Raw genomic sequence first — 144,179 nt, 5'->3', positions numbered from 1 at the left:
GTAAAATATGCATTTTCTCTTTATTTTGCTACATGCTTGTGACGCTATAACTCACGAACGACTTAAAAGAAACGACAATCAATCAAACACGTGTTAGCGCGTGAAATGAGCTTTCCAAAAAGCTATAGCATGACCCGATGAGACGAACTAATAAAACTAGAACTACGCGCTTTCAGCGCCAACTAGCGAAAATACCGCAAGACTTTTTATATTATTATATAGAGGCGCCATATAAAATTACAACAAGGACAAATCGCATCTTTTCTTTTCGTATGTTATCAATCAGGTCTGAGGCAACATTTCCGTTAATTGTCAATTTAAATATTTATTTTAAAATTTTCAACACTATTCTGTTTTCCATTTATTGCTTTTCCAATTGTAAATATTAAATAAGTATTTATGTACATACATACATATGTATGTACATATGTATGTTTTTCCTAAATAATTGAAATATAATTGAATATATGTACATACATAAAATCAAATGATCACGAATTCCCCACAGACTTGAGGACATCATCATTATAATTATAAACTTTCCAAATAAATGTATTTGAATAATTGTGTATATTTTTACTTCCGACTAATAATACCCTTGAGCTCAGTCTTATCCTTGAAACCTGACAGCCTCCCAACGCGTCCCTGCACAAGTAAAAACAATAATGCCTTGAGAGACTCGAGTATTTGTCGCATTTGTTTCTTCAGACTTGTTTGTTTTATTACACAGTTATATTCATATGTGTATACATATGTACACATAACTTACATACACACATACATATGCATTTTCAAATATATTATTCAAGCACATATCCACTTATCCACTGTTAACATACGGCAAAATACTTACGCCACTTTTTACTGTATGTGCATACATATGTATAAGTATGTACTACATACTTACATATACTTATGTATATCTTAGTTGAGTAGTGCGCACATCTGTCTGCATTTTTAATTCGCGCAAGAAAATCTACAAGTAATGGCCTTTAGTGCGCTCTTTATTTGTTTATTTATGCGCACACATGCACACTTTTATATTTAGTTGTTTGTTTCTTAATTTTTATTTTCATTGCAAATTGTTAGCGACCATTCAGGCAGTTGACAGCTTTGAGCAGTGTTGCCAATTATTATATTTATTTCGAATATACTGGAATGCTGTTATGTTCAAAAACAGTAAAAGGGGTAAATGTTCAGCAGAGCGGCTTTTCCGAAAACGTGCACCAATTTTCTCGGGAAATGTCTTAAAATACTCGTTTTTAGTTCTACTTTACGAATATGTTAGGCGCGTGCTTTTAAAAACAATATTTTCTTTGTTTTAATAGAAAAACATCGTATTTCCCGAATTAAAAAATTCACTTTTGCGCCTTACACGTCACTTTCAGCGCTCGAAAAAAAATATCCCTGGTCGGTCCAACACCCCGGCGTTCATAATTTTTCTGTGTCCAACTTCTTCTTCTTTCTGCAATAATAATGAATTATAAATTTTCCAATTATGTATTTCTCATTTTTACCAATTCTCGTTCAGACCCGAATATTGAGAATATCGATATTTTAATTTCTTTTTATTTTTCCAATTATTATTATTTTTCTATTTCGTGTCTCTCATTTTTATCTATTTTTGTTTAGTCTCGAATATCGAGAGTATCGATATTTCGAAACCGATCGCTGCTTGTATCACTAGTACCCAATTGAATTTCGAACAGTGATGCCATCTACCTTAAAGTGAAAAAATACGTGTTTTAGGACGACGACGAAGGAAAGAAAATTTGATTTTTGGCAAACATTTTTACAAAAAAATTAAAATTTCAGTGAAAATTTCGCGACATTTTTTTCAAATAGTCGTAATTTAAAAAAAATTCTTCATCCAAGCCTTTCAGAATTGTATCTCGAATACCTATGTAAAATTTCATGAACATCGGTTGAGTAGTTCTCAGGAAATCTTGCTAACTCAAGGCGCTATTTTCGGAACTATTATTCGGATCAACTTGAAAAGTTTGGACAAAGTTCTAGAGGAGTTGTAGAATTTAATAACACATGTCTAAAACATAAAAGTTCAAAAGTGCGCGGATGGGGTCTTGTTTTCCAAAGTGATAAGTTTTTCTCTTTCCTTGCTGTCTCTATGTAGATTGCCACGTTTTCTTTTGGTTTCAACAGCTGATATCATTTTAAATATCTCTTGCAGAAGGAATCTTTCTGTTTTCCCAGTTTTAGTACTCTGTACAGGGTTTGTAACGAAGTTTGGAACAAGCAGAAGGAAACGTCGGAAACACTACAAAACATTTGCTTATGTGTGGGTGTACAATGTCGATTTAGCCATGTCTCGTCTTGTTCTTCCTTCCCACTGTTTGGCGCCATTTGGAGATTCCAAGTGTAGCCAGGTCTTTCCAACCGAGTGGACGATTTCCTCTTCCTCTGCTTTCCACGGCGGGTACTGCGTCGAATACTCTCAGAGCTAATGTGTTTTCATCCATTCGTAGCCTCTGTCTGCTAATTCACTGAATTGTGTTAATGTCGTCGTATATTTTGAGCAGTTCATCGTTCCATCGATTGCGATACTCCCCATTGCCAATGCGCAAATGACCATAAATCATCCGCAGAACCCTTTTCTTGAAAACTCGTAAGGTCGGCTGATCATATGTTGTCATCGTCCTCTAAACCATATAACAGGGCGGGAATAAAGAGTGACTTATAGGGTTTGGTTTTTGTTTGTCGAGAGAGGACTTTGCTTCTCAATTGCCTATTCAGTCCGAAGTAGCACCTGCTGGCACGAACTATTCTGCGACGGATTTCAAGGCTGACGTTATTGTTGGTGTTAATACTGGTTCCAAGATAGACGAAATTATTTACGATTTCGAAATTGTTAACAGTGACGTGAGAGCCAAGTCGCGAGTGCGACGACTTTTTGTTAGATGACGCGAGATATTTCGTTCTGCCCTCGTTCACTACCAGACCCATTTGCTTTGTTTCCTTATCCAGTCTGGATAAAGCAGAACTAACAGCGCAGGTGTTGAGGCCAACGATATCGATATCATCGGCGTACGCCAGCAGGCGTACCTGCTGGATTAAGCTCTGCACCTTGAATTATTTTCTCCACCGGTAGATTGAAGAAGTCGCACGATATGGAATACCATATCTGAAACCTCGTTCTGCATCCAATTGGTCGGAGAGGTCCTGCCTGGTTCGGGCGGAATTCTTAGTATTACTTGACGTCAGTTTACACAGCCGTATTAGTTTTGCGGGGATACCAAATTCAGACATCGCGGCATAAAGGCAGCTCCTTTTCGTGCTGTCGAAAGCAGCTTTGAAATCGACGAAGAGGTGGTGTGTCGATTCTCCTTTCACGGGTCCAAAATTTGGCGCATGGTGAATATCTCCATGCTTTCGTCTGACCATATTTTACAAAGAAGCTGTTGCATGCTCCTTATCAGTTCTTCGCCGTGGTATCTGAATAGCTCGGCTGGCAATTCATCGGTCCCACCACTTTGTTGTTCTTCAGACGGGTAATTGCTATTCGTATTTCTTCATGGTCGGGCAATGGAACGTCTGTTCCATCGTCATCGATTGGGGAATCGGGGACACCATCTCCTGGTGTTATGATTTCAATGCCATTCTGCAGGCTGGAGAATCGTTCCCTCTATAATTTCAGTATGCTCTGGGTATCATTCACCAGCTCACCTCTGGGGGTTCTACAAGAACTCTGGTCTTGAAACCTTCTGCTAGTCGCCGCATCTTCTCTTGGAATTTTAGAGCATTTTTCCTGTCGTCCTTGACAATATGACTCTTCGTACTGACGCATTTCGACCTCTCCCTATTTTGTCTGCAAATGCGTCTCGCTTTTCTCTTCTACTTTCGGTGTCTATCTCATTCCGCTCGTGTAGTGGTCGATAGGTTTGTTAAAAAAAATTCGTATTTTTAAGAAGATTAAGGAGAATAATTCTTAAATACAGAGATGTATTATTGAAGGCAAGTTTTTGCTGGTTTTCAGCCAAAAACATTCATTTATTTATCCAAAAACAGGTAGAATTATGTGACGACTTACTTTTCACTAATTCAAAACAATATGGCAACCACGAATATCGCAAATGCCTTATTCGCATACGTCGCCAGACGATCGAAATCCGAATCTGCTCTTACACTGTTGCTCCACTTGCTCGCAGTTGCATATCCTTGAGGGTGTATATGTATGTACGTATGTGTTGGTGTATGAGGACGAAAGTCTCATATGCCCTTCATTCGCTCTACAACAACACTGCGTACATAGATTGCAGTAGCTTTAGCCGTTTGCCATTCAGTGGCGCATCATGTTGCTGGATTAAGCGCTTAAGTATTTCGTTTGTCTGTCGCTTGACAGCTCGAAATGTTATATGCTACGGAGCAATCTCCACTATAGACTCTTGTATACTACATACATACTATATGCACCCGCATCAGCCCGCGCGCCCGCCATAATTTCGCCGTTTCGCATCCAAACAATTTAATCAAGTTGCATATAAATTCATGTTAGATTTTTCATTGTTGTTATTGTTGCTGTTTTTGCACTACTGTTGTACGGCTTAACTATTCAAGCGGCTGTTTGTCGGCGGCACGAATGCTGGCGGCTGCCTCGGCGCCTCTTTGCCGCGTTGAGCTTTTATCTTTTTCGGCGCATTTGCAAGGCGAGATGAGTCAAATTGTTGTTTTTGTTGCAGTACGCGCAGCCCAGCTGCGGGTGAAACTCAGCATTCTTGCATCATTCAGGCATCAACTCAGCTATGCTTGCAGTGAAATGCGACACTGGCCCTGAATGCTGTTACTGTTCTATTTTTGTTGTTTTCAATATGGCTGTTGTTGTTTTTGTTTGAAATCGCATTTTTGCATTGCGTATATTACGTGCGCTATGTGCGTAATGAATACTATTTAATAATTAAAGGCACACATACGAGCACTCAGAGGAATTCCGCGAAGCGCATCCAACCACACGATGAGCATATTAAGATATTCGGTAAAGTTTTCACGCGAGCCACTTGATAAGTTAATACTTGAGAATGTGTGCACCTTTTCTGTAAAAATATTATAGTTATTGTTGTGGGTCTCGGGTTCAAATTTGGATTCTCTCGAATGTAAATAGAAATTTTAAATAGTTAAGAAAATAATCTAACGATACGACGAAGAACAGAATTTATCAAGATCTAACAGTAACCAAAAAAAAAATTATTCATCAGTGTTAGTAAATTTTCCTTAAGTGCGTATTTTTGAGGTAATAACTAATAAAAAATTGCTGCGAGGCCAGATCCGGAAAATATGGTGGATGCGAAAGCCGGAATTCGTAAGTTTTCCACTGATCGTATGGTTTTGTGACTAATTTTCTGAATTCCTTTTTCTTTAACTGGATTAATTTTTCTACGATTCCGTCTTTTTTTGCGGGTTAGGGGGTGGAAAATGCCTTCCGAATCGGCACTGCTGTCGTCACAGACACGGTTTGTGTCACTTGTAGGTCAGATCCACTAAATACCCCCTCTCTAAAGAACCGTCGCCCACCCTGCATCCACATTTACATTACTTCACGGAGGTGCACCATTTTTCTCATTGATCTGCGCACCTGCGTCCAGGTCCCTCCTTTTGCTGCGTAGCAAAATTACTGTGAATTTCTGGATAATTCCTCAGTTTGCTTCATTTTCCAATATGCCGCTGATTTAATTGTCCGCGTTTATTGGGCCAAACAGGTCTTCTACGGCGGTGCGTTCTCGTTGCTTTTACGGCCTTACGGCCCTTCCATAAGTTTAGGTATTTGCTCAGATCTCAGCTCCGTATAATAGGATGCTGATTGTCGTCGATATTAGGAGCTTTGTTTTCTTTGGCTGGGACTCCCTATGTTTGCAGACAGTCTGCTAAGTTTGGAGGTGATTTTCGCTGCCTTTCCTGCGGCGTGCTGAACTTGTACCCAGAAACTTAGCCTGAAGTCCAGTCTTACGCCTAAGTAGTTTACTGCTTTTGTGTCCTAAGAGTATCCGTAGTCGTTTGCATACTTATTTCGAGGGGTATGTGCTTATTTGTTAGCAATAGTAGCTTTGATTTTTCCGTAGCGAGATGGAGGTCGTGTGAGTCGAGCCATGCTTGTCCTTTGGTGTTTCAATAACGCTATTATATGCCCTTGTCTCTAAACTAGTGGAAGAAAAATTTATCACATTCCCAAAGCTTAGATGCCGCACACTTACGAATTTTGTGTTTATTTTTCGACACTTTGAGCTTGGTTCAGTTCATATAGTGTCAAATGGAGTCAAATGTTGGAGTCTTGTTTCGTCCACTGTCACATATCGAAAAAAAATTTGGTTTGTTGCGATTGTATTGCTGAGGCTACTCCGAGGCCTGCTGAGAATCTTCAATACTCAGTTTTTTTCGTTCTATTGTAAACTCACATGGTACTCAGCATAATGCTTTCCATATAACCAATAATTCATTAATAATGTGTCCAAAAATATGTCTTCTAACTGCATAAAGCATCGGCTATCTCGTGTTCCAAAATAAATTTGTGGATTTTCTACAACTTCTTTGTGATATCTACTGAAATGACATACTATATTTGACTGACAAAGTATCAGTAGTCTTTTCATCAATAAACTCGAAATTATTTTTCTTCCAAATGTTTCCCAAATTCCCAGCACTGATATCACGATATCAATATTCTACTCATGTTCCTGACATCGTGACTGTGGCAGAAAGATATTATTCTAAATGACGGTTTCCAAACTCAGCACACCGTTTTCAACATTACAGGCACCGGCTTTTGTTTTAGCGAATGAGTTTTCAATGATCTAATGTCGCGTCTGCCGAAGTGGATCTCTCGACCTCAACTTTATAAACACTTGTTGTTGTTGTTGTCGAGTTGACAATCTTTTGTTGGATTAAAATCCTGGTCCGATCCAGTTACGTAGTCACAACCCTCGGGGAGACGGTGTGCAAATGCTTCAGGTCTGTTGTTACGTGTCAAGCATTAGCAAGCTTCATACCAAAAACATTAACCAAAATGTGTTGCCTCGATTCATAAGAGATATTAACCTCCTCTGCTACTTGTGTGAAACCTACACGAAGATTTCCAAACAGTGTTTCTTCAACTTTTTCGATGTTATCATGATGAACAGAGGTGGATGGACGACTCGCATGAGACAGGCTGTTTGATGAATACACAATCTTCTTTGAATGCTAATGCTTTTAAAATCAGTTTAAAATTTCCTGCCAAGCTTCGCCAATCAAAAATCAATTTTACTAAACTCGAACTAGAACCTAGGAGGCAAAACTCCGAATGAAAAAAATAACCTAAAAGCACCTCTACACGCCACACATAACCACACATAAATAATCCACGCTTTTCGTATTTACGCCATTTATTGATTTTGATTGACTGCATAGATTTAGGCGCTAAGCCACAACAACAAACACTTTGGGCAATTTTATAACAAAACAATTTGCTTACAACAACAAAGTAAGCCAAGTGAGCGCTGGCTAGCGATTCCCGCTATAATAACAACAAATGTTTAGATGCGAACACATAAACTATAAATATTTGCATATTTGGCAGCTATAAAATATTTATTGCGTCAAAGTTGCCCAATAGCAATACCAACAACAACACCACCAACACTAATGTAGTCGGTTATCTATTGAGTGCGAATGGAAGTTTCATAATCTAAAATAGCCTACAGCTCGCGGCTGAGCATGAGGTATGGCAGAGCAATGAAGTTAAGGAACTGAGAAGCACTTGTTAGGGGGGATCCAAAAGAAGAGCAGAGACGGCACCGATCTCAGAAATCATAAAGGCAACACAGACATCGGCCACAATGAGCCCTTGGTAGCGTTTGTTGGATACTCCTCCCCCCAACGCCTACATACATAGTTTTTCGAATATACTTTTATTGTTATTTCTATTTTTACGGCTTTTCCTAATTTTATTTTACTTTTCTTTTTCATTTGTCTTTGTTGGGGTGCCTAAGCAGCCGTGCAATGTGACGCCCTGTTAACAGCCCAAAATCGTTGTGGCAAATATTCAGCAAAGTGTGAAACTGTGTGACTGGCGTTGGCGGTGGAAACAAGCAGCTTATCCGGCTTAATGCAATTTAAATAACGAAACAAAAGTAAAAAGAAATGATGCTGAAGGGGAAATAGAGCAATCGAAGCAATGGTGCAAGAAACGATGAAGTGCTCAGCGAGATGGACATACAAACTGCTCGTGTCCAGCATTTGGGTGCCTCGTTGCTTTTTAATTCCATTTCTCTTTGGAACATTAAGCTCTGCGGGCGATGAATTCGATGCCACTCGAGAGCGCAGACACGTGCAATGGTTTGGAAATCATCACTGATTAGGTGGGGGTGGTGAAGGCGGAAATGTGTTCAAAGCTTTGTTTTTATTTCCGTTGTTATTTTACAATTTTCGACATTTAGCAATGCTCAATTAATTTAATTGTTTTTGTGTGCTTTGGTGTCAAGGGTGTCGTAATCTTCCGAAAGTAGTGTGCTTTTAGAAAATTTGTTAATTCTTGGGAGTCGCTTTTTCGTGAAGAACTAGGACGATTAAACTTTCCTCTTCTATAAGATTGTTTACGATTCCGGGAATTTGATTAATTGTAGAATAATACTCTCCTTTATTCCAATATTTATAATTTTTTCTAACGTATTATTATAAAAATCAGAAATTGCTCGTGATCATATCTTTTTTCGTATTTCAAAAGTAGACCAGATAAAAAATAATAATTTTAAGAAAAGCATGCTGTTTTGAAGTAGAGGGAGAAAAAGGCAACCAAAGAGTTCCTTCCTACAATACAACGCACTTCATAATGATATGTTAAATTCTTCCGTTATGACCTAGTTAGTTTCAATGCTCTTGTTCACGTCAGAGATTTGCAACGAGTATGATTAAGTCAGATCAAACACTCGTGCCGAAAACAGAATCAAATCAACTCGAGATTGCTGTACACGTCAAGTACCGACCAGCGTCATTTGATTCGATGCAATACGGACAATCTATTCTTCGGCAATCACGAACGAGTAAAAGGTATGGCCCAATTCGGTTCAAATCAAATTATATCAACTGCCCTGCGACGATTGATTGAATCAAACCAATCAATTATTCGAGTAATGTGGCATTGGTTCCTCGGATAAAGATGTACGTATGAACTTTTACTATGAGCATATATAGGAAGATTTCGATGCCATGTTATTTTTCTCCAGTATTATTTGGCATTTCATATCGACTTACGTCTGAACAACATTTATAAATGGTTCAAATGTGCGTACTATTTGCAACACCCTCACCCATCTTGAGTCCCAGCATTCATTACCGGATAATGGTCGACCAAATAGAACACGTCCAGCACGCAGTGAAGAAAATATAGCAGCCGTTGCTGAGAGTGTACACAAAGGTTGTAGATAGATGATTTTGCGCCGTATAAACAAGCAAAATTGGCTTCTTAAAACGAGAGCTACCTGAAGAGATTCAAGAGCTGCCATTTCATTCGGAATTAACAATGGTTTGGTGTAGTTTGTGGGCCGATGGAATTATCCGTCAATATTTCTTCAAAAATGATGCCGGTGAGAACTTAATCACCGCGACCGTGATCGCGCCATGATGTTAGATAATCGACTATTAGATACCTGAAATTGAAGAACGCGATCTCGGCGACATTTGGTTTCAACAAGACGGTGCCACTACCACACATTGCATCAATAAATGGATTTATTGAGAGAACACTTTGATGAGCATATATGTAACTTCACGTTTTGAGCCGGTCGATTAGCTATCCAGATCACTCCGTCAGACTTTGTTCTGTTGGAATATGTAAAGTCTAAAGTCTACGCGGACAATCGCTCTTTGATACAGACAGGCCTTGGAGCAAGACATTACCCGTGTCATCCACCAGTTACCGAATTCGAATTGCTCGAACGAGTCATCGAAAATTTGACTCAATGGATGGAAAATTTAAGACCAGCCGCGACCAAAATTTGAGATAATCTACAAAAACAAAAAAAAAATGTCAAATAATGTTCTTTGGAATGATAATAAACATTTCTCGTTAAGTTTGAAGTTTCTGTATTTTTTCTTTAAATATTCGGGAGCCTCAAAAAGTATGAATAAATGTAAATTACTCGTTGCAATTCTCTGGTTCCCATATTAATTAAGCAAATTTTCCAAATGTAAATTAATATATAATTCCTTAACTTAATTTATATTTTAAATAATATGACAACGACATAAAGTAATAATTTTTTCAGTAATTTTAACTTCAGCGGTATTTAATTCCTCCGCTTTTTTAGATGAATGTCGATTAGCTGGAAAAGAACCGACCAGTAGATTTTATTTAAATATTAAATTAATATAATATTAATATTTAGTAAATAATAAGAAAGTTTCTATTATATAAATTTAAATGTAATTTCGCTAATTATACATATTATTATATAATATATTACTAAAGGTTAATGCCGTGTGTTTTGTGTGCCTTCACGCCTAGTTTGTTGTTAATTCATAAAATTTGTAGACAAAAGAGTGAATTTATGTATTAAAGGGAAGCAATAATAATAATCGTAATTCATGCACGACTGCATTACCCCTTCGTTTTTTGCTGCATCGCTCTTTCAAGATTTTCTCCTGTGCGATCACGGAGGAGCAGATTATGTGCGCAACTAAAACAGAAGCACTCTCCACACTCGCGCTACAGAGCGACAGCACCCCTACTGGAGTGTAGAAATTCATTTGTGGTACTCAATGCAAAAGAGTTCAGTGTCAATTAGAATTTTCTTCTACAGTCGGTCAGCAGTGAAGTCTCGGGTCATTCGCGATCGTGGAAAATAATAGCAAAAACGATAGTAAAATAAGTGAATAGCAATATTTGGTGTTGTGTAAATTTGTAAAAGCAGTGTTTAGTGAAAATGTAGGGAAAATCCGTTTGGTTATTGATAAAAGTGACAAAGTTTCTGGTGTAAAGTGTAAATGTTTCAAAGTGAAGTATAAAGAGGTGCAATAATAAAATAAATTGGCTAATTTCAATAGTCGCAAAGCTAAAATCGTTTTCTTTCATTTGTGATAAATTTGCTAATGAAAAGTGCTACTTTTAATGTATGCAAATTATTAAAATTATAAATGTTTATTGGTAAGCAAGTTGGTAAATTGGTGTCGAAATATTTTTTGTAGCGTTCGTTCGTTCGTTTTGATTTTGTTCGTAGTTCATCATTCGTTGCTCTGCGTTAATTATGTTGACCTCGAAACTTTCAACGATGCAAGAGACTTTTAATGCTCTCTACAGGTGAGTGGAGTTACAGGGTGTCTAGATAAATACTTAATTATTTTCTTATTCGTCAATTAATAATGCAGGCGCATCAAACAAAACAAAACAAAAAAACGAAACATTTTCAGTTTCAGTGTGTGGAAAAAAACAACCAACAACAAGCAAACGAAATATTCCGCAGAAGGAAATAATTAGAATTAACATTTCGTGTTTTCTTGCCCAAAGCAACTACTACTACTATTTTGGTTATTTTCGAAAAAAAAAACAGATTTTTATTAAAACATCAACATAGTTTAGTATATTTTTTATAGAGTTAGTAATAAAATATATAAAATTTTCTCATTATTTCTTCTAATTTTCTCTTTAACTTGAGAACTATATTTTTTATTTCTTAGTCAAAATTTTCAATTAAAAAATCATCAAGCCAACAATTTTTCTAGTCCTCCAAACACTTTTCATAAGCACTTTTTCAGACGAGTGAATATTGTTTTATCTCTTAGATCGAATGCAAACGGGTTCCATTCCAATGTTTTTCGCCAAGGGTACGTATATCGTATTATATACTTTTGTGCTTTTAGAAAACTAAAACTGGGTTGTTAATTCTTTGAAGTCGCTTTTTCATGAAGAATTTGTAGGATTTACGCTTTATAAGGTTACTTGTGGTTTCAGGAGTTGGGAAAATTTATGTGTAGAAATAGTTTTGTTTTTACTTCCATATTTACATATATTTTTTTTAACCTGCAAACTGTGTGACCGCCGCCGAGCACCATTGTTATATCACATGATCTTAGAGGCCACGCCAAGAACTCACGATGTGATATAATGCGCTCACCAAAAGTTTCCTTCATTAAATTGAGGTTTCATAGGCTGTATGGTTGGTGGAACTAAAGGTTGTTCATGACAACATCCTCGAATTCAGACGCGAATAGTCATTAATTATGGCTCTATAGCGTTCCTCATTGATTGTTATATTATGGTCGGCTTCATTTCTGAAGAAATGTGGATAAATAATTCCCACTGTTCTGCTCTGGAGCACACAAAACAGTGACATTTTGAGGATGTAACGGCGTTTTAACGTTAGTTTTTGGCCTAGCATCGCTGCAAAGGCGGTAATTTTGTTCTTTTTTTTAAATTATTTTAAATTAAATTGATTAACATTTTTTGGCGATACGTCGCACGTACTGAACCATTATTCTGCTAATAATTTGCAAGATTTGCAAAGGTTGTTCCGCAGAAAGTAACCAACCAAAGTGAGTATACTTGTATAAGGAGAGATGGGACCAACAAATGGACCATCTGACGGAGCTCACCCAGTGAGACAGCTTAAAAACAAAACTTTGTGGGAATTTATTAAAAACAAATCGGCTTTAATTGTTTTGAAGTTTTTAGGATATATGTACATATGTATTTAATATTTTTGGAATACACAATAAAACTTTTGAAGAAAAATTTGAAATATAATCCGCTGCAGTGATTCTGATCTTCTCAGCGGATGAAATTTAAATAAACAAAAAAAATTTCACTAGAAGTTATTATCTATACGGTTAAAAAAATATATAACAAAAATTTGCAAGCTGGCGGCATTTAGAAAAAATGTTGAATTCTGCTCAAAAATGTGATCTTTTTTGACAATGCAAAATTCGGTTTTTGATAAGATCAGATACTAGTAGGATCGCATAGGTAGGGAACGTTTGTTCAGAAAGAAAGAAAATACTGTCGGATCTTGCTTTTTATATCATATGTAGGTTTTCTTAAAAGGGGCCCGTGTATTTCACTTTCTGAGTTGATTGACTTTTTCGAATCTTAAAGTGGCATCACTGATGAAAAAGAAATTGAGCTAAGAGCTCACAATGTAAATCATAATAAGTAAATTAATAATTTTTCATAAAATTCTTGATTCCTGATCACTAAAAATATCATTGTCGTATAAACCTTTATTGGCTTTTTCGATAAAATGATTGCTATTCGTAACCAGGAAGGAAAGGAAAATTTGTATATGTACATATATAACCTAAAACTAATCGAGAAAGATATATAAACTATCAGGATGACATGTCGAGTTGAAATCCGGGTGATTGGCTGTCTGTCCGTCCGTCCGACCGTGCAAGCTGCAACTTCAGTAAAAAGTGAGATATCTTGATGGAACTTGATAAGCGCGTTCCTTAGCAAAAAAAGTACGAACTCGTAGATGGGCGTAATCGGACCACTGCCACGCCTACAAAACGACATTAACCGAAAACGTATAAAATAAAAGTCTAATTTGGTACATGTAATCACAGCAGAAATTAATAAATTTAATGTACATATCTCCTAAACCACTAAAGCTATAATAAACAAATTCGCCTAGTAGAAATATTAAAAAAAATCTTACATTTTGCGCGATAATACATTAAAGGGGTATTCTTGTCTAGGATTTTGAAAAAATCGATTATTTTTGCATATCTTAAAAGTTTAAACTTTCAAAAATATGACATTGATAGGACTTTTCAAAATTCGACTTATTTTCGGAGATACAGCCGATTTTGTGACGTGGCGTCCGTGTTCACTAGAAATGTCTCCTAAACTTTTTGATTTTTTCGAAACGATACCCACGATTTCTCAGGTTCTACTGGACCGATTTGCTTGAAATTTTTTACAGAGTCCTCTTTACAGGCTTGTCTATGGCTGGAACTAGCTGCATCCCCAAATTTTTATTTTTATAATTTTTAAAAAATTCGAAATAGTCAGAAAAAGTGATCCAAAAAAAACTTTTTTTTTTCAGGCAGTCGCCATTTTGGGGAAAAAATTTTTCCCACTTTTCCGTAGTTCCGGCCATTGCGACATTATTCCAGATTAAAAATCTTTTTTTTGTTTCAGATAACTAGGAGGGTTGAAATCATGGGTATGGTCACGTGGAAATTTTTAGAGACCCCCCCATTTTTGAAATTTTTTACTTTTGTTGTTTTTAATTTTTTTCTGTATTCTTCTAAATTTAACAAATAACTAGTAAAACAAGAAAAAACGTCAATTTCTTTGGAGATTACATTGTTGCTTTAGGAAATAATATATACCAAATTCCGTGAATATATCTTGTCAAATGTGAAAGTTGTCCATGCAAGAACTTGATACCGATCGTTCAGTTTGTATGGCAGCTATGTGCTATAGTTAACCGATCTGATCAATTTCTTCGGAGATTACATTGTTGCCTTTGAAAATAACATATACCAAATTTCCTGTATATATTTTGTCAAATGTGAAGGTTTTCCATACAAGCATTTGATTCCAATCGTTCAATTTGTATGGCAGCTATATGTTATAGTGGTCCGATATCGGTCGTTCCGACAAATGAGCAGCTTCGTGAAGAGAAAATGACGTTTGCAAAATTTCAAAACGATATATTAAAAACTGAGGGACTAGTTCGTATATATACAGTCAGACAGACAGACGGACAGACAGACGGACATGGCTTAAACGACTCAGCTCGACATACTGATCATTTATATAGACTTTATAGGGTGTCCGACTATTCCTTCTGGGTGTTACAAACTTCGTGACAAACTTAATATACCCTGTTCAGGGTATAAAAATGGATAGTAAAAATATTAATTGTCTTTTTTACGACACTTTAAAAATTACCTGAAATTCGTGCTTCTAGACCAGAATACCCCCTTAACTAATACGCCAGAGCATTAAATTTTACCACCGAGATGGTATGAAAAGCCTTTAATGAAGCCTGGGTCAAAATTGGACGATGGGCGTGGTACCGCCATTTTTAAGTGAAATCACGTATCTCAAGACCCGCCCCATGGATTTAAAAAAACTGGTATTTGACAATTGACAACTGCCATTTTTATGTTACAGTGTGAAAGTGGGCGAAATTTCATATGAAACTTTTACTTTACAGTGTAGAAGAATAGAATGAATTAATATATCAAGGTAAAACTTTGCACCAATAGTTCTGGCAGCATTTCATATACATATACATATATGACTAAAAATGTCGTAAATGGAACCAAAACTGTTCAAGCCCCTATGTACTGAATAAATGGACCCAGTGGTTATAGTTGACTTTTTTCCGAAAATATTGGTCAATGTGTCAGAATTATAATTGAAATTCAGAGAAAATCGTTTCCTGATAGTAATAAGTATGTCTGTGTGCTAAAAATGGGGTCAGCGTTATTTAATTTTCTCGCATTTTACTTTTTATTGATTAGTGTATATTAGCTGAAAAAGACCCAAATAGTAAGAACATTTTTATTATTACATACAATTATAATTCACTTATATAAAATCTAAATGTAACTAATTTAACATATGTATTTAAATATATTATTTAATGTAGCTCTAAAGGTTAATGTCATATGCGTTCTTTGACTTCAATCGGCAAGCACGATGTTAATTTATAAAATGTGTACACAAATGAATGTGGGTAGGCGAAACAATAACAATCGTTATTCAGGCACGACTGTATTACACCTTCGTTTTTTGCTGCTTCTAATTTCTAATATTTTCTCCTGAGCGATCACGGAGGAGTCTGTGCGCAACAAACACAAATGCACTCTCCACACTCCCGCTACAAGTGCGACTACACCTCTCCTAATGTGGGGACATTCATTTGTGGTACTCAATGCAAATAAGTTCAATGTCAATTGGAATTCTCTTTTGCCTTTGGTCAGCAGTGAAATCTCGGGTCATTTCGCGATCGTGAAAATAGTAGAAAACGCGTTAGTAAAATAAGTAAATAGCAATATTGGGTGTTGTGTAAATTTGAATAAGAAATGCTTGGTGAAAATCCATTTGGTTATTGATAAAATGTGTTAAAGTTTTTAATGTAAAGTGCAAATGTTTAAAAGTGAAATGTAAAGAGGTGCAATAATAAAATAAAAGGCTAATTTCAATAGTCGTAAAGCTAAATCGTTTTCTTTCATTTGTGATAAATTTGTTAATGAAAATTGTTTCAATAAATGTGTATAAATAAATTATATTATAAGTGTTTATTAGTAAGGAAATTGGTGCCGATGCATTTTTTGTAGCTTTCGTTCGTTCGTTTTGCTTTTGTTTGCAGTTCGTCATGCGTTGCTCTGCGTGCATTATGCTGACCTCGAAACTTTTAAGAATGCAAGAGACCACTGTCACTTTAAATACTGTATACAGGTGAGTGGAGTTATGAGTGGATTTACAGGGTGTCTAGATGCATACTTAATTATTTTCTTATTCGTAAAGTAATAAATGCATACCAAATAAAATCGGCTAAGTTTTGATGGTAGCAAAAAAAAAAGCTGACAACAAACGAGCAAAATATTCCGTAGAAGGAATTAATTAGAATTAGCATTTCATGTTTGCTTGCTTTGGATTCTACAGCTTTGGTTATTCTTTCAATTATATTCATAATTTAGTATATTTTTTATAGTGTTAGAAAGAAATATGGTCAGTTAGAAATAATATATAGTATATAAATCTTTTCTTTGTATTTTTTCTTATTTTCTCTTAGACTTGAGATATGTTAGGTTGTCAAAAAAGTCTTGCGGTATTTTCGCTAGTTGGCGCTGAAAGCGCGTAGTTCTAGTTTTATTCGTCGCATCGGGTCATGCTATACCTTTTTGGAAAGCTAATTTCTCGCGCTAACACGTGTTTGATTGATTGTTGTTTCTTTTAAGTCGTTCGTGAGTTACAGCGTCGCAAACATGGAGCAAAATGAAGAGAAAATACGGCAAATAAAGGCAAAAATGCATCTCAAGCCGCCAATAAAATTTGTGCAGTTTATGGACCTGATACAGTTTCCATTTCCACTGCACAACGATGGTTTCAACGTTTTCGTTCTGGTGTAGTGTCGGTCGACACTTGTCACTGATTGTTTGACAAAAAACTCCATATTAACTATTGATCACTCACCCTACTCACCTGATCTGGCACCCTGTGATTTTTACCTATTTGGAAAACTTCATTTGCACATGAAAGGGCACTGGTTTCAGGATATTTCAGGTATCCAAAAGACGACGACCGATATTCTCAAGAGCATTCCGAAAAATGACCTTAAACCCTCATTTGAAATGCTAATTGACCGGGCTAAACGCTGTATCGAAGCACAAGGAAACTACTTTGAATAAAAAAATATAACTTTTGAAAAATATTACTTTTTTGTTGTTTTTTTTTAACAGTCCTGTTTCTTTTGCGACAGACCTTGTATAACTATGTAATAGGTTATAAATTAGACACCCATAAGTAAATGAGGTATAATTTTGTGAGTTAATATATTATGTACCTTATAATTCTAAAAGTTTTCTATGTATTATGATTTAAGCTTTGATCTCGAATAACTTTTCAAAGCGTCGACTTAGCAAAAAATCATATTAGACATTTTTTGTGGATTGTTAAACATCTGACGAGTTGAGTTCTAATTTGTTCAAATGAATTTCTAGAGATCAAACATGAAAAAAGTGTCAACGCTGGTATTAGATTTAAGAAGCCAAAATTTAACAGAATTTATTTATATCACTTGGGAAGATATTTTTACCACAATATTTCAAATTTCCGGGTTATGATATTTCCAAAAATGTATTTTGGTAAGTTGGTTAGACTCTTTTTAATTACTATGCCAAATATGAGCGCGATCTGTCAACCAGTTTCCTTACAGCAGCTGCTTAAGTCTATATTTGTATCTAAGTAGGGCGTTGCGAGTTTTACATTAGACAAAAATATCGAAAAGAAATTTCATCTCAAATTTTGTATTTCTAACCAAATTTCGTCAGCAGAGTCGTTGAGAGTTTTGAAGAAAGCTTACGGTGATTCAGTTTTATCAAAAAGTCAAGTAGTGCAAAGTCTTCAAAGAAGATCGAGAGATCGTTTAAAACGTGCGTAGTTCTGGACGACCTTCCCCCTCTTCAACTAATGAAAATATTAAAAGAGGAGGATAAGGTGCTGGTCGCCAGGCAAGTGTTAGCAAGATCGCAAGAATGCTTCACAGCTCTCGCGAGTCCGTTCGAATGATTTTGATGCATATTTTATGAATGAAACGTGTTCTTGCTCGACTTGGCCCGATAAAGCTAAACTTTTCCAAAAAGAGTACAGTAAAGAGGTCTTTTTGGACATGCTGGATTGTCAAATTCCGATCCGATCATGAATTTGTTCCGTAGGTACAGACGGTCAATAAAAAGCTATATTTGACCATATGGAGGCGTTTGAGTGAGAACATCCATAGAAAACTGTCGGAATTGTCGAAGAACAATTCATGGATTTTAAACCGAATTCAATAGGTTTTGCTCTTTATGATTTTTGTCCCCAAATTAAAACTGCCGCTCCGTGGAACTCGTTTTTAGTCTATCGAAGAGATGAAACAGAACTCACCGAAAGAGCCGAAAGCCATCCTAAAAAGTGCTTATGAAAAGTGTTTCGAGAACTTAAAAAGTCGTTGGTATACGTGTTTTACATCTCGTAAGGATTACTTTGAAGGCGACAAAATAAGTTTTGATGAATAAGTAAATGTTTTGCATTTTATTTATAATTTCCGGGTTCTTTTTTGTCACAATGCATAATCCTCGCTTCGTTGTTGTTACGAACAGAAAGCAATGTGACGCAGTTCGGGAAGTGTTTATTTACCTTTCTCTGAGTACCGAGTTGCTTTCCTTTATATTTTTAAGTTCTTCAGTAATGTGTTATAGGCTTTGTCAATATACTACACTGTGACTACAACCAGTGTTTCGAAGATTGGAAAATCTGTTGGAATAAGTGCATTGCATCGGGAGGGGATTACTTTGAAAGGGATGAAATTGATTTTGAAGAATAAATAAGTACAACGTCACCTTATTTTTTGGGCACAGTAGTATAGTAGGCAGGGGAGGAAATATTGGATACTTCAATGTAGCTCACGCACTATTTTCTGACGGTAAATCCGTACTTAGGCTGTGGTGCTCATATGATGGCAGCAATTAATCATAAATTTGAAAGCCTTACGCGTTATATCAGCTGTTGGTATGTACCGAAAATACACTCACTTATATAGGCCAGTATATATGTATGTACATACTTATGTCAGTACATACTACTTCATTTGCTTCATATGTGGTACTTTTGTACCGTTACAGTACAGCACAATCGGAGTACGGCACTTGTGCTTCGCCTTTTGGCATTTATCCTTGCAAAGTAAACACAATCACCCAAACTGGTTTCTATATATACGAGCATTGAGTATGCTGGAGATGCCAGATTTTTTTGTTTCGGAGATTGAAATTCTTAACAATAAAGAAATATAGCAGTAAATATTATATACTAATTTAATAACCCAATAACATCATTATATTCAGGTCAACTCACACCAGCAGTTTTCATAAACAAAAATAAAAAATTCAATTTTGCAAGAAAACATTGCAATTTATCATGTCAAATATTTCGGTTGTTTAATTTACCTTTGAAATTGTTAATATGGCAACACCGGATATGAAAGAAAAGAAGCGCGGCGGCAGTTGGATTGGCATCGGTGAAATTCCTTAAAAGCATTTCGTTGTAACTATTTTGCTATGCTCCCACCAAACTGCGCATATTAATGTTTGTTGATAAATGTGTGTGTTCCCGGGTACTTGTGGCTCAGACGCGTTGATGCTTTTGCGGTGGTGTAGTTTATTGATTGTCTTACTTTTAACAGCACAAAATTGAGGATTCCTTTGAGTACGGATACTCGTGAACGCCGCAATGCGAACAGTAATCAATAAAATTTTTGTGCTTCACAAATGGAAATGCTTAAATTTTTGAAACAGATTTATTTAAATTTCGCACGAACAACAACTCAAAAGCTTTTAAGGATCGATACAATACAGTATGTAGAGCAGAAATATCCGTTGTTTGGAACATCGAAGGTTGAGGTTTTAAATATCAAAACGATATTTCCAACGAAACACAAATAAAATTGAACTTCATTTACCAGTCTAGGTTTCCTATGCGTACTTGGTCACACAAAGACTTTTTGGTTTTTTTTGTTTGTTTACTAGGAGGAAGCATCGAAAGCCGGAGTGCGGGACTTTAATCTGATAAACCTAACCTATTACCATCTATGAGATGGCACCACTTAACTAAACATTACTTCATGGGAGAGGAAAGGGCATTTCCAAAATTCCTCCATTGAACGGACGGATGAACTGACTGACACATAAACTGTCATAAATGTCTCAATCTTATCATAATTTGAGCTGCCGCTTCGCTAAAAGCTTTCCGTTTTACAGAGGACTCGCTCATAATTACATTAAATTACCTCCAACTGTTGTTTCAGCTTATACTTGAAAAGCGAAGGCAATGAAAGGAGACTTGTTCAGATTCTTCTATATGGACTAAAGTCATGACGTTATTTGTGTAGGCAGCTTCTAAGGCACCCGTGGTCACTGAGTATTTGGGTTAGGTGGAAATCCAGTTTCCAATCCATCTATCCACGAATGTATGCTTGGACTCAGTCCGTGGGTCCATTGATCTTTGCATGCAGTTTGTCATCGGTGCTGCCACATTGTGATACTTTTAATTCTCTCCTCTCTTTTCGTTGCTGTAGACGTCTCTGATAAGTTGCATATTCGCGTGAATTCGTCTCCGTGGTTGTCAATCGGCTGCATACTGGCTGATACCGCAGCATCGTCGTTCGATATGGTTCAGAAAGAATTTATCACGCGTATTGCAGAAAGTCTATGCACTGCATGAGTTGGTTTAGCTTATGATTTTATGTCTAGCGCTTGTTATATTGGAACCGCATACAGTATAACTGATCTCATTACCTTAGCTATTAAAAATCGTCGGCTGTAACGCAAACAGCCTTTATTTTTCAACACTATAGTTAAAGCAATATCGATTTTATTTGCTTTACATGTCGTATTTCCCCAAGTGCTCTTTGAATTTGAGTACTTCAACTGTGGCTGTGAAATAATCTCACATTCTCCGAATATGAGCGATAACTTTTCTTCAATTTTAGAGCTTATGAGCAAGACTATTGTTTTCTGCTCAGCCAGCCCTAGACTCATGGTAGCAAACCGTCGGCGCAAACCATTTATGCAGTCATTGCCTTTGATCCAGAGGTCATCCAGATGTTTAGTCACTGCTACTACTATGAGGTCTTCCGTACATGTGATTGAGCCTTGCGGTATTCCACTGGAGATAGCGTAGCTCTGTGTGCCCTCGTTGGTGTCGAATAGCAATCTCCTATTTTGAAAATAACTCATTATAATATTTATCAGATAATGAGGAGCGCGTATTTCGTATTGAGCTTTTATTATATTTGGGTAATTAGAGCGCAATATATTTTTGTACCACATTTTCATATTTTCCCAGTTGAAAAGCGAAGGCAATTTATAAGTAGGCTTTGTTCATATGGTCCTCTCTTTCTTTAATTGCATGGAGAGCGAAATTGTGGTGTTCATAAATTATTATGGTACGACAATTCTGATCCAAGCTTATAATCTTTATTTAATTAATAATAAGTTTCAAGTTTTCAAATCCATAGCTACTTTTACGTTATTTTGTGGTATTTATCATCAACTCTTTTTCATTTTCTTTCTTTTCAGGTAAGAGACTGCTAGTATCTATAAAATGTTGTTGTTCTAACAGCGGCGGATTCAAACTACTGCGCGAGTTCTCGTGAATGCTGTTCTGTACAAGATATGACAGAAAAACAGGGTTCGTATGAAAAATATATTGATGTTTTATGTTCGGAAATAACCCAACTTTAGTTATTTTCACAATTTGTATGCATCAAATATATGTGAAATCTAAGTGAATTTGCTCCATAAATACTTCATATGAAATAAGTCTTTGTGTTTAGGCAAAATTGGAGATCAACGGTGCTTAGTTTTGTGAGAAAATGTACATCCGCCTTACTTAGAGTAATATAGTTTCACGCTTAAAGTTCGAAACATCTTTCAAATCAACCGGACTGACAAAAACTAGTTTTATCATCATAAAATATTTTCACGTTCTGAGTAAAAGTTGTGAGTTGCCAGGTCGCAACACTACGGTTGCCAAGTCCCGAAATATAAAAATTAAGTCCTCGAAACATTCTTCATAAGAACTTTTTGGGATTGCCTTCAGCTCCTTTAGCGAATTTTGTTTCATCTCTTGGATCGATTGAAAAGAGGTTCCACGGAGCGGCAAATTTAGTTTGAGGCATACGAAAAAATTAGGCGAAGCCAAATCTGGTTAATGCGGTGGTTGATCGATAGAATTCACATCGATTTATGAGCGGCTTTGGAGTGGTTTTTCTTTTGGTTTCGGCTGGTTTTTTCCCCTCCATTCCACTGATTGTGGACTTGTTTGCATGTTTCTTTTGGTTTCGGCTGGTTTTTTCCCCTCCATTCCACTGATTGTGGACTTGTTTGCATGTCAAACTCAACCCATGTCTCATCGGCAGTTATAATGTTCTCCATTAATGTGGGATCAGAATTCGCTCACGCGTTTCATACCCAAAATATATGTACGGTCTCGCGGGAGATGTCGAGCTCTCTTGCCATCTCTCTAACATTTTCCTGGCATTTAATTGACATAATAATTAATTACAGTTCTACCAACTCAGCAAAATAAATTTTTTTGAAATGTTATTTACTCGAGGAAATTAATTTCAATTTCCGGGTGCTATTTTGTCACAATCATACTACCTACTGCCATATATTTGTAACGTAACTGTGAAATCTGTAATATATCCGCAGATATGTATACCTATAGTGCATATATTTACACACCTGTCACTTGCTTGCATTTAGACCTCGAAAATTGAGGCATTCAACATTTCGAGCTGGAAAAGTTGAAATGAATTTAGGCACCTTAAATTCCCTGCGAGTTAATAAGTGTATCGAAGTTTAAGTAGTTACCTAGTGAGTTAAGATAGTTAGACATATATGTTTAGTTTAGCTGAGGCGTAGACATATTGTCGTAGTGGTTTTTTGTGCGTGTTTCTTCAGTAAAAGAGAACTTTAAAGTTGTTTTATTACTTTGCAAGTAACTTTGGTGAGAACTTCTTCGCCCAACACTTACAGGTGAAAAGAGTAAAAGTGAAGAATGTAATTATGTATGCAGATTGTAAGTTGTGTCGAAAGGAGCTTTAATGGTGTCAAAGAGAGGGTGTGGGTCATGCTGGACTATGGACTTTTGTACCATCTGGAATATGATGAATATCTGATCACAAAAATTTGTCTAAGCTCAAGATCTATTTGGGTTGATAAAAATTTTAGAAACCGTCTGACAATTTGCAGAAGTTAATTTTTTTCTCATATTACATTATTAGCTAGATTTTTGATAACTTTCTTATACTTCAAATTTTTCTCTTTATGTCTGAAAGCAGGTAAGCTATGCGCAAAGGAGAATAAATTTTATTAAACTAGTTCTTAAGACACTTGGCTGTGCGTTAGATCGAGGCGGTATCTATTTCGTCGCTTCCAACTAATAAACTTTTTAGGGCTCAGAGCCCTTATAACCCAAATTCTATATGTTGCTGGTATAAAATTATGGGAAAATACCAATAATCTTCAGGTTTCACTCTGGCAATAGAGCGGCAATACCACCTTTGAGCTCGTTTGTGCACGCAAAGTTTATCAAGTAGAGTCAACAAGCTACTTTAGTATCAGACTCAGTTTGGTGCCTGGTCACATAAGAGAGATCATCCTATCTGGGGTCTTTCGGTTAATACTTAAGAGTATTTAGTTATCACAGTGTACCGCTATTCACAGCTGTCCAAGTTTGGGTCGACCTTTTAACTTAACCTCTTCTTCTACTTGCTGGCGTAAACACCGCTTACGCGGTCATAGCCGAGTTCACAACAGCGCACTAGTCGTTTCTTCTTTTCGAAAGGTGGCGCCATTTGGGGACTCCAAGCCAAGCCAAGTTCTGGTCTTTCCAACGGAGTGGAGTCCTTCTGGCGGGTACTGCGTCGAATACTTTCAGAGCTGGAGTGTTTTCGTCCATTCGGACAACTTAATGTAACCTAATAAATAATTGCTTGGAAGTCCCTGTAAAGAATACGGTGCCGCTATTGTCCACCTGTTGACTTCGTTATGACCTACTTATACAAAATCACCTAGATAAACTTCTAAGTTAGTTCTCTCCTAATTGAAATACTTGAAAGCATACAATTTTCTCTCGAATTGAGCGCTATTTCCATAAAATATGTAAACAGCTACAATTTTCCACCTAGTTGAACCACTAATTCAGCCTAAAACGTATATAAAAATTTTGTTCAGACGAGCCTTTAAGTTGGACATGGCATCTTTTAAAGGAAAGTTCGGCAACTGGAGCACGTACCATCAAATACACCAACGCCGAGACACATACATAGACACAAAACAAGGCACGTATAAAGTGTAAGCGTCATTTAGCAACTTGCAACCTACGCCTTTAAACTAACTTATGAACATTTATTTATGTATGTGTGTGCAGTAAGTGCACGTGCACAGCCACACGTGCCCGAGATGACAGCTAAAAGGGAACTCGTTTATTGCCTGCCAACCGAAAATGTGTTGCGGCATATGTGCCACTAACCAACTAACTGGGCCTGTCGCTACTGCCTAAATGCACCATTGACTGAACGAACGAATCATAAAGTACGTCTGGAGTTAAGCCGAGCGAAAGGCATCGTCAAAGGCTGCACAGGCGGTGAGTGAGTCAACACTTTGACCACCGCACCAGTCCTTGTGAAACAGTGTTGCCCCACAGTATGCTAGCATGTGCGAATGCCGTTACTACGAGAAAGCGAGTGTTTCGTTGCTTTCATCCTTTTTGGCAGCCTGCTGCGGTGGCTGACCACAAATCGATGCTGCTGTTGTTGTTTTGTTCTTTTATCTGATCGTGTTGTTGAATGCTGGAGTTGATGGCGATAGCAGAGATGATGATAATGGTAATGCTGTTGATGGTTGATGTAGATGCAGATGTGATAACGGCATTTAGGTTGATAGTGTTGTGTCATTGTGACTTCAGCTTTGTCTTCTCGATTTTTCGCAGAGAAAACAAAATGTGGTTTCGTGATATTTTATATCCTTGTTGCCATATGTAGGTACAGACATTCTGGTTTCAGTCAGGTTTTGCTGAAGACAATATGCATAGAATATTATATATCGTGCGGTTTACTGTTGTTGTTTCTTGTTTTTGAGGTGGATCTTCTTCGTTGGGTTAGGTTAGATCATAGAGTTGATCAAAATTGATAGATCTAGACTGGCACATATCCTTTAAGTCACCCATAAACTACTAAAAGTAGTTTACGGAATCCTCATAGCTCGACGAAGCATTTTGAGCTCACTACAAATTTGTTAAAGCGGTTAATCCCAGTCATTTCGCTAGTTCTCGTTAAAAGTGAGTCTACCGAGATATTTCAATCTCACTCTGTCAAAAGCCGAGCAATAGAAGAGGAACCTACAAGATGATTCCACCTCGTTTTCCTTCATACAGCTTTGGCAAACAGCGTCAGGCAGAATATTTTGCCGCACCGCGTGTAAACCTATTGCACAGTGTCCAGTCAGAACCACTACAATTGCGGCAAGGTTGCCTTTGTTAAGAGTCAGTAGAAAAGTTGCTAAGTACCAGTAGATCGGTGGACCTCTTACGACTCACTTTGGACCAGGAGGATCTCAGAGTAGCACAAATTCTGGTTGTTGACAGTGATTGCTTCCACTTGTTCAAAGGTCCAACACCAAAACACAAGAATACATCGGAAAACAGACTCGTGGTGATTTTAGTCGGAAAGACAAAAAACGTCGAACAAAAAAGTTTGAGGATGAAGAATTGGTAGCATTACTCGATTAAGATTTTTGCCAAACACAAGAAGAGCTTGCAGAATCAATGAAAGTCACTTAAGAAGCCATTACAAAACAATAATTTCCATCTTGACAACGCTCGTCCTCATGGTTGTAAGACCGGTTAAAACTATTTCGAGGATAGCGGCTGAAACGCTTTGACTCATCCACCTTATAGTCCCAACTTTACCCTTTCTGTCCATCAATTGTTTCGGTCGATGCAGAACGCCCTCATTGGAATACAGTTCACTCCAGAGCAGAGTATCAAAGATTTGGCTTCAAACAGGTGGCAGCTTTCTGAAAAATATTTGTTATTAACTTCTAAATTTTTTTCATTGCTATGAATTTAAAAATGTGTCTAATTTTAAGGTTAGGTTACATAAGCATAGATTTCAGTCGGGCTCGTCGGTCAAGTAGAAATAGCTGACATCTGAATTGATTGAATTTAATGTTTCATTTCATTTCAAAAATGAACAAAGTAGTTAGTAAACATTTGATTATTAAGTTTTATTATATTTTTCAACAATCTTCTGCAGTAGAGAACTAGCTTTTTCGCTCCTGTGTTTGATAATGTACTAGTCAAGAGCCTGATTATGATTATATGTGACCTGGTCTACGAAAAGGGAGCTAACGTGCGAAAACTAGTTATGACTTTTTAGATTCTATCACGTGATCTTCCATCCGAATCAACTAAAAAGTGAAAATTGATTTTTTGACACCTAAGCCTCCTTTTCGTAGACCAGGTCACATATGTACTTAAGGGTCTTTATAAGTGCTGCTATGCCAAATTGAGGTTACAACAAAACCACAACTAATGCAGAAACATTTACCCTCTACACTCACTTTATTACTTGCATGTCCGTCCAAATGTATGCCGAGTTGGAGTGAACCGTTTTCGACACCTGTTTGCAGCTACTTTCATATGCTTCTAGTTCTCTTTTTCGGTTTTTGTTGTAGTCGTACTTCGTGCTATAATAAACCCGAAAAGTAATGAGAGTGCCTACTCGTTGGCAAAGTTAAGGCAATGAAACGTACCAATTTATGTGCCAACAAGTACTCTCTATGATAGTCTATGACATAAATAGTGTCTATGTTAAATAATATAGGCTTTAATAGACTAGTGAGAGGCTTGCGCATACATTTTTACACAGAAGAGAGCAAATACATAAATTTCCCTTCTTAATCTGTAATTGACTGATTTTGTCAACATATGGGTACATACAAATGTCGGTGTGACCGCATGAAGTTGTGGTGCAATCATTAGACTTAGTGTGTGGTTGAAGCTCCATGAAGATATAATAATGACAATACGGACAATATTTCAAATATATGTATATATTTTTAAAGGAAAAAATGTTAGATGCAGAAAATGGGCTAAACGTACAAATGCGTTACGCAAGGCTTCACATAGGTTTAACTATCAAAATGAAATTGAAGTAGTTCTAATAACTTTTCCACAAAATTTCAAGACAAAAGAAATTCTGCCTCAGATCCTATTCAGTGGTGTTTTTGTTTACTTTTATGTGGTAAGTAATTAGAGAACGAGTACCAAAGAACTTAGTTTGATAACACGAATATTGTTGATAAGATCTCTTGACAGGACATTCTAAGAGCTTTTATATTTCTCTAAAAATCGATTATACTCTGATGCAACATAGAGAGTATAATAGTTTTGTTCACATAACGGTTGTTTAAATCGCTTAAAACTAATCGATGATCAGAACGATGAGACAAATTGAAATCCTATAGAGGAAAAATTTAAATATTGTCTTTGAACTTTGAAATGTGTTCCTTGGTCAAATCGGGAGGATAATGTTCTAGATGGGCGTAATCTCACAAACTTCTAAAGCAATATCAACCATAATTGTAGCGGATAACTTCTCTCGGCAACTCCTCAAACGATATCGAACTGGTTGAAAGCGGATGGTAACCACGCCCACTACTTTTATAATGGTTTCGTTGACAACTACTAACTACGCATGCTAGACGTGGTAAATTTTTCACCCAGGACGTTACAAACGAGTTTCAAAGGAGTTCGTGACAAAATTCGACAATAGGCGGTCAATGTCTGCCTTTAGTTGAAATCCAGAATCCCTCAGAACCCGCTCAACCAATTTTAACCAAATTCGGTTCCTAATATTTTTCTGACATTTCTGTATGACGATGTGAAACATTACTCATAAATTGGCTTTAAGGTATGCCTTCTCATTACTAAGAATTTACAAAATTGTAGATACTATAATTGTTCGAACCCCAGATACCAAGTACGTCGACCCCAGTGCTTATGGGTAACTTTTTATCGACACTATAAGCCAATCTATGAAATAATATATGTATATGTATTATTGAAACCCTGACAGAACATTTTTCAAATTGTATAGGATCGGGTCAATACTTCCCTTAGCCCTCAAAAAAGCAATATAAAGATTTTCGAACTTCCAGTTGACTTTATACCGCATATGTAAGCAAGTGAAAATATAACATAGTATATACTATGGTTAGGTGCCGAAAATCTGGGCGAATTATCCCAATCCCCACATATTATCTATAATGATTTTCGTTATTCCAGCAGTCTTCGTGGTTAATATGACGGTCAGTGTATAAACTATTTTCAACATTTTCTCAAGTATAAATTAGTAATGTCAAAAGTCAACGCAAAATCTGCGGGTACTTCCCAATTTACGGGGTATAGTGATTTTCATCCGCTTTAACTTTTTATCTGATTTTAATGTTATACTTATAGAAATTGGCATCACTGTTCTTTCTGATGGCGCATTTATTTCTCTACTTATTTTTTTCGTGACACATTAACCTGATCGATATTAGTGTTTGCTTGAAGAATAAGTAAATATTTTACACTTCAGTTGTTGAAAAACTGGCCTGAGTTGGCCTGAATCTGCCATTAGTTGAGTTGAGGGAGTTGGATTGCGGTAGATCTTATGACAAGTGAACGATTAAAATCAAATATTCATCAATTACATTTTTCATTGTTCAGAACCTCATCGTTATTGCTCTCAGTTTCGTTGTCAATTTGAATTGTGCTTTGATGCGAGTTCTCTTAATACCACGCTCGATGTGACATATTTATTTTTGCTGCTTTCACTTGACTGACCTAGAAAATAGCAAACTTTTGTGTCTCACAAATTCTATATACCTGCATTTTAAAGTCAACGCTTTCAAATCTCAAATGCCAGTCAGCACAAGCTGTTTGCTTTTTGCTTTTGCATATAAAATTCAGAGATGTTTTACAATTCAATGATGTGCCGGAATGCAGAGAAATCGCATGAAACCGATAAGCATTGGGAATGATAGTAAGCTGAGCTGAAATCGACATTCCACACATACACACACACACACACTCGCACTTAACAGTTAGTTATCTTATGGAAAACTGAGCAATGGTATTTGCACATTCCGTTATTTGTATTTCATGTATGGAAATAGATATGAGCATCTAGCCCCATATGGGAGCCAGCACGTGAGGACAACAGGAAGTGTGTCGGGCGTTAAATGCCATATGTAAATTGAGTTTTTCAATCAAGTCGATCTTATGCAATTATTTGGGCAGGAAAAGGCGAATACATAAGATAAATGTAAAAACTTGATAGGGCATATTAAGTGGAGCTGCTGAGTGATAGAAGTCAAATCGAGCTTTGCGAAACTGAGTATAAAGTATAAAGCTATTTATTGTTCTAGGTATGATATTTATCCTTTTGGAATAGAAAGTAGTGGTTGTTAATAAAATTGGATATTGAAAATATCTCGGATGAGGTAGTGCAGTTTATTCTAGACGGCATCTATACTTGCATCTATATTCATGCAATAGAGAAATCTCGAAGAATTCCTATTTTAAACTGAGCTAAAAATCTTCCGGCTATATTTTTTCTGCCATTGTTCTGAAATTTACCTTCAGGCGCCTACATCTAATATGGAGTAAACGACTTTGAGGTTAGAATTCATGAAAACAAGAAACTATTTATATAATTAAAGTAAATATAAACTTCAAGTAATATTTATTTTGACAATTTATGTACCTTTTCAATTTTCAATTGCTTGTGGGATCTTAATTGTCTCAAGCGCGTCCAGAAAGCGTCCAGCGGGGATTCAAATTTCTTGCTGGCATACACAAGCTTGTTGCCTAACAACCACATTAACATATCATGAAGCCGCTGAAGTTTTCCAGTACGGCTTTCGCAGAAATTGTGCTAGTTTAATGCTTCATTTTAACGAGATCATATGTATGCATGTATGCACGATTTTCCATACATTCCAATGTTGATTGAAATATATCACTGCATTCACATAGACATATGAACTTTTATAAGCTTTCTCTGCTAAGGCTTGTTTTGGAGTTGTCTGTCAATATGTTAGTAGAAACGATGGAATGGAATTATTCGGCAATAATTCGAAATATTCACAAAAAGCATATTTTTTTCATATTTATGCAATTGTTATATCATTCCATGGTTGATAGACAGTGGAATATTGAAGCGATTCGCAGCTGAATAGATTTACGATTTCAGTGAAAGTGAAATCTTGCTACTTGAAAATTTGTGTAAATAAGAACTTTGTTATTATTTCACACTTTATTCTGTTGTTTTAAATATTATTATTTTATATGTATGTATATTGATATTTATAACCTAGAGTCTATTTTACTATGATGAGCTCAACTACTTCTGGATTATTGCAACTTACTTCTATCTATAATTAAATGGTATCACTTGATAATAAAAAGATCACTTCTTCTTAATTGGCGTAGACACCGCTTATGCGATTATAGCCGAGTTAACAACAGCGCGCCAGTCGTTTCTTCTTTCGCTACGAGGCGCCAATTGGATATTCCAAGTGAAGCCAGGTCTTTCTCCACTTGGTCCTTCCAAGGGAGTGGAGGTCTTCCTCTGCTTACCCCGGCGGGAACTGCGTCGAATACTTTCAGAGCTGAAGTGTTTTCATCCATCCGGACAACATGACCTAGCCAGCGTAGCCACTGTCTTTTAATTCGCTGAACTATGTCAATGTCGTCCTATATCTCGTACAGCTCATCGTTCCATCGAATGCGGTATTCGCCGTGGCCAACGCGCAAAAGACCATAAATCTTTCGCAGAACTTTTCTCTCGAAAACTCGCAATGTCGACTCATCAGCTCTTGTCATCGTCCAAACCTCTGCACCATATAGAAGGACGGGAATTATGAGTGACTTATAGAGTTTGGTTTTTGTTTGTCGAGAGAAGACTTTGCTTCTCAATTGCCTACTCAGTCCGAAGTAGCACCTGTTGGCAAGAGCAATCCTGCGTTGGATTTCCAGGCTGACATTGTTGGTGGTGTTAATACTGGTTCCAAGATAGACGAAATTATCTACGACTTCAAAGTTATGATTGTCAACAGTGACGTGAGAGCCAAGTCGCGAGTGCGACGACTGTTTGTTTGATGACAGGAGATATTTCGCCTTGCCCTCGTTCACTGCCAAACCCATTTTCTGTGCTTCCTTGTCCAGCCTGGAGAAAGCAGAACTAACGGCGCGGGTGTTGAGGCCGATGATATCAATATCATCGGCATACGCCAGCAGCTGTAAACTCTTATAGAAGATGGTACCTTCTCTATTTAGCTCTGCAGCTCGAACTATTTTCTTCAGAAGCAGGTTGAAGAAGTCGCACGATAGGGAGTCGCCTTGTCTGAAACCTCGTTTTGTATCGAACGGCGCGGAGAGGTCCTTCCCGATTCTGACGGAGCTTTTCGTGTTGCTCAACATCAAAAGAGATCACTAGGAAGGTAAAAAGTCAAGCCTTTCTGCTAAATTTTCCTGATTTTTCAAATACGAATATATAAAAACCAAGTATGTATTTGTCATGATTCGATGCCACTTTGGTCTTCCTCAAGTTTTAGTCGTATTAAATCAAAGCTTAACGAGCTGGGTCGTTCCTGAGTTTTAAGCATTTGCTTCAGAAAGTTCATGTATGGTTTCAGATAAGGGAAATAGAGGCTCTTATTCGTATAAAATCTTTATAATAGTGATACTCTTTTTTTCGAATAATTGTTAATACTTGGTATCACAATGTAACTTAAACTTAATTTAAACTTCCACCTTATCCATTTTAATAACACTTCTTGAGGTGGAAGTTTGTTTGGTATTTTACTTATATAAATTTCCTACTTTCTTCAGATTAGTTTCATCAATATTTTCTTTGGTGATTAAAATAACTTATTCGCATATTGCTCCGTTACCGTGGACAACAATACTTGTCCATTTCGTGAAGATACATATTAAATCAAATCAAAAAGTTTTCCGTCGTTTGGAAAATTTCAAATCGATACTTCAAAAACTTAGGGACTAGTTCGCTTGTTGGGCTTGACTAAATCAACTCTACTTGTCACTTTGATCACTTATTGTATATACACTATGGGACGTCTCCTTCTGCATATTATAAACTTCTTGTAGAAGTTAATATTCAGGATATAATAAATATGATTTTTGGATTACTTTTGCTCTAGCACCATCTATTGGGCATTGATTTGAAAAGACTACTATCTGGGTACAGAGCTGTCTTGAATTTCATTAGAATTCCTTAAAGGTACGAAAACCATTAACACTTATATTTTACTTATAGACCAGTGAAGAAGCCTTTGAGAATGGTAAAGAGAGAAAGAAATGCAAAGTAGTTAAGATTAAACCCATTGGTCGAAGGCCGGTGAATCGTCCCAAACTGTGGCCAAGCCGGGATTGACGGCCAGGAAGGTTTTACTGTGTGTTTGGTGGGATTGGTGGTCATCCACTATGAGCTGCTCTCATACGGCCATCTACTGCGAACAACTGGACCGCTTGAAGCGGGCGATCGACCACAAGCGTCCAGACTTGGCCAACAGGAAGGTTGTAGTGTTCCAGCAGGACAATGCCAGACACCACACATTTCGTTGATGACTCGTCAGAAGCTACGGGAGCTCAGATTGGAGGTTTTACCGCACCCACCATATAGCCCGGACATAGCGCCAAGTGATTACTACCTGTTCCTGTCCATGGCGAACGCCCTTGTTTGTGTAAAGTTGAACTCAAAAGAGGCTTGTGTAAAGGGGTATTATGAAGTTACCGTCGGAAACAAATTATCAAACGAAACGGCGCATATTTGAACTAAATCCGATCACTGTAACACTTTTTATAAAGCATTGAATAAAGAGCAAAAAAGCGGAAGGGAGATATTTGACAACCTTATATAAAAGAATAGATAGTTCCGGCTTAGGTTTCAACATCGGTAAACCTTTAAGTGGAGGTGTAACCCAACTACGGGTAACTGAAGAGAACAAACACAAGAATACCCGCTAAGGTATGCGCTTATACGTATGGTGTAGTATATTTAACATATATATACTATAATTTTCATCCGCTTTATACATATACACATATACAGGGTTTTCCAATAAAAGTGATATGATTTCTTAAAAGAAACAAGAAAAAACGTTAACTTCGGCTGCACCGAAGCTAATATACCCTTCATAGGTGCATTTCTTTTAGTATCTATGTGTTCAGTTTATATGGAAGCTATAAGCTATAGTAATCTGATCTGAACAATTTTTTCGGAGATTATATTGTTACCTTAAGTAATAACAGTAATCCATGTCAAATTTCGTGAAGATACCACGTGAAATGCGAAAGTTTTCCATACAAGCCCTTGATTTCGATTGTTCGGATTGTATGGCAGCTATATGTTATAGTTAACCGATCTGAACAATTTCTTCGGATATTACATTGTTGCCTTAGAAAATAATATACCAAATTTCGTGAATATATCTTGTCAAATGTAAAATTTTTCCATACAAGAACTTTTTTCCGATCGTTCAGTTTGTATGGCAGCTATGTGTTATAGTGGTCCGATATCGGCAGTTCCGCCAAATTAGCAGCTTCTTGAAGAAAAATGACGTTCGCGAAATTTCAAAACGATATCTTAAAAACTGAGGGACTAGTTCTTATATATACAGACAGACGCCTCAGCTCAACATACTGATCATTTATGTATATATGTACTTTATGTCTCCGAGGCTTCCTTCTGGGTGTTACAAACTTTGTGACAAACTTAATATACTCTGTTCAGGGTATGAAAACAATAATTGTTAGAGAAATTCAAATGGTTTTTACTTAAGGTGAAGTACAATGGAGAGAATTAAATTCAGAATACAACATAATCTAAATATCCTCCACGACTTATTTTGCAGAAACGAATTCCAATGAACCCAATTTTGGAGTACCTTTTTCACTAAATCAAATCGTATGTCATGGATACCACGCCCAATATTGACTTCTAAGCTTGAAGAGCGGCTGTTTTTTTGCTAAAGGCCAATGACTTCAAATAACCCTACAAGAGGTAGTCTAATGGTGTCAAATCATAACTTTTTGGAGGCCATTCAATGTCACAATTTCTTGAAATAATTGAATCTTGTCAAAATCAACTTCTTCCAATTGCGGCCATAAAAAGTTGGTTATCATCTATTTATACCGCTCTCCATTGACAGTAACGGTGTGACCAGCATCATTTAGAGAAAATACGTATCGATGATTCCATCAGGCAAAAACCACACCACACTGTCAATTTACTTGAATGTAATGGTTGCTCATGAATAATTTGTGGATTTTTTTCTTACCGGAATCAACAGTTTCGTTTATTTACCTAACCATTCGGATGAAAATGAGCCTTAATCGGAGAAGATCGTACTCGTTTTCTAGTTGTTCCAAGGCAAAATCAGCGATGTTTACGGTAGTCCAATGGCTTTAGTTCTTGAGTGAATACAATTTTATACGGATTCAATGAGAAAAAAATATAGATCGTGACATATTAAAAATGGCCGAAACGACACTTAGAAATCATATCACCCATATTGGAAAACCCGGTACATGTATATATTTACGAGATATATGATATCTGAACATGCTTCCTTGTTAAACTATAACTGCAGGCAAGTTGTGCACTTTGTAGCCAAAATAAATCCCACAACGCACAACGCTTCACTTTACATGCATTATCCGATAACGAACTGAAATTGAGCGTATCGCCTGCATTTATGTATTGTTGGCGTATCGAGTGAATATTGCTGCAGCAAATGCAAATAAAATATATCTCAGCGCTTTCGTAATATTATATATACTTAAAAATACACATCTATTTATAAATAGTATATATATATTTGTAAGTTGCAACAATGCTTAGTAGCAAAGACGCTTATTGGCTCGTCTTTAGGGATGCCAGTTAGCTGACTACTTGCTGTCTGCTTGGCTGCCTGTCCGTCTGTCGGTTGACTGCTTAGCAAAGCAAAAGCGCACTTGAGCAGCTGAGTGGTGTCTTAATATGTATGTATTTACGCCTGCAGCGGGAATAATGTTTAGTGACCGACGCTTAAGCGCTTCTATTACCAACGAAGTCGGAAGGAGTGAAGCTCAAGCAATGCAGGTAGACAGTCAAGGCTTCGCCGTCAGGACTCCACTTATATGTAGCAGAATCTCGAGATATGCTTACTGAATCTCATATTGCACACGATGTTGTTGTTTTTGAAGTTGTTGTGCTGCTGCTGTTTACTTTTACTAGACATGTGTCGAATGCGGTTTGCCTTTCGTAGCGCCATATCCGAGCGCTGACGCAAATTTGTGTAAGTTCCTCAGGAAATTTCAATAAATCAGATATTTCAAACATTTCAGATTACGTCCGAAAAGTTAGTTGTGCTGAAATATTGAAGCTAAAGTAAACAAAAACAAACAATATATATAAATACACACACACAAATATATATTTAAAATGCTGTTGTAAATAACGAAACTTGGAGAGTTGCCGTATGAAAGGCCGAAAATTCGCTTACGGGCAAAATCCGAAATATGAAAGCCCAGCCACAAAGCCCTTAGAATGGCGGTATGAGTTAAGGATAAGAATGTAAAGTGCATGCGAAATTACGGTATGCTGTTGTGGTGTGAGTAAATAGGTTTACATGCTACGTAGGTATCATACTTACGCACTTACGTACTTAAAAGTGTATAAGTATAAGTAGGTTCAAGTGCTTGGCCACTTGTTTAACGTATTAAAAAGTTTTTAAGCAGCATGAAAGCTATGCAATGCCAATGGAATGGAATGAGATAAGCGAAAGCTGCTTAATTTTTTGGAAGCAAAGCTTACAAATTCCGTTTTTAAGCATTTCGAAGAGCAACTCGTGCGTTTCCACTCATACAATTATATACAGTTATGAGTACAGTGATTCACTAGTTAATGAAAGGATTATTATTTCCACCTTAATCTGTGTATAACACAGCGTTTCGTGTTAATTTTGACCCCTTGAGGTATAGGAGAGCGTGTAAGTTAATTATTTAAAACAAAGTGTTCTAGAATTTAATCTTAATAAGTATGGAAGTGCTCAGTTTGGGTGTAGCCGCAATTTGAAAGTATTAAAGCCAACTAAATACTTTCATGTATTGACAAAACTTGAAATGAATTTATTAAAGATCTCTTACATATTGGCCGAGAGGTGCAGTATAAAGTGAGTCGGAAGTTCGTAAATGTTTATGCTCAATATATGCGGGGGCTGAGAGAAGATTTGAACCGATTTTGCTCATTTTTGGCACAAGTTGTGGTCTGATTTTTTTTACAATTTTTTTTGCATAAGATTAAATACCTTGAGAACACTGTTTGTATAAAATTTAACTGTAATAACTTTATGGACGTTTGATTTGTATAATGTAAAGGAAAAGAATGGTGTTTTAAAGTTTGTTAAATGGGAAGAAGGTATGATTGTCTTCCCATTTCGCCGATTTTCATAGCGTATGTATACAGTAATACTGAAAAGACTTCTTCTCATCAAACTCGTTTAAGTGAGCTTCAGTGGTGTGGAAGATATCTACATTCAACCATTTAGAAGGCGGAGCCACGCCCACTATAAAAAATTGTTAGCCAACAAGGTCTCTAACTACTTCGATTCCCCATACCAAATAACAGTTTTGTATCTTAATTTTTTATAAGAATTTTTTTTTTGGAAAAGTGGGTGTGGCTCCGCCCCCTAATAAGTTTTTTGTACATATCTCGGAAACTGCTATAGGTATGTCAACCAAATTCTATATAGTCGTTTCCTTCAGGCATTTCCATATACAGTTCAAAAATGGAAGAAATCGGATAATAACCACGCTCACCTCCCATACAAAGATTATGTTGAAAATCACTAAAAGTGCGTTAACCGACTAAAAAAAAAAACGTCAGAAACACAAAATTTTACAGAAGAAATGGCAGAAGGAAGCTGCACCCAGGCTTTTTTAAAAAATTTAAAATGGGCGTGGTGTCGCCCACTTATGGACCAAAAACCATATCTCAGGAGCTACTTGACCGATTTCAATGAAATTCGGTATATCATATTTTCTTAACACCCTGATGACGTGTACGAAATATGGGTGAAATCGGTTCACAACCACGCCTTCTTCCAATATTACGCTATTTTGAATTCCATCTGATGCCTTCTCTGTATAATATATGTATACATACATTAGGAACCAATGATGATAGCGGAATAAAACTTTACACAAATAAGGTATTTGAAAAATATGTAAATGAGGGATAATGAAATCTCGATTATCACTTTATCATGCGAGAGTATAAAATGTTCGGAGACACCCGAACTTAGCCCTTCCTTACTTGTTAATTTTCAGTTCTCTTAAAAAAATATTTTCTTCTTCTTCTTAAGTTGAACTTAAAAGTTTTGAAAATCAGTAAAAGAAATTTTTGTTATACTGTTTCTTAGAGAAATTTCTAATTTGAGTCTTCACTATAGTAAAAATGGTCTAAAACGTGTAAAACCAAACTTGATAGTATTGCAGATAACGGTTATACTACTTCAAAGAGGTGTATCGTATATCAATTCAACTCTTTAATTTGTGTGTGCTTTTATTTGTAAATTTTGTGAAGAGGGAGCAAAGAGTCGATTGTAGATGAAAGTAAATTACCTTAAACTATTGAGCAGTTAGGCGGAATACGCAAATATTAGAGCAACCGGTAGTTTTAACGTCAGCTTAGAGGTTCTTATGGCACTGACGGATGCTGATGACTGTCACATTTGTAGTGATCGCTACTTAAATATGTATACAAAATTTGATGATTTCTGATCTTGTGGTTTATTGTGCATCAGTGTCGGCATGTGTTATTCAGATTCGTAATATGAGTGGTTCCAGTGTGAGTAGCTACATGACTACAATTACTATTAATACTATTATTTACCGATTTCTGACCTGGTCTAATATTTAGGCGTTTTCGAGTAACTAAGTATGCCATATTTATAAAGGGGTGATTTGGTGTTCATTATGAAAAAATCAATTCAGTTTTTCTTGCCGCACTTATAATATTTTAAACTCGTTATCCTCTAATAAATAAAACCCAGTTGACCACGCAGGGTATTTGACATTTTTGCAACGTAAATTTCCAATACGTTTGAGTATTAATATTTGGAGGTGACGAAGATATCCCGCCGCACTTTACTAAAGACTGAGCATACGCAGAGGTAATGTATAGCGTCTCAACATCTTTCACGCTTCCATGTTCTCTGCTTATTCCGCTTCCAAGTGCCCAAAGGTGGAATTTTACATTGGAACATTGACAAACATTTTCGATAAAAAGTCACATTACTAGACTCACATAGTATGTACCTAGGGGCTTGAACGGTTTTTGTTCGATATGGGCAAATTTTAGTCATAAAGTGGTAAATCTCTAAGGCACTATTGAACCTTTGCACCATCCTGACATAGTATTAATTGATTCTAGATTTGTTTACTAGAATGTGAAAGAATAAAATGGATTTTAAAATTGTGTAGGCGTGGTTTTAGCTCGATTACGCTCAATTTCACATTATAACAATGAAGTGTCAAAAGCATGTTATGCGCCGAATTTGGTTTAAATCGGTCGAGGAGGTCCCAAGATATGTATCTAAAGTGGGTGGTGTCCTGCTCATGGTTTAATTTAGACACTAGCTCCTTTAAAGCACTCTCATACCATCTCTGTGATTAAATTAAATATGCCTGGCGTATTTAGTAATTGATTTATCGCGCTTTTATTAGTTATTAACACTACCGTTAGATTCATCCATCCGATTTTTTACCATAAATATCGGTCTATGTGTGAGGTATTTGTATAGTTGAAATTCAGAGAGAATCGCTTCTTGATAGTAATACGTCTGTGCGGTATAAATGAGTTGAATCATGTCAATACTTTCTTTAGCTCCCATATGTCATACAACGATTTTCGATCTGCCAGGTGACTTTATACCGTATTTATCGGCCAGCGATGATAACAGAGTGATTTGCCAAAATTGGATAAAATTGGGAACGTTTTTTCATATGTGGCATAATCATGATATTGTATTAATGGTATATGATATGGTATGTCGATCAGTATATGAGTTATATACAATATATATGTATTTGCTTGGCTTCCGATCATCTGGTTGACGTTTAGCACCTTAAGGTATTTTCCTAGCATTGATTACTGTAAGTTGTGAGAGTATAAAATGTTCTCTGTTTCTCAATGCTGTAACTCCGAAACTATTAGTTGGATCAACTTGAAAGTTTAGGCCATTATTCTAGAAGTGTTGTGGAATTTAAAAAGATCTTCAGAAAATTAGATATTTTGAAACCCGTAAACCCATGTAACCTCTTAAGTAAGAACAATAAATTTTTTAATTATAAATTGTATTATTTTTGGCTACATATATAACATGTTTATATTTCGAAAACGAGGACTGCTAGAGAAAACCTCACTATAGATTTGAAATTGTCGTGGCAAAATTATTTAAAATCGGGCAAGAAGTTTCATAAAACAATACCACAGATTCCCAGTGTTATTTATTATCTACAAGGTCTGTCGCAAAAGAAAGAGGACTGTTAAAAAAACAACAAAAAATTAATATTTTTTAAAAGCTATATTTTTTTATTCAAAGTACTTCGATACAGCGTTTAGCCCGGTCAGTTAGCATTTCAAAGGAGTGTTTAAGGTCATTTTTCGGAATGCTCCTGATAATAACGGTCGTCGCCTTTTGGATGGTTGAAACGTCCTGAAACCAGTGTCCTTTCATGGGCAAATGAAGTTTTCCAAATAAGTAAAAATCACAGGGTGCCAGATCAGGTGTGCAGGGTGAGTGATTAATAGTTAAAATGGAGTTTTTTGTCAAAAAATCAGTGACAAGCGTCGTGCAACAGTCGCCAGGACCCTGCCTCACGGTATTGTGGTCGAGCACGACGAATGCGTGACAAAAGACGCTTCATAACACCAAGGTAAAACACAGCATTAATCGTTTGGCCAGGTGGGACGAACTCTCGGTGTACAATACCCTCGGAATCGTAAAAATAAATCAGCATTGTCTTTATTTTTGACTTCTGAAGACGACCGACTTCGGATCGTCACAGAGGTCCTCACGACCTTCTTGGAATCGCTTAAACCACTCATGCACATTACTACGCGATAGGTACTGATCACCATAAACTTTTTTCATCATTTTAAATGTTTCAGTAAACGTTTTCCCGAGTTTAAAACCAAATTTAATATTTGCTCTTTGTTCAAAATGCATTTTACGACCGATGACCAAAAGCTGCTGTCACTTTTTGATCGATAACATCGATTGTAGTTATCCAATTGTCTTACAATTTTTACGAAATGTCAACAAGAGATCAAACATTTTATTTCATATACCCACCAATAGGTGGCGTCACCAGAAACAGTTATATTTAAAAAGTTCTGTTTCTTTTGCGACAGACCTTGTAGTTCACTATCTTATCAAACCCTCGATAAAAACTTTTCTTAGTTATTCCTTTACGATTATTTATAGAGATAACGATACCTCTACCTGCAATCCATAATTTAATATTTTCATTTTTAAATTACTCAGCACTTAATTCAATAAAACGCTGAAAAATAATTCATGTCTTATATGCTTAGACTCTCTCTGACAACCAGATAATTTGTGGAAAAATTTATTTTATTTTATTTCGTTTCCATTACACAACTTAAAGTCTCCTAGTGGTTTGTGTACTTTAAAATAACAGTATTCCAAGCACACCTCATTCAGCGCGTACTTCACTTTGCACTCGGATACCGCAAATCTTATCAGCATACGAAAAAATGTAAATAGAATGTCATTAACATATTTGCAATTTTCCTAAGTGACTGTGACGTTTACTTTGCATAAGCGAGCTAGCAGCGCTCCACCGCCCACTACAAGTGCGACCCGAAGTCCATTGGTCGGTGACTAATTAACTTAAGTTGCACCCCGGTGACCGTTGCATTATAATTAAATGTACGAAGTGCCAATGCGAAAGTGGCGTGAGAGCCTGAAATTGCCGCCGCATACATAAATACCATTACTTGTGCGCTTATTATTTAGTCGTGTTGTTGCTCCTCTTTAGTTGTTGTTGCAGTGGTTGTGGCAACGTTGTTGGTTTCGCTTTCAATTTCGTTGTAGTATAGTGTGTCGGTGTTAATGCGTTTCGTTGCCGGTTTCACACCTTGTTGTGGTTAAGGCAATTTCAGTTCCAGCCAACACACTCTCGTGTCACACACACAAGCTCGCTGTTTTTGTTGTACTATGCGCTTGCTCTCACATTAAAACTGCTTAGCTCACCTGCACTTGGCATAAGCGTGTTGTTGTGGGGACAGTAAGTAGTTTGAAATATTAACAGAGCTTTTCACCACCTCCGCCGAGCTTGGCATCGTTGCTGTCCGTTCGAGTGCTCGTGCAGCAGATACGAGTCCGTGCACACTACACTCGCCGTTGAGCGGCCAACATTATACCATGCTCCGAAGAGAATTTTGCACATACATACATACCTAAATATTCTTGGGCAATGAGTACGTATGAGTATTTGAGAGACTGCGTGTGTGGTAGAAAGTAACGTTACACGTAACAGTTGGCAGCGTAACTTTCCCGTGTGACAGTTGTGTCATTGAGCCTTCGTAAGGCAGCGTATTTGGGTTAGTGTGCAATTTCCACCCTCGGCACATTTAAGGGATTTCATTTTGATTATGTATAACAGTTATAATGACCTTTCCCAAGCGTAAAATGTTTGTGACCGCTTGATGGTGGTATCAAGCATACGCCTATTAAGGTGTCTTCTTTTTATTAAATTGAAATTTTATGTGAACTTAATGTTATATCTCTCGCTTTAAGTTGACGTTTGGAGCGATAATATCACTTAACTGGGTACACAATTGTTTCACTGATAATCCATTCTAATTTTATTCATCCTTGAATGTTCATGCAATTGCATGCATGCCGTTTTTCGGTTTTTGAATTGTGACAGTGAATTTCTTTAGCAGCTGTTATAAATAGTTACGCAGAAGCTACAGCAAGTGTAGTCAACATTCTCTGGAAAACTTGGACCACACAACACTCACTTTTGTATTGAAATATTTGAGCACTGCAGAATTTAGAAGTGCAAAATTAAAATTTCCTTTATTCTTTCGATTCCTGAAATAAGTAATGTATACCAAAGAATCAGAACTGTATTAATCATTAGATAAGATTATTTTGTAGCTTTTGGCCTCAAGTTACTTTCAACTTACAGTCAAAGTGTTCACAGCTTGTTATGTAGTATTCGGTAACTTGTTGTCTTTTGACTTTTTCTTCTGCGCCCAATAGCACTGCCAGTGAACAAGTTCACCTTTAAGCTCCTTCACCTTTAAGCTTCAAACGACGTTGTCATTATCTAAAAGGATTTTGAATCTATCTATCAAGCAGTCAATAAGATTTTCTGTTTCTTTGGTTTTCTAGAATCAGCAAACTCAGTTGAAATCCATCCAATACTTATCTTGAAAAGCGCGTCTTCAACTCTCCGGCGATTGTATCCAACAGAGGAATGTACATACACTAAGAACCTTCTCACGCAGAAATTACGTTTTATTTGTCGACCGCAAATGGATCGAAAATGTTCATCAGCTTGTTGTTTTCGATTTCGGAATGTTACAATCAGCGTGTCTTTCATATTTGATGTCTTTGTTATATCGATCGATTTTTTCTGAAGAATCACATTGAGTGAATGAGTTAGAGATAAAACATCACATAGGTAAAAAATTCCAGTCATAAATTGAAATTTATACACGGTTGCAATGAGTATCGTTGCTTTTCCCACTGTTTCCTTATTTTTCCAGTTGCTAATTTTTGTCAGAAAATTGAAAATTTCTGGATTATATTTCTATTACTTTATATTTTTTCAGAGTATGAAAGTTATTAATAGGCCATTTGGCCTTTAGATTTTCCCATTTCCTCCCTTTGAATCCGCCACTGGTATATGTACTACACTATATATGGGCCATTCCATCAATTGGCGACATGGTTTTGTACCCGTGGTTCTCCGATTTGATTTTGACGAAACTTTAGAATATCATAATATAGACCAAACTAAGAATATCTGTAAACTTTTTTGTGGTCAAAGTTGCTCCATTGTTTTTTGGCGTGCAATTCAAATTGAGATCAAACAAAAAAATGACTATTTCTTTTATTTTTTAACGACGGCAAAATTGAGTGAAAAAAATTTTGAAGTTATCCAATTTTATGTAAAAAAAATCTCAGCTTTCAAAAAAAATATTTTAAAAATCCAAAAAAAAATTTCAAAAAAAAAAAACATTTTTTTTCCAAAAATCCCGTTTTTTGTGCTTTTTTCCCAATTTCTTTTTCAAAATTGACTTTTTCATTCGATTCCTCTTTCAATTTTACATAAGAATCAGTGTTGAAAAATATGGGATTCTGATTCCATGAACAGCAAAAAAAATGCAAACTTCAATCACTAACTATCACTTTTTCTGACTAGGCTATGAAGGAGTATGTTCTGAAATATAGGATTCATTCCTTAAATTTCGAAATGTAAATTTCGGATCGATGGAAATCGTTAACTATAGATGTTGACTTGTTACCTGCCCACAGGGTCTTAAAATAGATTGTGATGGTTACTGTTTTCCTCAAGACGTCGCATTGAACCACGCCCCAAATAAAAAATTACAGTTTCTACAACCAGATACCCTGGGTGTTCGATGTTCGAATGATCCCACACATTTTGATTTGTATTATTATTTTATACACCACAATCCTTGAACTACTAACGATGCCGACATCAAAGCTTTGGTGTCCGAGAAGGTCTAGTTAATGTTACAAAAATCCGCTGCCTTCTGGAATTCAGGAAAAAGTCTAATCAAATTACAAATGTTTAAATGAACAGACCTCAAAAATTAAACAGAAATAACTCAAAAGGAAAGGAATGGTTGGTTTTTTCCAAATTATTCAATATGTTTGTACCAATAAGAAACATACGGCACACTTTGCACATTCTAACTGGATTTATAGTACCCACACTCACGGGGTTTTTAATTGGAGTTTTTCTGCAAATTAATAATTTGCATAATCTTGGAGAGCACGCCAGAGACACACACCGTGAGTTAATGTGCTCACAGAAAGTAAATTGTTTTTTACACTGGCAATATGGCGTCGAGTAACACCAAAAGCTCCGTCAGGATCGGGAAGGACCTCTCCGAGCCGTTCGATACCAAACGAGGTTTCAGACAAGGCGATTCCCTATCGTGCACCTTTTTCAACCTGCTTTTGGAGAAAATAGTTCGAGCCGCAGAACTAAATAGATAAGGTACCATCTTCTATAAGAGTGTACAGCTACTGGCGTATGCCGATGATATTGATATCATCGGCCTCAACACCCGCGCCGTTAGTTCTGCTTTCTCCAGGCTGGACAAGGAAGCAATGCAAATGGGTCTGGCAGTGAACGAGGGCAAGACGAAATATCTCCTGTCATCAAACAAACAGTCGTCGATCTCGCGTCTAGGCTCCCACGTCACTGTTGCCAGTCATAACTTTGAAGTCGTAGATAATTTCGTCTATCTTGGAACCAGCGTAAACACCACCAACAATATCAGCCTGGAAATCCAACTCAGGAAAACTCTTGCCAACAGGTGCTACTTCAGACTGAGTAAGCAATTGAGAAGTAAAGTCCTCTCTCGACAAACAAAAACCAAACTCTATAAGTCACTCATAATTCCCGTCCTGCTGTATGGTGCAGAGTCTTGGACGATGTCAACAACGGATGAGTCGACGTTGCGAGTTTTCGAGAAAAAAGTTCTGCGAAAGATGTATGGTCCTTTGCGCGTTAGCCACGGCGAATACCGCATTCGATGGAACGATGAGCTGTACGAGATATACGACGACATCAACATAGTTCAGCGAATTAAAAGACAGCGGCTACGCTGGCTAGGTCATGTTGTTCGGATGGACGAAAACACTCCAGCTCTGAAAGTATTCGACGCAGTACCCGCGGTGGGAAGCAGAGGAAGAGGAAGACCTCCACTCCGTTGGAAGGACCAAGTGGAGAAGGACCTGGCTTCGCTTGGAATATCCAATTGGCGCCACGTAGCGAAAAGAAGAAACGACTGGCGCGCTGTTGTTAACTCGGCTATAATCGCTTAAGCGGTTTCTACGCCAATTAAGAAGAAGAAGAATATTGCACCTAGCATCGTCTGGCTCGTTTAAGTCAACATCCTTCAATTCACGCAAGAAAAAGTCATTAATTATGGCTCTATAGCGTTCCCATTTGACTGTTATATTATGCTCGGCTTCATGCGCACAGCTCCAATTCTTGAGTGCGATGACAGAAGGAATTATTCGGCTCTTCTTCGATACTTTGCCCAAAGGTCGCAATAGCAATTTTGTTGCACACTGTGCGGCAACTTTGAGGATGTTCATTATCCACCAGAGTAAACATGGTGCTAAACCGAACCGTGGTTGCTCGAATTAACAACTCTGTTGAGTGATTATTTTTATCGAATATTGATCGCACTGCGTTGCTTGAACCGTACCAAAGTTTTGGTAATAAAGATCAACTTTGAATAAAGTATTGTCTCATTGAAAATCACTAAAACATTACCCGTTAAAATACTTGTAATACCAGCTTTTGTTTGAACCTCATACTTACTGTCACATGATAATCAACTATTTGACTAGAAATTGAAGCTCGTGATCTCGACGACATTTGGTTTCAACACAACGGGACAACTTTCTACACAACGCCTCAATAAATGGATTTATTGAGAAAATACTTCGATGAACAGCTAATTTCTCGTTTTGGGCCAGTCGGTTGGCCACCAAGATCGTGTGATAAAACACCGTTAGACCTTTTCCTATGAAGATATGAAGAAGTCTAAAGTCTATGCGGACTATCCCGCTTCGATTCAGGCCTTGGAGCAAAACATGATGAGTATCATTCGCCAGCTACCAGTCGAAATGCTCGAATGAGTTATCAAAAATTTTACTCAACGGATGAACCGTCTGAGACGTTGAAGGTGATAATCTTCAAAAAATAAGTGCCAAAGAATATTCTTTCGAATGATAATGAATATTCCCTATTTAATTTAAAGTGTTTATGTTTTTTCTTTAAAAAAGTGGGGAACCTCGTAATCGATCACCCTTTAATAAGAAGTAAAATGTTTTCCTTTTTCAACTTAACGCTCTTTTCCGTAAAGTTTTCTAATTCGACGTTGCATTTCATGTCATGGATATAATAAAATTATACTTCTAGACGATAATTTGCGACTAAACAACAACAACAGCAAAATCGGCATGTAATTCGAACTACTGCTTAAAAGCCCGGCTACTCTGACTTAATGCTAACTCAAGCCACCGCCTCAACCTATGAACCACTTCAATTACTTTTAATGTAATAAATTACATTTATGTATCTGAAATTATCGTGTATTAAATTTCAACCTCAACACATTACTCAAATTTACACATTTCATTTATTGGATCCAGAAGTTAGTGCGCGCAGACGATGAGCGCAAAGAAAAAAGACAGCAACAAAAAGAAACGAAGAAACGGCAAAAGTATTGCAGACACGTAAATTCAATTATGATGTATTTACTTGGCAATTTCCGTAAATGCAGAGGCGATACAACACGCAAACCCTTTTCCCCAAAATGCGAGGAACCACTATTGCACGGCGCAAAGGATATTAAAGGATGGTGAAGGATACTACGACTATAACTGGCTGCGCGACTAAGTATTGCGTGTGCATTTCAAATTCATATTATTCGTAACAAGTACTCCTTTGTAACAGTGCAATTAAAGAGAAGAAAACGTTTTGTCAAGTGAAGCGTGAACAACAGGGCAGGGGGTTTGGTGCTGGACTACACCAATCGATATACATAGACGGACGAAAAAGTAATTTCAGAATTATTTATTACATTGACGTTGATGGCGAATGTTGAGGTCTGTTGATTGCATTCGCCATAGTCATAGTCGAATCGATGACGCCATGCATAGCTTAAGCTCACAGCGCACAGCTCGTGGATAATTGCTGTGTCACAAAAAATAAAAAACGAAATAACAGAGTATTGTATGAAGTTATGTAGTTGTGGACCCAGTAGAGAAATTTTACGTTATTACAAAGAAATTATTTTTAGTGCCACCTAAAAATAGGTTCTCAAAGAGTTTGAAGAGTTTATTTTTATATATATTATGGAGTTAAATTTTCACATGTAATTTGAACTCAGAGAGTTGAAAGTATCTGAGTCGACAGGTAGCTCCTAAAGCTTTTAAGGGGGTATTCTGGTCTAGAAATTAAAAAAATCGAAATTTTTTTCATGTTTTCAAAGTTTGACTATTGAAGAATATGTGTACAAGAGGATTTTTCAAAATTCAAATTATTTTCGGAGACATAGGCATTTTTCTGACCCGGCATCCAAACTGGTTCGGCCGGAACTAATCGAACAAAAGACTTAACGCGAAACTTTAAACGCGTTTTTCTCAAAACCGACTTTTTCGGAACGATACCCACGATTTCTCAGGTTCTACTAGACCGATTTACTTGAAATTTTTATAGAGGCTTCTTTATAGGCTTGTCTATGGTTGGAACTAGCCCCATGCCCAAATTTTTATCTTTATTATTTTTAAAAAATTCGAATTAGTCAGAAAAAGTGACTCAAAAAAATTTTTTTTTTTAGGCAGTCGCCATTTTGTGAAAACAATTTTTTCCCACTTTTTCGTAGTTCCGGCCATTGCGACATTATTCTAGATTAATAATCTTTTTATACTCTCGCAACAAAGTTGCTAAGGAGAGTATTATAGTTTTGTTCACATAACGGTTGTTTGTAAGTCCTAAAACTAAAAGAGTCAGATATAGGGTTATATATACCAAAGTGATCAGGGTGACGAGTAGAGTTGAAATCCGGATGTCTGTCTGTCCGTCCGTCCGTCCGTGCAAGCTGTAACTTGAGTAAAAATTGAGATATCATGATGAAACTTGGTACACGTATTTCTTGGCTCCATAAGAAAGTTAAGTTCGAAGATGGACAAAATCGGCCCACTGCCACACCGACAAAATGGCGGAAACCGAAAACCTATAAAATGTCACAACTAAGCCATAAATAAAGATATTAAAGTGAAATTCGGCACAAAGGATGACATTAGGGAGTGGCATATTTGGACGCAATTTTTTGGAAAAGTGGGCGTGGCCCCGCCCCCTACTAAGTTTTTTGTACATATCTCGGAAACTACTATATCCATGTCAACCAAACTCTACAGAGTCGTTTTCTTCAAGCATTTCCATATACAGTTCAAAAATGAAAGAAATCGGATAATAACCACGCCCACCTCCCATACAAAGGAATAAAACTTTACACAAATACGGTATTTGAAAAATATGTAAATGACGGATAATGAAATCTCGATTATCCCTGTATCATGCGAGAGTATAAAATGTTCGGTGACACCCGAACTTAGCCCTTCCTTACTTGGTTTTTTTGTTTTCAGATAACTAGGAGGGTTGAAATCATGGGCATGGTCACGTGGAAATTTTTAGAGACCCCCCACGTCAGCTCATAATATTTTAAATTTTTTACTTTTTTTAGTTTTTAATTTTTTCTGTACTCTTCTAAAATTAACAAATAACTAATAAAAGAATGAATAGTAAAAATATTAATTGCCTTTTGTTTACGACACTTTAAAAATTACCTGAAATTCATGCTTTTAGACCAGAATACCCCTTAAATATCTGCTAATTTTTTCTTCTGAAATCGGTATCTAACTCGTTGTTCCGTCAAGACGCACATACCTCTTGCGTGTATATCTGGATCTGCATCATCTTTAGCTTAAGGTTTAAATGACACAAAAATGGTTTGGGATATCAATCAAATTCTTTATTCCCATGAAAGTAAATTCAATGATATTATGCATGGAACTCGATTTCTGAACCCAATTTTCGATAGTCTTCAAGCATAAATTGGCGGATACTGCCACGTTTTTGTTCGTAAGAAGTTCACATATCATCGCTGGCTTGTTGGCATAGACCATAAACTTGACGTAGCTCAACAGGAAACAGTCTAACGGTGTCAAATCGCAAGATCGAGGCGGCCAATTGCCTGGGGCATTTCGCGAGACACAAGCTCACCAAATAAATCGATATTGAGATTCGCTGTGTGTCTTGTGGGGCCGTCAGTTGGAACCTAATATTGCCCAAGTCCATATCATCCAATTCGGGCCAAAAATATTCGGTTATCATTGAGCCGTAGTGATTCACATTCACAGTAACGTGCCGGTCTTGATCATCCCGGAAGAAGAACGGCCCAATGCCGCCGCCGGCCCATGTACCGCACAAAACAGTAATTTTTTTTGGGATGTATTGGTGACTCATGGAGTCCGTGTAGATTGCTATCAACAACGCATATTTTGCTTATTGACAAAGCCATTCAGGATGATTTTCAAGTTGTTGCTCAGCCCATTCCAGAATATATGACGGGTCTTCCTCAATTGATGCGCTAGCGACAGCAATATTCTCGACACTACAGGCCCTTCTTTGGCTACGCTGGCTAGGTCATGTTGTCCGGATGGACGAAAACACTCCAGCTCTGAAAGTATTCGACGCAGTACCCGCTGGGGGAAGCAGAGGAAGAGGAAGACCTCCACTCCGTTGGAAGGACCAGGTGGAGAAGGCTTCGCTTGGAATATCCAATTGGCGCCACGTAGCGAAAAGAAGAAACGACTGGTGCGCTGTTGTTAACTCGGCTATAATCGCGTAAGCGGTATCTACGCAAATTAAGAAGAAGAAGACAGGCCCTTCTTTGTCTCACTGGCACGAGAACATTTTCCAAATTTTTCCTCTAGATACTCAATTGTTGATCTGACAGGACGATTATGATGACCATAAATTGTACGTAGCATTCTGAAAATTGAAGCCACTGACTACGAATTTCGGTAGAAAATTTTAATAATTTCGACTCGCTGTTGGATCGTATATCTTTCCATGATGAAATGGCAAACCTTGCTGAAGTACTGATGTCAAAAGAGCGTTAAAAAATATGGCGTCGTTTGCTGTCTCTATCGGTCTACTTTTGTAGCGTCCCTATTGAAAACCTCGTTTCATATATTAATTAGGAAAGCGATAGCGTAAGAACTCGGTGGGAGTGGTATATGAAGAGATTTTTAGAGAGTAACTCCTACCACTCCTTTACTGGATCCCTAAGATAAAGTTGATGAACCTTATGGAGAATACCTATTTGATTTAATATGAAAAGGATCTAGTAGAAGAGAGTTACAGAAAGCTTGGGGATGGTGAGAATAACATAATTTTTCTGATTCCTGAATCAACTTAATATGATAATACCATTATTCGTAAGAATAAGCTTATTCTTGGTTATTTAACTAGATATATTGCCTATCTGAAAGAACACATCCTGAAGAGGCCTTATACTTAATAAATAACTAAAAATAAAATGTGATTCATTTTGAGAAATTTTGGATTTCCTTAATTCCTTTGATGGTTTTCTGGAGGACTTCCAAAAAAAGCGGCTTTCTGAAAAATATTACACTTCAGAGTGGCTTAAAAAATATAAATTATCAATCCCACGGTATTTATTTAAAAAACATATCTATGAAGCTCCTCCAAAAAATTCAAGTCGATGGGTTTAGCCGTTTCGGATTCGGATTTCTTCTTTTAGTATTGACCAGTTAGGGCAACGATTTACAAAGTTAATGTTCTATCCACGGATTGTGATCACTGTAAGAACAGCCTGCCGATGAAAATATAAATATGAGTCCATTTCCGTTACGAAGGTCCGACTGTCGTGAGCATGGTCTGATCGGATGTGAATGTGAATCCTTTAATACGTTCGCTGCCAGGCTATCACCGGTGATTCACGCCCAGGTCAATGCGCAACATGTAATTTCTTTATTTGGCACCTGGGATTTATGTCGTCATCACCAGTGATACACTGGCAGCCAACGTGTTAATTGGTATAGGTCTAATTAGAAATTGATTTCCGAAAAAACCCCTAATCGTTTATAGCTATTTATATGATAAATATAGATGTTTTATCTTGTCTTCTATTTAAGTAAAACAAAGATAAACAATATTGTCATTTTGGGGTACAAAGGTTGGTAGGTGACTAATTTCAATGGACTGAAATGTGCCCTTTTGTTCCAGCATTTTATTTGACGAAGCTTATTTTGTCCCATGAGGAATATAGAGTGGCATTGTATATCCATTAGAGCTATTGCATTTTTAGAGCAGCGTAGTGCCAGAGTATGGTATGTACCTGATAGAAAATAATCCAGATATATTCTCTTTAAAGGCAACATACTACGTACAGTTTTTTGGAAAGTTTTCATGGTAACAAACTATGCCTGTACAAACTTCTGCGGTTTGTTTAATCTTTCATGAGTTTCAGATAGTCGACAAACGGCTGATACATTTTTTTACAACGCTCAGATGTTTGATAATTACTCAACACATGTCTGATTAGTATTGGACGACCGCGGTAATTGCCTCCATATCAATGGATCGATATATACCTACACCGATTTATATGTCTACCATAATCATTACATTACTCCCTAACGGGTAACCGCCATAACTAAAGACAATTTACATATTTTATCGTATCTCAATTTGAATAAACACATTTATATATTGAGCTAGAAATGAGTGTGCTTTCATTCGGAAATGTATTGGCAACACTGGTTGGTTGGGTGAATTCAGCGCGCATATTGGACTGTCTACAATCGTTATCAGCTTTAAGTAGACATTTTCATGTCATTCTATCTGTCCGCTGGTTATAATAATGACGTTTTATTTGCTTATCTGACTGGTGAGCGTGTTCGTTTGACAAATGTTTGGCGCTGTGAGCATTTCCAGCCATTTGACGGTCATTAAATTGCTTTCCTTTCCAACGCTTTTGCCAAGCGGAGGGGTTAGATTGTACTTATATATAATATTCCTTTACTTCATTCAAAGCGTTTTCTATTTCGTTTTGCGCGACTTTTTACCAAGACTGTGACTGTGCAAGCATCGTCCCACATTTTTTTTATTGTTCGGTGAGAACCATTAGCCTTCTTGTCTCGTTAAAGTGTCAACTTTTCACTTCGCTGACGAATGGCCTCGCATAAATGTTTAAAGTCATTTTAATTAGTTTGGAAGCAACAAGTTGGCTACAAAATGGCAGAAAGTATTCAATGATTGACGTTAAAGGGGAAATGTCGAGTGGTGCACTTACAAAGTGTGTAGTTGTTTTGAAAAGGATGCCGACTCGTAATTTGGCAGGACATATTAAATAATTATACTTTCGAAGGTGCTAATGGCGTAATGTCAATGGGCTAATAAAAATGGTGACCTAATAAGTCAATTAAGGAATATTTAAATGCCTGCAGAATTTTATTGCACAATTTTTTATCTTTCTTTATTTATATGTTAAGTTAGGTTACCTTAGTTTGGTAGGCCAATGAGTCACGCATAGAGCAGTTTTTTAGTTTTAGTCCTTTGCGACACCAGATGGAGTTCAGTTACTAGGTCCGTGAGGAGTATTCATCCTTTATGATGCCTGCGCTTGACGTGAATTTCAATAGACTCTGTTGCCTTACTATCGATACCTCTACCATTGTGTGATACCGCGAGGACCCCAGATGCTTACACAGTGCGGAAAAGTGCACAAGAGATGCTCCATAGTTTCCCTAGTGCACTGCATTTCTTGCAATCTTCTCGATCTGTTAGCCCCATTATGTGGACTTGTGTCGCTACCAGGCAGTGACCCGTTGGTCATGATCATGTTCCTACAGTCTCTTCTATCGTGTGCCAAATAGGAATTTTGTATATTTCCGATCTACCGTTTTACACATGACTTTCGCAGTTTTTTTGGGTTTAGCTTTCGCAGCGGCTTTCGCAATGTCGCTCAGTTTGAAATATACTGCAGTGGTCCGACAACTCAAAAGGTTGTCTTATGCCTAGTTCTGGAGTGTATATTTCTGCACCAACTCCGTTCTACATTTTCGATTCATCTGTATAGATGTTTAGAGCGCTGCGCGCAGCTAACATACCTTTACGAAAACCTCCTTTTTCTATGTTTACTTGGAAAAATGGAATTATTTCGATTTAGCTCCGCAGTTTTCAGCGAAGAGGTCCATACCAATTAAATAGCCGACGTTGGAGTTGTTTTTAAAGGCCCCTTTATCCACAACGCAGCGAGCCTCTGAATCCTTTCCTTTGGCTTCTGGATTTCCGTACGCCTGTCATCCATACTACTGCACCGTAAAGTAGAATTGTTCTTACGATCGCTGTGTAGCACTAGTGCATGAGAGAGGGAGAGAGCCCTCGGGTTGTGCCGAGCATCTGCCAACACGCATAAAAGCATTGATAGCCTTTCTCATTCTTTCTTCCACATTGTGCTTTCATCACAGTTTGCTATCCAAGACTACTCTTAGGCACTTGGTGCGGTCCCTGAGAGAGAGTAAGTGCCTTCGCAGTTTATCCACCACTAATGTCCATAGAAGTGGAGATAGCACTCTTAAATATAGGTATACATGTTTGGTAAGAACACGGAGCTTAGATCTTGTTGAGATAAATGTTCATTATTATGGTTTGTCTAAAGTTTTATAGTTACCATATGTTTTATAGCATAGTCTTCACTAGATTTTCTGCTTTTCGATTCTATCGTCTTTTATGGTGTCTTTTTGTGTAAAGAATCGAATATAATATATTGTAGAAAGATGGCGTGCCCATTGCCATTCAGAAAAGTAATTTATGGAAAAAATTAAAACTTAGAAGGAAGATGCTCAATTCATGACGATAGACCTTTTGGTAATTCTATTGAATATGAGGCTCTATCGGTTGCAATATTAAGATTTGTCCATAGTAAACTAATTTCAAAATAAAACCTTGTACTTCGAATACTTTTTGAATTTGATAAATCCATCCCAATTCAGATATGTAATGAAGAGTTGTAAGTCTCTTGTTAGTTTTTGGTTTTTAAAGATATCTCGACTGGAGTTCATGTTTCTGCGTCCTTGAATACTAAAAGTTGTTTAAAAATGACTTAAATTAATGTAAAGTGGTAAGGTTTCCGAAAAATTTTCCAGAGCTCATTCACAGTAGTCTTTTGTCTTAGTTGACTTAAATTTTAGTCCTCTTTAGTAATAATGCGGCCTGCTGATAAATATTTGTGAGTTATTATTTAATTTTTGTAAGAAGGGACCAATATCGCTTGGTTTTGTACTTAATACAGGAAATCAAAGCGCAGTCGCTAAACAATTTCAAGTGCTGCGGTGACTTTTGACACACTTTTGAGAACTTGCTGCAGTTCACATCAAAACACATTTATTTAACGAAATTTGTTTTTTTTTCAACATAGTTCTCTTAAAGGGTGATACAACACTTTCCAAATTTTCGATAACATTTTTGAAGTACGATTTCTCTTGTGATTCTAAAAAAACCCTCAGTTTTCGAGATCACCTCCACATTCGACGAAATTTGATTTCTAGCGAGCATTCGTTTGAGATCTGAGAATAGTCGCTGGGGTCAGATGTAGAGAATACAGAGGATGTGGAAGCAATTTAAAACCCGATTCATGGATTTGTGCCCTCGTTTTCACTGACTTGTGACACGGTTCATTGCCTTGGTGAAACCGCTTTTAATTTTTCTTCAAATGCGGCCGTTTTTCGGTGATTTCGTTTTTCAAACGGTCCAGTAATGCTACATATGTATAGTAATAGTCGCTGTTGAGTGTCCTTCCTTTTTTAAAACAGTCAATAAAATTTATACCATGCGCATCCACAAATACAGATTTTTCGATTGACCTGTAGCTGTTACAATTTCAAACGATGCTGTAATTTTTGACACACTTTTGAGAATTAGCCGCAGTTCACAACAAATCTCTTCGCGAGACAAACATTATCTGATACAGCTTGGGAAACTTTACAGAAATGTAAGCCAAAGTATATCTCAGTTTACAGATTAGAAGATTGAAATTAGAACTCTAGATTTATATATATACTAGCTGACCCCGCAGTCGTTGTCCTGCGTGAAATTATGTGTTTAGAAATGAAAAAGTTGAATTTAACATTTCACTTTCATTCAATGTATCGCAGCTTGATAAACAACATTTTTTGGTTTCTGTTCCGGTGTATAGAAAAGATGGTTTTTCAACTCGTGAGCAGGCCACGTATATCTGGCCGAGTGAAAAACATAGCATTTCCAAATGTATACCATACACTATGCGACTATCCTTGGGTCTCAAATGCAATTTTCACTGGAAACTGAATACGTTTGAACTGAAATGGCAAATCGTTAGAACTCAGAGGAATTCGTAGAATCAAGCATTCTGCCCCTTTGTATTCGATAGCTGGGTCACAAAAAGTCAGGTTCCATTACACAGTTTCGGCGCCTGAAGATTGTGGAACATAATAACGACAGATCCAACTTTTAGACGCAAATGATGCGGTGGCATATAAAGCCTCTTCAAAGAATTTAGAAATTCCACGATCCATCAATTTGTATGAGCGCAAGTCTCCCGGAATTTGATTTTGAATCTTCCAGTTTAAGTCAACAACATCGGTATTTTTGGCAGCTAACATTGCGCGTGCACTTAAGGAATTGTAGTTACGATAATTTGGCCAATGTCCGAACATTTGTGATGAGTTCATCTTTGGTGAATTGATAAAGGGAAGATGGAATTGCCATCTTGCTTCCTTTGGTGACGTATTTACACACGCATTTTATCGATTACACCAAACTGCAATACGCAACATTGACATGACTTTTGAATGTAAATTAGACAACAGTGGCGAATATGGTACGATCCATATGTTGTCGACTTCGATGCGTTGTTAGCGTCGATATTCACGTCTCTAAATTGAATGCTAAAGGTTCAGCCATTGTCATCTGGTGAGCGACGCTGATACATTGGATATCCATCATTTCTAGTTTGTGTTTCCGAAAGAAAAGCACCTGGATAGCGTTTCGTACATTTATTGTCAGACATACAAACCGAAGTGGTATTGTGATGTCCGTAAGGTACATGAACCATATTGGTTTCGTATAATTCTGCTTCTATCTCTGGATCAGGAATTTCCGCCGAAATGATTTCATCAATTTGATTTGGTGTAACCACCATCCACCATCCAAAGAAGAATATGTGCGTGCGGCTAACCTCTCTTTTGCCACTCAACAGAGTACATCCAGCATCTAACAGCACCACATATACGTTGCTTTAAGATAAAGTTTAGGAAACATCGCAACTGTTGTTTGAAAAGTTGTCTTTTGACATCGTGACGATCGCTTGCTGATTGCCCGCGATCCATAATTTCATTCGTATGTCATCGCATCCTGGGAATACTCGGTCATGTGCCATTGGCTGTCAATATACATACTTATGTTGATGCCAAAACGAACGCGACCTCTTCGTGGCATCGTAACAAATTTCTATCTGTAATTGAGCACTTTGTGTGAAACACACATAACGTTTTCACGGAATAAATTTCAATAATTTTTTTTTGAATAACCGGAATAAAGACATTTTACATATTAGTGGCATCACCACTCTACCTCTTCTTTCTATCTTCCACTCTACTGTCAACTCTACTGTCGTCCTACTGCCGTTGGCGAATATAGGAAATATTCAAGTTAGCGGTAACGACAACTGTCGGCCTGCAGTCGTGTAGTCGTACAGCTGTCAAAATAACAGTGTCCATAAGAACGTCTGTATTTTAATATTTGACAGATGTAGTTTGCCGTCTGTCGCGCTCTATGTGTTCCGCACTTCACTCAAAACTAATTTGCATACACAATAATGTTACAGATTTTCATGCCTAATTATTTTGCAAAACCTAAAGGTAGGCTATAGCTAGCGATCTTACAGTCTTTTTCTTACGGGTTATTTCTTACGGTTTTGCAATAATTTTTTTTTCAGTTAGGTCCCGCAGCAAAATCCCTATCTTCTCCAAGCCTGCCGTAAGGAACTTCGTTCCAAAAATTTTTGTATGAAAAAAAGTTATTTTTTTGGAATTGTCCAACTTTCCGATTTTTCCTCACGAAAAGCATACGGTTTTTTTATTTCTAAACTTTCCTGGATCCACAAGGAACAACCTCTGAAAATTTCATCAAGATTGGTTCAGCTGTTCTCGAGCATTAGCGTTACTAACAGCATTCATTCGTTTGTATGGGAAAAAGAAAAGGGCTCTTTTTAGAGGTTTTCCGGCAATTATTCGAATTTTTTCGCCATAAAAACCATCCTTGAGCTTCAACGAACATTTTAAAAAAAGAATTGGCGAAATTGATCCAGGCGTTTTTGAGTTATGCGCCAGCATTTAAAATCATGTTCGTTTTTATTTCCTTTTTAAAATCGTATTGTTATGTAGTCGTTTTGGACAATAAGCCATGCTATTTTTTGTGAAGACATCTTGTTAAGCAAAAAGTCTTTTCATATTAGGGATTTAGTGGGTCGATATCGATGATTCCGACAGCCCGGTATTTTGTCTTCCTACTAGTTTGCGAAAGTATAGACAGACGCTGATCATTTATATATATATTTTCTTTCTGTATGTTATAAACTTCGTGGCAAACTTAATATGTATACCCTGTTCAGGGTATTAAAAGGGATATGATTGAATTACATAGAATTGGTTAGTCAAGTATTAATGTTTTTTGTTTTATATCAAATTGTTGCAAAACAATGGTCTATAAAAGTTTTAACTTTTTCTTAAAAAATTTGTTAAAGTTAAATTTCAAGGGATATGTCGAATCGTTTCGGAGTACGATAGTCGCTCAGTTAGAAAAATGCCGTTTCTAAAAAAACAAAGAAAATTATCCTACTGAATAAATGACTAATGATGATGGATGTATTATAAAAACCGTTGAATCTTTCTCAGCGGTTGGCCCCTCAGTTATTAGGCTTAACCCCTTAGTAATAATAATGTACTTTATTATTAACTATTTAAAATTTATGTACAAAATACTGCAAATTAAATGTATTCAATTTAAATTTCTTTAAATTATTTGTTTTTCCTTTTTTCCCTAAAATAATTACTACTATTTCGCATGTAGTAATTCTCGACGACCGCAGGCCATAGAGGTTGGCGTATAACCAATAAATAAATAGCCATTATTTACAATAAATAATCGATCGCATGTTTGCCTGCAGCTAAAAAAATATACTACAAAAACAATTTTAAAATCGGCGGCCGCCAAATATTTGACTGTAGTTTATTTGTTTTTATCGGCTTTCGCCTTTTGGGTTTCCACACACAACACTAACAAAACGCTTGTTCAGCCTAGTGTAGAGTAGAAACCGTTATAAGGGATGAGCTTTTATTTTTCGCAAAAAATAATTTATATACCCTGAACAGGGAGTTTGTCACGAAGTTTGTAACACCCAGAAGGAAGCGTCGGAGAACCTATAAAGTTTAGCTGAGTCGATTTAGCCATGTCCGTCTGTCTTTTGTCCGTCCGTCCGTCTGTATATATACAAACTGGTCCCTCAGTTTTTAAGATATCGTTTTGAAATTTCGCAAGCGTCATTTTCCCTTCAAGAAGCTACTCATTTGTCGGAACTGCCGATATCGAACCACTATAACATTAGCTGCCATACAAACTGAACGATCGGAAAAAAGTTCTTGTATGGAAAACTTTTGCATTTGACAAGATATATTCACGAAATTTGGTACAGAATATTTTCCAAAGCAACAATGTAATCTTCGAAAAAATTGTTCAGATCGGATTACTATAGCATAAAGCTTCCATATAAACTGAACACATAGTTACTAAACGAAATGCACCTGTGAAGGGTATATTGGATTCGGTGCAGCCGAAGTTTACGTTTTTTCTTGTTTTATAATTTCTTGAATGCCAAATATGTGTGTGTTCGGATAGACACCCTTTTCTGTATAACCTTTATATCGGTTTTATAATTATGAATGTGATTTGCGCCAATTGCAAGCAACTTAATGTTAAAATCCCGATGCATATGCACGACCCTAACCTCCAAAAACAAACGTTCCACAAGTTCATACATTGGCCAGAAGCATCAAAAGCGAAAATAAAATCAACAATAAAACCGAAACGGAAGGGCAAAATGCAACACCAACAGCTAGCCACTGAAAACAATACCAAAATCAACAAAGTGTAATAAAATGCCATCAAAGTTCAAGCGCAAGCACATTGGCATATTTAACGGCAATTGACGTATTGCCGAAATCCATGCCAACAAGTCGACTGCCGGTTGTCAGCAGTCAGCAGTCACTGGGCCGTAGTTCGCTGTGAGCAGTCTTCACTTTGTTTGTTGTTAGACAAACACCGAATTCGCGGGTGAGAGGGCGCAGGGTTCTCGCAGTTGAATGCTTTAAATTCTCATAAATTGTATGTACCCATGACTCGGGAGCATGTGAGCACCCACTTGTGTTTGCATGTATTTTCGCCTAAATTGATGAGCCCAAAAAGTGCACACAAATACAAATACAAACAGAAACATGCAATAATCACGCAAAGGGCAAATGTTGCCGTTTTGTGCAGCCGTTGTTTGCATAAAGTGTCAAAATGTTAGAGGTGTGCGACTTTATTTGGCATTCAGATTGCTTGTTTACCCAGCAGGACGCTTCTGCATGATATTATCGTTCATACTGACTGTGTCAGAGCTGGCGTAAAGGAAGGATGGGCTGTAGTCAATTGTTAGAGTATGACGAGAGTGGTCTATTTATAGATGAAATGTCAAACGAAAATATCGACGAGAAGACGTCGTCCATTCTCGAATGTATATGAACTATAACATTGCTATATAACTTTTTTCTATAGGGGTCGCAGTTTTGCTAGAAATCGAGATAAACCACTTGTCAACCTTAAAAATTCAACCGCGTCCCTCTCCTTCCTTTTTCGTATCTCTGATCGCCCGTATATTATATTTCCCTTAATGTTTGTTATTTTATCTTTCGATGGGTTTCAATCTACTAAGAATTTCTTTCCTTTTTCTCATTTTTAAAGGCTTCTGCACTAGTCCAAATGTTTCAAGTTGAGACATACATACTAAACATGTTTTCCATTTCCCCGTTTTCAGTGAGCACCATGTTTTTGCCAATTTTAAAAGTAAGATTTTGGAAAATAGAATCTTTTTCTTCTTAATTGGCGAAGACACCGCTTACGCGGTTATAGCCCACCTTTTCCACCTGGCCTTTCCAACGAAGTAGAGGTCTTCCTCTTCCTCTGCTTCCCCCGGCGGGTACTGCGTCGAATACTCTCAGTGCTAAAGTGTTTTCATCCATTCGGACAAATTACTTTCTCCAAGAGCAGATTGAAGAAGTCGCACGATAGGTATTCGTCTTGTCTGAAATCTCGTTTGGCGTCGATCTGCTCCGAGAGGTCCTTCGCGATACTGAAGAAGCTTTTGGTATTGCTCAACGTCAGTTTACACAGCCGTATTAGTTTTGCGGAAATACAACACCAACATTCAGACATCGCGGCATAAAAACAGCTTCTTTTCGTGCTGTCAAAAGCAGCTTTGAATTCGACGAATAGGTGGTGTGTGTCGATTCTCTTCTCACCGGTCTTTTCCAATATTTGGTGCATGGTAAATATCTGGTCGGTTGTTGATTTTCCAGGTCTAAAGCCACACTGATAAGGTCCAATCAGCCGTCAGCGTTATGAGTCAATTTTGCTGAGTCCGAATAACAAGTGCAACTATCAGACTAAACTCATAGCCGTGTTCAACACTATTTCTGCGAAATTTGGAAGGATACTCAGCATCATTTTTTGAACTTCGTCAAAATATGGATCCGCTGGAGCGCAACGGAGACTAAGGAGCAGTCGAACAGAGCACTTCACGCAGAGAACGTGAAAGTGACGTCCGCCATTTTCTAAGATTAAATTGGTGTGATCTATGGCATCTTCCTGAATAAGGCATAAATTGAGTAGAAAAGGAATGTGGTGACCTCCAGAAAACGTATTACTTAGACGTGTTAAAGAAGTTGGCGCACCGCTGAATCAAGTGTTATGAAGACCAAGCAGAGATATGTAGGTTGCTATATACATATATTTCTGGCCTAATAATGTTAATAGGCATATTTATCAACGAAAATGGTTTTTTTTTATTTTTTTATGTTTTTTTTTATTTTTTTTTTTTGTCGATTGCTGTTTTGTTTCGGGCTCATACGCATAGATCCATGATTCGTCACCTGTGACGATCTTATAAACGTCTTTTGAAGCACCACGATCGTATTTTTTCAGCATTTCTTTACACCAATCCACACGAGCCTTTTTTGAGCGATTGTCAAATTGTGCGGGATCCAACAAGAACAAACCTTTTTTACGGCCAGGTGTTCATGCAATATCGAATGCATGCTGGTAGGAAAAATGCATAGGCATGCCTCTATCTGAAGGTAGTATGTTGCATGACGGTCTTGCATTATCAGTTCACGTACGGCATCGATGTTTTCTGGCACAACGGCTGTTTTTGGACGACCTTCACGGAATTCGTCTTTGAGCGAGCGTCGGCCACGATTGAATTCGTTGTACCAGTTTTTCACAGTGCTATAGGATGGTGCTTCATAGCCATACAAAGATTTCAGTTCATCGATGCATTCTTGTCGTGATAATCCACGTCGAAAGTTGTAAAAAATGATCGCACGAAAATGTTCACGAGTTAATTCCATTTTTTCGCCGAGATGAATTTTTTAATTCCCTGTAAATAAAACAATTCACGATTAAATGACAAAACATTCTGAGTGATGTTATGCTAAAAAATGTCAAACTTTCCAATGGAAATGTCAGATTGCACCTGGCAACACTTAGTGTTGCCCTAGGCCAGAATATATATAGCAGCCCTCGTATAAGTTTCCATTTTTCCAAAAGCTGTAGTTACGTTTTTATAGCTTTTAGTTGAGAGTAAATAAATATGTGATTAGCTTGGAAATAGTGTTTTATATTCAATCTTTATTTGATTATACCAGCCTATGGTATTCATTCATCGCTAAATTTTGACAAAATTTCGGTAAATATGGATTCAATGTGATATTCATAGCTTTTTACAGTTTTCATTCAGTGAAAATAGAAATATTTTCCAATAATTTTTCTTAAAGTACATATTAAATTAAAAGTCCGCACCACTTGAATTAATTAACATTTTGTGGCTACTTTTACAAACTATCGGCCTTTTACTTTCACTCTCTTTCCACAGTATTTCAACTGCCTGACTAGGACAACTAAATTCTACTTTTATGGGACTAAGTGTGTTTAACTTTGAGATTTTTTTTGAGATTTATGTGTTTTTATCCGCTGATGTACTAAAATTTATTTTATGAGGCCACTTAAAGTGTTGCCGAACATTAAATTATTGTTACCAACGCTTAGGTGACCTAACTGCGTATGTATACATATGTACAAAATATTAGTGTGTATATTACTTCACAAGTTGATTTTTTCTATCCTGAATAGGGATAAGATTGCCACAATGTTTGTAACTCCTAGAAAGAAGGTGAGAAGGAGGAGATCCTATAAAAATATATATAAAGAAAAAAATTGGCACACGTTCTTTTCTTCCCAACAAGCTGCCCATTGGTCGGAACCGTCGTTATCAGACCCCTACAGCAAACAGCTGTCATGCAAACTGAACGGTTGAAATCAAGTGCTTGTATGAAAAACTTTTGCATTTGACGAGATATCTGCATAATATTTGACCAATGGTTCAACCTCCAAAGAATTTTTTTCAATTCAAACTCTGGTTAAATCATATTCGTTTTCCCATTTATTTAACTTGATTTTTTTTTGATTTTTTACAAAAAATCTTTTATTTCTAAAACAAATAAACCTACGACTTTGAAATTGAAATTTTAAATAATAATAATTTTCGCTCTACCAAAAAAGTCATACAGTGCACCATGTCGTATGAGTAACAGAGAATTTGTAAGGCACTTGCATGAATAAGACTTTAACTGCTTGTAACTTTTACAGGTATGTTTTTAGAGCAAAAATTAACGCAATTTGGAAAATAACGGACACCCTAGTATGTACATACATGAATTTTTTGACTCGTGCTCCTACCGTGCCACTAAAATCGTACTCCTGCACGGCCACTTTGCTCGTAAGCTAAAATCAATGCATCGTTTCATTTGCCAAAATCGTTGTTTAATGTTCACATACAATTTTCCAATTTCCCAATTTACTTTCACTTTCAGCTTTTTATGTGCCATTTTATTTCTTTTTATATGCTTTTCGCTTGCTACGTGGCTCTCGGCTTTTATTGCCTGTTTTGTAAATATTTTGTTCGGTCACATACATACATATGTATATAACTGTATGTTACGAGTGTCTTGTGCTACAAAATGCTAAAAATTCAATTTTTGAAAAACAGTAGGTGGACATTTAATGCGAGAAAATCACTCAAAGTTAAAGCCAGAAAGTTATTTTTAGCTAAGAATAACTTAAATTACTAAAAGTTTGACCAAGTTTAAAGATGTAAAGACTTCCATTTTGCTATTTATAGTGCTTTGTAAATAATTTATAAACTGTGTTTTATACGAAAAAGTGATAGCATTCTTCTATTAAAGCTTTCATGCAATAGCTTCCAGCATTTTTTGATATCGTTTTAATTCAGCAGTTTCTCGATCCTCTCCACATGCACGTGTGCTCTCGTGTTTATTATCTGGAAGTTTGTCTAAGCCCACCTTAGTTTGCTTTCATTCCATATTTTCGTCTGTTTTTGACTTTTCATTTATTTTCATGTCTTTTGTTCGCCCACTAAATGTCTAAGTTGAGCAGAAGAGTCCTATATTCAAACATATATAAATAGAAATGACATATTTGTATGTACATACAACACACATGTCCTGTAGCTTACCAGATGTAGTACATCGTAGATACAGTCAGGTGTTATGTAAGCGGGCTACATGAGTCTCTTATGTCTACTTCCTGCTTTATGTCTTAGGCTCCGACATTAAAGTGAATTATGATTTAGCAAAAATTTAATGCCAGTTAGTGACACGTGCACCTATATGAGTATAGATAAAAACATTACTCACTCCTTGAAAATTATTATTTTATTATATGCTTTCCTTTGTCAGTTTGAAAAATAAAAGCATTCACTTGGAAAGCAAAATGTCGTGTATCTTCTTAAATATTTTATACATACATACATATATCTAGTTACCTGCACATGTTTTCGCATATATTTTCATATTTATTTGGCAGAAGTTCGCATTGCATGAAATCCCTTCTGGAAAGAGTTGGGTGAACTTTTATTTCCTGTTTCCTTTGCTTACTGCGCTAGCTTACACCGTTATGCTACGAATAGCAACAATAGGTATACATATATGTATGCATAAAAATATGTTTATTTATATTTATTTCTTCACTTTTGCCAAAACACTCAACAAAAAAGCAGACTTATGGTCGAGTAAGTAAAATGAATAGCTGACATAGTAAACTGAAAACGCTTTGTAGACTTTATCTTTGCATAAAGGAAGAAATGGCAATTGATTTTGTGTATAATGGAATGATAGCATGAATTTATGACATAGTCAATTGATTTAATGTGCATGAAAAACATTCAACAGGAATTAATGGATTAAAAATTACGAGTAACTAATAAATAGTTTTAGATGTTCATTCGAGCTTCTCCATATAGATGTGGTGTAATGAATAGTTTAGTGATAAATGTGGGATTTTAAAAATTCTGCGTTTAAACCCCCAAAACTAGGGAGAGGCTAGCCTTACTGAAGGCAAGGCGATCACTAGGCCAAGCTTCCGCGAAGCCCAGCTACCTAGTAGTAGTACACAAAAAGATACGAGAGCACCTACTCGCTTCATTCTACTGATAGAGGTTCTAGGGTGCGTTTTCTTGCTAGCTCATCAGCTTTACAGTTTCCTGCTATTCCGCTGTGGCCTGCCACCCATATCAGTTTTATCACTAAGACACGCGATGCTATTGATAGGGAGGTTAGGCACTCTTTGAACAACCCTGAGCGCACTGTTAATGAGTTCAAAGCTAGTATCACCGCTCTGCTATCTGAGTGGATGTAAGAGTCTCAACTCTGGAGCTACTACTGTTTCTTTAATGGTTGCAACCTCGGCCTGGAAGACACTGCAATAGTCAGGGAGTCTGAAACTGGAGTTGACAGTAGACTCCTTCACCAACCTTCTCCCCAAGTTTTGATCCATCCGTAAAGATCCCTCTCCTTCAGTATGTGGGTAGAGAAAGAGCCCAAGTGATTCAGTTTGAAGTCAAAGTGAGTGAGGATTTCGGAGTGTTCAGACAAGTGTTCTTTTAGGAACCCAGATTTTATAAGTCTGATGGCAACTTTCGCAGCCATATACCTTCCGACGATGTCTACGGACAATATTGCAAGATGGAGTTACGCTCTCAAGTTTCTTTGCAAGTATGGTCTTTTCTAGAGCCCTTGGGCTTGACTATAGTGTCTACTTTGGATATTTCACTGTACCGCTGGTTGAAGATGTCTCCTATTTGCGGCAGCGGTTTCACTGGGATCTTCTAGTGAATAAAACCATGTAGGTTTTATTTGGATAGTTCTAGATAAGGCTAGACAGAAACATATGCGTCTCCCATACCTACTTCCGTGCACTTTCTGCTTCTATCGTTGATACTAATGCGCGCGGGCTCACATGTGATGCCCGAAAGTTATCATTAGGCAAGCAATTCCCCTGCAGTTCTTTGAAGACATTATTGTTGGTGTTAATACTGGTTCCAAGATAGACGAAATTATCTACGACTTCGAAGTTAAGACTGTCAACAGCGACTTGGGAGCCAGGTCGCGAATGCGACGACTGTTAGTTTGATGACAGGAGATACTTCGTCTTATCTTCGTTCACAACCAAATCCATACGCTTTGCTTCCTTAACCAGTCTGAAGAAAGCAAGTTCAGAAATAGTGGCATAGAGGAAGGCGGCTTAAAAATCGACGAAGAGTGGTCATCAAAAGCGGGATCCCTTATCCAAGGCTATTTTGATTTTCTCATTGGGTGTGGTTTTTAAAATTGCGGGTGCGGGATGATTTTTCGTCTCACTTTAGATCGCCTCAAATGAATGGTTTTTGGCTACCCAGAGTATACTTGGTCTAAGGCCGAAGAATCGTGCCTGCCCAGTCCAAAGTGAATGGCGCTCACAGATCTTTCCTCACTTGCGTGAACTTCTACACATGGCTCTATCCATCCATTTAAGTACATACGGTTTGGCTAAGTATTATAATGCACATTTTTTTTCGAAGCTGTATGAAGGAAGGCAAGGTGGAATCATCTGGGTCGATCTATGAGGATCTGCTGATCCATTTTTAGGAGTTTTTGGGTATAACAAAAAAACAACGTTCAGAGCGGTCCAAGCGCTGTTGAGATTCAGCGCCACCTTTCCGCTGGCACCAATCCTTCGACCTAACAGAACCCGAATTTCAATGAAGTATGCTAGAAAAATATCTTGAAATCACCTGGGCCTGTTTTTAGTCTTTAACCGCATTTGAGTACATATTTGCTAAGTTCATGTAGCAATCAAAATATTGAGGAAGCGCAAAGGAAAGTGACTCAACAGCAGAATAAAGTGCATTCTCAGCTTGATGCATGCAAATATTTACATCGATATGTAAATGTCGGTATTTTGAAAATGAAGCACAACACAATGGCAGCAGCGGATAAGGAATCTGTGGACTTGGCAAATAAAATCAAAAAGCAAACTCGTACTGCTGATTTGTTTGCGGAAGTGAAAACAATAAGAGGAAATGAGTAAAACTGCAAAACAATACAAACACAAAACAATAATATGAGAAGTAAACAAAACTATGAAAGAAAACAGAAAACAACACACACCATTGACTTTTACGACTTCGAAGCAGCATAGTTTCAACTCGAACTGTTCGAAATCACAGGAGAGGACTTCACTTGCAGCTGTGCAGAAGTGAAGCAGCAAAACAAAGGCGCAGTTGTTGTAAAGAGAACGGTAGCAGCAGCAGCTAAATGCGCTGATAATGCAAAAATCGTAATCAATTTTGGAATTCAAAAACTCAAAACAAGAAATCGAAAAATGCACACCCTTACGTATCTATATACGAGAGTGGTGGGATAAGAATGGAGAATCAGCGTCCAATCGCTTAATTCATTTTTGAATATGACTGTCATACAAATTTCAGATGAAGTCCTCGTATTTTTATTTCGACCGCGTGTGAAAATGGGTTTATCTGCGGATTTTAGAAAAATTTCAGTTGAGCAATATTGGTTGGAGATTGGAGATGACAAGTCAAAGACCGCTTAGATGTTTAATCTGGTGACCCTTCCCCTTTGATGTCGAGAGTCAAAACCTTCAAGGTGGCCTAAAAGTAGGTTTTTGATGAGGCACAGCCCACTGCTCCACAAACGCTTACAGAGGATACACGTGATATCCAGGATATCGTATTGCCAGACTACTGGTTGAAAATAAGCGACATAACTGAGACGGTAGGAATCTCAAACTTCTGTGAGACCATTGCAAAGAATAGTTTAACTACAATCGGAGGGAGTTTCTGGATCTCGGAACTGGAAAAACAGTGAAGTTCTCCCTGTGCACCTGTTCCGAAGAAAACATAGACTGTCTTATCGACCAGAAAAGCAATTATTACCGTTTGATGCGACTTGCAAGGTATGATTTAAGTCGACTGTTCGGAGAAGCACAAAACGACCATACAGGGTTTGTCCGGGAAGTACTGGGACTGATTTTCTTCCGACGCGAATGTATTTCGGAGTGTGCGCGCACCAATTGGATTCGTTCCTAGCTAACGAACGAGCGGCTGGTCATTGTCTCTGAATACCTAGAGTCAGTACAAACATTTTCGCGCGACGTGTTTCTGTGAGTCGTGCAAGTTAAAATGCAATGTTCGTTAGAACAGAGGTACGCGAATAAATTCTAAGTGAAACTCGGTAAATCTGCGACAGAAACGAACGGGGAGAGGTGGCTGATGAAGACCGGAAGAATGAGCAAATCCAAAGTGAAAACGATGCCCACTGTATTTTTTGGCAGCAAAAGCATCGTCTACCATGAACGTGGAAGTCCTCAAGATACTCAAACGATTGGTCAATCGAGTCCGACAAGACAACGCAGCCGATAGGAAGTTGCACCACGGCAACGTCCCGGCTAACACCGCCTTCCTTGTGAACAGCTACCTAACAAAGGCCGCCATCTCAACGCTTCCGCAGCCGCCCTATAGCTCAAATGTGGCCCCCAGACATTTTTTTGTTTCTTTTCCTGAAAAGGCAAGCATTTTGAGGCATGCACTTCGGCTCTCAAGGCGATTCCGGAGAATTCCTTCCGTAATCGCGCTAGCAGCTGGCAGAAGGAGCCTATTTTGAAAGTTTTTAAAGAATTCTAACAATTGGTTCAATAAATTTTTTAAAGCGACTCAGTCCTATTACTTTCCGGACTAAACCTGTAGGTCCAATTATTGGACTGTGTCGAAAACAGAAAAAAAGAATTCTAGCACTTTGTCCTCCAAGACTGAGATTGAAACATTTCGGCAGTTTTACCTACCAGAACCCAAAGCCGGTATTGACATTAACCGTCTCACCAAATTTCTGATGGGCACAATGCGCTTTATTGATTTGTAAGAGTCTTATGTTTAGATACCACAACGGACCGTCGTTCTAAGCTGTTCAAGTGTGATTCCTGTTAGGATCGACCTTTTAACCTAACCTCACTAAGCGAGCTATCCTTGTATATACATATGTACATATGATACAAAGCACGCTAGAAATAGCAGTTAGCTTTATGTGCCACAAGCGCCCAATGACTGTGGAGCCACATTCGCCTTGGGCATTAGCTAGAGTCGCATTACGTTAGCTGAGCCAAATTGTTGCAAGCGGAGTGAGCCCTAAATGCTGAGGCCAGCAACAAATTCGAACGCCACTGGGCCTGCAATGGAGTCGCTCAACTACTGAATAGAGAGGAGTGGCAGTATGTATACCAGTAGTCAATGCACATTCGCCACAGATTATTTACAAAGTGTTAGAAGTTCCTTTGGAGGGTACTGGGCAAATGCAAGTGTGAATTTTATTCACTTAACAGTTTTGTTGCCGTTTTGTTTCCATTTAACTGCTTTTTACTCCGCTACAAATACTAAATATATATTAACGGTAAATATGTATTACATAACTGCGTCTATGTATGTAAAGTTTGCACTGGCATGCCATTTTTGTGCTGATATCGATGCAATAAATTCAAATTTTTCTTGGCAGGAAATGAAGAAATTCGCTGCGATTGCTCAATTGGAAAATCGAATGCGATCAGTCGGAATGCTGCCAAGAAAAGCAGCAACAAGAAATTACGGGACAAAACAACAACAATTGCGAGAAACAGAAAAAGTGGAAAAACTTAGGGTGTAAATAAATTCCATTGAAACGACTAACAACAACAATAATAACCGTTAGGCGGTAGGGCGCTCGCTCAAATTGAATGTAAAATCAAATACGAAAGACGTTTTGACCGACAAAGAGCGAGTGACTTTGCGCTTTAATAAATACTTGACCTTTCGCTGTTATTCCGATTTATTCACCTGTTCGCTTCTCGAACACTCAACTTGAAAATTTAGAAAGCTGGTTGATTGACCAACAGTGTGATAGACTTTGCTTCTGAATTCAGTATTAAGTGCTTGATAAGAGTTTGCTGAGAAACCATAAACCAAATCATAAATTATTAACGAACCCCTTGTCAAGTGTTTCAGGAAGAGGAATGGTATATATAAGTGTAGAGTCTTAATTTTCTAATAAGTTTTGCTTATAGTGAAGAAATATACATAAAAATTGCATTTCGAATAATAATGCAGTGGAAATATATTGTTCAACTTACCATTCCTGCGGCTTTAAGGGGCTATGCCAGTGTGACGCATGAAAAATTAGGCGATTTTCGTGAATTTTTTGAAGAGAAAGTTTGCGATTGAATATTTTGAACTTCCTTGATCGTAATAAGGTATATTTTCAGCTTTATTTTAAGATCTTTTTTTTTACAAAAATTTTGAAAAATAACGGATTTATGGGCTGGGCTCGGAGGTTCCAAAAAAAAAGTGCCCCAACTGCTGGCGTGATTCCGGCCGAATGAGTAGCTGAAACAAAAAAAATTTTAAAAGTTTTTTAAACTTAAAGATATGTCCTATATACCTACGGTCTTTGAAAAATATCAAAAATTAACAAAATTGCGTAATTTTGAAAACAAAAATCGTTTTTTAGGTAAAAAATGGTCGTTTTTTTAATGCCAAATTGACAATTTTCAACCATTCGAAAAGATCGTAGGTCATTGTATAGTAAATGTATTGAAGTCGATCGGTTAATTTCTCGTTGAGTTATGAGCAATTTTGTAAAATGTCGTTTAGAGGAAAACGCGTTTAAATTTTCACTTATATATGTTTGCACCTCCCAGCGGTCGCTCTTTAGAACGCTATCCAAAAACTATTAAAGATACGACCTTCCCGATTTCACAGGATATTTTTGGATATACAAACTAACGAAAAAGCAAATAAAAAATTTTTTTTGAAAGTGTCACACTGGTATAGCCCTTTAACTGAATATATTCGTTTAATACATTGTCAAATCTTATGATCTACATATGCATATCATTCTTGGTGCTCTAACACATATTTACTTTGGTTCTTAGGATAATCTTTTTTATTTATTTTATTTAAATATTTACCCAACTGGACCATAAGTATATATATATATACTTTTTTTGCTTGAATTTCACGGTCATATACATGCTATATATTATTGGTTAATTTTCGGTTATTTGTTGCGTGATCTTAGCATATTTTTCTCATAACATAATTTAAATTAGTAGATAGTAATGGCCTTCTAAACAAGGTGAAAGTAAACAAGTGAATTAAAATTATTTTTAGACTTTTGAAGCCCAACGAAAAACGATCTGAATACATATACCACTGCGATCCAATTGAAAGGTAAATTTTTCATTTATCCTTCGCTCGTTTTTCGAATCGGTAATTTTTTTTCTGTAAGTTGATAGTACTCTTAGTGACATCTATGATAAATTTCACGTCAAAATATTCATTCGTATTTGAGGTAAGCGTCGTTTTGTGGGGCTCTGAAAGTGAATTCTTCGATTTTTATTATGTCGGAATTCATTGAACAAAGAAGTGCGATAATGCATCATCTCATACTGCATTCGTTATTCGTGATCATTTCGACACATTTTCAACTAATATCGTGCCTTAACCACCGTATTCGCCTGATTTACCTTCGTGTAACTTCTGGCTCTTCAGCAAGCTCACATGACCACTCCGAGGACACCGTGTTGACTCAATTGAGGATATAAAAGCAGAATCGAAGAAGGCTATGATGACCATCACGACGGAGGATTTTTCCAAGTGCTATGAAGACTGGAAAATTCGTTGGCATAAGACTACTTTGAAGGGTATGAAATGGACAAAATTCACCTTTCAATTTGATCACAGCAGTATATAGTTCGGTTTTCAATTTAGAATGTTTTATTTACTTTCGTATTTCAGTTATACTGCTGCTTCTACTAAACTTTCAACTTTTCTGCCTTTATCGGAAGGTGGTCTTATTTAGCCTACAAGATAAACCAAAATTTTCGATAAACTTCGATTTATTCCTTAACATAGTCTTCATTTAGCTCGACATACTCGGGGGTTTTCAAACATCTTTAACCCATGTGAAAAATTCGTTGTATGGAGTTCTCCAGAGTAGATCTTTGTGGCTCATGTGACTGTTCGTAACTCTTTCAAGTTAGGAAGCAAAAATAATCTACACGGAGCTAAATCTGGATAAAAATATAAATGAGGAAAAAGTTAGTAGCTGAGTTTGATCAGTTTGGCCGCGGATTCATGTTTCATTGGTGATCATGAAAAACAAGAATTGAATTTCCAACCAAAATTGCTGGTTTTCCTTTTTTTCAAAATCGGTGAATACGTTTACGAGAGTTTGATATATGTATAATAGTAAAGTTCCCTTGCGTTAATGCGGCTGTCCGCTTACCCCCATAAGGAACCAACGAAACTTTCCATCATTGCCAGATCCCATTTTCCTTATAATCATTTTTCCAATGTTAAGATTTCTTGTGATGTGGAATCTTTTTTTTTTTTGCTCATCACTAATCGTACGCAAAATTCTGGAAGATAAGTTTAAATGTGAGTTGATTTTAATGGATAAGTGACATTTTACAATAGTGCTCGAATAATTATTTTACAAGTTTTTCGAAGTATTATAGTTTTCTGTTTTGTTACTTTCTTTCCTGATGCCAGTAATTTCCACTGTTGTAGTCTTGAACCCAATAGCTTAAGTGAAGTTCTGTTACAATAACAAGTGAAGTTCTGTTACTAAATCGTGTATTCTTCCTTGGATAAATAAAGGTCTGTTACTAGGTCGTTTAATTCAGCTTGTTCGATTCAATGGGAGATTTTTTTAATTGTTTTCAGGGCAATAGGTTCCTCCGTTTTTCGGTACTGTTCTGTTTTCCCAAACTGTGCGAAACAGGTATTGTTGCTGGATAATCAATATTATGCTTGGGTTTATTTGGAAAATCATACAATTTGGTTCTCTGAAATCATTGGAACTGCAAAAGGCATAGATGATCGTTTATCAAGCAATCAGTAATTATGATTTGCAGCACAAGTTTGACTACTGGTGGTGGTCTGACCCCTACATCCCTAAACCTCTGTATACGTATTATGAACACAAATTGCTTTGTTACTTGCTGCAAGTTACTATAATTTTATTTTATTTTTTGGAAAAAAGAGTCATAACTCAAAAATTCTACGAGTTGCGAAGTTTTTATTATCATTATCGGTTTTAGCAATCAAAAATTTGGAAGAAACAGCCTCTAACAACACAGTCGCATGACTATAAACTAGTATTCACTACTGCTATAGGATTGATAGCACTCAATGCAAACTATCTCTGAACCAACTAGAATTAGTATATTGCTCATATGGTCAACTGCTGATATTTGGGGACACATCTCGCATTCGTTTGTAGTACAGTATTGTTACCAAATGTCTATCACCGGTACAAATAAAATAAGAGTCAGCTGCTTTGACTGCATTTTCATAATTAATAATAATAATTATTGCTTAGTGATAGAGAGGTTTCAAAAACTTGCCTCCTTTGAGAGAAAGTTGAGGGTCGAGTTAACCCAAAAATTTCGCATAACATGGGCGAAGCAAATAAATCTCATTTATGGTTATAGCATGATTGCTATACCAAGAGTTTCCTCTTATTCCCAATAATTATATGCGACTCAAAGAGCTTTGCTTCAGTTATACCCAGATCGCAGACTAGTTTGACAGAGTACACATTATGAACTTGTTGTCTAAATGTGTAAAGAATTCATACTCAAATACCTTTTTAGTTTCATATGTGCTGTAGAACCTCGACGGATCTCAGAATATTCCTATAGGTTACTACGGCTGTATCTGTATGTTTTTCAAATCGATTTGTGAATATTCTATCCTAGTTTGCTTCTTAGCAAAGATTGCTAGTTTTAAGTAGGTCATGATAATCTTATTTTAAGTATACATACGAAAGGTTGATCTGACAATGGACTGGAATAAAGTAAGCTTTCAATGAAGTATTTCAATAATGTTTTTGTTCACAACTTTTTCTTTGCTAGCTGAACCGTAAGGTTGTGTATGAGTGATTATTACATCCAAAAACTCTCGACACCTAGAAATTGCAAAATTTATTATTCTTCTATACATTCTTCTGGTCCAGCACCAGTTATGTTTTCCAATCTTAAACGCATTGCATATTTAAACCATTTAAGCTGATGTATTTGCAAACAAAAATCCTCAACTGCGTAAAAAACGCATCTAATGCCACAAGCTGCGTACAAAAACAAAAAAATCAACTGGCAACGACGAGGTAAAATTGAGGAATGTGTGCTGAGTGCGTAAGTCATTTTGTCAAATAATCCATCAGGATCCTATCAGACACAAACAAAAAGAAGGCCGGGTGCGTGTGCATGTGACAGCCCGGCGCTCGATTACCAGTTTGTCTGGATGGCATGCCGCGAGTTATGAAGCCTGCGGCTGCCTGTTTTTTCAACTTGTGTGATTTTTCTAATTTTTCATGCTTTTTTGTGCCTAATTTTTCCAAGCGATGCCAACATTTTGCAACCATTAGCTTTCAACTGTTGGCACTTGTGTTGGGAGTGTGGAAAAAAGCTATGCAAAATATCAACCTTCTTGAAACTCTGCACTGTTGTTGGTTTTGTTTTGGTGATTTCTTACTTACCATATTTGCTTATTTGCTTGTGGGCTGCTGTTATGCGCTCAGGTCGTAGGTTGCTAGGCAGCACAGGCTTTGTTTCGGCAGCAAATTGTTAACTGCTACGATTACCTCGAAATGATTAAAAACTCAAAGAGCGCACAGCTGTGTTAGTCGATGTAGTATTAACATGCATACATGTACATTAGGGTGAGTGGAAAAAAAAATTTTGTTTTGCACTTGCAACCAAAAAGTGAATTTTGAAATTTTCGCATAAATTTTGAACATTCAAAAATGTCTCCCCCGCTGCCGCGTACCGATCTCAGGTCACCCGTAAATTATTTTTCATATATTTCTGATAATTTATCTTTCATTCCCAATGAGTTTCATCCCACAATGATTTTTTTATATTAATTATTATTATTTTATAAAAATTTATCAACCCTGATCTAAGTGGATCTATAAAGTGGAAAAATAATAGTTTTTTTTACTTATCCTAATGTACATACTATATAACATATGTATATGTATATCTAACATACGTTATGGGCATTTGCCTAAATTATCGAAACACTGGCTACGCCCTGGTACCTTTACCATCCCTGCACGATATCCACAAGCCGACGTTGAGCCGTACGCATTGCTTTCAAGCTGCTCCAAATCTTTGACATTATTTGACTTTTATGTCATTACCATGTTACTGCCAGCATGCCTGCAACACAACACAACTCAACCACCAAGCCCAACTTCTCTTACATGTACTGCATTGCATGAGTATGCGTAAATGTGTAGAGTTCTGTGTAGACATACACGCAAATGCAGATTCAAGTGCTTACGTCTATATTGCATTGAGAATTTTAATTTATTGCCTCTTCACATTTGTTGCCAGCTTTCAAGTGGCACTTTTTCAACTTGCTGCCGTAGACATTTTTTCCTTGTTTTTGCTTCTGTCGCAGCGACATTTTAAATAAATAATTTTCAATTTTTCATTTTCCTTGCCATTGTCTGACGTGAAATATTTGCCTAGCCTGCCCTAGACAACTTCACGTGTGAGCCTGCGTATGCGATTGTGTGCGGGTGTGTGTGTGTCGCGTCGGCGTAAGTGTTTGGCATGTGACGTGTGTGACGCATGTGTTCTGCTGCTGGAATTGCGATAGGCGTGCATACTTTGGCCACTTGTTTACTTTGTAATGAAGACAAGCATATCATTTTTCAGGCTGTTGAAATATGATTTGTTATTATTTTATCGTTCATATTAAGTGAAACGGAAAATTCATAAAAATTTGACATATATATATTTCTTTCACCGGCAATATTTTCCAAACAATTTTGAAAAAGAAACTTAAAAGCTACAAGCAAAATTTGCAACTGTATGCATAAATTTCAAGCATGTGATTTATTGATCTGTGGAGTATCTCATGGAATTTTCTTTAAAAATACCAAAATGTAAAAAATGTAAGGCAGTGCTAAATACGTGTCTGAAATATTTATATTAAAATCTGTCTGGCATGCCATAATTTTTACGAAACTTGAGAAAAAAGTTTTCACATAATTTTGTTCAGGTAAATCGCTCATTGATCGATTTAATTGGCATAAAATCTGCAAAAATAGAGAAAGTGATTATTTGTAGTATATGTAAGCTGCGGTAATTTGTTGATCAATTTCAATCACTTTCTGCATTGAGGGGTCAGTAGGGTAATCTGGCCTGTTTTTTTGACATTTGACATTCTGACATAGAAATTTTTATTCTACAATATAATTTTTTACACATAGCATGAGGTATATCGTGGAGTGTATAAACAAATTTTTTCGGAATTTTTTGATGAAAACTGTCGGAGAAATGGCTGGGTTGTATAGAAAACCTTTTCATTTAACAAGATATATTCACCAAACCTGGAATGGGTTGTTGTTCAGGGTAACAGTGCAATCACCGAAAAACAAATGTTTAGATCGAGTCACTATAGCACATAGCTGTCATACAAACAGGATGATCGGAATAAAGTGTTTGTGTGGAAAACTTTATCATTTGAAGAGATATCTTCATAAAATTTAGTATAAATTATCTTCTTTGGAGTTGTTCAGATAGGATCGCTGTAGCATATATGTAGCTCTCATACAAACTGAACGATCAAGATCAAGTTCTAGTAAACCATCTTTAGTATTTGAGATGGGTATTATAGATGTGGTGCAATTGAAGTTAACGTCGTTTCTGGTTTTAATTTCAGTTGGCAAATTTTAAAATTCTTACCTCATCATTGAAAAACACTTGAAGCCACAATATTTCAATGTACAATTCTAATTAACAGTTTTAGCTTTCCTTAGAAAAATCATAATTTCTTGGCAGCATTTAAGTTTATAATGAAGTAAAGGAATATAATGGATCTTTTTTAGGTGACCATCGCGTATCAAGATATGCAGTTTCTACTCAAACGCTCTGTAGGCCTAGCAATTTGTTTAAGACTTTCAAAGTATTCCCGAAGCTATTGTCCTTAAAAATTTATTCTTTCTTCAATTTTTGCTGGTTACATGAGTAACACTATAACTTCCGAGTAGCCTATGTAAACAAAAATGCATATTTTTTTAAAATTTGGAAATTTTAACTACTCGTAGTAACTTGAACTCGGAGCGCTACGTTAAAGCAGCGTATAAATGATCAAATGCATACGCGCCTATTAAGACAAATTTACCCGGTTTCCTGGAGAGTGAGTTAATTGAGTGTGGAAGCAATTTATATAACGACGACAGGACTTTTCAGCAGGATAATGTATTAATACACGCAGCTCAGGACACCAAATTTTTCTTTGCAGGGCGAAAAATATCTGCATTGTATTAGCCTGCCTTAAGTCCGGCTCTGAATCCGATTGAGAACCTATGGGTATCCTTTTTGTAAAAGTGTTTAAGAACGGTAGACAGTTTGAGACAGCAAGGCAACTGCAAAAGGCAATAGACCAATCATAGGCTAGTACTCGTATTGATTCAGCGCACCTTAAATCCAGGGTGAATTCAACTTAATTCTAATACTGAACAATCATAACAATATAGACGTCAATATTCTATGTACGTAGTCATTAACAAAAAGCCAATATAAAGAAAGAAAAAGCTAATATACAGTATGTCAACTGTTTTATCACACCTGGGTATCAAAAAAAGGTTTTTGTTTGCAACTTTTTTATTTGTAATGGCAATCCAATTTTATTTTATATACAAAACAATTAAAAGTAAAATAATAAAATTAACACATTTGTTTTTCAAACACTTGCTAGATATTATAGAATTTTAAAAAATGTCTCCGCTGCACATTTGATCAATTGGTTGACATAAACCATTTTTTTTACTTAATATTTAATATGACCCCCTTTTGCTTTGATTACTGCCTCAATTCGTTTGGGCATGGACTGGACCACCTTCCTACAGAAATCTCCGCTAATATTTTGCCAGGAATTTTTGGCCTTCTGCCATAAATCGTCAAGATTCTGACACTCACCTTGGTCATCAGAAATCGCACGCTTGACCTCAACCCAAGCATGTTCGATTGGGTTGAGGTCTGGCGATTGAGGGGGCCAGTCGAGTACTTCAAAACCATTGTTTTGAAGCCAAGTTTTGGCTACACGAGAAGTGTGTTTCGGATCATTATCTTGCTGAAAGATGACGTCCGACACATTCTTGCCCCACACTTCCAGACTCTTGCGCAAACCTTGTTGAAGGATATCGACATATTGGTTGGCATCCATTCGTCCTGCAACCCTTACGCACTCTCCTACCCCCTCCATCCTCATACACCCCCACATCATTACATTACCGCCTCCAAACTTGACCGTTGGTTGAACAATACGGCTAGTCAAAGGTTCTCGGGGTTTCCTCCAAATCCATTGACGCCCATCTTTTCCCAGACGGTTTATTTTTGTCTCGTCGGACCATATGACTCGCATCCAGTCATTTTGAGTGTAGGTTTTATATTTTTTTGCAAATTGGAGTCTCAATTTACGGTGTCGTTTTGTCAAGAGTGGTTTTTTTATTTTGACACGTCCGTGGAATCCATTTTTCCGCAATTTCTTCCTTATAGCTTCACTTGTTACATTTACTCCATCACTATGGAAGAGATCACGTCTGATTTGGCCCGCATTCTCATGCACACCAAACTTTATCTGCCTAACAATGCGCCTTTCCAGGGTGGCATTCAAAATTGGCTTTCGTCCGGGAGGGTTTTTTACACATGAAGGGCTCATTGATTGTCTTATTTTTGAAATCACGCCTACAGAAACACCAACGAGTCTTGCAATTTCTCTATGCGTTGTGTTTAAATGAATAAGCCTTTTGATTTCATCCATTTTTGTTGCACTTAGTTTTTTCATCTATAGTCAAGCCAAACTTAAGAAAATAACAAAGAAAAACAATAAAAAATACTCACATTTTACTAAAAACAAGAATCTAATGATTCCACAACTATTAATTAAATAATCAAAAGAAATACTTGAATTTCAGAGCAATATTACGGCGATCAATACTCATTTACTTCACAAAGTCAACTAATTGATCACATGCCTTTGTCTACATTTGTAAATATTCTCTGAAAAGTAACGGCATATTTTGGGTAATTCCGCACTTACTAACTGTGCTTGCATAGGCCTACTTAGTGTACTTATCTCTTTTACTCAAAAGTTTATTTAAATAAAAAAGAACAAAATAGAGTGTTTTTGGAAATGTATGTGATCAAATAGTTGACATACTGTATATATTTAGTACGAAGATTATTTTTGATTTAAGTTTCTTATTACATACGTACAAGTACATTTGAAATTTGTTAGCACTTCATATTTTTATTTCGTTAACTTTATCTGCAAATAACACTACATAACCAAAATTTCGATATCAGCTTTTGTTGGTTTTTAATCAAGAAAACATCTGTTTCACATACAATTCTTTGTATGGAGTATTCAATAAATTCAGGGAGGTTGAAAAAAGGTTACAGTTGTTCAAAAATGAGTGAAAATAGAGTAAAAATTCGCCTTATTTTGAAACTTTTGTATAAAAAAGAAAAGAATGCCACGCAAGACACCAATAAAATTTGTGAATTCGTGTGGCACAATAATGATTCGCTCGCTTCCGTTCTGGAAATTTCGATTTACACTGATGGAATAAGCCGAAAAATGGAGAAATATTATTATAAATATAAAAAAATAAGTTCAAACTTCAACTTATCTTTTTTTTATATTTATAATAATATATTTCCATTAGAAATACGAAAAAATGTTTTCGACTACCCAATACATTTTTGAGTGAAAATATTTTCTCAGATTCCAGACACGGCTTTGTTTTAATTGTATTATTGTTGTTGTTGTAATGAGTTTTGATTATTTTGGTATGCCTTTTCTGAGTATGAGTATTTGTTACTCATACGCCCTGTCCTACCGTCATATTATTGCAGTTGTAGAGTGCTAAACACTTTTCATGATCGATTTGTTCAATTTGGTTGCGCAAATGAATGCATTTTGATATGTATTGCATTTGAAAAAAAATATTTTCAACTCTTTTTAAAACAAACTTGCATAAAATATTTATTTATTTACCTATAAAATGTTAGTAATACCTCGCAAAATAACTGCTGAGTTGCTAATACATTTTTATTATAAGCAGCCAAATTATTCTCTGAATAGGGTACCTACCTTAAGGAGTTATATACAGTTAGAAAGCCGAAAAAAAATAATTTTTCAGAACTTTTTCTGTGTAAACTTTTAAATTTACTGATCTAAAAATTTGTGCACACATTACGGTATTTTTTGACTGTATTTTAAGACTTAGTATTAGTAAAAATATTTATTTGGAACTACAGCTGATCTCCGGGAGCTCCAAGCACTCTGAAACGCCTTTTCAGATTTGCATGCAACTTAAAAAATATTCACCGGAGCAATCTATTTTCTGTGAAAAAAACATAAATATCGGTGTAACTTTATATCACCCCTTAAAATATTATATTTAATTATCAATATTTTTTGACAGTTACTTTTTATAACTGACAAATTTAGATATTATTCCGTATTTATTATAATTTTCCAAGTTGTTGTGAGTATCTAAATTCATTTTTTATAAAAATATTACAACAAATGGACAAACATGAGCACGTAGTAATGTGTAAATACGTTACTCATACGCTCTGCTGTGCCTTACTAAAGTTGCTCATTTAACTGTCGATATTAAGTTCTTTACGATCCGAATGTCTGCAATAAAGCATTTGCTTCCGAACAGAAAATATAAGAAGCCTTACAAAATCCATATGAAGCGAAAATTGTTTATAAATAAATGTAAATATATGGAATATGACACAAATTTTAATGATTAATTTTTTTTTCTTTTTTTTTTAATCTATTATGAAATTTGATGTATGGTTTCTGGCATGTATATAGAAATTGTATGGAAAAATGGTTGTCGTTCTAAAATTTATTTGCTGTGTCACTTGTGACTGTGAAATCATAAGATCACTTAAGTATACTGTTTTAATATCCAACTTAGCATTACACTCAAAAAGAATTTCTTCAAGCTTCTAATAAGCCAAAACTAATATACAGAAAGAAAGTATACTTCCCTGCATAAAAATCACATTTTTTCAAATTATAAGCTATAAGATACTTTTAAAATACCATAAATTATAGTTAAAAAATCTAGTCAAATAGCACATAATCCACTGCTGTCGGAAGTTTTCGAAATTTACATGAATAACTTGGTTTACAAAAGCGCCAAAAACTGCTTTAGTTTGACACATTATTTACATATTTCCGAGTTTGAATTTTCCACAGCAAATACTTTGCTGAAATTACTAAAATATATTAAATTAAAAAGCAAATATCCGCCGCATATACCGGTAGCAATTGCGTCCACCCCGATTTGACAACTTCAATAAAGCGAACTGTCACAGAAGTTAAACAAAACTTGTATAATCAAATATAAAATATAGTGAGCAATGTCGGAAAGCTGTGTAAGCGTTCGAAAAAAATATAAATTTCATAAATTTTGCAATATTTGTCAAAGTCACCTTCAACAGTTGCCAAACAAACTTTGCAGCTTAGAGCTGCAGCAGCAGTAAACGCAATAACATACCACTAACAACAAAAGCAATATGCGTATATTAGTGGTACATAGAAAGTATATATGTATGTATATATAATATATGTATATCATATATATGTATTTAAATAAATACGAGATTTTATACACGCAAAATTCTTCAAAAATAACCATATCTGGAGCAAGCGCAACAAGAACAAGCAAATAGAGCGCGCTTTTTTGGAGATGAAAAAGTTTTTATGCGCCTGGACACGCTGATATGAATGAAACAGGGATATTTGGACAATATTAGTTCGTCAGCTGTAGTCTGTAGGCAATAATGTTGACATTTTATTCAGATTTTGGGTTGAGTATGAACGTCTGCGGTGTTCAAACCTCTCCAAACTTATATTTTTTGTGAATGTAAGGATTTCGAACGAGGCAAATTTTCTCATTTTCTTACCTGCTGGTCCAGGACTATGCCATGTACCATATGTGTCAAAGACTATGATAGCTTATATATCCGTCTTCGGTGTTTAACCTCTCCAAACGGATTTTGTGATTATAAGGGAGCTTAGGCCTTCCGAGTTCCAAGCCCTCCGAGTTTCCAGGATTTCGTTTAAGGCAAATTTGCTTATCTTCCTACCTGTTGATTCAAAACTATGCCACATATCGTATTTGTGAAAAATATGACAGCTTTTCGCTTAGAAAGCAGTTTTCGGAAAAAAATATCATGTTCTTTTAAGTATTGACCACGTCTAAGTCTTTTCATGGTACCTTTCCACTTTTTCTGCAAATAAATATTAACCACATGTGTTTATTTTGACAGCTCTCACACTAGAATATTACAAAACTCTAAAAAATCACCCTATACTCGCATATTTGATACATACTGAGCTAACAGCCTTCAAATATTTTTGCTTAGCTGCACGCTGTTTGACTTTTTCCACCGTTATTGTTATACTTTGTGTTATTGTTGTTGTCGTTGTTGCAATTGCTGTCAGTTTTTGTCGCCGTCGTGGCCACCGACACCATCGTCACCAGTAATTTATGGCAGCGCGGCAAAGCGTAAAGCAACAAATCATTTGAACACCGCGGTGAAAATACATTATACACACACACACACACACACCAATACACCAACATTCATATATATCACTTGAACGTTTGTTTTGCGCTTTGAAAAAGCACATTTGCATGCAGGCGGTCGCCCGCTTCGACAAAGCCCCAAATAAATATGCAGCGTAATCTAGAAAGCAAGAAATTTATTAAATTTGAAAAAATATGGTTACACCACCCGCGCACCCCGCCTCCTAATACGGGAGCCAAACGTTTTTCTAACGCAACGCAGTCAACACGCTTATAAAATAACGGTAACAGCAACAGATAGGGGCGCCAAGGCATTAGTGAGTGAGAGTGTTTGTGTGCGCAGACAAACATATCTACACATTTATACGCACGTGACTCCAGAGCAGCGGCAGCAGGTGCAAGGGGTGTAACTGGAACGAGCATAACAAAGCTAACGGTAACAATTGCAATGTAAATATTTACGAAATGTAAATACCAGAAAAATGATATACGAGACTGCGTGCATGTGTGTATGTGTGTGCTAATGTGTATATGTATGTGTGGCGAATGCTGGTGGCTACACGCTGAAATATGTCCGCACAACATGCACACATATGTAGATGTATGTATACATATGTATTATATATATGTCTATTGCATGTTTGTACCGTTGAAGTTGGTGCAAATTTATGTTTCTATGTGTGTGCGTATGCCTTCATGAGTGTAGTGAGATATTTCAAATATTTTTTAACCACAAACATTTATTAGCAATACTTTTATTGCCGTTCTCAAAAGCATGTAGGAAGCTAAGCACTCATATGTATATCATATATGTATGTGTGAATATGTACACATGTTTAGCTTTATTAAATCATAAAATTATGAATTCAAAAAAGAGAATTGAAATGTTTTCGCACACAATAAAATTTGCCAGTAGTTTTGAGTGTTTGTTTTAACTTTTGTGTTTATTAGCAGTTCTTTTGTGAAAAGAGCGGTTTCGGACTTTTTTGAAATTCATTTCGTATTTATTTGCGCGTCATGGCAAATGTATGTTATCATATATGTATGTATAGTAGGTATATAGTCAACAAACTTATATTTTAGAAATTGAGGTGTTGTATTTTCACTTACATCATTGTTTTTTCCGTACTTAAAAAAAAACATTTGAATCCAAAATACCAAGAGTGATGCCTCACTATAGCTAAAAATGTCATTTCGAATATAGAGTTAGGATAAACTGATCGGCTCTGGAGCAAAATTGAGTAATATGCTAGCGTTAGACCGAAGCTTTCTACCTAATGCTTACTGACCTTGAAAATTCCTTTTATGATGATAACTTCACAGCGGTTTTCAAACAAATATTTGGGAATTTTTTAAGGAAAGTTTTAACATGAAATATTTTAGAATATAGTAAATACCTATATTCGCAATTAGTGGAATTAAAAAAAAAAGTATTTTTGTTAATCAAAAAAGTTTTTTTCTAATTTTTTTTGTCCCTTTACTATACACAACAAGAAAATATAACGATCTTTCTACTTTTTTCTACCATTGTACAAATGACTTTCTTTCGGTCTGAGTTAGAAAATAAATTTAAACAATACTTAATGGCACTCATTCCATAAAAGCTGTTTTGAATTCCCAACTTTTGTTTGATAGTATTCCCAAAACCTTTCTTAGATATTTTTAGAGTGACTGATATCTCAATGAATTTTAGTTTCTGGTGATCTAATATCATTTTGTAATATTAACGGCTGTTTCATCCATAAAAGCTTTTTTGTATCTCAACTGTGTGGATCATTTTCCGAGTCCATATAATATTTACGTAATTCACCAAACAACTTAGGAATTGTTGCTTAATTTTGCCCGGAGTACCCAGTGTTCTAATTTATTTTTTCACAAAAACACTTAAAATCTCGATGTAATTTTTGCACGGATTGTTTTACGCAATTTTTTGTACATCTAGGTCGTTAGTTAGTTAGACGTGAGTCGATTTAGCCATGTCCGTCTGTCTGTCTGTATATATACGAACTAGCCCCTCAGTTATTAAGATATCGTTTTAAAATTTTGAAAGCATCATTTTACCTTCAAGAGGCTGCTCATTTGTCGGAACTGCCGATATCGGACCACTATAACATATAGCTGCCATACAAACTTAACGATCGGAATCAAGTTCTTGTGTGGAAAACTTTTTCATTTGACGTTGTATCTTCACGAAATTTGGCTTAAGGCAATAACATAATCTCCGAAAAAATTGTTCAGATCGGATTACTATAGCATATAGCTTCCATACAAACTGGACACATAGTTACTAAAAGAAATGCACCTGTGAAGGGTATATTAGCTTCGGTGCAGCCGAAGTTAACGTTTTTTCTGGTTTTTTTAAAGGTTTTATATTTATGCTCGTGCTATATATATTTATTATTACTGTAATACGAGTTTGAAAATGTTTCAACTTGGACCCAAATTTAAAAAAATTTATTATTATTTTACCATTCCCAGAATTTTTTTATCTTTTTTTTCTCTGAACACTAATGCATATGTACATAAATTGCGACAGTACCGGGAAATAGTAAATAAAACGCTAAATATTTAATTATTCGCCAGAATTTCTTTTGCCGCCTTCAAAGTAATTTCCACCAGATGTAATACACTTATGCCACCAATTCTCCAGTCTTCGAAACACATTTTATAAGTACTTTTGGGAATTGGGATCCATTGAGCCGCGATTTCAGTTTGAGGAACAAGAAGAAATCACACGGAGCCAAATCTGGCGAATATGGTAGTTGACCGATGGTTTTTATTGCGTTTTTGGCCTTAAGTTCGGTAACAATCGTTGCTAGATGCGATGGTGCATTATCATCGCTTAAAATTCATGAATTATTCTTTCTAAATTACGGCCGCACACGTTTCAATACGTCCAAATAGAACTTCTTGTTGACCACTTCTTAAAACAAAAAATCAGCTTTATCGGGACGATTCGGGCAAGAACGCTTTTCATACCCAAAATATCTACCAAAACCATTCGAACGGATTCGAGAGATACGTCGAGCTTGCCATGTCTCTAACATTTGCTAAACGATTTTCAAGCACTATATCCTACACTTTCTTAATATTTTCATCTGTTGAAAAGGTCGACGATCGTCCAAAATCAGGCTTGTTTTCAAAGACCACTCGACCGTCTTTGGAGACTTTGTGCCACTCGCTGGATCGTGTTTTTGATAAAACTGAATCACCGTAAGCCTTTTACAACATTCGCACTAATTCTACAACAGAAATTTGGTTAGAAATGCAAAATTTGAGAGAAGTACTTTAGTATAATATTCACCCGGGGAACTTAGTTTCAATTTCCGAAAGCTTTTTTGCCACAAAGCATATAGTAAAATGGTAATTCTCTTGGTACGAAGAGATATATTTATATGTAAAGTTTCTTTACACGTGTTTCTTTTTAGGCACCAAATTTTTATTAAACTTATTCTATTAGTGCGTTTTGTATGAAAATGGAATGTTTTTTGTACCTGTTAACCCTGAAAAAAGGATCAAGTGTACTTCATTTGCAAAGATTTTCATTCTCTCCAAAGTAACAAGAGGCTAATGATAATGGAGGATAATGTATACATATATACGATAGAAGTGGTTTCTATCGAACTAGCTTAATTCTGTCCAAAGAATGGAAAAGATATAGAAGTTCGTTGTAGATAAAATTACATTTTGAAAAACTACAAACTTCTTCTCAACCTTTATTAGATTAACCTTTCATTTGTTAAATTCTGAGTGGATATGATTAGAGAGACTAACCAAGCCGGCTGCAATAACCTTAAGAGCTTTCTTTTTACTTAAAAAACGTGAGTATACCTTTGGTGGTTGATTTTATCGCAGGTATACCCGGCTACCCACCTATATGCGCTATTACTTTCCCTGATGTAAAAATGTAGTTCAAGCGAGGCGAAAATTGTGCGATGTGTACGGAGAAGATGTGTTGATCGAACGCCAATGCCAAAATTGGTTTGCCAAATTTCGTTCCGTCAATTCCGATCTTGAGGATGTACCATGTCCTGAAAGACATCTCCAAGCCAATGTGAATAAAAAAAAGCCGTTGGTAGAAGCAAACCGTTGAACAACAATTCCAGAGATCGCATATTAAGATCAAATTTTCAGTTCACAAACACCTGAAACTTCTACGACTATTTTCGAAGTTTGACATAGGTGCTCCTTATGTTCTGACCGAGCGAAATTTGCTCCGTCGCAATAACAACTTTGATTTGCATATCCATTTTTGAAGCTCATTGTTACCTGCGACGAAAAGTGGATTGTTTACAAGAATGTAAATCGCATGAGACTATAGCCTAAAACATATGAGCCAGCTCAAGCTTTTTCGAAGACAAATAGTCACCTAAAAAGGTAATGTTACCAAATTGGTGGGATTTAAAAAGGATATTTTATTTCGAGCATTTACCTGATGACAATGAATTTCAATATTAGTTATGGTATACTGAAATTCATTGTCATCAGTTGGACAAATTGGGTGATGCAATCAAACAAAAGAGGTTAGAATTGATCAATAGAAGAGGTGTAGTGTTCCACCAGGTAATGCGAGACCTCATACAAGTTTAATGACTCACCCAAAGCTTTTGCAGCTTAAATGGGATGCGCTACTATATCTACCTTATTCTGCAGACGATTCTTGTTCCGATATCTGCTAAATTTTTTCAATGAGACAATCTTAGCCTCAAATCAAGACGTCAAAAACCACTTAGAACAGTTTTTTGCTTGCACGATTGAAACATTTTATGAGCGTGGAGTCAATCTCTTGCCCAAAGCGTGGAGTCAATCTCTTGCCCAAAGATGGCAAAATTTATTGAATTATATTGTAGAATAGAAGTATAGGAAGTCTTCAGTTAGGAACTTCTTTGTTAAGGATACTTCAGATGTTACGATTTTTAAAATTCAATTTAATAATTCAGAAAGGCTATTGATATAATGGAAAATTCACTTGCAGTAAAGCTTCTTCATATATGCAGTACCTTTGATAGGCGACAGTAATGTTCCAAACCTTGGATTGAACGAACACACTGAATATTATATCGCCTGATATATTGTCAAATTGGAAACAAATAGTTTTCTTCACAGCTCCGTTGTCAATTTCTTCTGGGCACACATTGGTGTAACTGTTCACGGAAATCCAAGAAGGTGGTTAAAAAACCTGAAAAAAGCCTCCCCTTCAATAATTCGGGCATTCAAACTGATCCTGATCAATTCTTGGCGCAATGATAATGCAAAATTTCTGACTTCCACGAGTTGTCATGTTTGAAAACTTTATATATACTCTCAAATATACATTACCGTTATGATATTAATAAAAATCGAGTTCTGGTTTTAATCAGTAATTGGGGAAATGAAAACGAGAAAGCCTTTTGAAGTTCGTTTTTCGTTTTCCTTCTTTCGAAAAAAATATGTTTTTATTTATTATGTTTTTACTTCGAATTCAATACCAACAAGTTCCCCCTTAACAAATTAAAATTCCAATTTACTTTTAAACTAATTAGGTAACTCCATGAGCATGAGCGTGTCAACGAAAAATAGTGAGATAAATAGTTAATGTGTACGATCTTCAATCAGAATGGGGCCAATTCACAAGCACTAAACTAAAATATGCAAGTGCAACATTCAAAAACAATGCGCAGCCTCTAAAAATCAACGACCCCTTTCGACGAACCATAAACAAGATTGAACCCTTAAGCGAATAAACTCGCAAAGGGAGCGGCCAAGAGCACTTACGAAACTGTCACGCGACTCAATTGTGTTGCTGGTGTTAAAGAAGCAGCAGCCGAAAATCTGAGTGCTGCAAAAACTGTCGACGAAAAATATAATCTCAATTAAGGAAAAAGTCAATGGCTGAGCGGCGCAGCGACCGCAGCGACAAAACCACCGGCTGGCTGCCGCACTCTTTGCCTAACGGGCGCGCTCTCTGTGTGGGTGTGCCGCCAGGCAGTCTCTGGCAACGTTGACGAAAAACCGCAAATGGGGTAACCGGTTGGCGGCCGAAATAAAATATGAGAAACTAAAACGAATTAAAAAATTATACAAAGACAAATAAAATGGATGAGAAAGATATGTATATCTGTATACTTGTATATTTGTATCTCATAGTGAAGTGCTTAGTGCGGGCGAAAGCAAAGCGAAACCGCCAAAACCGAAGCAAGCCGAAAAAGTGAAACAAACGGCTGTTTGCATATCAAAACAACGCTGGCAAAGATGAGATGAGATTTTTTAATTAAATATCCTCTTTGGGGCCCCGTTTCACACCGTCGTGTATCTGTTTGAAATTTATTCCATTTTTAATTCCAACTCAAGGCGAATAATTGCATTCTATATTTTAGTAGAAGCACGGAAGTCATGCAAGGTGCACGGGTGGGGGGAAGAGCGTAAGCGTTTGAGCAGCAGTGTGTGGCGAGGAGTGAGAACTTAAACAAAATCTGCAAGTGAGCTTCAGCAGATTGTGTTTTGGAAAGAGTTTACTGGTGGCTGGCTGGCTGGATGGATGGATGGCTATAACGAAGGCGATAAATGGAAAAACTTTCGCACTACTTGAGCGTACATAACTACATTCAAATAAACATATGTACATATAGTCAAATACTTACATTTATACAAAAAGATCCTTATATACTATGTATGTGCACTGGTGTTGAAGAATGTGCAAATTGAATTGAATTTGTTTGCGTTCAAAAGCATTCAAATGGAATGTAAAATGTCATTGTCACTATCCAATGACAACGGCAACGACGACAACAACAGCAACAGCAACGACGACAATGACAGCGATGGATTTGAGTACAATTTGGCAAAATTTAATTTTCGTACATGAAACGAACGAATGAAAAAATATTGAAATGAAAACAATTCTTGTCCGCTTGTAAGAATAACGGATTGAGTTGGTGTACTGGTGATGGTGGTGGCTGTGGCAAGGTGAGGTACACGAATGTTGTGTTTATTATTTTAAAGCATCTCAATATAGTCACTTACAGGTAATAGTAACGAGTTGGCTTCGGTAGAGTTGCCATATGTAGGGAGAATAAAAACTCTTAAAACGAATTAAATAAAAAAATTATAATAAAGTATTAATATCACGCAATATTGTGATTTAAGGGAACACACTTACAGTGATAGCATAAAAAACAATATTTTTGAAAATTATAAAAAAATAATAGATATTTTTAGAACACATAGAATCCTAGATGAGATCTACATACTGAATATATGATAGCGATCGGATCATTTGTATCCAAGTAAACAGTCAAGCAAATTTGAAAAATGTAGTTTTATGAAAAGTGTTTAAATAAGGGGTGATCCATTTCGATGTGACCTATTTTTTCAAAGAAAAGACATACAGTCGTCGAAAAAAACCCCACGCACTCTACAAAGTAGTTTTATATAGCGCAAAACTTAGATTCATATTATCCTAAGATAAACATTTTTCTTTGAGGGTCAACTACTTTTATTTAGTTTATGCTTTATGCATTTTTATATAAAAGGCTTATAGTTTAAACATTGTTTTACTGAAAAATGTAAAAACAGACACATAACAAATGAAAATTACATATTTTGTATAAAAAAATTTTAGGTATTTTGTAGAACACCCCACTCTCCTAATAACTTCGGATATTTCTTTAGGCATGGTTTCAAAAAAGCATTGAAGATAGTTTTTTATTAATTTCTTCATTCCGCACAGCTTCTATAATGTTTTCCATTTCTTTTAGATTTTTTGGACGCTTTTCTCTTATCATGTTGCCCAATTGGATTGAGATCTGGACTGTTTCCTGGCCACGTGAGAGACTCTATTCCATAAAAATCTTTTTGTTTTCAAATAAATTATTGAAAAATCTATTTCAATATTTTTACACTTTGGTTACCGCTTTGGCTCTATGCCAAGGGACTGAAATATCCTGAAAATAAACTTCTTGGGCGTGTTCGGACAGCAGTTCAATCGTTTTCAAAACGCTTTCTCAATTCAATTTATATTTCGGCATTCACAGATCCTTTTGGAATAATTAGTGGCCCAACACCAAATTTGGTTACAGCTCCCCACACCATTAAATAAGGCGAATGCTTTACGGTGGGCCAAACACAGTTATCCAAAAAACGATCCCCTTTCTTACGACTGCGTCGACATAAGGAGCCTTCTCTTTCCTTGGCTGGGGCTCTCTATATTGGTAATTAGTCTGCTCAGTTGAAAGGTTGGTTTTCGCTGCCTTTTCTGCGACGTGCTGGGCTTGTGTCGAGAAGGTTAGTTGGGGGTCCATTCTTATGCCTAGTTTACTGCTCTTTGTGTCCTAAGGACATCTTATGTCGTTTGCATACTTATTTCGACCGGTATGTGCTAATTTCTTAGCAATGGTAGTTCTTTTTTTCTGTAGCGAGCTTGAGGTTGTGTGAGTCGAGCCATGTTTGTGTCCGTTTCATGTCGTCATTAAGCTTTCTTCGCACTTCTTCTGTGTCTCTTGCTGTAATTACTGCTGCAGTGTCGTCTGTGTAGCCAATTAAATACGATTTGTCGGTCATTTCGAGTTTTAGTATAGCGTCGTATCTGATGTTCCATAAGTCTGGGCCTAGAATGGATCCTTGTGCTGCTTCTTACGTGTCTACTATCTGTCGTGATTCCTCTCTAGTTTGGTACAACAGTTTTCTGTTACTAAGGTATCTCCGCACCACACCTCCGGGGTAGTCTGGGGTAGTCGTAGTAGGGATAACCAAGTAGGCACTAAATATTATGCGATGGTCACTTGCTTAAAATAGTGGTTGTCATATGATTAGATCAAAATGAAATTGTACAATACTACTTGGCCCATATACATACATATATTGTGTTACAGAATGAACATATTTTTAGATTCTAATGCTTGGTATAACTGCCAGTCTTTATCCTGTAATGGGAAAGTATATGAGACGACCACAGTGAGAGCGTACGCACAATTTTGAAATTCCTGTACAAATAATTCAATTGTATATGGCAACCCTACTTTTTTTTCTCGTCCACTTTATTATGTCACTTACGACTATACTAGATAACTGCGCAGTTAGTGATTTTTCTTTATCTACTTTAATTCACTCGCATTCGTTATATCCTTTGCTCGTGTACACTTTGTTGTCATTGAGATTTCTACTCCCTTTGTAACAATCTGTAATGGAAACAGTTAGAACAAGCGATATTGGTAAAAAAGCTCAAAGTCATATTGAATGTAAACAATGAATGAATCAGTGAGCATAAGATGACTGAGTTATTAGTAAGAACTTGAATTCCTTAACGCTGGAGAACAAGACTGCACTTTGTGAATCAAAAGATAGAAGGAGGCGACAGTGGTGGTCAAGTATTTCAAATCATCATAATTCGTTTCGAGTAAAGACTAAAGAGTTATGTTATTAATGTATCATGCTTAACATTTTGGGATTCTTTCCAAATGAAATTAGACGGGTAAGACGATCGTAGTTTCCTCACATTTCCCCTGGGGAGCCTTATTCATTTTGTAGTTTCGAAAATCAATACTATATTTCACTTATAACGTATTAAGGTCTTCTAGAGATCTCTAGAAGGAAATTGTGGATTCCAACAAATTTTCGTATATCAGTATTTTTATACTCTCGCACAATACTACGATAAAGGCAAAAATGCATCTCAAGCCGCCAATAAAATTTGTGAAGTTTATGGACCCGATACAGTTTCCATTTCCACCGCAAAACGATGGCTTCAACGTTTTCGTTCTGGTGTAGAGGTGGTCGAAGATGCGCCACGCTCCGGAAGGCCTGTGGTCGAAAATTGCGATAAAATCGCTGAATTGGTCGAAAGAGACCGGCATAGTAGCAGCCGTAGCATCGGTCAAGAGCTGGGCATGAGTCATCAAAAATTCATTTCAATTTCAATAAAAAAAAATTCAATAAAAATACCGCAAGACTTTTTTAACAGCCATTACTATATATACACATATGTATGAATAAATGATCATGGAGATCAGAATCCGCCCATTCTACACATAACGGTTTCGTTGCGAATTTCAAAAAAGGCGGTAAGTCACTAACAAAACATGGTTCTAAGATGTCAGTGTATCCTTGAGTATAAAATTGATAAAATCGGATTCCCCTAGCCCACCTAATATGCGAATTTTAAATCATTCGGTTTTATTTTATGCCTTATGTATTGGTCAGTACGTGAGGTATCTTTTTGACAGATTGAGTTCTTCTTTTTCTATTAGCAGTTTGTCGTGATGCACACAAATTGATAAAATCGGGTCAATAATTAACCTCGCTCCCATACACCTAATATGAAAATTTCAGCTTCCAGTTGGCTTTATATCACATACGTGTATAACAATCGATGTGTAAGATCTCTATGCTATAGTTTAAAACAGAAAATGTTTGAAATTTACCCCGTATTTCCTCGGCTCCTATATACCAAATACATTGAGGAAAATGTACCCTGAAATTGTAAATAAAACGCAAAATATTTAATTATTACTCAATAATTATTTTGTCGCCTTCAAAGTAATCCCCAGCAGATGTAATACACTTATGCCAACGATTTTTCCAGTCCTCGTAACACTTTTCATAAGCACTTTTTGGGATGGCCTTCAGCTCCTTCAGCGAATTTTGTTTTATCTCTTCGATCGTCTAAAAACCGGTTCGACGGAGCTGCAATTTCAGTTGGGAGAACTGGAATAAATCACACGGAACCAAATCTGGTGAATATGATGGTTGATCGATGGTATTTATTGCATTTTTGGCTTTAAATTCGGTCGTTGCGATGGTGCATTATCATCGTGTAAAATTCATGAATTGTTCTTCCACAATTCCGATCGTTTTCGAAGGATATTCTCACGCATACGCCTTAATACGGCCAAATAGAACTCCTTATTGACTATCAGTCCCTTTGGAGCAAACTCATGATGCAGAAAACCACGAATTTCAAAAAAAAAAAACAATGAGCATTTTCTTGATTTTTGAGGGACTTTGCCGTGTTTTTTTTGGTTTCGGTTTGGTTTCTCATCCAATCCAATGATTGTTGGCATGCTTGTATGTGAAACTCATAAATCCATCTCATCAACCATATCGAAATAAACCTATTTACGATATTTGTTTTTTCAAAAAATTCAGGTTTATCGGAACGAGTCGAGCAAGAACGCGTTTTCTACCCAAATAACAACAAACGCCATTCGAACGGATTCGCATGATATTTAGTGATCTCTTACCATCTCACTTACACTTGCCTGACGATTTTAAAGCACCATATCCTTCATCCTTTTAACATTTTCATCAGTTAAAGATGTCGAAAGTCGTCCAGAACAAGGCATGTCTTTAACTTCAGGACAGTCTGACCAACTTAGCAAAATACATTTTTTTTAAATATCATTTACCTGGGGAATTTAATTACAATTTACGGGTGCTTTTTTGTCTCAATGTATAATGATTGTCATTATTGTCGACATGTTCTTGAGCATACTTGATCAAAACGTTAATTCAGTTAGGTGAAACTTTCAACTAGCCCCAATTTACCCTAAAGTGTGATTTCCGACTCTCCACTATGTTTTATATAAATCGTTTACGTCTGTCAATATGCGTGACATTTTAATGAAATTAAAAGAAAAAGTTTTCTTAAAAATATCGTGGTTTAGGACGGAATCTTGTTTTTAATATTTCTTCATTTGTTGGATCTGCTGTTTTTTAAGCCTAATAATAATATAAAAAATCTTGAATATCTTTAAAAATTTCACATGCAAGTAATTGAGTTGCTTTGGTGATACGTATCTCTTTAGTACGCAGGCATATGTCTTCCTTTTAGGCGTGTTTGATATCAAAGCATTAGCCAAAGTGTTTGGGTGATTTCGGAGTTTAGATATACATATATTTAATTCTGCTATCTTCTACTTTTTTCTTTACCATAGGGATACCAAGGTCTTTATGGATATTTTCGTTACGCATGTACCACGGTGAACACGTGATTGTGCAAACATTTTCGATTGGAATCTTTGTATTATATTAATATCAGTTGCACAGGTCGTACCCCACAGTTGAATGCCATATATCCAAATCGGTTATACGACCGCATTGTATAAAAGCACTTCGTTGTCTAAGCTAAGTTTAAAGTTTTTATTTAAAAGGTAATTTAAGTTTGTAGCTCTAATCTTCATTTATGTTATGGCTCACTAAAGCTGTGTCATCCGCAAAAGTTGATGTCAATATATTGTTAACTGTTAGAAGATGTGCTGTATATAGGTATTATGTATATTGTTAGGCCTAATCTGTCGGTCATCAGATATGAAATCTCCCACATTAACCATAAATTTTCCATTACTCAAATAAGACTCCAATGTTTTATATAATTCTAAAGTTACAATTTTTTTAATCTTATATAAAAGATTATCAAACGTCTCAGCTACGTCGAGAAATATAGCCGAACAGTGCTCTGTGCTCAAATGTTTTTCTTATTTCGTTAGTAACGTTATTTACTTGCACCATCGTCCTATGTTTTTCACGGAAAGCGAATTTGTGCGTTGGTATTGTACAATTTTCTTGGAGGAAAGGAGACCTTGATAGTAACACTTTTTCAAATATTTTAGAAAATCATGGAAGAAGACTGGTTCTGTTGAGTCTTTCCCAGGTTTATCTACTTCTGCAATTTTTTTCAGGAAATTTTTATAGTATCCGAAACTAAGAATTGCACTGAAGAGCAAAGAGAGCACCATAGGTCGGTTATGATACTGTTAAAAAAAAGCAACAAAAAATTAATTTTTTTCAAAAGTTATATTTTTTTATTCAAAGTAGTTTCCTTGTGCTTAAGTGTTTAAGGTCATTTTTCGGAATACTGTTGAGAATATCGGTCGTCGCCTTTTGGATAGCTGAAATGTCCTGAAACCAGTGACCTTTCATGGGCAAATGAAGTTTTCCAAATAGGTAAAAATCACAGGGTGACAGATCTGGTGAGTAGGGTGAGTGATTAATGGTTAATATGGAGTTTTTTTGTCAAAAAATCAGTGACATGCGTCGACCGATGACTCGGCGCATTATCGTGCAACAGGCGCCAGGACCCTGTCTCACGGTATTGTGGTCGAGCACGATGAATACGTGACAAAAGACGCTTCATAACACCAGCTTAAAACTCAGCATTAATCGTTTGGCCAGGTGGGACGAACTTTCGGTGTACAATACCCTCGGAATCGTAAAAATAAATAAGCATTGTCTTTATTTTTGACTTCTGAAGACGACCGACTTCTGATCGTCACAGAGGTCCTCACGACCTTCTTGGAATCGCTTAAACCACTCATGCACATTACTACTCGATAGGCACTGATCACCATAAACTTTTTTCATCATTTGAAATGTTTCAGTAAACGTTTTCCCAAGTTTAACACAAAATTTAATATTTGCTCTTTGCATTTTACGACCGATGACCAAAAGCTGCTGTCACTTTTTGATCGATAACATCGATTGTCTTAAAATTTTTACGAAATGTCAAAAAGAGATCAAACTTTTTATTTCAAATACCCACCAATAGATGGCGCCACCAGAAACAGTTATATTTAAAAAGTTCTGTTTCTTTTGCGACAGATGATGACAGTATTGCGAATTTGAGTTCATATAAAGCAAAATTTTTTAAAAAAATTTGCTGTAAACTTTCAAAATGTTGTAATATTTACAAAAAGTTCAAAAACACAAAACGTGTTTTGAAAACGTGTATGAAAAGTTCGAGGACTGAAGGAACAAATTTTAGAATAGTTTTAGTAAAAATTTATTACTAAAGAGAATATATTTTTTAAACACTCTAACCCTATTTCCGCCCTTAATGGTTATATGGTATATAACAGGTCAACTACAAAGTCACCTTTGACTAAAACCAACGACGACTCGATGATTTAGAGATGTTCAAGCGTGGCTACATCTGTCTAATTAAAAGACGACGGCGATTGACAAGGAAGGAAAGCGACTATTCCATGGCGTTGTTGGACAGTTAGAAGCACAAAATCACTATAATCAGTGTATGACCCTTGAAGGGAACTATGATGAATAAAAAACATAAAAACGAATTTTGTAAAAAAAGCGAATTTTGTGAAAAAAAACGAATTTTGTAAAAAAAATTGTTTTACTATGGTAGGTCGGGAACATTTCAAGCGACTTGTTAAATTCGACGATGCTTTGTATTGTCCGTTTTGGTGTGCGAATAATTCCGAGAAATTTTATTACACGCTTTAAACCCATAACAAGTTATTATCTGGGATGGTGGTACCTTTTTAAGATTTAGAGCGCTGGAGCAACGCTACGTTTTTTTTTCAATTGGTCACCCAGTTCCCAGTCCACTTTCGATAAATGACAGTGTCGACTGAGCTGAAAAAAGTTATTTCTTGAAATTTCTATTTTTAACGCTCTCTTAAGGAAATTATGTCTTAGAAAATTGGCAAATTTCTCTACTCTGCAAAAATAACTTCTCTCCAATATTACTCGCTTGTATGTACGCTTCACATCTCGCATACACCACTAACGCCACCATCTCATGGCGAAATATTGATACACACTTCCGACTTGCTTTACTACTTCCTTGAGAATTAATTACAACATATTTATCACTTCCTTTATAATTTTGTTAAAATTATGTGAAAAATCTAATAAATTTTGTGTGTAATAGAAAAATGTAGCGAGCAGCTTAAATAATGATAACGTATAATTTATGTACTGCACAGCATACAGGGTGAGCTAATAATTTTGCTGCAAGTGCCGCGTATGTATATCCCTACATGTGCCCTTAAACATATTTATGCCAACAATATATTTTTCTGCTTGTTAGTCCGGTACATACATCAGGGTACAAAGGTCCAAAGTAGCAAGACAACACAGTGCGGCGAGTATATCCACGGTGCAGACCACCATGACGCCACCGCAGGTCGGGCCAATGTACCGTCTTTGTGCGCCAGCGACCAGCGTCGCTTTCATCGTTTGGTTGCCATCGCCAACGCAATTGCTAGTCGCTTCCTTTGGTGCGCTAAAAATTTGCGCAAAGCATTTGCTTGGCTGCCAACAACAACAACAACAATAACAACTGCTACAAAATCAACTACGGTATGGTCTCTTAAAAACAATTTATGAAAGTAGTTATGGAATAGTGGCAGTTCGGAGAGAGTACTCGCACTCGCCCGCTTTGCGCGTTAAAGCGCCAGGACACCGCCGTAGCGAAGCGTAGGAATCCTAAAAATTTAACAAAATGACCGACAACGCTATTCTATCGGCCATTAGGGGTGTTGAGCAGGCGCGGCGCCATAATGCTTTTGTTACTGTGTGTGTTGTTGTTGCTGGTTTCGCATGTGGTTGGCTACGCCGTATGGCGGTCGGTAAGGTGGCATGCAACGTGTGGATAATGTGGCAAAAGTGTTTGTGGCAATTTACTCGGTCGCTTTTCACTCATTCGCCACCCGACTCCCTCCCCGCGCTCCTGCGTCGGCTAACATTTGGCGCGTACTTTATGAGCCGTAAAGTTCCGCTAGAAATTTGGCGCGTACCAATTATGTGGTAATTAATTTAATTTGGTGCTGCTTTTGGGTTCTGTTGCATAAGCGTTACACATTTATTTTTAGCAACGAGCGTCTCCCACAAATACATACATACATCTACTATGCATATTAATGTGCTGCACTCTTCCTCATAAATATTGTCTGTATTTTGGGTTGGCGTTGCGACGAGCGGTAAACGATACTGTTCGCACAGTTAACTTAAACAGAACAAATGTGTGTTTAAATAACATTGCTACAGGAGTGTTCAATTTATACATACAGGGTTTGTCCGGAAAGTAATAGCACTGATTTTGTTCCGTCGTGACTGTACTTCGGAGCGTGTCGCACCGACGTAGAGGGTAGTTCCTAGCTAACGAACGAGCGGCTGGTCAGTGGTCTCCGAGCACCTGGAGAGTCAGAACAAAAATTTTCGCGCGACGGGTGAGTGGTGCAAGCCGAAAATGCAGCGCTCTTTAGAACAGTGGTACGCGATTAAATTCTGTGTAAAACTCGGTAAATCTGCGACAGAGACGTTAGATTTGATCAAGCAAGTCATGGACAAAGAGACAATCTTGCGAGTGGCACACGCCGGCGTCTCCTCGCACAAAAAGGGAAAGAATGACTAAATCCAAAGTGAAAATGATACTCATTTTCTTTTTTGACATCGAAGGCATCGTCTACTATGAATTTGTTCGTCCTGGACAAACCGTCAACGCCAAGTTTTACGTGGAAGTCCTCAAGAGACTCAAACGAAGGGTCAATCGGGTCCGACAAGTCATCGCAGAAGATTGGAAGTTGCATCACGACAACACCCGGGCTCACATCGTTTTTTTTTGTGAACAGCTACCTAACCAAGGCCGGTATCTCAAGGCTTCCTCAGCCCAGATGTGGCTCACCGAACTTTTATTTGTTTTCTTGCCTGAACAGGCCGATGAAAGGCAAGCATTTTGAGACGACAGAGGGGATTCAAGCAGCATTCACCTCGGCTCTCAAGGCTATTCTGGAGAATGCCTTCCGTGATGCCTACAATGCTTGAAAATCGAGCTAGCAGCGCTGCATCGACACAGAAGGGGCCTATTTTAAAAGTTTTTTTTAAAGAATTTTAACGATTGCTTCAAGAATTTTTTTTAAATCGTCTGTGTCCTATTACTTTTCGGTCAATCCCTGTATATAAATCGAAAAGATTTTATAATATCAAACCTTTATGTTACAGAAGTGTGTGGTTTAATATTTGCTCGGAACTTTAACGAAATCTCGACTAGGTTAAAGAAGCAAACACGTTAACCTTGGTTGCATCGAACCCATAATACTTTTCACAAACACAGTCTATTTTTTGAAACAGAATTTGATTCTCATCGTTCAGTTTGTATGCCAGCTATGTGCTATAGGCGGTTCCGACAAATGAGAAGTTTTTTGCGGAGAAATGGACATGTGCTAAATTTCAGTTCGATATCTCAAAAATTGATATATAGACCCAGACAGTCGGTTTGACAGACAGACTGACGTGGTCGGTCGAGTAGTTCTCGATATAAAAATTATATTTTCCAGTGCATACAACGGAACTTTAATCCGCGAAGCCCAACCTATTCCCAACTCAAGACTCTCCCAGGGAACCAACGGTTAGGTATTACTTCATGAGAGGGACAAGACATTTAAGTCTCCTCTATTGTGCGGACTGACGCACGCCTAATCTGTTGAAAAAGTCTCAGTTTGTTATTAGGGGTGCTAACGCTTCGTTAACAGCTTTCCGTTCCCCAGTCGACTGACACATGAGTGTCGTTAATTTATCGTCCGTAAAACCATCACCGAGTGCCGTTTTTGGTTTTTCCTTCGCATTTGAAAAGCGATGGCAAGAAAATAATACATGTTCAGAGTCTTCTTTATAGTCTGTATATGTGCGACAGTTATTTTCTAAAGCACCCATGTCTACTGAGTCAGATTAAAATCCAGGTCTCCATGTTGTTGCATTTGTTTCTTTCGTCGAATAGTTGTTTAGCCACAACTACCACCATGACGTCGTCGGCATATGCTATTAGTTTCATGTCTGTCGGTTGCTGTCTCCTTAGCTCACCGTCATACATGAGGTTCCTTGGAGATAGAATAGCTCTTGGTGCCTTCGTCTGTATTAAAAATCAGCCTTCTGTTTTTAAAATAACTCTTTATAATGTTTATGCTATATTCAGTAGTAGTCCGGCGCGATTTTCATCCAGGGTTTGGATTATCTGTGCCCATTTTGCCATGTTGAAAGGATTCTTGATAACCAGGGAAGTCAACGCGTAGTACTTTTTTGTGCCACCTTTCCATCTCTTACCATTAACCGCACATTTCGCAGTATCGATATCTTCTCGTATTGCGTCAATAGCAGATATATTTTTTATAAAGCCGTATTGTCACTCTAATAATCCGCTGGCTTCATGGATTGCTAACTATAAGCGGGTCCGTATTATATTTACGTACACTTTACCCATTGTGTCAAGCATAGGCAGAGGTCGGAATGATGAATGTTCTTCAGGTGGTTTCTTTGGTTTTAGAAGCAGAACCAAACGCTGTACTTCCGACGAGTTCCCTCTTCTTTTATACAAGCTTTGTACATTTTAGCGAATAGTTGATGTTTTGAGCTTATAACTTCCTTCAGGGCTCTGCTGGGTATGTAATCCAATCCATGAGCTTTAGAGTTTTTGATTTTGTTTGCCATGGGCAATAGGTCTTCTTCCGTGACTAACGGGGGTGACTATGCAGTTGTGCTTCGTCGCTTGGCATAGAAAATCCGGTGCTGTTTTGGGAATAATGTTTCGACGACTTTTTCCATAAAATATACATCTTTAGGTTGCTGCTGCTTATTTTTAAACCTCGACAAATAGATTTTGTACCAGTAAGGGTCAAATTTTGCTTCTTCACAGAGTTTCTCAAAACATGATTTTTTGCTACGAGTAATTGCCGACTTCAGCAACTTTTTGTGACTTTTCTATTTTTACTCCCCTCTAAAAATATGACTGACAGTTCAATTAGTTCTCGATTGTCATGACCGACTAATTTTTAAACAATCCAAATTGAGTTTTCGAAAATATCGAAATATTCGAAATTATGCTGTATATTTGCAAAAATAAATAGTGTGAACATTTGGACCGTATGAAGAAAGAAATCGTCTAGAAGCAGCAATCTTTGGTTAAAAAGAGAGGAATTATGTTAGGAGAAATTTGTTATTAGAATAACATTATATCAAATACATCGATAGTAACTCGCCAGAAGCTATACAAGTTTGGTTGGGAAGTTTTTATGCATCCATCTTATACTCCGGACACGGAAAGTGATTAATTTCTTTGGCTGAAAAGTAATCGCTGCGCATCTACTTTTGCCGAGTCTTATAACGTAATTTCCATTACTATATTTACGACTATTTATCATAATCTTTGTAGTAAAATTATTATTTATTAATAATTCGAGACGGTATGTTATTATTGTATTACCGAGCTTAGGTATTCTTATTTGTGTGTTGATCACTAATGATTTTCTTCTGCACTTCCGTGTACTGGAAAGGTCATTTCTTGAACGCATAATGACTTGAAGCTAACGGAAAATGAGATACACATAAGGAGAATGTGTGCAATAAAGAGTCAACATTATTATAGCTGTGTATGTTCATGAATATATTAACATAATATTCTGCTCACTAACGTGTTCCTACTTGGCCACCAACGCCAACTGCAGCCTCTTTGCCGAGGTGAATGAATGTCGCCACGCAATTCTTCGACTTGGGCATCTAGTGTGTAGGTGTGTGGGAGGCAATTGAGGTGCGATGAAGAGGACAGCTGAAATGAGGAGTAATAATGAGTGAAAAAGGCAAAACAAAAAGCTCGTAGGTGCCAGAAAACGGGGCACGAAAGGCAGGCAGCAGATGGACGTTGCCCGATGAGCAGGCGCAGTCAGAGTTGGAGTTTAATTAACACGCTGCCGTTAAGGTTGAGGCTTGGCGTTGAGATTGCGACTGTTGCCTTTGGGCAGGCATTAATTTCACACGTCTCTACACGAGTTAATACTTCAGTGATGACAAGGAAAGCGGAAAATTGCCTTAAATATATATTTATATTACACATGCACTGAATACATACATGTAGCCAAATGACAAATACAGACGCTCTTTGGTGGATAAACATGCGTGGAAAAGCAAATATTTAACAGAAGTGCGAATTTGTTGAGTACTTTACACAACTCAAAGGCGCACAAAAATTAAGAAAATAGCGTTGTTTGACTTTAAAATGTGAAGTAGTGCTAAGAATAATGTGATAGGGTTGCCAGGTAGGTTTCCTACTTTTATAAAGAAAGAACTTAGAAAAGGGGAATGTTTACCAACATTTGAAAGAGCATTCTTTGACATTTATTTGTAGAAGATTGTCTTTTTCAAATCTTAGCCGCGGCTCCCTCTCAGATGGTTCATCCGTTGAATTCAATTTTCGATGACTCGTTCGAGCATTTCGACTGGTAAACTTTACATATTCCTACAGGAAACCAATCATCGCCGAGAACACGACCTTCAATTTCAGACAACAAATAGTCGGTTATCATGGCATGGTAAAGGTTATGTTCTCACTGACATCATTTTTGAAGAAATGTGGACCGATAATTCCACCGTATCCAAATATTTGTTTTTTCCGGATGAAATGGCAACAGTTGAATCTCTTCTCTTTGCCTCTCCTCCCAAATATGGCAGTTTTGCCCATTTACATGGGCACTGAGCTAGAAATGAGCCTCATCGCTGAACAAAATTTTACTCAAAAACATCGGATCCTTATGGAATTTTTCAGGAGCCCATAGAGCGAAGCGGTGGTGCTCGGGAGGGGTGAATGCTACGTCTTAAGATGGGTGATAGTGTTACGAATAGCAATGTCCGTTGGGCCTTTTTAGGAACTCAAGATGTTGGTCGGTAGGTAGGAGTGCAGCACCTTGGGGCTCAATTTTTGATTAACTACCGTAAGACCTGTAAATTTTGATATCAAGTTTCACTAACCACTTGGTGCCCGTAATCAAACTAATTATCTCTGCTATGTTTGTAACTTTAAGTTTGTAAATATTTTCCTTGGAGCTATTTAATAAGTACTTAGTTCTTGTTTTTTTTCATATTTTGGCCATGTCCGTTTCGCTATCCTGTATTTCGTTACAGATTTTCTTCTACTCTGAGTTATTTCTTCAAATTATGTAACGGAAACGGTGTTATCTTCGCCAATGATTCGTCTAAAGTGGCTGCTAACTTGACCAACTAGTATAAGTTTTCGTTGCCGAAAATGCTTTTGAGATCTGAAACCCAATTCAAAGCCTTCCTACATTTGAATACAAGCTGGAATTAATTTTGGCGACGACAAGGCTCGTTGTGCCTTGTGCAGACTACGTATATGGTAGCTTTCTCTGTCCTACCGTAGTTATTCAGTATGGCTTTTCAGTGCCGAGTACTACTGCTTGGAAAATACAAGCTGAGTTTGGTAGGCAAATAGAGAGAGAGAGGGAGAAATATATATCAAGGTCATGGAAATTACTTTCGTTCCTGTATTCGCCATTTAAAATTGAGTTGCCTTTCAATAAAATAATTTTCCATTTACCCAAATTAGATAAAAATGTGAAGCCTGCTAGCCAAGGAAGTGATTTCGCTCAATGAATGCTACCTGCAGAAAACTCTTTCATATTATTTTCTATGGAGAACAACCCTTTGAAAAAACTCTATTCTGTTTTATATTAAAAAATCGAATTTTCGGGAATATTTTACTATTTCTTTTTCTGGTACCTTCATTTTGGATACTAAGGAAGCCTAAATAATAAAGAAGTCATAACATTGTATTTGTTAAGATATAGATTTTTGTAAAGATGAGCAAAAGTCACTATAATTGTTGGGAAGTGAAAGTATTGATGGATCTCTTCATAGTTAGATGGGTTGGTTTGACGTGGCGAATTGCCCGCTACTTGTATATTCTTCACTATTTAATTCGGATCTAACTGGACATCTTTTCATACGACTGAAAGTTTCATTGTTTCATTTATATATTAATTTTCATCAGTGAACTTTTAGCTTGATTCGAAAATTATATTACACGTGATTTGACGGTTAAAACAATCTGTGATTCTATAGAATTCAAATTATATTTCGAGTTTATTGACTAAAACTTCTATCGTTTTTTCGACTTTATTATGTAGTTTCATGTCGAAAATACCGCATACTCATAAATCATATTCTCTCAAGTAACGGCCATGGATGAGAACGTTCGCGTACTTTGAGGTTCTTTGAATTGAAGTCGAAAGCTTTTCAACATTTTTTTTAGGACTCAGTCACTCATACATAACATTCAGGACCGTGTTTGCTGTCGTTTATGGACACATGATTCGTTTACCCATTAAAAAAGCAAAAAATACCTTTCTTTCTTATTTCGAAATTATGAGTTATTAATATCGACACGATTGAATTTAACATTATTTAAAAAAAAAAACCGATGTGGTGAATAAAAAATGGTCGAACAGCGCGAATACGTGCGATCGTGGTATTGAAAAAGAGGCCGGATCGCTCGCCGTTCATCCTTTTGTTGATGTTGGTGTGATGTGTTGACCAGCTGTGGGATCTGACATTGGGGTATCATTGCGGATGTTGTATAGTGTTGGTGTGTGGTGCAGTAATGTGAAATGTGAGTTGTTGTTTTTGAGATGGTGAATACGTTATGCCAGTGCTGTGCGGCTGATTAATGTTGTTTGCTGAACTTGTAACAGAACTAATGGCATGGCTAGATAAGATAAATATACGAGGACCGTGATCTTAGTATTATGCCCAATGGCAGGACTAAGTATGTACAAGTAGTTATATTGTATAAGGTATTCGACGTTTGCAAAAACTTTCGTGGCAAATTTAATGTATCCTGTTTAGGGTATAATAATATAAACTATAATTGATCAACATTTTTTTTTTTAATTTTCTAATTTTTTACCTAACCCTTTTCCAACGAACCATGGCAACAACAGCATAAAATTTACTGCACCTTGAGTGTATTGTTGGCACTCAACAATGCATTTTTATGCGACACAATAACATATACGCACACATAAAAATATCTTTTACGGCAGCTATGTAATCACGAGTGTAGTCATTAAAGTATCCAATGTTCACATTTTAAGAAGAACATATTTTTAACGTCAACAAAAATAAACAAACCTGTAAACAAGTCACCCCCTAAGCTGCTAAACAAACTTTAAAGTATACTTCAACTGACACGCAGACGCACACATATGCACACAAGTATAAAAGCACGAGCACACTTTCAGGACAAGTCAGTCGCGTTAACAAGCAAGCGGCAGCCAGCCATTCAGGCGACAAAGCCGCGTTTTTTGTGCGCAGACCACTTCATTTTAGGGCAGGCAGCACATCAGCGCCATTCAGTAGACGCGTCTTGCTTAAATGCGCACATGTGTGTGAAAACAAAATATATGTCTGTACGTGTGCGTTGTTGTGCTTGTCTCCAAGTCTTCGTGCAGTTTATTTTTGTTGTCAACTTGTCAGCATCGCTGACATTCTACCACCATACATGCAGACGCTCTTACACGCCTCCACCGCCACCCCTCCGTACGTTCAACGCCCTCGACTCGCTTTCACAGCCATCTTTGGCTTTGCCACTTACACATGTACATATGCACACAATCATGTATGTGCATTGTGTTTCTATTCTCGTCATCTTCGTCGTCGGTCGTTGTCTCATATGCCGCTTTTGTGGGCCATGTTGTTCCTCATTGCCTTTAACGGCACTGCGTTTACCGTGCTGTTAATGAGTATTGCATAAATCCGTTGAAGCTGAAGTTACACGCCTTACATATGCTCACAAACAAGCTTGAAAACACAAGCCGCCACACACATATAACTTACTCACCTGCATTTGCTTGTTGGCGCACACAGAGGCACCTGTGTTTAAACTCAGACACACACACACATACAATTTGCTGTTGACGGCTAAGTACGCTGTAATTATAAGAAAAGGTTTTAATAAAGCAACACTTTAACACGCTCTTATCGCCGCCTCACAGCCTTAAAAGTATTGTAGCCACATATACATATACATATATGTTCATACACATATGTAAAGATGTTGTTGTTTATTCGTTTGTCTGCATTCATATGCTTGACGGGCTTGTACACGACACGGCACCTGATTTCATTGTAATTAAATTCTTTCCTTTGTTTTTCTCCTCACAAAGTGCTCATCTCAGGTGCATATGTGAGGCGATTTGTCTTTTTTTCAACTTTTTGTGCATATAAATAATTCGGATTTACTGGGCGCGAACAATTTTCTCCTCAAAGACCATTGCAAATGCTGAAAATGAGTTGTAATTAACGCTCAGAAAAATTGTAAATGAAAAAAATATACATGTAATAAAGTCAAAGGCTTTTAATTGATGATTGCTGAAATACGAATTGTCTGCTGAGCAGTGAATTAAAGGCGACTTGTTAAAAAAATCGGCGTTAAGGTCGCATACCCACAAAACTTGATTTTGCGTTTTTTTAAACACTGCAGGTAATCTTTTAGAATTATACATACATATAGGACTATAATAATATCCAATGAAAATTCGTAAAAATTGTTAAAACAAAAAAATTAATTAATTAAACTATTCACTATTTCTTTAGTTACTACTTATTAAGAACAGCCCTCATCTTGGAAGAACAAATTTTTTGTAGATTATAGTGTTTCCTTGGAAAAAAACATTTCAAATTTCGTGTAGATATCTTTTTATATACCATAAAAAGTTTTCCATATAAGAAGTTCATTTTGGTCCTTTATGAAGGGTGATAATTTCGAGGCGCCCTACTTTTTTTATAGTAAAAATACAGAAACTTCAACTTTAATGGGAATGTTTATTATCATTCGGAAGAATGTTCTTTGGCATTTACTTTTTGAAAAATCCCTCTCACCGTCCGTTGAGTCCAATTTTCGATGACTTGGTCGAGCAGTTCAACAAGTAACTGGCTAATTACGCGCGTGGTGTTTTGCTCCAAGGCCTGAATCGAAGCGAAATGAATTTGATCCAACATACTTTAGACTTCATATCCTCACAATGTCTTCCAAGCATCAAATACCTGTAGTCGATTGTCATGGCGCGATAACGGCCGCCATTAACGATTACGTTCTCATCGGCATCATTTTTGAAGAAATATGATTCGGTGACATCACCGGCCCACAAATTATACCAAACCGTTATTTTTTCTGAATGAAATGACAGCTCTTAAGGTTGCTCTTCGCCCAAAATGCGGCAATTTTGCTTGTTGACATATCCATTAAGTCAGAAATAGGCCTCAACCCTGAACCAAATTTTGTTTAAAAACGTCGGATCTTCTTGGAACTTTTCAAGAGCCTATATAGCGAAGCGATGTCGCTTGGGAAGCTCGAGCGTCTTCAGATCTTGTGCATTCTATTCTATTCGGTCGAATATTATCCAATAATGAATGCTGGGTCTCAAGATGAGTAGTAAAATTATATTGACCATAAGCGAAGCGTCCGAAATATATTCTTGAATTTTCGTAATAAAGTTGAACGATTTGTAAAGTTGTTCAGGCAAAAGTCTTTCCATGATGAAATGCCAAACAATACTGAACCAATATAATATGACAGCTTGACACGACCCATGCGTTATCTGTCATAAATGCCATTGTGACACCCGTTGTGTTGACTCACGATTTTTCAGGCAACGGAAAATATAGAAAGTCATTGTACAAAGAAATGTACGCAAAATAAGCAAAAAGAAGCAGTAAAGTAAAATAATTTTTCCTCGAGTTCGGGCAAAATAAAAAAAAAACAAGAAAAAACGTTAACTTCGGCTGCACCGAAGCTAATATACCCTTCACAGATTACATTGGTGCCTTAGAAAATAATTTATTCCAAATTTCGTAAATATATCTTGTCAAATGCAAAAGTTTTCCATACAAGGACTTGATTCCGATCATTCAGTTTGTATGGCAGCTATATGCTATAGTAAGCCGATCTGAACAATTTTTTCGGAGATTACATTATTGCCTTAGAAACTAATCTATACCAAATTTGGTGTAGATACATTGCCAAATGTGAAAGTTTTCCATACAAGAACTTGATTCCGATCGTTCAGTTTATATGGCAGCTATATGTTATAGTGGTCCGATATTGGCCGATATGAGCAGCTTCTTGAAGAGAAAATGACGTTCGCAAAATTTCAAAAGGATATCTTAAAAACTGAGGGACAAGTTCGTATATATACAGACAGACGGACGGACAGACAGACGGACATGGCTAAACCGACTCAGCTCAACATACTGATCATTTATATATATACTTTATAGGGTCTCCGACGCTGCCTTCTGGGTGTTACAAACTTCGTGACAAACTTAATATACCCTGTTGAGGGTATAATTAGAAAAAGGCGTTTCAAGATTGAACAGATTGAGCAGAGTGGCTACACATTAGACGACAGACACTCAAATAATTTTTGAAACATTTATTTAAAACTTTTGCTAAATTTATTTTATAAAGGTCGATTATGTTTATACACAATATCGAAATGATTTTTTCGAAATAGTTTTAAAAATTAGTTGAAAAATTCGCATATGTACTCTCCCTGTTAAAAATAATGGTTTTATAAAAAAACTCCTCTTAAGTGCGATAAATCTTTAAATAAATAGCCAGACACATAAAATTCTACCTCCGTCCAAGTTTGACGATGTATATGGGATCGCCCACATTTAGTTGAAAACCCATTTTTCGGGACTTGCTTGTCCGACTTTAACCAAATTCGGCAGGCAACATTCTTTCAAGTATCAGTTTATATATTGGAATAAAGCTTTGCGCAAATAGTGCGCTTAAAGTATACCATATTAAATCTAAAAAATTTCAAATTCGGAATTTAACTATTTAAGCCCAAAATATTCCGGAAATGTGGACCCCAGAGCTTATGGCTGACTTTTTTCATAATGCCAATGTGGGAGATATTTTATTGGATTTAGGAGATAATCCTTTCTTGGTTATGTCTGCTTAGCTCCCTGACACCTATTAGAAAGAACTTCCGGTGACATAAAATTGAGTAATAGCATTGACAGACGGCAGCGTTAAACCAGATTAATTGCATTTTTCGGGATTAATTCAGTAGTTACCACAGCTAACTCCGTTGCTGAATCCAAAAATAGCTCTCAAAATTTTAGGGAGTTTGTGAGATTTTCGTTGGCAACATTGTTAAAAATGGCCAATTTTCATCTATTGTGAATGAAATACAAGCAACCCTGACAGCTGTTTATCAAATTCTCAATATAATATCAATAAAACTTCTATGTTACGATGCAGTTTTAAAAATAATGTGTTGATATGCTTTTGTAATAAAAAATGGTTTGGTAAAAATTGGTCGGCTAACAACCGTAATGTTTATCTTCTATCAATTTTCATTGAAAATATTATAAAAAGGACAATGAGCTGTTTATGAGAGTTTCAAACTCGCATAGCTGCCGTCTGTCACCTACAAATTTGGATCTGATTAAGTGCGCAGTTAATCCGGATTAACGCCGCCGTCTGTCAAGGTTATAAGCGTATTTTTATATTAGTCATGAACCTTTCTGTGTAAAATGCATAAAATCGAGTTGAAACCCCAATATAATTTATTTTAAGATTTTCGAACATACAGCTGACTTTACAGCTTATATATATCAATATGTGGAGGCATGTTTATGAAAAACGGAGAGCATTTTTTTGGTAATGATATGTTGTAATGCCAAAATTTGATTAAATCGGATAAAAACTACAACTAGCTATAAAATTGATTTTGAACTTTTGGTTGACTTTATTGTTTTCAAACTTAAGTGGAAATATAACGCTTAGTAGACTTCAGCTTAATACCGAAAAAATATGAAATTGGTCTACGTATTTCCCCAGCCGCCATATACTACACATATAATGATTTCTGTTCTTTCAGCAGACCTAGCTCCCAATATGTGGAGACAATATACTGTCAGTACTGATTTTCTACTTTGCAGCTGATTTTAAACAATTTATGTTGCTCAAGATGTAAGTTATTTCAATGCATTTAAGTGGACAAGTTTTCTTAAGAAGTGTAAAACTATATTTATGCTTCAGCACTGAATATGGTTTAAAGCCTAATGTAATGAATTGTGCTCCTCTGGTTGTTATTGTATATTCAATTTAACCAATTCGGCTGAGTTTACCATAATGAGCAAAAAAGCATTAAGACTTTGTTCATAATTTCAAAATACTTAATTTATTTTTCACAACCATATGTCGTCTTTTTAAAAGTAATCCATCTTTGCCCAACATACTAGTGTCAATGTTTGTTTCAAATACCCGAAATAGTTGTTAAAGCCAATTTCCGGAATAGCTCTCAATGCGCATTGTGATTCACGTTTAATGTCTTTAATTGATTAAAAATGATTTCCCCGGAGCGGTAGTTTGAGTCTGTTAAATAGCCAGAAGTCACACGGAGCTAAATCAGGCGAACACGGTGGTTGCGGAACGATATCGTTTGAAAATTTGGCGAAAAACTCACGACGAAGCAATGCAGTATGCGATGGTGCGTTATCGTAGAGCAACGGCTCAAATAGTATTCCTTGTTGACAGTTTGACCCGTAAGAAGGAATTCGGAATGCACCAAACATTGATAATCGAAGAAAACTGTCAACAACCTTGATTTTTGATCTGCTTTGACGAAGTTTTTTCGGCTTTCATCTTTCACCTTTGCCACGATATTCGGCCGACTGTCTGTTCCCGCTCGTAAGCATAGATCCAAGACTCATCGCCAATAATACGTTTCCTGGTAAAGCATTGTTTCACAGACGTAAATGTGTCCCCGTTTTTCGAAAAGATTTTAGTGATTTTGGAACCAATCGTGCTTTGACTTTTCTTAGGCCGAAATGATCTTTCAAAATGGTTTTCGCTGATTCTTCCGATATTTCAACGATGCGTGTACTGAACAGTAATGATTATTTGATGTGAAATTTGGCACAGATTTACGGTATATGAAACATTTTGTAGTATATTAAATAACGATAGGAAATTGTATTCGAAATTATATCATTTTTCCTAGTGAAGTCCTCGTCCCTGATTACCTTGTTTTTCTCTCAGGACAATTATCTTCTCTGTTGGAAGAAATTCACCGTCGGCAAGGTAAACAAACTGCTTGTTTGAGATTAGTTTTAGTTGGTCATGCGACTGAAATGCTTACGTTTCTTTATAAACTAGACTTTTCAAAAGTTTTTGGGCATATCTCAAAATACAAGCTGAGAGTTACGTCAGGTCCTTAGCGCATTACCTCATTGCATATTCAGCTATAAACCAACTGAGATGGAAAGCCTCTAAAAGCTTATGAAGTTTATAATTTACTTAATGATTAAGTTAAATATTTTTTATAATTTATAGTATTTGTTTCAGAGTTTCCTTTCTTATTGGCCTCTTCAATTACGATTATTGACGTCTTTCACCTTTGTATGTCGCAAAAACAATTATATACTGAAGATAAAAATATGCTTTGTGTTTTCACATGACTTGTTTTTGTAACAATTAAAATATTCCTGTTTATTCATTTGAGTGCTATTTGGCGCTTCGACACAGCAATATTCAAATTTAAATTGCTTAACATTTTTCCAGAAATCTTTCTTAGGCGAAGTAACTTTTCCTTGCATACAATATTCTGCCTCAATTTGCAGTTGAAATATTTCACGTAGCCAAAATAAACTTGCTGTAATTTCGTTTTTCAAGCAATTCCTTATTCCCGCATCCTGTGTACGAACTTGTGCACGGCCGCCACGGCGACTAGAGTGCAGTGCCATTCGGGCAACCAGGGCGTATGATGAATGCATCAGCCTGTTTCTGTCGCTGCGCTCGGCTTGGCTGGCGTGCAACATGGCGTGTCGTGCAGCAAATGCGCTGTGCGCCAAGCGCTTTTTTTTATTAAATTTGGTTTCTTTTTCCGTCAGCCAACATGCAACACGAGCGCAAGGAAACTTCGTTGAAGGGCATACTCGCAGACATAGTGGCGAAGCGCTTGGTGTGTTGCAGTAGCATGAAAGCGAATGAGTGGAAAAAAGAAAGCTACGGCAAGAAGTTGTTAAGCGACAGGAAGCAGCGCAGAAAAGGTGGATAAAAATGAAGCACAAGTGGAAGGGCGTAGCAGCTGTGGCGATACCTTGAAATAAGTAGCAATCATGCCACAATGTCGCGTGGCGGTTGATGTTGTATTTTGTTGCTATTTTCCCCTGTCTGTCCTGCGTTGTAAGCAACAGTTTCCGCCACACACTGTTGCACACGCCTTGCGCTTGCTATGAGTATCGCTCCTCGACATGGTTCCGTTGTTATTACTTTAATGCCACGTCGCCATTTTTTCGAAAGAAAGTGAAATCCCGCAGTTGCTGTACTATGTGCGTGTTGGTGGCTGTTCGTGCACAGCTTCGGACGAAGTTCATAATATGTTCACTTATCCTATAAAGAAATGCACACGGCATATAGCTGCTAGGGTAGTCATTTTCTGGGTTAATTAATAATTTATTATAATAAGTACTTTGGGGCATCTTCGGGAACGAAGCGGGTAATATGCGTTCGACCTATATTCTTGTGTCAAGTATGGAGATGTATTAATAAGAATCCATATACAGCGATAAGTGTATTTCTTCGCGGTTAATGTACTCAATATTGCCTTACTTTCTAGTATATGAAAAGTAAAATTTTAATAACTTCATTATAATCATTTTTAGCGGCGCATATAATTTTATTTATTTGCAAGAAAACTAATCATAAATCGCTAATGCTCTAAGTTAAAGGATTAAAGCGCTGGCTACGAGGGTCTTCGACTCCTATAATGGGTTTTTCAATAAGAGCGCTACAAAAGTACCTAGGTAGCCAATTGAGTGGGCCATTTTGTGAGATAACACGATCAATAAACTTGGGTTTCAATAAATCGATTGTGACATTCGCTGTGTGGCTTGTGGGGCCGTCCTGTTGGATCCACATATTTTCCAAGTCCCTATCATCCAATTCCGGCCAAAAATATATGGTTATCATTGAGCGGTAGCCATTCTCATTCACAGTAACGTGCCGGTCTTGATCATCACGGAAGAAGTATGGCGCAATGACGCCGCTGGCGCATAAACCATACCAAACCGTAATTTTTTCGTAATGAAATGGTAACTCATAGAGTATGAGTGGATTGCTGTTAGACCAATAATGCATATTTTGCTTATTGACGAAGTCATTTAGCCAGAAATGAGCCTCAGTGCTGGAGATGATTTTTCAATGAGAATCGGGATCATTTTCAAGTTATTACTCAGCTCAATTCACGAGCATATTATAATTCTGGTGGCCAAGCGGCTTCAATTCTTGCGTCAATTTGTTCTTGTAAGGATGTAGGTCAAGATATTTTCTCAAAATACTTCACAACGACCTCACAGAGATGGACAACAGTTGAGAACGATGAGTGAGAGATCGATTTGGGTCTTCCTCAATTGAATGACTAGCGGCAGCAATATTCTCGACACTACGGGCACTTCTTTGTTTAACTTGCACGGGAACATTTTGTACTGTGTCTGTGGATTCAAATTTTTCCACTAGACGGTCAATTGTTGATCTGACAGGACGGTTATGACGCGCTGTAGCGCTCTCAAAGGTAAGGTCACTGACTGCGAATTTTGGTCAGTTTAATTTTGTTGTACCGGCCCTTTTGAAAACTCTGTTATTACAATATTAGAACCGCTTCATTTATCGCAGCCGCTTCAGCTGTAAATATTAAGCAGTACGTTGGTAAAATTCCAAAGGTTATGGTGGCACCTAGGTCCTTTGTTACCGCCAACAAGTGTGGGTGTCTGATTTGAATCCGTCAGTGTATATTAATTTTCACTCTGGTTCGTACTCTTCTACTGCGGCATTGAATAGCTGGATATATTACTCTGCATTGTTTTTTGAAATTTTCAAGCGTATGCAATTATTATAGATAACTTTAGCGTTAGCCAGTGATGATAGTATCACTTTGGTTGGATAGGTGGGGAATGCGCGAATGCTTCTTCTTGCCGCTGATTAAAGGTTTCAATGAGAGTGAGGAACGTTTTAACATGGGGTCCATAAATTGCAAGTCCAAAAACTATTTTTGACAACGTCAGTACCTTTACAATATTAACAAGTGTTGAGATGTGTATGTGACAGTGTTTTGATGAAAGAAAAGTAATGCCTAATCTAGTGAGTAAGCTTAATCTAACATACTCACAATGTTCCTTAAATGTTAGTTTTACATCAAAAATTAGACCAAATTTTCTTAAAGTGTTAGTATGCGGGATTCGAAGTAAAGGATTTTCAAAGAAAAGGTTAGGAAGCTGCATTTTCTTCCTCTGCAGTTATAAAATAATAAATCTTGGTTTACAAAAACCATGGTTCCTGACCATTTTGTGGCGGTGAAAATATTAGTAAAAGTGATTTTGACTTCGTTCAAATTCTTTAAAGCCGATAATATTAAGACACCGTCAGCGTAGATAAGGTGGTCTATGTTGCGATTTGAGGATGTTAAGTTGCTGAGTTGATTAAAGGCTCCTACAAATAGCGTTGCTTAGAGAGAAGATCCTTGTGGTGTGACATTATGTAGGAGGAAAATATTGGATTTGAAGCTGCTAACACTTATTGAAATTTTCTGACTTGAAAGTAGTGAATTTATAAAATTATACTTTTCTTTTCCAATGCCCCATTTTTTTAGTTATTGTACTGCATGGGTTCCGATTCTATCAAAAGCTTTCTCAAAGTCTAAACTAATTGGCTTTTCGCAGATATTGTTGACGAGACGCAGTGTTCAAAGTAAAGTAGGGGTCAATGACACCAAGACCACTTTGAAAAGCGTACTGATTGATGCTTATTAATTTCTTTTGCTTGGCATACCACATTATTTTCTTTGAAATGTATTTTTCCAGAACTTTTTCCATACTTAGCACTTCATGCTGAAGATTTATATATGGTATATATTTTATATATGACATTCTATGGAAGGATGAGCTGTACGAGATGTACGACAACATTGACATAGTTCAGCGAATTAAAAGTCAGCGGCTGCGCTGGCTAGGTCATGTTGTCCGGATGGACGAAAACACTCCAGCTCTGAAAGTATTCGACGCCGTACCCACCGGGGGAAGCAGAGGAAGAGGAAGACCACCAATCTGTTGGAAGGACCAAGTGGAGAAGGACCTGGCTTCGCTTGGAATATCCAATTGGCGTCGCGTAGCGAAAAGAAGAAACGACTGGTGAGCTGTTGTTAACTCGGCTATAATCGCGTAAGCGGTGTCTACGCCAGTAAAGAAGAAGATATATTTTATAATATATCCGACGTGTCCTTTGGGTGTTAGAAACTTCCTGGCAAATTTAATGTACCTTATTCTGGGCATTTAACAAGATTAGATCTTTCCATTTTTTATGGTACCCTCTTTCTCACTCTATGAAAGAATACTATATTAGGCAATTATTTAATTAATTCGCTTAGTATTATACTAATTTACTTTTTGCATAAATGATAAATGACAAGTATTATGGTTATTACGGCGTCATTGACCCACTTCTTTACTTTGAACACCACGCTACAACAACAATATCTACCAAAAATCACTTATCCGTCCTCAGTCTAGATTTTGAGAAAGCATTCGATAGAATTGGAGCTCATACGGTATTACAAGAATTAAAAAAATGGGACATTGGAGATAAAATGTATAATTTCATAAAGTCATTCCTTTCAAATAGTAAGATTACAGTATGTGTTAGTAACCACAACTCCAACATACACCCCCTACATAATGGAATACCCCCAGGATCTCCCCTTTCAACAACACTATTTATTATTGCCTTTACCCAATTAAGCAACTTAATAACCTCATACCGATGTGTACACCATATCATCTACGCAGACGATGTTTTAATTTTATCGGCTTTAAAAAATTTAAACCAAGTAAAAGTCATTTTTAGCAACATCCTAACCGAAATAGCAGAATGGTCTAAAACGTCAGGAACAAAAGTTTCTGCAAGCAAAAGCGCAACATTTCACGTTCGCAGAAAAAGAAAATGCATCCTTCGAAAACACACAAAATCCTCACACTACAACTTTAAGAATACTTGGCTTAATTTTTGATAAAAAACTAACATTTAAGGAACATTGTAAATAGTATGTTATTCAAGTATCAAAAATGAACCACGAACGCAGAACAATATAACCAGCTATTTAACGACGCAGTAAACACTTATGAACCAGAGTGGAAAATTATCTTCACCGATGGATCAAAATCGGACACCCACACTTCGTTTGCAGTGACAAACGACCAAGGTGTCATTATAACCGTAGGTGTTTTACCACCGTACTGCTCTATACTTACAGCTGAAGCGGCTGCGATATACGAAGCGGTGCTATTTATTGGACAATCTAAAGAAAAACACATCATATGCAGTGATAGCAAATCGACAATTACCGCGCTGTTGAATGATACAAATAACTCAGTACTGATCAAGAATATAAAAGATATTTTATACAAACACAAAAACATAATCAAGATCATGTATCCCTGGACACGCTGGTATTAGAGGTAACCAACTTGCAGACGATCGCGCCAAAAAGGCGAGTAGAGAACCAGTTTTCTCGTACGCACACTTCATATCAAAAGATATTCGCAACCTAGTAAAAAAAGAGCTTTACGAGTCAAAGTCTAGAGACTGGATAAACTTTCAACACCAATACAAGGAACACAATCCCAGTGGTGTCAGGCCAAACTACTCATCCGACTGTTCCTACCAATACATAAAAATATTTGTGCGCCTTAGATTAGGTCACACTTTAAGAACACACAATTATCTGCTGAACAAAACGGAAAAACCTAGCTGCACACTTTGTAATCATCCAAACGACTCAGTTAACCACATCCTAAACGACTGCACTGCACTAGCACAAAAAAGGAAAACCATCTTTGGAAACAGGGAACCCTCCCGTCTACTGAAAACACCAAATATTGACAACATCAATGCTATCAACAATTTGCTTAAGATATGTAAGATAAATAACATTTAAATATTATAAGCAAATAAAAACTAAGTATTAATTTTACACTTAATTTTAATTAGACATAACCATTGTAATAGAAAGCCGAAGGCCCTAGTAGCCAGTGCTTAATCTCTGTGTATTAATTATTAATAATTAGTTCTCATTTAAATAAAATAAAAAAAAAAAATTACGGTTAATCAATTTATATTTTCGTTAGTGGGCTTCATATTTGCCAACTCTCTATGTAATATTCAGCAGAAAGTAATTGCTATTCAATTAGTGAGCTCATTAATTATGACCTTCAGATTCCTTAGTTCATGAGGTTGTTTTTCAATTAATAATATGAATTATTTATAGAATAATTTTTATAGATATCTTTATATTTTTGACCGGATATCACCAATCAAATGGTTCGTGCTCGTTTACATGACATTGTGTCCTCCCCTAATACACATACATTTATTTTTAAAATATTCTTCATATCTCATATAAAATGAAAATATATGCAAAATGTCCTTAATATTGCACAATATTACAACAAAAAGTAACTTTACTGTTTTTTTACTCAAGGGTCTGCGGAATAGATAAATTCATTTCACATTTGCACATTATTTGTCAAGCAAATAGCTGAAAAACGAAAAGTAAATATTTATGATCAGAAATTTGCTTTTTCGAGCATTGCCAAGGCTACGTTTCAGTGCCTGACTAATTTGCATACAAATGAATTTAATTGATTTAAAACACAAATACTTGCATTCCCTGTCATTGAAACAGCAATCCAGCAATTAACCTAAATTTTCCAGCGTGATATTTAATTATTTATTTTAGTTAAGGACGTGCCTTTGGTTTTGTTGGCATTTACATTAATCAATTTGATATGAGCGGAAGAGACAGAGTGAGCGTTTGTTGGTTTGTGCGCTGTGTGGTGGAACCGAAGGACGTGTCACAACCTCTGCACGCACTGTTTTCGCAAACAAACGATTAAGTGAAGGGCCTCTTAAACACTCCATTAATCAATGTGCGCTAATATGCCACAAAGGTATTTTAATTCGTTTAGCTGCAATCTAAACCATGCAAATTCGCAACTCAATGGAATGAAGGTGATCCTTTACTCACGCACTTGGTTTCCTTTGTAGAGATTTTGAAAAGATTTGATGAATGAATTTGCTAAATATTAAAGGTTATGTGTATGTGTTTGTGTTGAGGATGCTGTTAAAACTTTTCTCTTTTGAAGAAATAAAGCTTTTCTTACACGTGATTGAAGCTCGTTGTCTGGTATTTAATGGTTCTTGACAAATTGTTAAGCAATGACATATCGCTCAATTAATCAAAATTATGAAAAATTTTTAACAAATGATGGATTTAAAATGCTTAGAATTGCAAAGTACTTTTTCTATTAAAATCATACTTTTGTCTACGATTATTTTGCTATTAAAGATATGAGTTTATACCATTTCATATCAATAAAATGAAACAAATAAAGCTTTTATTTTACGAAAAATATGAATATATACATACAAGTATTATTCGTAGATACAGTTTATACAGTTTAGGAGTAAACTGTTCGCGAGAAAAATATGAAAAATTTTAAGTACATTTAAAAGGTTTGAAATTTGCTTTCAGAACCAATAACTTAATCCAAAATTTTAAACTAAATTAATTAAAAATGCTCAATCTCAAAAAGCTGTTGGTGTGAGCGCTTTTGTCCATTGATTTATAAATTGATTTGAACATCATACGATTTTTTAACTCCCTCCAGCCTCTTTGAGTCGTTGCCCACTTTCTTTCACTTTTTGAAAACAAAACGCCCGGTTTCGGTTCTAGACAATTTTAGTTTAAGTTTGAATATTTTAAATATAGTTCAAATTCACAAAATCGGTTAAAGGGGATATTCTCATGTAATCACTTCGAAAAATCGATTTTTTTTTATATTTTGACAGTAAAACCTATTGAAAACATGCTGTGAAAAATTCAGACCGAAATTCATAGTATTTGATAAGTTACAGCTCATAGTCGCCGACGTGTCGTAAGCGACTGTCTACCAGGCGCCATGACAAGTCTGCAGCTGCTACGTTTCTAAACGCATTTTTCTCGAATCATCATTTTCTGAAACTGTCATGGTCCTAAAAAAAAGTATTCAACCGATTGCTTTAAAATTTACATACATATGTTCTTCTACTCATTTATAGTTATCGTCCCTACCAGAATTGTTCATTTTCGAAAATATTTTCATATATTTTTTAAACGATTTTTAACGAAAAAACAAGATTTTCGTGAGTTCGACATTTTTTTTTAATGAAATTGATTATATTTGGTAGGGACGATAGCCGCAGAACTACTGAATAATAATCCATTCGATTTTATTATTTCAGACAACATGAACAGCCGCTATCACCATGACTAGTGAACTACTTTTTTTTGTTGGGGACTACTTTGATTTAAAAAAAAAATATATTAAAAATGTAAAAAACGAAAAAAAATTTTTTTTGTACATTTCAAAAAATTAAAATGATTGAATTTTGTTGTCGCATAAAAAAATGCTCCTAAAAAGTAGTAAAATGTATGCGTTCACATGAGAGTACCCCCTTAATAAATATGTTAAGTAATAAGCAAACGGTGGTAAATATGGCAGCGTAACGACGACAGCGGACGCGGATCGAAAACGCGAGGATCGATAAACAGCGACGTCCAGACGAAAGATGAACCGCTATGTAGGGGTGACGACCGTTTTTGTTGGGTGGTGTGTGTTTGCGTGTGTGGATGTAGATTGCTCTCGCATATGGGTTCTATTGATGTGTGGATTCTATTGGTATGTGGGCTCCGTTGATATGTGTGTTCTGTTGGTGTGGTGTATTGAAGTATGACAGTGTTGTGACTTTGTGTACAGCTGCATGGATGTGGTGGAATTTTAAGAAGAGGCATATTATCATTCTAAAACGACTCACTCCCACGATTAATTTTTAGTGATTGGAGCCGCAAGTTAAGCATATTGAACCCGTTATCACAAACCACGGCGTTGTAACTTTTGCGATATGTTTCGAATCTTTACCTTGCAGCAAAATATCTTCCCGGTCGAATTTGATGATTTGGATGATATGAGTCCTCAAGAATATCAATATAATCTGTGGCATGCATAATAACATCGATCCGCCCAAGCACACTTAGCTCATTTCCAAATTTTATTGTTTAGCATATGTTGCGATGAGGAGTTGAACGGCATTAGTCGGATTTGGACAGTTTTTGGTCATAAAGTGGTACCTTTCCAATATACTATTTGTACAAATTTTGATTCAAATATATTGGTTGAATTTTGAAATAAAAAACATATATAGGGTACTAGGTCAAGTTTTCGCTCAAATTATTATCTGCATACAAGGATACACTGTTATAAATGAGACACATTTCTTCATTTCCATTGAGATAACTCAAATATTGGCTGATATATCCAGGATAAAGTCAGCAAAAAGTTCGAAAATCTTCATATAAGAGGTATGGACTCTGGGAAGTATTGGCCCGATTCTACCAATTTTTTGGCATACAGACATGACATTGTCAGAGAAGGATTATCCTTAAATTTGAATTATATAACTCACACTTTGACTGACTCAAATAAAATGGTTGGTCCAAAACTCGGCTGAAAAAAAACCAAACTTGGCACCACTGAATAATTGCCTTTAGATGTGATGATTGAACTGTCATTCACCTGATTATTCCTTAAATAGCTCAAAGTCAAACGAAAGCTAATAACATGTAATAATCAACTTAATTAGGACAGTTTCCAGTTAATTTAATTAGAGGCTATGCGAAAAAAAATATCTTAAGGCGCTTTAACGAGCCTATAAAATTAAATTATGCAGATTTTAAGCGTATGTTAATGTGGATCAGTATGTGCATTTGTGTGCTGTATGCACTTAAGTTTATGCGTGATATGTCAAAGGTGAATGTTTTATGAAAACTTTTCACTTTGATAACACACAAACAAAAGCAAAGCAAAGAAACGAAATATCCTTAAACGCACTGACACTCACTAACACATATATATATCTTTATATATAAGTATATATATATATATATATATGCGACACTGAACATAATTTCTGCATTAGTGTTTTTATTCGCTCATAAAATAATGTCACATAACGAGTTAACATAGCAAATGATAAAACAATAATTTAAGTGAAGATAACTACTCGGCGTTGCTGTTGGCTTGTGACCACCTACTGATTGCCGCATGTTCAGAGTCAAATATTTATATTGCGATAAAAATGTACCCGGATATTGTAAATAAATCGCGAAATAGCATGTCTAAAGAAACCTGTTTATGGTACCCTTTTTGAAAAAAACTCAGCTTCATACATACCCAAAATATCAACAAATCGAGCTCTCTTGCCACCTCTAAAAAACTTCCATGACGATTTTCAAGGACCATATTCTGCACTTTTTTAACATTTAATTAAAACGGTCGCAGGTTGTCCAGAACAAGACATGTCTTCAGCGATCTCTCAACCAGCTTTGAAGGCTTTGTTTTTTTATTCAATGTAAAATTCGGAAAGCACTACTGAAGGGTACCGATTTAAGCAGCTGCTGTAAACAAACTGGTTGACAGATCGCGCTCATATTTGGTATAGTAACTAAGTACAGTCGTACCAACTTAACAAAACATATTTTTTTGAAATGTCATTCACCCAGAGAATTTAAATCACAATATATGTGAAGAAAAAACAAGCTCAGAGTACAAAGACGCCCCAAAATGCGTCAGAATATCGCCCCAATAACCCTTCATTGTCACAAACATCAAAATAATGTTATTTTTAAAGGATTAGGAGACAGCTAACATAGACCGTTGAGCAAAGTTAGGCATTGCAATGGAAGTTGTAAAAATTCAAAGTTTTTACCTTTGCATTAAAAAGTTCGTACCTTCCGTAAAAAAAACTAAGCACAGGATGAAGACGCGCTTACCAGTATATGCACTTTCACCTCATTCGCTGGCGTTGTTAATATGTGAGAACGCTGATGTGCAACGCGCAACTCTTTCATCCATTCGTGCTACTCAAGTACACCTATTAATCTTTATATTTGCTGCTTTGCCACGTCGCTGACAATTACAGTGATATGTAGTGCATAAAACAGCGCGGCGTACAAACATCAAAAGCAAAACTTTTACCACAAATTCTCTTCATCACTCCAACAGCCAGTTGGCGGCTATGCAGCCATGGTTAGGTGGCGCCACTCACCTAGTGATTATGAGTACTCCGGCACACATGCCGCTGTATTTGTCAACTCTTAATATTAGAAGAAGTTATGTGGCGCCACCACACACCACACATACACAACTTACTGCTAACATATCACGCAGCGTTGTGGTTATGCCGCCACCCACGGCGTATGAGTAATTATTATTTAAGAGCGCAGAATAAATGTGAAATTCGCCATTGTTGTGGCGGCTTCTGTTGATTTACTAGCCACTCACCAGAAGGCGAAGATGTGTGCGATTGCTTGCTTGAGTGCGTTTATGTGGTCATTAATGGCTTTTGTTGTAAAGTATGAGGGCAGTGTCACATTAAAGACAGTAAAGAAGGCATTTACTTCATTCTTTGAAGAGTTAATCATTTCAATGGCATTGTCTGTGATGTTATTATATTTATTACCTTTATTGCAATTATGATAATATTCAGCATTATTTCACACCTTTCTGCTCTAGTCTTATTACTCGCTGCTTAAGTATACGCCAATACTAGTCGCTATTCCGCCAACTCTTGACAATTCAATTAAGCACTTCTCACTTCTGCAGCCTTCAGTTGCACCCAAAATTATTTGTGATCTCACTCAAGTGTAATATATACTCCTACTTCCTGCTATGCTACTCTTCCAATCCACCACTTCAGGACTTCTCCCTGTCACAAGCGCTCGTAATTTATCGCCAATGCATTTGCCATTATTAGCAGTTACGCGTTCATAGTTCGCTTGCCTGTTATTTGTATTTGTCAAATTGTGAAATGCTTGACAAACTTTGCACTTTGCTCATCGCGCCATCAATATCATGGCTGTGTAATTTTATATATATATACATAGTATATGTTGTTGTATGTGTACTTTCCTTCGCCACTAGTGCATTTGAAAGTTTCAGCGTTATTTCGCTTTTCTTGTTTCGCGAATTCGAATTCCATGTCGTCTCTTTAATACATATTGATTACCTTAAACTTTACTCATAAATGCCAATCACATTCAAGCGCATGGAAAGGAATTTCTTTGCCGGCAATTGGGAATAACTCGCGCTGTGAGAAGAGCGAGAATTGTTTGGAAATAATTTGGTAGTGAAATTTTTGGTTTAAAACATATATGAAAATACTTGGATATTTATAACTTAATATATTTTCAGTGTTACTAATTGGATGTTGCATATGTACTTTAACTTCACTCTGGAAGCTAATTGTCTGTTTCAAGAAACAACTTCATATTAATCATATCATCTGTTAGAGATCGCAGAACATTGGTGAGAATAATCAACTAAGAATTACAAGAACGGTCTAGATAGATTATGCGTATCACAAGCAAATCATTGATAAAATTTTAAGTCTCATACTGCATACTGCATAATCCAAAATTAAAAATCTGTTACGACGTACTATATTATTATTAAATTGGGATCGCAAAGAGATCGGCTTGAAAAAGAGTTATGCGAATGGATATACATAATATAAGTATCTATAAAGTAGGGGAAAATGTTCCATTTTAAACATAATAAGTCTTGTTTTAAATATTGTTCAACAGTACTTAAGAAAACAGTTATCAAAATTTATGTAAAAGAACTTGTTTTATGGAAAATAAACGATTATACGACGAGTTTAGCCAAATAGTTTGGGGCAAAAAATTTTCAATTAATTTTGTAAAAGTCCTAATAACTAACAATAAATAAATTTTTCGCATTAATTTCAAGATTTTATTTTATTTATTTTTTATTCGATAACTGGTTGCCATCTCAAAAATAATTTCATGATGCCACTGAAACTATTGACAAAAAACTGGAACAAACGATTTTACCCAGACTATTTCACCAGTAAAATCATCTCCCATTGATAGAAACAGGAAGTAATCAATTGAAATTGGATCCGGACTATAAAGTGTATGCATTAAAATGTCTTATGACGAATGACTATCGAGGTGTATGGCCTGGCGTTACGCTATCGGTCAAAGCGCTTCTGGACAATTTTTTTTTTCTTATTTAAACGTAACAAGATATGGTTTTACATTCCATTCGAAATGCAACTAGTGACAAATGTACTAACAAGCAATATTTTTCATAACTTGTACGTTAAAACAATAAAAGAATTAAGAAACTTTTTCAAAACTAAGCTTTGTATGTAACTAAATATTATAACATTTGTTATTTGCTTAGAAGGTCATGGAACGTTGTTCTTTTCAATCTGCGCCTGCTATTTCTAGCCTCTCCTAGTTGTCGGGCTTCAGCGTTTACATGATGTTGCAACCTTGTGGCATGTTTCGATGCCGTTCTGCGAATGACTTCTCGAACCATTTTTATGTGAAAATCACGATGTAGATCTGAGTTCCAAGACCATTGAGGACAATTGCTTCCTACTGATCGTAGATCAGGAGTTCATTGTAGGAGTTCATTGTAGATAATGCTTTGCCAACCTTACCAAACTCATATAAAAACCTTCCTCACTTTATCAGTCAGTGATACGACAATCACCGATTTCGCTCGACGCTGTCGTTTGGGATCCATTTTTTATCACCATTAATGTTCTCGTCAGAATTTATTTTATTGCGAATCGCAGATTAAAATATGATCTATTAGGTTCTTTTGGCGATAATTCCTAATCAGAATTCCTGGAAACGTATTGACTATTTACGTTATTGTCTTGCGCATTTAGCGAAGAAAGCCTGTAGAATATGACAAATTTTATTTTTTCTGGTGTCCATCTTTCCGCATGTTCAGAATAAACAAAGACTAAAAGAGAAGCAATCAAAAAACTAAAATCATATAGTATTCATTGGGTAAATATACAATGATAGGCTTGGTAGACTGTTATGTACAGTTCTTTGTGGTGCCAAATAAAAACTCCTGAATTTGAATATCAACTATCGGCTATTGCCCTGAATCTATCACAAATCTGTATCCTGTAAGATATTTAATCTTTTTGCATGATTGCCGTTGTCCAGTTAGAACTTCTACAACCATTGAAAAGTGAACCTAGATAAGAGCGAGTTCCCTTGGCCTCTAACGATTTACACTGTGCCAGAAAGACCGTGCGACTGCACAACTGCTGGTGAATTGGCTTGAGACTCAACAGTCCTGTAGTGAACCACAAGTTGCCGTTCTTATTCCTTAGTATTTGAAATTGAAGTACTTGTCCTAGCAAGCTCATCTGCCTTAAAGTTTCCTGCAATACCGCTGTGGCCAGGCACCCAAATAGAACTCGGTGCTAGTGATGAGAAGTCTACATATCCTTTCACTAGCCTTGGGCACACAGGCAGCGGACTCAAAAACAAAGCTCTCCACCGTTTTCCTGGCAATCCAAGTTTTTTGGAATGACATCAAAGTCTGCAATGATTCAAAAATGCCCAGTCTTCTAAGTAGGAACATTCTCTGAGTCTGAGGGCAGCTTTCGCAGCCATAGACCTCGCTTCTACTGATGAGAGCAGCCGATTGAACATTCATCTTTTACAGTGCCTTCCACCAAACAAGAATACCATAGAACATTGTAGGCTTATTATGGTTTTATGTAGCCAAGGCACTACCTTAGGTGAGAGTCCCCAACTTTTGTCAATGGAACCCCTGCAGCAGTATAGGGCAACAAATACCTTTCTTTTTCTTTCATCGATGTTGGGTTTCCACGAAAGCTTCCTGTCTAGACTGAGCCCAAGGTACTAAATATTCCTAGCAGGCCAAAGATGCGGTTCTCCAATAGCTGGTAGATGCTACTCTGATTTTTTGTACTTCCTTGTAAATAAGACCAGTTCAGTTTTGTGCCAGAAATGATGGAGAGTCCGTTTTTAGTAGCCCAGATGCAAACAATGCTAAGGTAGCCCTGAGTTTGCTCGTACACGGTATTCAGAAATTTCCCCTCAATCATGAGAGCTATGTGGACCGCGTAGGCAATTACTTGGAAGTCGTTTTTCTCAAGTGGTTTCAGAAGATCATTGACAACCTTGATCCCGGGAAGTAGCGAGGAAACTCCTCCTTGTTGAGAGCCCCTACTGACGTTCCGTTGTGCGACTATGTAGTGTGACCCGATACAATTTGTATAATGCGATTTTTGACTACAAACCGACTACTTTGAATATTAAATTACATACTTATACGTACTATTAAAAACTTCCATCAAAGATCTGAGTTTTTTATTCCAAATATATGTAAACTTTAATTTAGATATTTGGAATAAAAAATCATATTTTTGATCAGAAGCTTTTAATAGTGTGATTACGTATAAGTATTTAAGGTTGCCAATAATTAGTACAAACGATCTTAGAACCAGGATTTGCAAGTAAAAAAAGATTTATTTCCACCTTATTTGCGTAATAGTAATTGCAATAGTAATGAAGCATTTTACTTACAAAGATTATTTGAAAAAGTGTTTAACGCAAAGATTACAAATACTTCCACGAAAGCTTCTCCTAATAACGCATTTAATAATTAATTTTAACTTTTTTGCAGGTATGTTTAATTGATTTCTCACTGGGTTCGCAATTTTATCACACTGTTGGCATATGTTACTGTTAACTTAATGTGTTTCGAACCTCACAGCCAACGTGTCTCAACCTTAGTATACTTGAGTACAGGTAATTTGCAATTTTCCACACACACTCATGTTCAAATATGTTTCAAGGTTGATAACTTTACTTATTTGCATTGCAGTGAAAACTTCCACAATTATTGGAGAGTATGTTCGTTTCATTTGTTAACCTTCGTAGATTTCAAATGTGCGCGACCTCACGTAGAAAATTAATCTTTGTTTTAATATATGTTTTTGAATATAAAATTTATTATTCTGAACACGTATTTAATGCTTGATTCCATGTTTTTTATCACTAACTGCTATATTATTGCAATTTAAAAATATTTAAACATTAAATTAGTAATTTCTTCAAAAATTAAAATGAACCCAATGACCCATACCATCGACCTTTCGGACATAACACGTCAACCAATAGGGACGACGTGAAGTAAACGGCTATCTCTCCGCCGTTTTCGCTTCCTCGCTGCACGGAGCCTAACACTCTCCCCCATTAGCGACCTTAGCGACCATATTCACGAACTGGCCGTAGGAGAACAGACTTGACCTTAATATTGCAGTCGATGGCGATAAGATTCCGACTGTCAATAACCCTAAGATTTTAGGCAATACACTGGACAGCCTGTGCTCCTCTGTCTACTGTCAATAACCCTAAGATTTTAGGCAATACACTAGACAGCCTGTGCTCCTCTGCTCTTAATACGATCACGATTATTGTCATAGTATAGATACTAAAAAACTTTGTTTGCAAACATACAAGGTAATCGGTCGGCCGAAGCTTAACCCCGCCGCACCAAGATGGTCGCCTGGATGTAGTGAAACGCAGATGAGGCAGCTTCAGTCATACCAAAACACTGCACTCCGGACTATAACGGGACGCCTCTTGATGTCTCCTATCGAACATCTACTGTCCTAGTTAAGGAGCATAATAAACTCCCGTGCAAGCAGTTTCTACTGGGGTGTTTTCGTGGAAACCATCCAGCAGTCACCTGTTTGAAGCGAAATCGCGTCCTAAGGAAATTAAGAGGTATTTCCTTAACTACATACGTCGATGACATCAGACAATGCGCCGACCAGAATTCAATTAACTTCAGACATGCCCTGACCGCCATAAGCCGTGGAGCCATAAACACCTTTACCAACTCCCCATGACGTACTTGGAGTCAAACCACCATCCATTGTAGACGGCGAGTTACCGCGAAAATCGAGAGTGACCCTTGAGCAGGTTCGCTATCCAAAAATCGACGTATTCTGAATCGACTCCAACATACTAAATATGTATATGTCCAGCAACGAGCCCCCACATGACTCTAACCACTTCTTTGCATGCCTAGCCAACCCTACAGACCTGATCCCCTCTCTCTGTGGTCCGACCCCGTCGAAACAACACGTTTACTTTGCCTCGATGGGAACTTATCTTATATCTTACCATCCTAACGGGGACTTGATAATCGTTACCACAACAACAACGTCATTTCGAAAGTTACCGTCTATAGCGAGCGTTATAACACGATGTTTACCGACTTGTTTCGCCCGAAATTTGATGAAATCGGCGTTGGCGGTCTCTATTTCCAACAAGGCGGTGGACACATTGCGTGCAAAGTTTGGTGATTCGATAATTTAGATATATGGTCCAAGATCATGAAATTTAACGCCTCCGAATTATTTTCTCTGACTATAGCCGGCACCGTGTCAACGAGAATTGGAATAAACAATCCGCTGTGATCATTTGGCCAATATATTGTTCAAATCACAATTAGTATAAAACTATTTGCAGGACAAATAATAAAATAATAAACATGCGAGGTGTGGGAAGTGGCGCCGCCTTGTTGAAACCAAATGTCGCCGAGATCATAAGCTTCAATTTCAGGCATCATATAATCGGTTATCATAGCGCGATAACAGTCGCCATTGACATGCATACCCATTGAGCCAGAAATGGCCCTCAGTTCGTGGGTAGTATGACTCACATTCTGTTGTATACTCACACAACAAAACACTCTCTCTAAACTGGTAGTCCGAAGATATTAACATTTTCCAAGACACATTCCGTCAATGCTTTTTCGACAGCTGCTTCGCTGAGGCTTAGGTAAGCGAACGCTTAATTCAAGCTGAAGTGGAGCGCAAGTGAAGAGCAGATTAATGCAGCTTTGCTCGCGAACTCTTAACCCTTAAAATCAAAGTGTATATTTTTTATGTTAAGCTACAACATGTTATATTTCGCTTGATAAAATTTGCATTGAACTGGGCAACAAATTCGAAATTTTAAAAATGGTTTTTTTTCTTCAAAATCGTTGCCTGAATTTTATAAACTTACGCAGAACTAAAACCAAAACATAAAGTCTGTATACCTTAGGGTTAAACAAAAAAGGAAAAATATTAAAAGCATTGACAGAGCACTCAAGCAGGCCATACTGTTGGCCTTCTTAACCAACAAATCCATCGGCATGATAGACCTTAAACTCGCAGTAAAAACGTAAGGATACGCATCTCTATAATTCCATCGTTTACCTGCCTTTCTCAATTTTCAAATTCTTTTTTACCTTCGCTTTCATTAGTGTGTTCTCTTGAATGCGACGTGTTTTCACATGCCTTCGCTCATTAAGCGTGGCAGACTCTACAAAAAGAGGCGTTTTAAGGCAAATTCGTTTTTACATTGTTCTTCTGTTGTTTTCGTTTCCATTTGTTCGCGTTAGTGTAATTGTTGTTTTCGTCTTTTCAGCAAATAGTATGTTTTGCTGCACGTTTTTCTCACTGATGTTTTGTGCTCTCGCATTTTGGAGTGTCCTTCGCTTTTACGCCAATTTGCTCAAATCATTCCTGAGCTGATTTTCACTTTGGTTTTCATTTTCGTTTCCGATTTTAGATTTTTTATTTTGTTGTTTCCTTTTTTGCTGGTGGAAAACGTAAACTTGCAATCCACTGTATTGACCGAGCTTAACTAACTGCATTTCAGGCACAATATCCAAAAGTTTCTTTTGTCAATTGCTTTTCTATTTCCTTACTGCATCTGCAGCGAAGGTGTTGCTGCAAAGAGAACCTGTAAAAGAAAAGAAAAAATAATCGCTTTGTAGCGATACGAAGCTTTCTTCATGAAAACAACTGTTGAGAAGCGATCAGAGAAGTAATCTAAACCTATATCATTATATTATTAACTTCAAGTTTAGAGATGTTGCGGGTATGTTTCTATAAATTTTCTGATGTTCAGTTTTGACTGAAAAAAAAAAACTGTAATTTGTATATAAACAAAGCGGTAAATTAAAAAAGTCTGTCGCTATTTATTATATATATAATGTTACTACCAAAAATCGCTTAGCGTCGTTTGAAAAATGCAACTTTGCAGAAAAACGCCTTGAGGCTAGAGTGGATTTGACAAAAATTATCTATTGTATTTTTTATTCCTACTAATACGGTAGTGAAGAAATTTATTAGTTAGAAAGGATATGCAGAAATATGGCAGTGTTTTAGTGCTCGAAGAAAACTTAAAAAGTTTTACATCACACATTTTACATTGATATGGTTAGAATATATATGATACCTAGGTTGTCTTTACATATATTTAGGGATATGGAAGCTATGGTGTAGCAATCTGACAACTTAATTGTAGAGTGTGATTTTTTCATATGTACTCACTTTTTTATATATTCAGAATATTTTGGCATACAAACGCTACTTGTGTTTTTACAGTAGGTTAGGTTAGGTTAATCTGGTACGCCAATAAGACCAGTTTAGTCTTTTGCGATACCAGATGGAGTTCCCTGGCTAAGTCTAAGAGGAGTAGTCATCGTTTAGTATGCCTGCGCTCGACATGAGTTTTAGCAGAATCTGCGTTCTCACTGTCAATACCTCCCCCAGTGTATCACACCGTGGGAACCCTAGATGCTTACAGCGTGGTCCTGTCAATGCGGGACAAGTGCATAAGGTAAGCTCCCTTGTTTCCCTGGTGCCTTGTTCTAGGCATTTCATGCAGTCTTCTCAGTCTGTTAGCCCCATTTTGCGGGCGTGTGTCGCCACCAGACAGTGACCAGTTAGTATTCCCATCATGCTCCTATCTTCTCTTTTATCGAGTGCCAATAGGAATGCTGTGTACTTCCGATCTACCTTTTGCACATGACTTATGCAGTTTTGCTCGTTGCATCTTCGCTGCAACCTAAAAAAATGCCTTATGCCTAACTATGGACAGTATATTCCCGCAACAACTCCATCGTCCTTTTTCGAGCCATCTGGATATTTAGAGTGTTGCGCGTAGCTAACATACCTTTACGGCAGCCATCTTTTTCTATGTTTACTTTGAACCTTCTTTCCCAGTGGAAAAGTGGGGTCATGTTTGTCCAACCGAGCTATGCTCGACGGTTCTAAATGTAAGTTCTCTTGCCGCCAGTAGTCGTGCGCCAATTTTGCTGCGCAGTTTTTAGCGAAGAGGTCTATAGGTGGCAGGTTTAGTGCCAGTTCAAGAGCCGCCGTTGGAGATATTCTCCCGTTATGCACAGCGCAGTGAGCCTCAGAACTCTTTCCATTAACTTTCGCTAGGTGGATTTCAGTACGCGTGGAGAGGCTACTATTGCAGCCTAGAGTAGAATTGATCTAAATTATAGCTGCGAAATTGTTCACAGTAACTTAAAATATTTATTTCGGCCGAAAAAAGGGAAACAAATATCAATCATTTTCGCGCGTGTGTTTTTTTTCAACTTTCGATGTGGATTAACTCAGAGAGAGAACGACGATGAACTTTATTTTGTCAAGAAATCTCAATCCATAAGCAGTATTTATCGATATAATGGTGAATTCAGTCGCGCTCACCCAGACCAAGTATATGACTATTTGTTTGGTAGTTGGCTTTCAAAAATCAGAAAACTGAACTATCTTCACCAACCGTCTTCACCACGACAACACAAGCTCTCGTACATCGACTGAAACAACTCTATTTTTGAGCGCTGAAAACATCGACTTGTTGAGTAATCCACCGTATAGTCTTGATTTAATACCGAATGACTTCTTTTTGTTCCCATACGAAAAAATAAACTATAAAGTCAAGGTTTTCCTACACCTGAAGAAGCGCTTGATATGTTCAGAACGCATGTTTTCGAGATATCTCAATAAAAATGGCAAAAGTGCTTCGACAATTGGTTCAAACGCATACAAATATATGTAGATCTTAATGGAGAATATTTTAAAAACCACTAAAGCTGTTTTGGATGATTAATATTTGTTCTTGTCTTTTAATCTCGAAATATAAAAGGCGGCAATATATAAACTTATTATTCTCAATTAAATTCTGGATGTGGTCCGAATAATTTAAACGCTGCCAAGTGATACAAAAGTATATAAAGTCCTTAGCTCTGCAGTAGCTTCAAAGTCCCTTCTAATAATTAATGAAAAAACTAAAATGAGATAAAGGACAAATCATCGAAAATGAAATTAAGCGTTTACTATATTTTCTTACAACATGAACCCAACGTTTTTGTTTTTGACACAGTTCTAATTATTTTATTTCATAACGCCTTATATGGATCAGGAATTATCAAGTATTCAGATATCACCGACATAATATTTGTATTACGAAACTCCCTTATATAGTTTTTCATGGATGGCTGGGTCAAAAAGAATTGTTTTGCTTTCCCTGACTTTGCTTTTTCAACACATACAGGCTCCGGCACTCGAAGATCAGTTAAAAAAGCCATAAATTTGGTTTGGAAAATTATTTTTATTTATTTTAAAGTTCAAAATGTGTGAAAATAATCATAAATTCAGGACGAATTCACTTTTGCTCGATATGACCACTTTTTGCCTTAACTATGGCCTTGAGACGGTCAAAAAGCAAATCGCAAGCTGCCCAAATGTGACTTGCCGGTATTTTGGCCCACTCACGGACAATGGCTTTCTTCAGCATCTCGAGAGTGGTGTATTTTTTACTTCGGACATTGCTCTCCAAAATTGCTCATAGAGAATAATCCATTGGATTCGCATCTGGTAAATTTGAGAGCCATTGTGTGGTCGTAATGAAGTTCGGAACGTTTTTTTTCAGCCATTCTTGGTTCACTCGCGTTCACTGAGTCTTGTTGAAAGCTCCATGGTTTGCGACCGAAATGTTTGTTTGCCCACGGCTTCAAAGCAGCCTCCAGAACACTTTCCCGATAATATGTCGCATTTCCTTTGACGCCAGGCTCGATGAAAACAATTGGAGAGCGCCCATCTGCGGTGATAGCGACCTAAACCGTTATTTGTGGCGGGTGCTGCCTCTTGGTGGCAAACCGTTGACTTAGATTATCGTAGGAATGGTCGGTCAAGTAAACCCTATCGTTTTGAGAGCTCAATTGGAAAATTTTTTTCGTCAGAAAACACAATGTTCGGAATTTGACCGCTTTCGGCCAAGCGAAGAAACTGCTTCGCTCTCTCAAGACTTACTTGTTGCTGCTTCGGTTTGAGACCATGGGCCTTTTGGAACGTGTTATGCGTCGGATGCTGTGGTCGGATATTTTCAGTTCGTTAGCCATTTGATTGGCACTTCATCGTGGATTTCGCTCAAGTCGCTTCTTCACTTTCCGAACCATCTCACGTTACGTTACAGTCTTTTGATGACCACCTCCATAGCGTTTTGCGATGCTACCATAATTGTAACGAGTGATGGTGCGATAAACAAAAACCTTATTCACATTAAGGTGTTTGAGCTCATGAACAATTGCTGGCTGTGATTTTCCAGCTAAATATAAAGCAATCACACTATTACGTTTGAATTCCATCGCTGATAACTTTTTTTTGCCTTCACTTTTGGCAAAACGCTTTTGTACACTTGTGAACAATACTCCGAACTGTCATTCAGCAAATTTATAAACAGCTGATTCCAGTGCGACAGCTGCGCGAACGGTCTGAAGATGGTTACTCTTCGAGTGCCCGTATTTCTCTTGGACTTCTATTTAAATTGCCTTCTTTCATTACCCTTTGGAGTCAGCTCTTTTTTCATTGTGCATATTTTTTTTAGTATTATAAACAACCGTTACATAAACAAAACTAAGTTTGTACAATATTTTGTGGTTATGTAAAATCATAGTTGGCTGACACCATAAACACAATTAATTCACCTTCCCTTTTCTCACTTTCGCCATCTGTACTGTAATTTTCCTACAACTTATTTTTATTATTTTTTATGAGCAAGCCAATTTGGCAAACTATTTGAACTATTGTTTGTTTTATATCACTGCTAAAATGCAAACAAATCAAGAAATTTGCCGACCTATCAACACCCTCAACTCAACCGCTGGCTTGTTACGTATACGCGCCGTAGTACCACGATCCAGCAATTGAATGGCGTGTGAAATGTCAAATACTCACTGTATACATCTGCATAGTACTCAATGAGGAATGGCAAAGTGTAGTTAAATAATGCAGAAATTGAACAAAGAAAATTGAGTTATTTATTTCCTTATTTTATTGGCACAAAATGAGCAAAACGCCAGACATGGCATACCGTAAAACCGCACTTACGGAAAACAAACTACTTTTATTTGGCGGGGAAATAAATTCGGTACGTGACAATGAAAGCGAAAACCGCAATTTGCTCGATTATAAACGGATGCAGCGGCACTCGGCGTCTCATCGCTGCTAGTGTCTTGGCTGCTCTTGGTGTCCCTGTCGCTGGTGGTGTCTTTTCGCCGCCGCTTGAGTGCCCCTTCAACCAGTACTGTCTGTGTATACTACAACTGTGTGTGTGTCTGTCTGTGTTGGCATGACAGCAAGTGCTGTTCAGCTACTTTTCCATCAATTGTTGGCAGTTGCCTGTTGGCACGTGCGCATCGCAACATTGCTCAGCGGGTTATTTGCTCGAGTGCATGATAGTTTGCTTTGTAATTCTGCTTTTTGCGAAACTTTTTTTTTTTACTTTTATTTTCCTTCTTTATTTGCGCGACGCTTTTTACTGTGTTCTCCCGCCCTGGCTCGCCGTCGCATGAGTACGCGTCGTCGGTCTGCCAAAGTAGCTAGTAACTCTTACTTTTATATTTATTGCGGTGGCAATACAAACAGATCGATTGATGGCACTGCCAATATGTTTACTGTGCGTGTTGTTGCGGTTGCCGGCAGTGTTAAATATGGCGTTAATGGCATTGCGGTTGATGGAGTTAAAGCGTGCCAGTGAGTGACACACACTTGGTTTTCTCTGTGTGTCATTGCCTAGCGGCTTATTTGCATAGCATATGTGTATGTATGTGTGCACGTGTCTCTCGTTTTCACACGCCAAAGAATTTACGTATGCGGTGAGCATACACTTCCTTCTGCATTTTATGCAAATATTTGTGAGCTGTTTTCGTTTTCTTTTTGACTTCTTGCTTCAGGTGAGTCATTGTGCTATAAGTGACTGCATATGAGCCGCCTCGGTCACGTGTTTATTAAAGTATCCGTGTTGAAATAAATATACAACACGAGCTTGTATGTCATTTTGTTTATAAATTGCGAAATAAAATTGTCTGGCAGCACGATTTTGCGCTGTCCATTTGTGTTTTCAGGCAATTTGTTCAAACTTGAGGTGTTGTGGTGAGTACAAGCGCCCGAAAGTTTTGCAACTTTGCTTCTTTTAATAAATTATTGCGGTTGCTGGCTGTATCTGCAGCAAAATCTAGCTGCACTTAGCCCGACATATATTCTGATCTTTGTTTAGAAATATTCCGTGTTTACTTCCTCTGCAATTTCTGTAGTTCTCTTAGTAATTAGCCAGCAACAATAGCGCAAAGCAAAGCTTGTTAGTTGTTCTAGTTAACACACGTGACCACACTGACTCACTTGGCAGTGCACACAAATAGCTAGCATGGAGAAATGCGGCTAAATTTAGCAAATAGAGCATAAATATTTGTACCCAAATAAATCAAGGTATCAAATATATCTTTTGTGTTTCTACAAGTAGGCGGTGGCAAGCAAATATGCCAGAGTATTCATGTCTTTTATTGAAAGTCAACGCTGGTGGATGTATAATAATAGCTTATTGTAATGTTGGTAAGCGACTGCTGATTTCCCAATAACAACAATTGAAATCACTACCATTATCGATATCATGCCGTCCATTGGGAGCAAAAGTGAATTCATGTCATGCTGGCATTCAATAATAGCTTCCATTTGTCTAATTCATGCATGCAATTGTTGTCTCGAATAAATGCTCCCACTTCTTTTATACTTATACCTTTTCGAAGTCGAAGTGTTTGTTGTGACAGCAATAGAAATAGTGGATTCATAATCTGTTTATTGACTATTGCACTCTGGAAAATTTCCCAAGAGGCTCGAAATCAATAGAATTGGGGTGCAATATATATGTATAGTATGTATGGTTTTATTTAGAAATTTCTTTTATAATTTAAAAGCATTGCTGTCACGCACTATGGTATACATATAGAACATTGCTAAGATAATCAGGCATGTTCCATAAATCGAATAAAATGTAAACGATTTCGTTTTTATAAACTGGGTGATTTCAATTAAGTTGTTCTGCAAAGCTAATGATTTTATTTCTTTTAATTTCACATCGAAAGAGCAGTTTGAAGCAAATAACTGTTTTATCGAACTGATATTTAAATATTTTATTTCCTAAAAATAAAAATTCTCTTGCACGAACATGAGTGCTGCCGTGAGTGTATTGCAAAGTAATGACTTCAGGCTAAATGTGATTAGAAGTAGGTTTTCCAGGGCGAATTTGAATCCCATTTCACGTTGCTTTTGTTTTAATACAGGGTTTTCCAATAAGAGTGATATGATTCGAAATATGATCAAAACAAACACAAAACACTAATCGTTAAGGAAATTCAAATGTTTTTCATATAACATGAAGTTCACTCGATACAATTAAGTTCTAAGTTAAAATATCATTCAAATAGCCTCCACGACTTTTTTTCCAAAAATGAATTCACTCAATTTTCGAGCACTTTTCTTACTAAATGAAGACGTATGCCATGAAAAGCACGTTAATTATTTATTTCTAAAGCTTGAAGAGCGTCTGGTTTACTGCTAAAGATCAATTACTTCAAATAAACCTACAATAAGTAGTCTAATGGTGTTAAATCACAACTACTCAACCATTCAATGTCAGAATTTTTTTAAATAAACGAATCTCCAAACTTTTCTCGCAACAATTCAGTTGTTGCACATGCTATGTGGCACGTAGCCCCGTCTTGTTGGGGCCAGATGTTGTCAAGATCAACTTTTTTTCAATTGCGGCCATAAAAAGTTTGTTATCGTTAATGCATCAGCTTCATTTCGAAAGAGCACGGACCGATGATTCCACCAGACCAAAATCGACACCAAACTGTCAAGTTAGGTGAATGAAATGGTTGTTTATGAATAATTTGTAGATTTTCTTTGTAACAGAATCGACATTTTTGCTTATTTACCGCACCATTCGAATGAAAGTGAGCCCCATCGGAGAAGATGCTTTTCTAAAAAATTTGTTACCATTTTCAAGTTGTTCCAAGGTAAAATCAGCAAATTCACGACGTTAACGGTGATCCATTGGCTTTAGTTCTTGAGTGATAACAATTTTATACAAATACAAGCCCAAATCCTTTCTGAAATTACACCATGGCGTGGTTCCCAATTCTTGAGAACGTTTTGAAATCGATAAATTGCGGTCTTCAGCAACACTTGCCTAAATGGCACCAATATTTGCATTACTTATATAAAGAAAAAAACTTGCTGATATTTTAGTGACAGTTCGGTGAAGTTCAATGATTTATTGATTTTGAAAGTACTCTCAGAGTAAAGTTTATCTCGCTGTTATGCTTATACCATCTGATCAGTTTGAATCCAAAAGGCCAAAAAACTACAACTTTACGTTTTTTTTATAAAAATCGTTATTATCGCATTCAAAATATGCTCCAGAGTCATTCACGTTCAATGCAGTTCCCCATAAAATTTTTATAAACCTCGGTTGAGTTGGCCTTTAGACGCTGCAGCTAATTTTGGTTTTTTCGGTTCCAACGCATTTCTTGAGCACCATTCGATAGATTGTTGGACGGCTTAAACATCGTCCAATAATTAGGCGTTTGATGAATGTGGGCTCTTCAGCTGTGTTGTTTAAGATCTCTTTTCCGACTTCTACTCTACGTCGTTTGCAAAAGTTTCAGGTCTTCATATCCAAACATTACCAAAATCTGTTAAGTGGATCCATAAGAGATGTTGGAATCCTCTGCTATTTTTCTGGTGCCAACCGAATGATTTTAAAGCACTGTCTCTTAATTTTTTCGCTGCATGTTTTCGATGACTTCACGACTGTTACAGAATTCATTTGGTACTCAAATACTTGTCTTTACTTGCTCCCGAACAAAATACTTCCGCAAAGTTTTCAACGATTCCGTAGCTGTGACAAGACAAACGTTCCGCGCCACAAGCAAACTTCACACAGTCGTGGAAAAGGTTGTAAGATGCCATGAAATTTTCTTATCACTTCGGTTTGCGCATTCAGTTTAAAAAGGCCAGTGCGGGTCAAATTTGATATCTGCAGCTGGTATATATAAGCTTATAACTATATGTATGTCTATGTATATGAAGTGCAGAGCAGACCAATGCGCTGACAACTCACACACAAAACCTCCGGTGAATTTGAAAAATGGAACGAGCAAATCGCTTAAGTATTCGCTAAAGATCAACAAACTCGTTAAGTTGAAGAGATAAATCGCCCGGAACAGCGCAGCAATGGGCTCTATGGTCGATGCGGTAAAAGTGATATAAACAAAAAACATGAAAGGCAACAAACACAACAACAACAATAACAAATTCACAATAAAAACCATAGCGAATTGGAAAAACAAAAGCAACAGCAGCAATTGTACCCGCATAAAAACAAAAGACAACAACAACACAAACGCGCTATGTAGGCGGGCATACGCTGCCCACGCAGCGAAACGCGGCTGTGTCTGTCTGCATATCGCCTTAATATTACTCCCAGCGGAGTCGCAGTTATATCCGTTTCATGCGCCACAGTATCATTTCCTTTGCAGATGCGCTTTCGTTGAAACGCAGCATAAGAAAAAAATTTACACACACACACACATACTTACATAACAACGTGCGGATGTAGCTTTAAACTGACCTCTTTTACGTAATGTTGTTAGTGTTTTTTACCATTGCGTTATTTTTTTGCACTCTTTCTTGCTTTTGTTGTTGTTGAGTTTAATATATTTTTTGCTGTCTCTTCTCTCTGCTTCGCTGCCGCCGCCATTGGTAGCTATCATTGCAAGTGTTTTTATTGTTGTATTTTTGTTATTTTTCTGTTTTGTTATTGTTGTTGTTGTTGCTCACTACTTGGCGGGCGGCAGACTTAATTTGACGCGAGCACCTAAATACGCTAAAAGACACGGAAAATCCACTAGCATCCACTGACAGGGCGAGTGAATGAAATATGGCCAAAAAGCTGATGGGGTTACGCTGATACACAAGCGCACTCACACAAACACACATACCATACATATATATACACTTACACACGAGTACATTGACTGCTGTGTGATGCGGGGCGTGCGAAAAACGGCCAAAAGGATGAAGTAAAAATGGGATTTGTATTTACACTTCAATATGAACAAAAGGGTATATACAAATGTATATATATATACTTATTTATATACTTTTAAATGCGGCAGTGACACCGACATCTATGCCACATACTTACATACATATGTACATATAAATATTATCTGATATAAACAAAGTATCAGTATCGGCTTGCAGTAAGGTTAACTTGGATATGGGAAAAGCCCGCTGTTGTATGCGTGCGTATTATGTACCGTTAACGCTTGTTGTTCCCATAGAAAGAGTGGCGGCAATTTGCTGGCCGTAAAATATGTGCCTTGCATGCTGACTACTTAAGCAGCGACATAAATTTATTGGATAACAAACTTACACACACGCACACACACTCACCAATATACATACATATGTACATAAATATGTGTGTACATTACATATACATTCATATAAGTTACATGTTTGTATAAACATATATACTATGTATATACATACATATGTACATATATCCTCAAGCATATAAGCAATTGTTTGTGTTGTTGCATTTTTTTGCCGTAAATCTCCTTTATTCTAATAAATTTGCCAAATAAATTAGGTAAAAGAGCTGAATCCGCTTGTGGCTTTTCGTGTTACGCGAGTGACCTAAATTTAATCGAAATTTCACGCAATAAATTGGTATAAGCTCACACACGCCAAATCATCGCATAGTGGATTTTATTGTACAACACATGTTTTATTTTTCTAAGCATTGAAAGTCGCGAAACAATGAAAGCAGTTGAAATGAAACTGTTGAATTTTTAAGGAGTTAGAAAAATGCAGAATTAAAGAAAAATCGGTTTGTTTCTGGCTAAAGGCATACTTTAAAGCCCTAAAAATAGTATGAAATTTTTTAAATTCTAAAATAATAATTATTCTATGTAATGCCCAACCCGTTTTATTGACGAAACGTTCGGGTCAGTACGTTGGAACGCATTGTTTTCGAAACTGCCTTTTATAAATAGGAACAGGATGTGAAAGGATAAATTACATATTTTATTAAAAAATGAGGTGCATATAGAAAGGTGCACTATAGAATTTTCTTTCATTGTATTTATTCGGCATGTATACTTTCTAAAGTTAAGGCTGTCCTCTTCAAGGTAAATGTCGATTTATTGCTCTCAAGTGCAGATTCATGCAGAGCTATGAGCTTTCACTCCGAACGATAATTTTGGCATGGAACTCTCCGATTGTACGCAAAATTATTAAAGGAGCGTTGACCTTCATTGCTTCGACATTAGACTGATTTAAGAATCGCTGAAATCTGCAAAACAGATGAGCGTTAGGATAATCTTACCGAAATTTCATTAGACTGGGCACGAGAGGGTTCTAGCGATAGTCTTAAGGTGCTCATATGAAGTCGGAAATCGCTCATTAACAAACAGTGCAGAATCTAGGTGATCTCAGCAAGCCTTACCCATGCAAATTAATAAATGGAGGAAGATGAAGGTTTTTTGATTCATATTTAGGAATTAATGGTATCACAAAAGAAGGGTGCATTCTCAAATGGGCAATAAAAATACTTCGTGAAATTTAATGGGGAAGATCAGTCCTTTAAGCAATGCTAAACTAACTGAATATGGCATTAATTTGACAGTGTGGTGTTAAACCTTTTGCAGAGTCTTTAAATAGTATAAATGTTTGTAGCATTCAAAAGAAAATGGAGACTCTGTAAAGTATGTTCGAGTTTATAATAATATAATGTCTGCCATATATAATGTACATACACGGATTAGTCCCACAGATTTTAAGATATTGTTCTCAAATTTTACGCATGTTCTTTTCTCACAAGGAAATTGCTTATTCGTCGGAACCACTGATATGCGATAACTATAACATATATCTGCCATTATTAACTAACCGATCACATACCAAGTTCATGTTTTTTCTTGTTTTAGCAAGAGTTTACTCGCTAGTGACAGATGTTGGCAAATACAGGTTTTGTAAGCAGAATTCATAGAATGAACCAATAATAATACTGGCCTTGAAATATACAACACTTGTTTACTTGGTTGACTTCTACGTAGGTTGCTATATATATTTCTGCCCTGATAATGTAAATAGGCATATTTATCAACGAAAATGTTTTTTTTTTATTTTTTGTTTTTTTTTTTTCATTTTTTTTTACTTTTTTTTTGTTTTGTCGATTGCTGTTTGGTTTCGGGCTCGTACGCATAGATCCATGATTTGTCGCCTGTGACAATCTTATAAACGTCTTTTGAAGCACCGCGATCGTATTTTTTCAGCATTTCTTTACACCAATCCGTACGAGCCTTTTTTTGAGCGATTGTCAAATTGTGCGGGATCCAACGAGAACAAACCTTTTTTACGGCCAGGTGTTCATGCAATATCCAATGTATGCTGGTGGGAGAAATGCATAGGCATGCCTCTATCTGAACGTAGTATGTTACATGACGGTCTTGCATTACCAGTTCACGTACGGCATCGATGTTTTCTGGCACAACGGCTGTTTTTGGACGATCTTCACGGAATTCGTCTTTGAGCGAGCGTCGGCCACGATTGAATTCGTTGTACCAGTTTTTCACAGTGCTATAGGATGGTGCTTCATAGCCATACAAAGATTTTAGTTCATCGATGCACTCTTGTCGTGATAATCGACGTCGAAAGTTGTGAAAAATGATCGCACGAAAATGTTCACGAGTTAATTCCATTTTTTGGCCGAGATGAATTTTTTAATTTCCTGTAAATAAAACAATTCACGATTAAATGACAAAAAGTTCTGAGTGATGCTGTGCTATTAAATGTCAAACTTTCCAATGGAAATGTCAGATTGCACCTGGCAACACTTAGTGTTGCCCTAGGCCAGAATATATATAGCAGCCCTCGTATGAGTATTTATTTTGCGAGTGTATTCAGAGACTATTTTGAGATGTTTTAGTCCTGCACCAAATCTCTCTTAGAAATTTCTTCTTAGAGCACAAATATTTGCGAAGATTTGTACACCGCATGGTATCACCGGCATAAGAAAAGTTTAATTTTTGAGTAAAAGCCATTATAGTGACTATATGTACCGATATAAGCGGTTAAGTGCATTCAAGTCCAAATTTGTGGTTTAACATTTATGGAAAGAAATCAGACTTTCATTTTTTGTAAGAAATGGCGATCTTTCATCATTAAAATTCACCGCAGAGGCAACGTGTATACTCACCCCTAGAAAGTAGACTGACGTTTGCACACTAATTCTTTCTCAAAAAATGATCCAACTCATAGATATTACCGTCTGAGGATAGCTCCAAAGGAAACATTAGAGATCCTATAAAGTATAGATCCAAATGAACAGCATGAGTAGATTTAGCCAAGTTCGTCTGTCTGCACCCCCGTCTGTCCGAACTAGTCTTTCAGTTTTGGAGATATCGATTTGAAATTCTGCAGATCATTTTCTCCTCCAGATGCTGCATATTTGTCGAAACCGCCGATATCGGGCCACTATAACAAATAACACTGGTAAACACTGTTTTTGTCACATGAACCAGTTATGTTGGTGTACCCTCATTAAAAATATATCACAGTTTTGTTTCTATAACATCCAGTTTTCTTGTGACAGCTACATATTCATTTCCGACCTCATTTACGTTTCTTTTTTTACATAAATGCATTTAGTCGACTGTGTAACTATTGTGTTTTCTAAATTACATTTTAATTACATTAGTTAGATCGTAAATATGCCACGAAAGTGTTTGAACAACCCGGACAATTTTTGTTATGTGTGTGGAGAATTAACTTTTACATCTAAGCGTCGAAATTTCACATCACTAATTGAACAGTGCTATTTAGACTATTTTGGTTTTCCTGTGAGGAATCAAGACAAATACACATAAATGTTGTGTAACGTGTGTGAGGTTCCTTTCAGGTGGGGCTAAACAAGAACCTAGACATTTGTCATTTGCTATACGAATGATTTGGACGGAACCAAAGGATCATGTAAGCGATTGTTATTTTGACTAAAACAAAAGGTATTTACCAAATCCAAACACACTATCCAGTATCCAAACTTGTCTTCGGCCAAGAGACCCATTCTACATAGTGCCGAACTGCCTGTGCCGATGCCTCCAAATCGATCGAAAAGTGAGAATTATAGTCCGAAAGATGGAGATGGACTTTTATATCTAAAAGAGAAATTCCCTAAACTTAGCGAGGCGAAAATCAAAGTGGGAATATTTGTAGGCCCAAAAATACGGCAATTGATGAAGATAAGAGCTTTGAAAAAAAACTGAATGATCAGGAAAAACTCGCCGGGAAATGTTTTGTGAATGTTGTTCAAAATTTTCTAGGTAACCATAAAGCGGAAAATTACAAAGATTTAATAAATGAACTTATGATATCATTTAATGCTTTGGGGTGTAATATGTCCTTGAAAATACATATGCTGGACTCTCATCTGGATTTCTTTCCGTAAAATTTGGGTGTTGTGAGTGATGAACAAGGTGAGAGGTTCCATCAAGACATTAATGGAGAAGCGTTATCAAGGGAAATGGAGTGCAGGAATGCTAGCAGACTATTGTTGGAGACTTAAAAGGGACCTACCGGAAGCCAAATATTCAAGAAAATCATAAGTATCTGTTAGATATTAGAAAATAATTCTGCAAGTGTGGCTGAATTTTGTACTTTTTACGAAAATATATGTTTTGATGTCAAAAGAAAACATGATGTGTACATTTTTTTTATTGATATATTATTATTTGGTTGCCCTAGTATATTCAAAATTTGATATAAATTTTCTTGTGGCAAAAAAAACAAATTACAAATT

The sequence above is a fragment of the Bactrocera tryoni genome, chromosome 4 (genome assembly GCF_016617805.1).
Source record: "Bactrocera tryoni isolate S06 chromosome 4, CSIRO_BtryS06_freeze2, whole genome shotgun sequence".
Lineage (NCBI taxonomy): Eukaryota > Metazoa > Arthropoda > Insecta > Diptera > Tephritidae > Bactrocera > Bactrocera tryoni.
The sequence above is the reverse complement of the archived record's forward strand: the minus strand, read 5'-3'. Positions refer to the sequence as shown.